This window comes from Takifugu rubripes, chromosome 17 (genome assembly GCF_901000725.2).
Source record: "Takifugu rubripes chromosome 17, fTakRub1.2, whole genome shotgun sequence".
NCBI classification, from domain to species: Eukaryota; Metazoa; Chordata; class Actinopteri; order Tetraodontiformes; family Tetraodontidae; genus Takifugu; species Takifugu rubripes.
Window position 1 is genome coordinate 6,737,027 of NC_042301.1, and position 138,286 is coordinate 6,875,312.

The 138,286-nt window shown below is 42.4% G+C and overlaps 11 protein-coding genes and 3 long non-coding RNA genes across 38 annotated transcripts in view; 8 read left to right on the forward strand and 6 right to left on the reverse strand.

Annotated features, from left to right (window-relative positions):
- Positions 1 to 1,467: 1,467 nt before the first annotated feature.
- Positions 1,468 to 33,756, forward strand: apbb2b (amyloid beta (A4) precursor protein-binding, family B, member 2b). 9 transcript variants are annotated; one of them, XM_029851455.1, is made up of 18 exons: positions 1,468 to 1,597; positions 12,465 to 12,571; positions 13,795 to 14,826; positions 17,385 to 17,626; positions 18,224 to 18,355; positions 18,436 to 18,507; positions 18,925 to 18,975; positions 19,874 to 19,959; positions 20,263 to 20,323; positions 20,745 to 20,891; positions 21,271 to 21,398; positions 22,897 to 22,902; positions 23,550 to 23,664; positions 24,219 to 24,306; positions 24,957 to 25,040; positions 25,478 to 25,593; positions 25,727 to 25,906; positions 31,189 to 33,756. In XM_029851455.1, the coding sequence occupies exons 2-18, from the start codon at positions 12,565 to 12,567 to the stop codon at positions 31,357 to 31,359; spliced, it is 2,718 nt and encodes a 905-aa protein (XP_029707315.1). In that variant the 5' UTR covers positions 1,468 to 1,597; positions 12,465 to 12,564; the 3' UTR covers positions 31,360 to 33,756. The 9 variants fall into 9 exon arrangements, with proteins under 9 accessions (XP_029707315.1, XP_029707318.1, XP_029707320.1 ...); XM_029851458.1 differs by having other exon boundaries at positions 24,960 to 25,040; XM_029851460.1 differs by having other exon boundaries at positions 18,457 to 18,507.
- Positions 33,757 to 34,184: 428 nt separating this feature from the next.
- LOC101069916 (putative methyltransferase NSUN7) lies at positions 34,185 to 43,345 on the reverse strand. The gene is made up of 13 exons (XM_029851463.1): positions 43,053 to 43,345; positions 42,786 to 42,923; positions 42,253 to 42,426; positions 41,450 to 41,508; positions 40,994 to 41,127; positions 40,623 to 40,775; positions 40,343 to 40,526; positions 40,023 to 40,236; positions 39,813 to 39,956; positions 39,605 to 39,706; positions 39,374 to 39,491; positions 36,094 to 36,214; positions 34,185 to 35,218 (listed from the first exon to the last, which is right to left on the reverse strand). Exons 1-13 carry the CDS (start codon positions 43,063 to 43,065, stop codon positions 34,331 to 34,333), a joined length of 2,442 nt encoding a protein of 813 aa, XP_029707323.1. The 5' UTR covers positions 43,066 to 43,345; the 3' UTR covers positions 34,185 to 34,330.
- LOC115253369 (uncharacterized) lies at positions 42,333 to 46,163 on the forward strand. Of its 3 annotated transcripts, none has more exons than XR_003891706.1 (4): positions 42,333 to 42,468; positions 43,083 to 43,140; positions 44,006 to 44,119; positions 45,284 to 46,163. It is a non-coding gene; the product is annotated as an uncharacterized lncRNA (long non-coding RNA). The 3 variants fall into 3 exon arrangements; XR_003891705.1 differs by lacking the exon at positions 43,083 to 43,140 and having other exon boundaries at positions 42,350 to 42,468; positions 45,284 to 45,492; positions 45,576 to 46,163; XR_003891704.1 differs by lacking the exon at positions 43,083 to 43,140 and having other exon boundaries at positions 42,350 to 42,468.
- A 756-nt stretch (positions 46,164 to 46,919) lies between these two features.
- rbm47 (RNA binding motif protein 47) lies at positions 46,920 to 69,694 on the forward strand. 9 transcript variants are annotated; one of them, XM_029851258.1, is made up of 8 exons: positions 46,920 to 47,176; positions 47,650 to 47,876; positions 62,139 to 62,997; positions 63,093 to 63,420; positions 64,103 to 64,126; positions 64,564 to 64,770; positions 66,398 to 66,588; positions 66,735 to 69,694. In XM_029851258.1, the coding sequence occupies exons 3-8, from the start codon at positions 62,170 to 62,172 to the stop codon at positions 66,984 to 66,986; spliced, it is 1,830 nt and encodes a 609-aa protein (XP_029707118.1). In that variant the 5' UTR covers positions 46,920 to 47,176; positions 47,650 to 47,876; positions 62,139 to 62,169; the 3' UTR covers positions 66,987 to 69,694. The 9 variants fall into 9 exon arrangements, with proteins under 9 accessions (XP_029707118.1, XP_011610914.1, XP_029707120.1 ...); XM_029851254.1 differs by having other exon boundaries at positions 46,921 to 47,176; positions 64,561 to 64,770; XM_011612612.2 differs by lacking the exon at positions 64,564 to 64,770.
- LOC105417656 (uncharacterized) lies at positions 54,275 to 56,968 on the reverse strand. Of its 2 annotated transcripts, XR_003891669.1 has the most exons (4): positions 56,584 to 56,714; positions 56,329 to 56,487; positions 55,716 to 55,835; positions 54,275 to 54,788 (listed from the first exon to the last, which is right to left on the reverse strand). It is a non-coding gene; the product is annotated as an uncharacterized lncRNA (long non-coding RNA). The 2 variants fall into 2 exon arrangements; XR_965214.2 differs by lacking the exons at positions 56,329 to 56,487; positions 56,584 to 56,714 and adding an exon at positions 56,812 to 56,968.
- A 1,433-nt stretch (positions 69,695 to 71,127) lies between the features above and the next one.
- zfp91 (ZFP91 zinc finger protein, atypical E3 ubiquitin ligase) lies at positions 71,128 to 76,581 on the forward strand. Of its 2 annotated transcripts, none has more exons than XM_011620419.2 (12): positions 71,128 to 71,995; positions 72,261 to 72,298; positions 72,396 to 72,506; positions 72,773 to 72,806; positions 73,069 to 73,179; positions 73,265 to 73,357; positions 73,446 to 73,631; positions 73,731 to 73,781; positions 74,120 to 74,198; positions 74,534 to 74,648; positions 74,744 to 74,843; positions 74,940 to 76,581. In XM_011620419.2, exons 1-12 carry the CDS (start codon positions 71,586 to 71,588, stop codon positions 75,907 to 75,909), a joined length of 2,298 nt encoding a protein of 765 aa, XP_011618721.2. In that variant the 5' UTR covers positions 71,128 to 71,585; the 3' UTR covers positions 75,910 to 76,581. The 2 variants fall into 2 exon arrangements, with proteins under 2 accessions (XP_011618721.2, XP_003979036.2); XM_003978987.3 differs by having other exon boundaries at positions 71,129 to 71,995; positions 72,770 to 72,806.
- A 276-nt stretch (positions 76,582 to 76,857) lies between these two features.
- Positions 76,858 to 77,923, reverse strand: LOC105419061 (uncharacterized). Its single transcript, XM_011620417.2, has 2 exons — positions 77,632 to 77,923; positions 76,858 to 77,543 (listed from the first exon to the last, which is right to left on the reverse strand). Exons 1-2 carry the CDS (start codon positions 77,709 to 77,711, stop codon positions 76,895 to 76,897), a joined length of 729 nt encoding a protein of 242 aa, XP_011618719.1. The 5' UTR covers positions 77,712 to 77,923; the 3' UTR covers positions 76,858 to 76,894.
- Positions 77,924 to 87,509: 9,586 nt separating this feature from the next.
- LOC105418685 (uncharacterized) lies at positions 87,510 to 101,507 on the forward strand. 2 transcript variants are annotated; one of them, XM_029850878.1, is made up of 10 exons: positions 87,510 to 87,719; positions 94,095 to 94,189; positions 94,558 to 94,636; positions 95,435 to 95,801; positions 96,759 to 96,836; positions 97,063 to 98,189; positions 98,377 to 98,915; positions 98,994 to 99,206; positions 99,372 to 99,599; positions 99,695 to 101,507. In XM_029850878.1, the coding sequence occupies exons 1-10, from the start codon at positions 87,640 to 87,642 to the stop codon at positions 99,946 to 99,948; spliced, it is 3,060 nt and encodes a 1,019-aa protein (XP_029706738.1). In that variant the 5' UTR covers positions 87,510 to 87,639; the 3' UTR covers positions 99,949 to 101,507. The 2 variants fall into 2 exon arrangements, with proteins under 2 accessions (XP_029706738.1, XP_029706737.1); XM_029850877.1 differs by having other exon boundaries at positions 87,512 to 87,719; positions 98,377 to 99,206.
- Positions 101,508 to 112,345: 10,838 nt separating this feature from the next.
- ankrd49 (ankyrin repeat domain 49) lies at positions 112,346 to 116,608 on the reverse strand. 2 transcript variants are annotated; one of them, XM_011618756.2, is made up of 3 exons: positions 116,272 to 116,608; positions 115,718 to 115,948; positions 112,346 to 113,664 (listed from the first exon to the last, which is right to left on the reverse strand). In XM_011618756.2, the coding sequence occupies exons 2-3, from the start codon at positions 115,934 to 115,936 to the stop codon at positions 113,188 to 113,190; spliced, it is 696 nt and encodes a 231-aa protein (XP_011617058.1). In that variant the 5' UTR covers positions 115,937 to 115,948; positions 116,272 to 116,608; the 3' UTR covers positions 112,346 to 113,187. The 2 variants fall into 2 exon arrangements, with proteins under 2 accessions (XP_011617058.1, XP_029707176.1); XM_029851316.1 differs by lacking the exon at positions 116,272 to 116,608 and having other exon boundaries at positions 115,718 to 116,265.
- A 1,030-nt stretch (positions 116,609 to 117,638) lies between these two features.
- On the forward strand, positions 117,639 to 124,521 carry gpr83 (G protein-coupled receptor 83). 2 transcript variants are annotated; one of them, XM_029851317.1, is made up of 5 exons: positions 117,644 to 117,891; positions 117,993 to 118,239; positions 118,587 to 118,712; positions 121,138 to 121,271; positions 122,844 to 124,521. In XM_029851317.1, exons 2-5 carry the CDS (start codon positions 117,994 to 117,996, stop codon positions 123,556 to 123,558), a joined length of 1,221 nt encoding a protein of 406 aa, XP_029707177.1. In that variant the 5' UTR covers positions 117,644 to 117,891; position 117,993; the 3' UTR covers positions 123,559 to 124,521. The 2 variants fall into 2 exon arrangements, with proteins under 2 accessions (XP_011617071.2, XP_029707177.1); XM_011618769.2 differs by having other exon boundaries at positions 117,639 to 118,239.
- Positions 124,522 to 125,105: 584 nt separating this feature from the next.
- LOC101063842 (dynein regulatory complex subunit 4-like) lies at positions 125,106 to 127,927 on the reverse strand. The gene is made up of 10 exons (XM_011618770.2): positions 127,904 to 127,927; positions 127,566 to 127,655; positions 127,211 to 127,408; positions 126,857 to 127,063; positions 126,725 to 126,779; positions 126,456 to 126,661; positions 126,046 to 126,213; positions 125,867 to 125,953; positions 125,627 to 125,806; positions 125,106 to 125,556 (listed from the first exon to the last, which is right to left on the reverse strand). The coding sequence occupies exons 1-10, from the start codon at positions 127,925 to 127,927 to the stop codon at positions 125,485 to 125,487; spliced, it is 1,287 nt and encodes a 428-aa protein (XP_011617072.2). The 3' UTR covers positions 125,106 to 125,484.
- A 181-nt stretch (positions 127,928 to 128,108) lies between these two features.
- Positions 128,109 to 131,521, forward strand: LOC115253303 (uncharacterized). Of its 2 annotated transcripts, none has more exons than XR_003891616.1 (6): positions 128,109 to 128,354; positions 128,889 to 128,932; positions 129,012 to 129,291; positions 129,391 to 129,498; positions 129,584 to 129,649; positions 130,773 to 131,521. It is a non-coding gene; the product is annotated as an uncharacterized lncRNA (long non-coding RNA). The 2 variants fall into 2 exon arrangements; XR_003891617.1 differs by lacking the exon at positions 130,773 to 131,521 and adding an exon at positions 129,840 to 130,004 and having other exon boundaries at positions 128,110 to 128,354.
- Positions 131,522 to 131,746: 225 nt separating this feature from the next.
- Positions 131,747 to 135,118, forward strand: cdk2ap2 (cyclin dependent kinase 2 associated protein 2). Its single transcript, XM_003977565.3, has 5 exons — positions 131,747 to 131,831; positions 133,534 to 133,689; positions 133,837 to 133,928; positions 134,233 to 134,353; positions 134,564 to 135,118. Exons 2-5 carry the CDS (start codon positions 133,635 to 133,637, stop codon positions 134,629 to 134,631), a joined length of 336 nt encoding a protein of 111 aa, XP_003977614.1. The 5' UTR covers positions 131,747 to 131,831; positions 133,534 to 133,634; the 3' UTR covers positions 134,632 to 135,118.
- Positions 135,119 to 135,278: 160 nt separating this feature from the next.
- Positions 135,279 to 138,286, reverse strand: part of aip (aryl hydrocarbon receptor interacting protein) — a 3,137-nt gene continuing 129 nt past the window's right edge. Inside the window, exons 1-7 of the mRNA XM_003977566.3 lie at positions 138,262 to 138,286; positions 137,500 to 137,682; positions 137,232 to 137,420; positions 136,656 to 136,832; positions 136,393 to 136,534; positions 135,962 to 136,185; positions 135,279 to 135,886 (exon numbers count right to left, since the gene is read on the reverse strand). The exon at positions 138,262 to 138,286 is cut by the window's right edge and continues 129 nt beyond it. Of these exons, the coding sequence (XP_003977615.1) occupies positions 135,881 to 135,886; positions 135,962 to 136,185; positions 136,393 to 136,534; positions 136,656 to 136,832; positions 137,232 to 137,420; positions 137,500 to 137,682; positions 138,262 to 138,286 (946 nt within the window). The 3' untranslated portion in view covers positions 135,279 to 135,880. The remainder of the gene's footprint in view (positions 135,887 to 135,961; positions 136,186 to 136,392; positions 136,535 to 136,655; positions 136,833 to 137,231; positions 137,421 to 137,499; positions 137,683 to 138,261) is intronic.

Genomic DNA, 138,286 nt, shown 5'->3' on the forward strand with positions numbered 1-138,286 from the left:
TTATATTTTTGACTTCCTTCCTTCTAATACTAACGTTTAATTCTATATTATGATTTTTTGTAGCTCTCTTTGCAATTATTATTTATCTTTCACGGTGCAGCAGCTCCTTTACATTCTCATTCCTTTACTCTCTTCAATAATATAGCTATGGATTCTCATAAATGGCTTGACTAACACACACACACACACACACACACACACACACACACACACACACCCACACACACACACACACACACACACGCACACACACACACACACGCACACACACACACACACACCGAGAACGACTCTTTCATTCTCTTAAACCTGATTTCAAAAATATACAGTACCGGTACAGTCCACCAGGTGTCGCTATTTTATTACTCTCATAGAAGTTTTCATTTTATGGTGATTAATAATACAATTTTATGTAATATTGAATGATTTTGTGCATTTGTGCATTTTAAGTTTTTATATTTGTTTAAAATATAAAAACAATGTATCTCAGCCCAACTTCATTATTTTCCTCATTTCAGTCTACGAACAAGCTGCCTTGTTCACCAAGATTAAGATCTCAAATTGTTGTTTTTTTTGGGTTGTTTGTTTTAATCCAGACAGCCCAGATGTTTTACATCATTAGGCCACATTCCTGCACGAATGAAAATATTTCAATAACCAAACTGTGATCAGAAACACATACTCATTATCAGACCTGAGAAAACAAATGTTTCACAGACCAAACAATTCCATATCACCTCTGTGAAATTTCACAAGTCTTTGTGAAAATTCAGACCTTAGAGGGACCCTGCATCGACGCAAAAGGGTAAATCAGCCATTTAAAACAGAGCAATTGTTGGATAGAATGATTATTAAAATGCACACCCATATATATATGTGTGTGTGTGTGTGTGTGTGTGTGTGTGAGTACCCTTGTACTCTTATCTTTGTGAGGACTTTCATGGACATAATGCATAAACCCCAACCATCCTAACTAACCCCCTGACCTAAACCCTAAAACCCCCTGACCTAAAACCTAAAACCAAAGTCTAGATCCTCAAACAGGCCTTTGAATTTGTGAGGACCAGCTAAAGTGTCCCCATGTCCGCAAAATGTCCTCACGTGGCTAGTAGAATGTATATATTGGTACTCAATATATAGCAAGTGGAAGCGCGGGCACACAAATATTTAGCTAGTGAGGACCCCATGAAACCTTGGATTTAAGATTAGATTTGTGGCCAAGAATGAACTTGTCATGTTTAGATTTAAGATACCGGTATACAGGTGACGATGAAAGTCTTTAGAAAGATAGAAGTATAAACGTGGTTGAGGGTAAATCTAGAATATTGAAACAATGCAATTCTGATTTTATTAACACCAGACCAACAGATAAAGCAATAAACACTGAAGTCAGAGCAGTAGGACATTATTAGACCATAAATGTTGCATGGGGGTTCTCAGAGGAGCGTTCGCTTCCGGAGCAGCGTCTCCCGATTCTTCCCATTGGAGAAGAGCCGCATAAGGGAGGGGAGAGACGGGAGAAACGGAGCTCTAGTCCGGAGGGAGGAGTGAAGAGTGTCCAGGGCAAAAAGGAGGACTAGAACACAGCGCAGAGGAGGTAAGTGACCTGAAATGCTGTCGTTTTTTTCCACTTTATTCGGGGCACTTGAAGCGTTACGCTTCTCATCGCGCACGGATGTAAACATGAACAACTTTGGGAAATTTTCCTCTTCGACGCGCTGCTTCGGCATCCGGGGGCCCCGCTGTTTTACAAACCAGTCGAAAGGTGGTGGGGAAACGGCCGGGAGGCATCCTCTGCAGACACCGACCCCAGCACGTGTGGTTCAGAGATTATTTACGGAACCTTTTTGGTTTTCCTAATGGCAGATGCAAGAGCCCGTCCGTAAACACAACGCGTTATTAAAAACATTTGTGGGACCTTTTGGCTAGCCTTAGCTTTAGCTCCTAATGACAATATCACCGGTGTAATGATAAAAATATGGCAACAACACAGCTGCGACATAACACATCTATAGCCACCTTTCCTCGCAAGGAGGGTATTTGTGAAGGTACATAAATGCACCACAAGGATGTTTTCCACCATTAATGTACACGTTCCTGTAGGACGATGTCAGAATTGACGGGCCAAATGTCTATTTATCCCCATTTTCCCAATAAAAAAGTCTAACTTCAAGGAATTACTTTAACACTTTTACTATATCAGCTCCACTTTTATTTTTTATTTTACTATTTGTAGCATGTGTGTGTTACAGGGTGGCAGAACACTGATGACAATATCTTCAGGATTCAAGATTCAAGATTTACTTTATTCATCCCCGTAGGGAAATTGAATTGTAGTAGCAGCCTAAACGTGGATTAATATAACTGTAGTGTAGGTTTTGTATTTACAAAGTATAGAAATAGAATAAATAAAATACAGATAAGATTAGAACATTATAAGCATATATACAGCATATATTATAAGTATATATATAATATATACACAATATACTATTTACATATTATAAGCATTATAAGCATATATACATAAATATATAATAAAATAGAAATAAAATTACAACATAAACATTAAACACATAAACAACAATTATTGTTATTGAATGGGTTTGGATGAATTATAGAGTCTGATGGCGGACGGCAGGAATGACTTCCTGTACCGTTCCTTAGAGCAGTGAGGCTGCAGGAGTCTGCTGCTGAAGCTGCTTCTCAGTTTGTCCACTGTTATGGAGGGGGTGGGAGGGATTGTCCATGATTGTCCGCAATTTTAACACCATCCTGTCCCTCACCACCTCGTCCAAGTTTGCAAGTTTACAGCCAGCAACAGACCCTGCCTTTTTAATGAGTTTGTTGAGTCTGTTGCCATCCTTTGCTTTAATGCCTGCACCCCAGCACACTACAGCAAAGAAGATGGTACTAGCCATGACAGACTGATAGAACATGTGGAGCATCGTGCTGCAAACACTGAAGGACCTGAGTCTCCTGAGGAAGTCTGCTCATGGCCTTCTTGTAGACAAAATCGGTGTTTGTTGATACACAGCAACCTATGGACTCAGATATGGCTGTTAGACACCCAAACATAGCAAAAAATACATGGTCTTCTTTGAAACAAATTGAATATGAGGAGATTAGATTTGTACTTCCTAACCAGTTTTCAATCATCAGACATGCATTTATTATCCATCATATTACTAATTGGTGGACATGCAGTTGCACCACTGTTTTTGCAGGTCCTCTACTCTCTTCTCTTCTCCTCTCCTGTCCCGTTCCATCCCACCCCACTTCTAGTTTTCATTCCAGGCCTTTGTCCCACATTGGTCCTCCTCTGGAGATGATCTTTTGCTGTTGCCAATATAAATAACACTGAATTGTATTGTAGTGGGTGCTGACTGGTGCCTGACTGGTACCAGGGTGATCTACAGGAGGTGCTGGGCTAGAGCTGAAGTCCTGTCAACTGCTTTATTGTTAAAGAAAGAAGGATAAAGAAGATTATTCTTTTGACTCGGAGTGTGAGTATACAAATGTGAGGCCCGGGTGTCGGTGGCTGAGCCTGCAGCTCCTACTGGACTGACTGTCTCCAGCTTTGAATTGTTCTCATGTATGAAGCCCTTCAGATAATGCAGCTGTTTGCTACTACACGGAGCCCCTTCATGATGTGTTCACACCAGGATCAGTAAGGGAGCCAGGAAATGATGCCCCTAACCTTCCTGTGTTAGTTTGTCGGCCCAGAACAGGTAGAGATCACTCAGATATGTGATGAAAAAGAAGAGATGTAACTGAGGTGTGTGTGGGTCATGTTTTGTGAATGGAACTCACACATTGGAGACAATAACACAAATAAGCAAAGGATGGTGCTGTATGTGGAAATTATCACTCTCAGGGATGTAGTTTCCATCACTCCTGCACTCCTGCGTGGTTACAGAAACACAACTGTGTGTTATTGTGTGTGCATCTGATGGGTTGTTTGTATTTGATTTATAAATAACCTGCTATCATGGCGATGAATCTGGATACTATATTATTAAACATCTGGATACTATATTATTAAACATATTTAATACTGGCTACAGCGTGCTGTTCCCGAAAGCATCTGTCTTTGTAAATGGAGGCAGGAGCTGCAGCCGTGTTTGCAAGAATCATCATGTTGCCCACAAGAGCGGAGCAGAAATGCTGCAGTGTCATTCTGCTTCTCTTCATTCCAGGCTTCACTTCCCTCCTCTTCAGTCCCATCAGCCGTCCCATTTTTACTCCTGTGTCATCTGTGTGGATACAGTTTTCTTTAAAGTTTAAAGCTCTTTTGTTGGGATTTACAGCTACCTTTTAGGTTTAACTTCATTTTCACACATCCCCCATTTCCTCTCCTCTATATGGCTTTTCTATAGAGCATTATGCTGAGTTTGGAAAAAGTGACAGCACGAACGCTGCAGACATTTCTTGTGTTGGTGCTTGTTCAGCGTCACAAGACAGCTTCGCTTCAGATGAGGTAGTGTGGTTTCTCCATGAGAGGTAGAATTTGTAAGATTCTTGTACACATGCTCATTTAGAAATACAAAAAACTGATGCACGTTACCCTCTGGATCTCTGAGCAGGTCACACATCCAAAAATACCTCATGATATCTTTACTAGCCTCAAAGTGCTCTGTATGTAATTATGTGTGCCAGGCTATAAAAGTGTGTGTGTGTGTGTGTGTGTGTGTGTGTGTGTGTGTGTGTGTGTGTGTGTGTGTGTGTGTGTGTGTGTGTGCGTGTGTGTGCGTGTGTGTGCGTGTGTGTGTATGTGTGTGGTGAGAGAGATGTGATGGGATGTTTTTGCCTTGCAGCACCAGCTTTTTAGTCTGTGTGTGGTCGGCATGGGGCAGAACAGCTGATGATAAAGAATGGTGAAAGTGTGTATGTGCATACATGCTTGTGTGATCATTTGTGTTTCTGTGTGTGTTTGAGCAATCAGATAAAGTGCAGGCAGATCTGTTATCACCACCCGACTTCCCCTGTGAAACAATACCGCCCGTCCACCCTTGGCTAAACAAATGTGTGTGCATGTGGGGGCATATTGGTGCACATAGGAGCAGAGGTTGTTGGCAAGGAATAAGTTGTCGACTCATCCAGATGCTCCAGTTTTGTGTTTCTCTGTTGTGGTTTTCATCCAACACTGTTTATCTGTGCAGCCAACTCTCTTCACTTTCTCTTTCAGCCCTCTGTTGATGCCTCTCAATAGGGTTATTGTGCCCACTGTCAGAGAGAGTGTGTGTGTGTGTATCTGTGTGTTGTTGATGCAGGGAGCAGACAGCCGTGAGGTGTGTTTGAACAGGCCAAGAGTGCAGAGCCCCTGTTCATCCTGCGATTGGGCCCCTTTTCTCTCTATCCATCTGTCTTCATCTTGTTCTTTATTGATGACACGGCGGCACCTATCGTCACTGTCACCTTTTTTGCTTTTTTATTATTGCCTTCTTCCTTTGCTTGTCTGCCTGTGGATGCACACGTGTGTGTGTGTGTGTGTGTGTGTATGTGTGTGTGAATTTCAATTAAATCCTGAAACCTATGAGTTGACAGCACAAAGATAACTGATCACCACACACACACACACACACACACACACACACACACACACACACACACACACACACACACACACACGGTGATGTGTATACACACACACGCAGTAGTTGAACTCATCTTTTAGTAAATGTTTTAATGTTTTGAAGGCACCTTTCCCTCAGGCTCCTACTCCACTCCCTCCACTTCTGCTGTGTTAGAACTGATTATATGAAAGAAATTCCTTTCTGATGATTGAGCAGGATGAACAATCAGACTGATGTTGAAACATTGTGATCAGTTTCCTGTGGTAAGGTTCTCCACAGTTGCGTCACATCCTGCAGACAGAGAGGAGTTATGGAAGGGTGGGAAGAATGTGACACAGTACCAACATGGCATAATTCTTTTAGCAGCATTCTAAAAATCTGCAAAAGCAAAGAAACACATTTGAAGAGTTTTATATCAAATCATCTGTTGAGTTTGATATGTATCTCAAGAGTTGGGATTTTCCCTTTGGTTTTGCTTCTGCAGGTTCCAAACTCTGTCAGCTCTCCTTCCAAATCCCAAAAATAAGTCAAGTTTAATAAGTCAAAAAGGAGCACACAGCAATGTGCTTTCGGTGAGCAAGAGACCATGAGAAGGAAGGCTGATTTTGGCGAGAGCCCGATCATTGCTGTGGTGTCTCTGATTCCTTTTGGCAGATAAGGGACATTCCTCTTGTAATGAGTCACTCTCTGTTGTCCCCTGTCTCTTCTGACGTCTCCTTCTCTCGATCTAGGATGTTACTCATGTCCATTTATATCCCTTTTGGATATTCCTGAAATTTTTGAGTATGGTGGAATAGTTTGCTGTTGCCCTTCTGACCACATAAAAGGCCGTGATATTGTCACCCACACACAGCCTGAGTACGAACTGTGCTGTTCATGTCTGGACTTCCCTGACTTCTCAGATGTCCTGTCACATCTCAGCTATATATAGGAGTCACAGTCTGGCCATTGCCTTTGCCTGGATCTGAAGCTTTTTATGCTTGTCTCTGTGTCTCTGCACCGAGAGAGTTCTAATATATGACCATCACCTCTTCTGTTATCTGACAAAAGGAAACTGGTGTTATATCTGTAATTTTAATTCAGCGGAGTGGCAGCACTTGCTGATAAATTTGAGATGTGTGAACATGTTTAAAAACAACTGCTTTAAAAACCATTTGTTATTAAAATCTTCAAGTGTTGATGATTAGACCCCACTGAGTTTCCTCAAGTTTTACAAAGTTTGGAATTTTCTGTGACTGGAACCAAACTTCCATTTGAATTTAATGGGCTTCACGACTCCTCTTATGAATTATTCCACTGATGGGCACCCTGAGGACGTTTGCAGCATGACCCTTTTCTCCCTCTGTGTTGAGATGCTCTCCATGTTGTTGAGCTTCACATCCGTAACAGGAAAAGGTTGAGCAGAATCTTTTCTGATGGAATTTAAATCAGGGATTCCATTCAACAGCATGGATCAAGTCATAACTAGATTTATCCCTCTGACTGGCATTATTATTCCCCAACTCTTTAATTATTTATTAATTTCCTTATTGATTAGCTTGGCCCATTTCTATTCGCTGATTCAGCAGCTGCTGCTGTGGCAATGAAAGGTAGCAAAGTAACCACATGTGTGTAAACCAGGCTCTGGTCGACTGTAAAGTTAGTGGCATGTTTTATAAGAATAACTGTGTCTCAGGAAAATATCAGACCTGTGCTCAAGAGATTATTGTAGACTATTAGACCTGTGTTGTTCAGACAGGAAGATAAATGTTTGGGGTATTACCGCAGTGCAAGACTGCAAGTTGAAAACATAGTTGTGTTGCTTGTTGCCTTCATAGTAGCAGCAAGAGAGGACCTATGTGGTTTCATTACCTTCATTACGTTTTATTGCACTATCAACTGGCTCATGGATGCTCTCAGGAGGGAGGACACAGACCCATAGGACTCAAAGGGGATTTGGTGCATTTTACTCAGTGAGGCCATGCTCCTTGTGTACACTTTCTTCCCTCTCACGACCTCCCCTCACCCACAGGAAAGACAGGCTGGGTTATAGGAGGGTGGTTATGTGGGAAGTGGGGGGAAGCATTTCAACACTCACTCCCAAGTTTCCAAGAGTCCAGGAAGTCACTTTTTGCCTATACTATTTATTTCCCTCATCACTGGATTGTAGAACACTGTTTAGCTATTTTGATACAATATTTATTTAGCAGTTTACCGTTCATCAGCACTGTGTTCGTAGCATCAACCAGAATGTGCCTTTCATCTACAAAGTGAGGATGTTTCTGGGAAGAAAGAACTTTTTGGCTGGTCCACACAACTTTAGAGCACTGTTTGAGATTTAGGACTTGGTCTTGGGGTTAGGATGGGTTCAGATTAAGGTCAGGGGAAGAGTTTAGTTGTGATGGTTTACAGTCCCCACAAAGATAGAGGTACTCGTGTGTGTAATTGTTCTTGCATTTATGGTGTTGTCTTTGGTGAAGTGTTGAGGATGTGTACTGTAATTATGTAGCTTCACCTGCCCTCTGTCATCACCTAGCCTTTCATTTCTGAGCACCTGAACACTCACTCTCAAATTTTGTGTGCATTTTTGCTTTGGTTCAGATCTTATGCAAACATGCTGTCACCTCGTGCTCTTTGTATCTGGTCTGCTCCTTTCCTCATCTCATTACAGTTGTTTTGCCCCCTGTTGCAATGACCCACCCACCCCAAAAAAGAGACATGCCTGAGATTCTTTGGCACACCCTGAAATTCCTCCCTGTTTTCTTAGTGGTCATTTTTGCTTCTCACTCTCCTGCTAATGGAAACCAATCAGCTGGAAAATGATAACTATAGAGCTTGATACCAAGAGGGTGTGACACCAAGAGGGTGAACTGACAGAGACAGTCGGGGAGATTCTCTAAAGATGTTAAAGGAGACTTAAAATGCTCTTTGTCCTAGTTGGACGATTGAGAGTCCATTTCTCTGTCCTTCATGCTCTCTGGAAATGGTTCCTGCAAGGACGACATCTGTGCACGCTGAGACCACAGAGCCTCCGTTTATGCAGCGGACGAGGGACTACCGGTATTTGTGTTGGTCTGTACACAACATGGTTTGTTTAAGCTGCAGTCTCATTAAATGTGTAAATTTGAGTTATTTACCCCTATTGAAAATACAAGGAAAGTCACACATACAAACAACATTGCACAAGCTTTCAAACCCTTCCACCTTTAGCCTGGATGAGCTGTAATCTTCTCTGTGTGTTGTTTAGTCTGTAGGTGTGGGCAGTAAATGGGTATATAGCATTTGTCAGGAGTGGGAACATAGTCTAGTCAAAGGTTTTTCCTATCTTTGGTTGAATTACAGCAAAAATACAATTCCACTGTTACAATTCCACTCGCAGCGTTGAGCAACAACTTTTCAAACATGCTTTTTCTTAAAAGGGAGATTAAAAAAGGACGTCAAGAGGAAAGTTTAGTGTCTCTAGTGGTTGGAATGTGAAGTACCAGCCAGTTATGGTAATAAATGGTTTTTAGTTTAAAACTTCCCAGCCTTGTAAATGGAAGCGTCTTGCTGCTAGGCCCGACCCGACCCACTCCATAGCCAATGAAAATAAAGCCAAGAAAAGATCTGGGAAGATTGCCTGCTATTGTACACTGTAGCTGGCTCCAGATCCTGATCCAGCACTAAGAAAAACAGCTGCTTGTGTTTTGTTCTCTCCATGTTGACATCCATCTATCTCCCTCTGTTGCACTGCTGCTCCACACTGACACTTTTGCTTTCTTGTTCATCTTTTTCGTACCAGAGAGGCTTTTCGACAAGCACCACGGGGCGGGCTGACTATATAAATCAGGTTTGCAGAGAGAACTGTGTGGTTTTATGAGTGTTTACAGACCTGCTTTACTTTTAATGAAAAAGACCAGCAATTCTCTTTTACACAAAGGAAATGGGGTGGAGGGGGCAAGGTACAGGGTAAATGCAATGGGGCTACAGGGTGGGAGATGATGAGCTTAGGAAGTGGCATGAAAATGGGAAGACGCAAATGTCAAATGGGATTAACACAGGAACAACAGGAAATCGTTAGTAAGTAAAGAAAGAAAGGAAAGACCAAATTAAGCTCTTGGAATCTGAGAATATTCCCCCTCCGTCACTTTAGATTTTGGCAAAATGCAGTGCTTACGCACGAGACAGAGACTGAGACAGGCACAATATATCTGCAGCTGTTGCCTTCATTCTTGCTGTGCCTCTGACACAAGCATGCACACACACAGACACGCACACACACAGACACAGACACACACACACAGCCTGGGTCACAGGTCAGAGGTCACTGTCATGTTGTGACACAGCATGGATCTTATTACAAAGTGCGTGTGTGTGTGTCTCCCCCCGGCAGCTCTGTCTAGATAAGTTCCTTTTGCATTTCTCTGTTTACACGTGGGTCCGTGCGATGCCACGGATGCATATTTATGAACGACTGTTTATGTCACGCGTGTTGCCGTTGTGCATGTGTGTGTGTGAGCTGCTCTGCCATAGAGGAGCCCTGTCATTATTCTCAGACCCCAGCGGCATCCCTTCAGAACCACCACAACACTCTCTGTCATCCCATGCAGCGTGGAGCTGTATCTAGATGTACTTTGCTGTTTCACTGCATTTGTAAGCCCCACCCAAGAGTGAAACCAGTCGACATCTGTCTGCCGACCATGGAGATTGTATGAGATCAGCGCTGTTTGTAGTTAAGCGTTTTGATAGTTGTCACTTTTTTCTTGTTGTTTTTGCTTTCATTCAGCTCACTGGGTTAGAGATGAGAGGGGCCACTGGGAGGTTATGGTGGCAAGTTGAAAAGACTGGTGCTGTTTTTACTGGCCAGCTGCGTTTGTATCACAGCAGTCACCTTTTTAATGATTTAGCAGATTTTTTTATCATGTTTTTTACATGTGGAACTTTCATTGTTTTTAAAACACTTTGTGTGGAGGTTAAAAAAAACTGTTGTTACAATTTAATTTGAAAGAAAACACAACAACTTATTAAACATAAATGCAATATCCAAACTGTAATCTATAGTCAAATAAGTTTATTAAAGGCAAGGAGGAGGAAAATACTGTGAGTGATTCTGAATGTTTGAGCTGTTGGCGCTGCTGGGCTCTTTTTGTTGCTTCTCAGAAAATCAATGATTAATTGGTTCCTGCAGAACCTTTTATAGAAAACTCAGTCTAATGATCAAACTGATGTAATTTTAACATATTTAATGCTTTCCTTTATCTTTTATTTTTTTGTTGTATTTTTTTCTTATTAAGTTCAACAAGCTTTAGGCTTTTCTTTTTCTCAGCTCCTTTATGGACTTAGTGAATAGTCGGTGATGGATTGGGTTTAGTTTCTTCATGTGTTCTTCACCATTTTACCATTTATCACCAAATTTAGCATTTAAGAACTAGCTACACTCATTTTCGGTCTTTTTCAGACCTGCACCGGGGCTTGTGTTGACACTGGTTATTGTTGATTGCAGACCCAGATCGTGTTACAATTCCATGAGAATCACTCAGCTTTTGCTGTAGACATGCACGCATGTTCCCAGCCATGCAAAGGTGCCAGTTTATCTTGTACTTTTAATCCCAGAATTAGATTTATTTTGTAATTTATGATTCCCAATGGTATATAAACCTGTTCTTGCCTTTGACTGTAGTCTCCACTTGACTCTACTAGCAGCTGAAGCTGCTGCAGCCCTTCTGGTTTCTGTCTGTGCTCTCTTGTTGATGGTGGAAGAGTTCAGTGACTCACAGACACTAATCTGCCTTTTCACAACTTTGCACAGCTATGTTAAGATTATAACTAACTGCTGACTTTTGGTACCCGGTTTGTAGCCACATCTCCAACCATAACGTTATGCAGCTGCTCTTTAGACGGCTTTTTGGTTACCGGTACTTCAGTTACAGCTGGTGGTGGTGAAGTCAATTGTAAAATACATCAGGGGAGTTCACCCAAAGTTTCTCCCACTACTAAATACAGGCCAAAGAAACACCATGCAGAGGAATCATTTGAGCAGATATTCTATTCCTGAGAAGTTTAGGACATAAAACAATGGCCTTACTTTTGTCTGAATTAAGAATGAAAGCTGATGTTATCCGAGACTTTAGGTCTTCAAAACAAGTTGGAAGTTTTCTAACTGCTGTTTTCTCTGGTGTCATAGATGAGCACAGATGTGTCATATCTGTGTGTCATAGACGGATTCATCAAACCTTCACAAATTCCAAAGTAAACTAAGAAGAAGCTGATTGTCACAGTTAATTCTGATTTATTTCTTTAATTTTAAATAAATAAATACAGTGGATAAACTGCCCTTATACTAGCTGTAGTTTCTCCAGTGGCCCCAGTATATAAATAAAAGTTTAAATAACCTGTTTCTTGCACTGTTTTGGCCTGTCCTGTCCTGCAGGTCCTTGCTACAGTAATTAGGCCAGATCGAATCCCTCTGGGCTGTTCTTGCCAGGCTGGTGGTTTGTGAGTTACCGAGTCACACGGAAACATTGCAGGAAAAATGCTGGCTTATACTGTGAGGCCTATTTAATGCTGAAACAACCTTTAATATGATATTTTTAAGGGTGAATTCTAGAGCTCTGTATTTGTGTGTCGGCCGGTGTCACCGGTCTGAACGCGTGTCCTGTTGATGTGGTGCTGCAGTCACAGTCAACAGAATAAGTGGAAAATGCCCTTTACAAGCCTCTACATTAAGTTTATGATGGTTCATTGAAGGATAATGAGACCACCAAAGACTGATATTTGAACACACACTCATGTTGTAAATGGATGTTTCATCAGTGTTGTGAATAATTGATTTGTCTAAATTATTTGACTCCTATTCCTTTTCCTTGCTGCACTAACTCCTCATGCTGTCTCCCTTCCATCAATTCTAATTTCTGCCTATCTCTCCCTCAGGACTCAGCTGCTCCAGTGAAGCCTTCAGGATTTAATCAGGACAGAATCACTGACTCGCAGCATGGATGCAGTCCATCCTAAAAACCCCTGCAGTACTTAGATGCCTGGTGAGTGATCTGGTCAGTGGCAGTGTTGAGACTTTTGGGGGGTATTTCTGAAATAAGGATGTTAATCGGGTAGCAGTGGCATCTCCTGTGTTTGTAGTACTTTCAGTTTCTTTCTGTACACACTCATGTACACAGCATACTCTGCACTTCATAGATGGGGACAAATGTTAGTGATGGTACACCTTTGAGATGGTCAGCTCCCACTTCAGCTTTTCAGTTATGTTCAGGCTGGTGACCTATAAGCAAAGTTAATTACAGGCCAAAATCTTTACTGAGATTGTGCCTCCCAGTTTTGGAGGTAACTTTACAGTTTGTCCTCTGTAACAGCATTATCAAATCATATGGGTCATTTAATCATTTGCTCTTCTTGGTGTCTAATGTTTTGAAAACTGCTTCTTCATTTTGGAATTGCAGTTATAGAGTGTTTTGATGTCTCCATGGAAACCATCTGTTTTTGGGTCCGCATGGCTGAATTTGGTCTCTTTGGGAAATGTCTGTACATACAGGCTGCTCTAGATTCTTTGCATTTCTCTAATATTTTTTGGCTCATTGTGTTCAGATATGTGGATGGATATGATGAGATTTTGACCATGAGCAGCCTCCAACCATCTGACTCTATGCCAGGTACAACCTGGGCCTGTTTGCAGTTCCCTATAGGGCTATGTGTTAGCTGAGTTTTCTTCCACCCCACTTTTGGAGTTTGTTACTTACTGCTTTACAAAGCAGAACTTGTTGCCCATAAGTCAAGTCATGGCAGTTCTTCATTGTTGCTCTGTTGATATGGAGCAATAACTGTACATTGATTTATGATCCTCAGGATTTAGATTTATTAGTCATGAATTTCAGTGTTTTGTGGCAAATGAGGTTGCGTTATGTCAGTATTGTAATATTAGTATAGTACTATTTTATGTTGTGGCAAACATCTTTTTGAGAGGTGCTGGAAGGAAGTGTTCTAAAAATATTTATATATATTTAGTTCATCCTCAACTAAGGGAAACATTATACAAGTCAAAGCAAAAAAATAGGTTTGTTGTGGGTTTTGTCATCCTGTTAAAGTTTAGTTGAATATTATCACATTATTATTACATTATCATTGTTAAACATCTCTGTGTAGGTCAGTGTGTAGGACTGACCTACTGCTAAAAGACAGTTTTTTGTTTTTTTTAATCAATTGAACTCTTTGAACTCTGAAACCTAGCTGCTTTGATTTTCTTCTTCTGTAGGTAACTTGTTGTGTCCCACCATGATGTCAGTGGATGTGTCCAATCACAACGGCCCGGCTGCCACACCACCCACCTCACTCAGCCTCCGCTCATCACACAATCAGCTCCTTGACTGTGATGTCACCCAGCAAGGTTCTGCTACGCCTCCTAAATGTCGCAAGAAGTATGCACTCACCAGTATCCAAGCTGCTATGGGCTTGGGAGAAGGAGTATCTGCATCTTTGTTGCCAGTGTCATCCCCATCACAGCCCCCAAACCCCAGCAATCCCAAGGTAGCTAAAAATGGTGTCAACCAGCTCCGGAAAGCTGACCAGGATCACAACAAAAACACAACTTCGCTGGAACCAATGGCCCTGGAGTGCAGTGTGGAAATGGAGATAGGTGGAGTCGGTTTGGATAAAGCTGAGGAGAATGGGTTCCACATGCTCACTACTAAGGGCAGAGAGGACGACCTCTTTGAACAGGGCACAGACTCTCATGGTGAGCCAGAGCCTGAAGAGAAGCCTGAATTGCAAACAGACAGTAACATTAACACAATTGTGGAGCTCAAACTGAATGGCAACACAACAGACCTGGGTTTCAATGTGAACGTTAAGGGAGATGAGAGTGATGACATCAGCAATCTGTCTGAAAAGGAAATGTTGAAGATGAAGATTGAGCAAGATGGGAATGAGTTGGCAGTCGAGGAGCACGAAGATGAGGAGAAAAACCCTTTACTGATGATTAAAAACGATTCCACCGGGATGAAATACAAATTTTCCAACTTCAAACTCCACAGATCGGATAATGACTCTCCAGGGCCTCCTCCACCTTCCTCACCAAAACAAGCAAGCCCAGAGGACATGCCTCTGCTCTCAGTGGCCTCCTGTTCCTCCTCCTGCTCCTCCTCCTCTTCTCCAGAGACCAAGAAGGACAGACGGACTGGAGCAAAGACTGACTGCGCTTTGAACCGGATTCAGAATCTGAACCCCAGTGACGAGGAGTTGAGTTGGACCACCTTGTCCCAGGAGAGCAACTCTCCAGAGGAGACTGGTACACACACTCACACACACAGTACATGCAACACTATTCTATTTTCAGCCTTCAGTTTGCTGTTGCTGTGTTTTCATGTGGCATGACCGTGTATGTTTGTGTGAATGAAAATGTAGTACAAAGATATTGATGCAACTGAACATCCACCTTTCCGACCACCACTAAATTTGCCACAAATATTGTGGGACAAGAAATGCCCCCGTAGCCTTATGGGTGTGTTCCTATACAGAATCGGCTACTTCCTGTTTGAAGTTATGGATCTATGTAGTCTCTCGCCATCTCTTCTTAGTGTTATGTACAGCTCTGTATATCAGTGGGGCGCTCTCTGCTGTGTGATTCGCTGCTGCTCATGTGACATGTCTCATGGGGCACGAGCTCAGCGGTTAATCGGGCGCCCAAGACCAACACTGTAAAAGTACTCTGAGCTGTTGGATTCTTCTTGAGCTTCCACTTGTCTGCTGACTCACTGTCTTCTTTGGCATGTTCTGAAAATCTTTGGATTTCTCTTATTTCTGGTCATAAAATTTTTATTTCAAGCAGATGAATCACTTATGAACAGCTTCATGTTCCCGGTAGATCAATGTCTCTGTAAGAATCATCTAAGCTTAAAACCTTCAGATCTTTTGTCCCACCCAGACTTTCGCTAAAGAGTTGGTTGTCAGCATGATGAATTAATCACTATCAATTTATCATGTTACCCTGCGACCCCATTCAAGGATACTGTGGTAGAAGATGGATGGATGGATGTAGTTTTATATTATTATTACAGTATTATAACATCAGTGCTGCTCTGCGTCCCTGGCTGTTTATTCCAGATCGAAGCAGGCTGTTTTCTCAGGTGTTTGTTGGATTCAGTGGGTATTTTGTGGTTTAGAGGTTGTATAAGAAATTGCATTCACATAGCAGAACCAAACATCAACACCTAGTTGAGAGCTCTCACTCAAAGAGATCCTGTTTATTTTTACTTTCTTTCCTTTTTGTCTTCATTTATTAGCGCTGCTGTAGAATCATTGTGGTACCTCCGTTGGATGCGATATGATGATCAACCTGGGGGTTGCCAGGACAACCAATAGAATACAGTGAAGGGGAGATGTTGTCATCATTTTTCTGTATGAATAGGTCTTGGTCGCGCTCCCCTCTTTTTTCCTCCCCTCTCTTGCAGCCCCCTCCCTCTCTTCTCGCTCTCCTTTTCTTTCTCTCTGTCTTGGTTCTGTGTTGGTTCTTCGCTGTATTAGCGGCAACCAGCTCACTATGATGCCGGGCAAAGACTACATGCTGGCCATTGTGATTGTCAATTATGAGGGTAGGTGCATCTGTCCAAGATGGCCGGAAACTAAACGGCAAGCTTAGAGTTTGGAGGCTGTCTGTGTTGATCTGTCTGTGCACGTGTGATTTTCCAAGCACGGTTATTGATATACATATAGCCTCTTTCTTGAAGGGATGTAGTTTATCACTAAAAATGATAATTCTGGTAGCAGGAGTCTGTTGGTGACGGGCTGTGTTTTTGTGTGTACATTGCTCTGGACATGTGTCTGTCTGTATGTGTGTTTGCTGTTGCTTTCCCTCCCCTTCAGGGCAATTCTGCTCTCTGTTCTGGCAGGAAGCTGCATGCTAGCCTAGGCTAACTGCTACATAGCTCTGCCATGAGCTGCCATGGTGCATGCCAGTTGGGTTATCTCGTAGCTCACTTAAGCTCTCCTTAATTGCTTGCTGGTCACCGATCACAGATCAGGCAGTGCTCCCGCTCTCGTTCTCCTTCTCTCCCTTCTCTCTGTTCTGTTGTTTTTTCTGGCCACCACTCTTTAAGTTACCCCCCCCCATATCAGCAGCAGTCATGTTATCTTTGGTGGACTTATATTATCTTCAGTCTCAAATAAAAGACAAACTCCCACAAGGCTCCGCGAATCATTGCTTGTCCAAATAGTTTGAAAAGGCACTTTCGGGATTTATTCCAGTCTAAAAGAAGTGTATGTGTGTGTGTGTGTTCTTCTATGCACTTTATTGGCCAATACTTTTTGTCAGCAACCATCTGTTCTTTATCCTGCTGTTGTCCTCTCAGCATTAGCTGAAGACCAGTACATATATATTGAATATATATTTTTTCTGCCAATAAGCACACGTGTAGCTAATGGCCAATTAATCAGTGCTGCAGTTATGTACTAAAACATGTCAAATGTATTTAGAATTAATACTGCTTTAAGCACCATTTGTAAGGTAACTAAGGTGATGAAAAAAGCACAATTGTCCCTGGGATTAGGATTATATCTTATTGTTAGCTATCTTCTCAAAGCTTTACAACACTGTATTAGAAATTTCTAAAATAGTTGCTAGGGTTTTATTTAAATATGTGTATGAGTATGTTGTACAGGAGTTATGATGCTTCACGCACTCATCTGTGGAGGGATAACGGCTGTTAAAGGACAGCTGCTGCTAATCTCAGTCATTAGTCTGTCACAGGAAAAATGAATGTATTTTTTTTTTATCTTGCATGCATTTAATATTAAGATCTCATCTCTTTTTGTGGATTTGTGTGTGTTTTTTTTTTTTTTACATCCCAGATATCTGGAGTGAGCAGTCATTCCAGAATGATCCTGACCTTCCTCCTGGATGGAAGAAAATCACAGACATGGCTGGTATCTACTACTGGCACATACCCACAGGCGCCACTCAGTGGGAGAGGCCCAACACCTACCCTACCCCCCCTGGACAGACGGAGTCACAGGCCTCCGATGACCACCCACCCTCAACTCCCCCACACATGCTGGGCTCTCTCAGCCCCTCACCGATCCCTGACCTAGAGGCAAGTTGCTAAAACCAAGATGGAAGGCAACAGTTTCAAAAATTCATTTTTTATTCCAGAACCGATCCATAATCAATGATACTCAAACATTAATATAAGTATTGAGAAGGTTTATTAGAAAAACAGCCTTTCTCTCCATTTAGTCACCCCATTGTGAGTGCTGTAGTAAGGTGTGAATTAAATGTTTTAAAGCCCATTAGAATAAGGTTGTTTAGGCTCAGAAGCTGCAGTGGTTATCGCCGACGCCTCACATCAAGTGGGGGCCTTTAAGGAGGCTGCAGGGTGTCTGAGTGGGTTTTCTAAAGGCACCCTGTTTTCCTGCCACAGTCCAAAGACAGGCTCAGCACTATTTTTCTGGACCTTTTTAGAACTGTTTTGAGAGAAATAGTTTTCTAAAAGGACGATTTATGTTGGAAATGCTTTCATCGCTCGTGTCATGTGTTTCCTGTAGAAGGTGTTTTCAGACCTATAAATGTACAGTGAGAAATTAACTGTCCTAGTTAACCCTGAGTTTTATGTGAGGGCACTAGTGTCCAACGCTGAGGATGCAGCAAATCTAGGTTCTAATGACCGGCTTCTGTCTCCATGTGCATTCAGTCATGCCAGGCAGACATCTTTTTTAGGTCATCGACTCGTTCAGGCAGCACCACCTCAGACAGCTCAGTGGAGCCTCTCCCCACACATGAACCCACCTTCCCCACCTGTGGATTTGTCAACAGCTGCTACTTTGTAAGTTTCTAGTTCTGTTCTCTGTCATTCCCCCCCACCCCCCACAACACACATATGACCCAAACCCCGTCTTTCTTTAGCCTCGCTCCACATCTTTGCAGGGGATGCCTGAGCAGGAGAGTCACCCTCAGCATCATGAAGATGAAGATAAGGTGGGAGGCTTCACTTCTGTTACCTTCCCAGTTGATTAACCTTGAGCTAAATCTCCTGTGTAAATGTGTCTGTTGGACCGCAGAGAAGAAACCAAATACAACAATACCCACTGCTTTTGTATATGCTTTTTTGTGTTGACGCTCCATAAACTCTATTCTTATCAGGTAGTCCCTGGTCCCCTCCCTGTATGCAGGTTAACATTTAATAGGGGCAAAAACAATTTGAGAAAAACAAAATCTCAAGAATCTCATTTCAGAGTTGCTCCTTATTGCAACAAGCCCTCAGTGTGCAGTGAGCTAGCTGGCTAACGGGCCTAATCTTTCTTCTCCTCCCTCAATCTCCTCTCACTTTTGACCCTCTTCCCCAATTTTGGCCCCACCACTCTGTGTACGTGTTTGTGTCTTAACACTGTTTAGAAACTGGGTTGGAGTGATTTTGGCAGCAAGATTGGTAGTGAAGTGTGGAAGGCAAGTATGATACACATGTGTGCATTTATGCATTATGAGCCACAAATTCACTGCCTGGGCAAAAAGCATGTGTGGCTGTTGCTTCTCCGTGTATGTAAACGCTCCACGTGCAGCGTTTTGACATGCCTCTATATTTTGGCTGCACAATACAGTTGAGTGGCACATTCAGTCTTTCTTTACTTACATCGCTGACACGTTATCATTTTTCCTCCCTGCTGGCACAGATTTGAATGTTTTGACATACACAGGCACGTGAGTGTGTGTGTTGAATTATCTCAGTTATCTGCAGCATGCCCATTATATAAAACACAAAACTTATTTCTCAGGTTGCCAAGGATATTCTGTCCACATTTGGCTGCATGTTGACATTTTTTGGGGGGTTAAAACATTAATATTTTTGCCTACATACATTTGTATTGTTGGGTTTGTGTTTTTCTGCCCCTTTCTCACACTTGTCCTGTAACCTCACTGTGGTTCTGATTAGATGGGAATGAAGGCAATGAGTTTGTTTTCATGAAGTTTTTCAGGACAGATACACTGAGATCATCTTGACAAATAAGCACTTTGGTCATAAATCGAGTGGAGTTTATATAACAGTCAGGAGGTCCAACTGGAAAGCTGATGCAAACCAGAGCACCATTCTCAAGTTGTTACAAATAGTGTACATCTGGATCACTGAAATTACAGCCTCACACATGAATTAAGGTGCTGGAGTTAACAAGGCTCTTATCTGTGTGGAATCATCAATGATCAGATTGACCCCCCTCACTGCCACATCTGGAATGTGTTACAGGTTTAGTGTGTGAAAGGGGTTCCCTTCCTTTATCCTGGTGTATTAACCTGTGTGTAGTTCTGTATAATGTAAACTGATGATAATGTCCTCATGCATCTGCACCAGGACTTGCAGGCAGCCTCGGTGAACCCTGACCCCAGTCTTAAGGAGTTTGAAGGGGCCACGCTTCGCTATGCATCACTCAAACTAAGGTGAAATACATACAGACAAAGATGATCTTTAGTATCTTCCATTTGCATTCCAACTCAGCTTTCCAAAAGGTTTTGTTTTTGTTTCTCTGATCTTATGTTTAATCGGTGTTAGAGTGGAATTGGCTCAGACAAAACAGGAAGTTGTACTCAGGAAATGCCTCATTGTTTTCAGTTAGAGGAATACTTGGCCATGGCCTTCACATGTAGGACAGAGTTCACGTTATCACCATAGCTGAATCGATAAAACCATTACACTCTTAAATGTATGAACAAAATCAGGCTATTGTTAAACTTCTCTTACAGAAACCGTCCATCACAAGAGGAAGAGGAGCCCAACAATGTCAACAATGACCCAGAAGGAAAAGTAGGAGCTTTCCTCAAATTTGAGCGCGTGCCAAAGCTAAAACAGAAACAACACTGCTACCAAGTGGCGCGAATTAGAAGTACAATTTCTAGTCCGGGCTGGTAGAACACTGAGAGCTAACGTTGGAATATATCTTTGACAGTGTCAATTAAATTGTTCCTCAGTACAAATCTTATGATGTGTGTGTGTTTTGAGGGGATGAATAGGTTTATTACTGGATGGGAAGCAGTTAAGTAAACTCTGACACTGATGAAAGCCAGTCCCACACATAAGGCTCTGAACACATTTTTGGTGTTGGGCCTACAATCCCACACTTGAGGGTTTCGGTGTTTTTCTCATTTAATCTTTTTTGTACTTTAAAAGAAATCTGCCCATAGTTTTAATGTCAAAGTATCTTTATCTTGTATTTCTTTGTATAAAGTCTTTTGCAGTTCGTTCTTTGGGATGGGTAGAGATGGCGGAAGAGGACTTGGCTCCTGGGAAAAGCAGTGTCGCTGTAAACAACTGCATCCGTCAATTATCATACTGCAAGAATGACATCCGCGACACCGTTGGCATCTGGGGAGAGGTTTGCAATCACAGTTTGTGTGTCATACATGTCGGGTGCAAACTAAAAGGGGAGGGGTGAATATAGACCCTCTGTAAACTGAGGTTTTGAGAGCTAGAATATAATAAAACAACATGAAGGAGCAGCAAAGAGGATGGTACAGTTATCATTGTGGTGCAGAATTTCTGTTCTGTACAAAGTCAATTGACCTCAGCGAGAAAGCTTCCTTCTGTTAAATTTTGATCAGGTATTTACAGACACTTGTGTTTACTGGCCAAGAAAAACTGTAGCATTTGACCTTTAAAGGACTGCTATTATGACAGTGTGTGTGTGTGTGTGTGTGTGTGTGTGTGTGTGTGTGTGTGCGTGTGTGTGTGTGTGTGTGTGTGTGTGTGTTTAGGGCAAGGACATGTACTTGCTGCTGGAGAACAATATGTTGAACCTAGTTGACCCCATGGACCGCAGTGTGCTTCACTCTCAGCCAATCACAAGTATCCGTGTGTGGGGTGTTGGCCGGGACAACGGCAGGTTGGTCATCATAATACCTACTATTGTTTTTTTTATAGATCGTAAAAACACACCTTTTCATGGATTAAAGTTGAATGTGTATCACATATGTGTATGTAAGTGTTACCGGTCTGAGATCAGGGAGGCGGAGTAAAGCTCCTGGTGCTGGTCCAGAAAATATGAAGAAATAATGTCTAGTAGATGTGAAAGCATTAGGACCACATCCACCATATGGAACAGGCTATGAGCTCTGAAAGTTTACAGGCATAATATAGGGCCGAATGGCCAGAGAAGGATGCTCTGCACAGCCTCTAAACGCTTGAAGGAAAAGCCCAAGCTGTTATTAGGTTTAATGAAACAGAGCTGGTACATGCACACAAAGTGGAGGAGTTATAGCATAAAACAGAGAGAAGTCTGCTGGAATTAAAGGAACGTGGCTTTTATGGATTTTAAACCTCCACGTCTATCGTTCAAATTTGCATTTATCAGCGGAGTCGGACAATTGGGAATACCTTGGCTGCAGGAGGAGGAGATAAAATGGTTGGAGGGAGGAGGTGAAGGGGGATAGAAGGGGTTGGCAGAAGAGATGGGGATGAAGCTGCCAGAGGGGGAGGTATGGTGAGTGCTGGCTGGGTGTGTAGCAGACTGCTTGAGAGGTGTCTGCAGTAGAGTTAGGCTGATCAGGCACCCAGAGGAGGACCAGGACAGGGAAACCAAGCTGTGAGTAAATTTTACATCCTTATATCCAAACTGTGCAAATATCAGTCTGTGTTTTAAGGAACAGGAAAGAAAAGCTACAGAGGTCAGAATCAGTTGTTGCCGCTAGTTTGTTCACATCACGATTAATGGTGGAGGAAAATGCATGGAGCTCAGAACCTGTGTCTGCCTTTGTTCTGAATGATGACAGTTTCTGCTGCAGTCTACAAATAGAACCCGATGAAAGAGCTTCCCTGGTGTTTGTGAAAGAGATCTGAATGAACCTGAGAATCTTGCAGTCATGCTGAGCTGAAGGGGCTATGCTGTCACCTTCATCGCCTCACTCCCTCTAAAATACAGAACACTAGCACAATTTTGCTGGAGCTCTTTGTTTAATGCCTGTATTTAATGAAGGAATTGTTGACTAGTTTAAAAACAAACTTCTGTTAGGAGACACTCTGAGGTTTCTTTTTTGTATTAAACAATCTCTACCCTGGTGCGTCCTCCCCAGGAAACTCCTTATTAACATCCAGATTAGACATTCTCACAGACACGCTTTGATGTGATAAAATCTCTATTTTTGTCTGGGTACTCGAGTATTTTGATTCTCTTTACTTTTGTCTCTTGTTCTTCTCACCTTTGATGTACCTTTTAGAAATTTCTAGCTAATTTTCCAGCTTTAGATGCTGCTGTTCTGTGTTCCTCAGCTGTGAGATTTTATATGGAAGCAAGACAAATGAAACCAATTACCTGTTTTTTTTTTTAAAATTTAACTTCTACTAACCTAAATACCTTTTTTGTCCTTTGCTCCCTTTGGACTCAGAGAGAGGTAAACACACTCCTTTTTTTCATTCTCTCTCCAACCATCAGTGTCACTCCATCATTTGTTGTTCCTTATTTAACTTACTTTGTGTCATTTTTCTTATGTTCTAAGTGGCTCTTCTACTGGAACTGACTCTCTCTCTCACACACATGCACACACACACACACACACACACACACACACACAAACATAGAGTTGTGTGTGTGAAGGTCAACCCCCCACAGGTATTCTAATGTACACAAACACTCCCTGTCTTCTGGTACCTTTTTAACCATCAGCTTTACTTTTTCTGTCTCATATTAAAGCAACGAGCGCTGTTTGCTCAGGCTTTCAGGAACATTTCTGAACCACATCAATCTGCTTGCACACAATCACTGTAGTGCTTTTAGGTGCAGCTCCATTTGTCTCCGCTTCCATGTTGTGTTCAGTCAGCCCACAGGGAAAGTTCTTTCCTGCTGTCATTCATTCAAGTGGCCCTTACATCATGCTGATGTATGGATCTCTGGGGTCCATTGACTTTCATGTGTGTGTTCATCAGCCTGATAAAGGTCAGGTTATCTCTCATTTGTCTCCAGGAGTCTCATCTTCACCCCTCTGGATTTTTCTCTCCCTGTTTTATGTTCTTGTTGACCCAGTTGTCTCCCCTCTCTCAGGGATTTTGCGTATGTGGCGCGGGATAAGAAGACTAGGATTCTGAAATGTCATGTTTTCCGCTGTGACACGCCAGCCAAAGCCATCGCCACCAGCCTGCATGAGATTTGCTCCAGGGTAAGAACTTCAGGGTGGAGGATATTCTCTGACAATTCTCTGATAGAAATGTGTCACATGATATAGTACAGAGCTTCCTTATTACAGAGCCTTGCACAAATATAGCAAAAGCAGCTTCAACATACCTGAGAAATAGTGTGACCTTACCTCAGAGCAGAGAGCACAGACTCTATATGTTTTATCTGGAATAAAAACTGCATGTGTCAGAGAAAGGCATATTTGTTACGTTGAAACCTTTAATTATTGAATCATTTACATTCTTTAATTGTCTGTTTCGTCTAGTATCCAGTACCTTAGTATCCAGTTTAAATTTCTGTTCAAGACACTCAAAGTGCAAGTGAAGGTGAAGGGCCTCTTTGTCCTTCATGGTTGAAATGTTCCCTATTTAACAGCGAACCTATGGAACAGAACCTTCTGCTTGTTGCTGCTCAATACGCTGAAGCTCTTCATACAACAATTGATGACGAAACCCAGAATATATCAAAAAATGTCTAAAGGATTTGGGCTGTTTTTGTTGCTTGGTTTTGTTTTAGCTCTCTTCCCTCCCCTCCCAGATAATGACAGAGAGAAAGAATGCTAAAGCGATGGCCGGTGGATCTCTTCAGGACAGGATCCAGGCAGGACTGGATCTGCCTTTACAGGGTAGGTTTGTGTGCGTGTGGCTGAATAAATGATTTGATATTTAACCTGCATACGCTGAGGTCATCAGGTTTATGTGTTAAACAGCATTTTAACCTTTTCAGAGTAGCTCTACCTTATTTGGCAAAGGAATATCTCTTTTTGCAGATAATGCCATGGTTTTGTAACAGCTGTTCATTTTTCAAAAACAGAGTCAAACATAAGAAGCACATCTTTTTTTTTAAGTGCACACCTGGAAAAGATGTTACAGCCAGTTTCTGGCTTTAAAAAGTGAGAGGATGCATCTGGACAATTTCTGGAACATACATACACACACACACACACACACACACACACACACACACACACACACACACACACACACACACACACACACACAGGCCTACATGTACAACATCCATATGTAGATATTAAGTTCCAACTCAGACTTTCTGCATAATCATATCAAACAGCATCAGTCACCATTGCTGAAGATCAGTCTGGCCAACAAGCTCATTGTTTACGATAAAGTCCATACCACACCAATAAAACACTATGTCTCTTTTCTACTGACTATATTTTCACAAGACAATATCGACCAAATTTATCTTTAAGGGAGAATTTTTTACTTGTTTTTAAGCATGTTTAACTTCTGCTGTGCGGTTTCTCCTCAGCAGAGTTCCCTACGCCGAAGACAGAGCTGGTTCAGAAGTTCCAGGTCCTCTACCTTGGGATGATGCCCGTGGTCAGACCTATAGGTCAGAGACACACACACACACACACACACACACACACACACACACACACACACACACACACACGCCCTGTAAACCAGTAAGGTCTGCTGCAGAGTTCACTGGACTGTTGACAGAAAGAGAAAGATGCTTCTTCAATTCTGACCAGCTTGGTCTTCTTCAATTCTGACCAGCTTGGTCTTCAGGCTGGAGTTAAGACTTTGTGCCAGTGTTATGAGATAAGGTTGACTGGATGATACTGAGGAGTTGGTTTTATGGATAACTGTTGATCAGGGTCCTCAGCTAGACAAAAGTCCACTGAAACCACTTTATGGGGGGCAATCAGACCAGATTTCAGAGTCACGTGTCCCAGGAGGGAGTGGAGTATTTACACCCAGGTGTAAGTGGTTTACCTGTTTTGGAAAAATACTGTTTCATGTATTTTTTTCCTTCCACTTCAGGAATGGACATTCTAAATGGAGCCATTGAGAGCCTGATAAGTTCTTCCAACAAAGAAGACTGGACCCCGGTAGCCCTCAGTGTGGCAGACGCCACTGTCACCATCAGCAAAGACCAGGTTAGATGCCACATCTACCAGCCAACTGCTGTTCCATCCCTTTCCACTCAGTTCTGCCTTTGTGTCATTAAATTGTGTTGTTTGTACACTACACACCTGTGACTCTCATCCACGCACATTTATGTGCCACCAGGATGAAGAGGAGGTGCTGGTGGAGTGTCGCGTCCGTTTCCTGTCTTTTATGGGTGTCGGCCGGGATGTGCACACCTTTGCCTTCATCATGGATGTCGGCGGACATCGTTTCGACTGTCACATATTCTGGTGTGATCCAAATGCCGGCAACGTGTCTGAGGCTGTACAAGCAGCCTGCATGGTGAGTCTGAAAGACAGCAACCACGTGCTGGAGCTTCAGTGACACATCAGTGATCTTCCCCATATTTCAAAGAAATGGCCTCTTTCTAAGTGATAGATTGCTTTAAACTTTAGGCAAAAACTAGAATGTTGAAGAAAATGAGCAGTTCTTTCACTTCCATTTAAAATCTATGCTTTTAATGTTGCAAATGTAATTTAAATTGACTTCATTACTCTGTAAAATATGGACATGCTGACACATTTAGAACCATTCTGGCTAAAAGCCTGCATGTTGCCTGTGATTTCTCTTGATACCGTAGATGGGTCTTTGACCAGCCAAACATCTGGACTGACAACTTTTTAATAAAATCTGTTGGTGAATCACCAGTGAGTTCACAACCAGTCAAAAGCTGGGAAGCACCTCCTCATTTAGTTGTTTTTCTTTATGTTCCTGGCAGTGTAGTTTCTCCCTGAAGGCATCCAAACTCTGAAGGAACACATATGATATTAAGTAGTAAACAATAAACTGTGAGCTATAAATATAAAGCATGTTTTTGATTTGAGATTCTTTGCTTTGACTACTGCTGCACCTGTTCTTGAGATTCTCTTCATCATCTTGTTGAGGTGGTGACCTGAAATGGGTTTTTCTGCTGAGGCCTTGTTGCTTGAGTGTAGGACACAGCACTCCATCACCATCAGGGTCAGATAACCCTGACACAGCCTGGAGGTGTGTTTAGGCTCATTGTCCTGCTTAATAATGAATGATCCTCCCTGCTGTGGTAGCCATGCAGGTCCAATGGGCCCAGAACAGCACCCCCACAGCACCATCACACCTCCCCCGTGCTGCATGGTGGAACCATGCATCCGCTCACCTCTTCTGTGACACACAGAGACAACAAATGTCCACAACAGAGGTCCTTTCCTTCTCTTTCTTGGCCCAAATGGATCTCTTCTGTTTTTTTCTGTTCCTTAGTGGTGGTTTCTTAGCAGCTCCTTGAGCAAAAGACCTGATTGAGGCAGTCTCTTATGGAGAGCTGAGACGTGCCTGTTAGCAGAACTTTCTCAGGGCTCTAATCCAAGATGCTGTTACCGGTAACTTGTGATTTCTGAGTCTCTTGACCCAGGTGAATTCCTCCTCAGCATCACATGTGACTCCTTCTCTTCCTTTCCTGGATCCCTCCACTTGTGAGCACTTGATGTTTATTACAACTACACTTGGGAACCATCAGTCCTTAAAGTAATGATGAACTCTACTTTCTCTATACTTGTCTGATCGGTTCTTGCCATAATATGGATTCTATCAGTTGTCAAATAGAGCTGATGGTCCCAGCTCGATTAAGAAGGAGAGAAATTCCCCAAAGAGCTATAACGAGGTGATCAGAGGCAGCACAGTGAGAGAAGGCCAAAGGTTTGCAGAGCTGTCATCAAAACACAGGGTTATGGCTTCATAGTTTTGATGTCTGCAAAAGTAGTACCGGTAAATAAAGGAAAAAACACTGAATGAGAAGGTGGTCGGTACAGTTGAAATAATTTATAATTAGAATTTAGTCTTCACACTGGAGCTGCTTCTTAACAGTAATGGATTCTTGCAGGAATGTTCTGAAGTGCTCAGTATGGCTCAGTGGAAACTTGCTCATACTGTCTCGTATTAGCCGTCAGATTGATTAACAGGTTGGCCTATTTATCACACATCAGACTATCGGACGTTTGCACCTGATCGCAGGTAGCAGCCTGGCCAACAGCCTGACCAACAGGGTCTCCTGTGATTGAGGAGCTGAGGGCAAATCGCATTACGATTCAACTTTTGTGCAGTTTTCCGTGGAAGTCTTCATTCTTTCTTGTGGGTGATTGTGTGTATGAGTTATTTTCTTTATTTTTTGGGTGTAGAAGGGTTGTAGATTAAGTTGTGTGTGTGTGTGTGTGTGTGTGTGTGTGTGTGTGTGAGTGAGTGTGCTGGTGGTTGCTACCATTGAGTTTGAGAAGCTGACTCGCCGTCATGCGGTCAAACTCAACCCCACAGTACTGTACAATGCTCAGTGGAGGAGGCTCCATGTACCCTTGTTCATCAGAAACAAGTCCCTGGTGAAGCAGCTGTCCCGGTATGGGCAGCTGGTCTCCCCCATCAGGATGGTCTCTCTGAGCTGCAGGTCACTGAAGCTAAAACATGTTTTTTGCAGGAAGAGACAGGTAATGATCATCCTCAAAGACACCTGAACCTGTATTTCTCTTGAAACGTTGATGGCTACATGGTGTTCGTGCCCTCAGAGAATATGAGGTGTTTTGGCTGCGAAGCAAAGGAACATCAGGTCCGCTCCTGCCCCAAGAAATGCGGGCCTCAATTGGCCCAGCTGGCCATGGCTGTCACTGCTGCTGGGCCTGCGAGTGTGGTGGATTCTGCCGTTGTTGCGGGGCCGGTGGCTCCCCCTCCGATGGTGGGGCTTGCAGAGGGGGTTCCCCCCACTATGAAGTTGCCCTCGGTCGTGGAGGCCCCGGTCGTTGTTAGGTTCAAACTGTTCATATAGCAATGCTGTAACCGCTTATTATCACTCCTGTGCAGAACCCTGTGACCTGCATTAACTGATGTTCTATCGCCTCGGGATAGCAGGGGACAACCTGACCATCCTGTGACACTCCATTCCTCATTTTCTTATATGTTCCTTTTGTATATATCATGCTTTGTTTTATCATGTGACGCTTACGCTTTATCATGTGGAAGGCCACAGCCCGGGGAGAAAACTGAAAACTTCGGAGCAAAAGAGTTAGCCAAAAGAGGTACCAGTGTTGGCTGAGCCAGAGAGTGGCCTCTCCCAGTCTCAGGACAACGCTGGACCAGTTTACTCCCCAGGGCAAATTAAATCCTTCCTGGAGCAGACCAAAGGAGCCCGCCTGCCCAATGTTGGAAAAGTTCTTCCTTGATCTTCTTTTTTGTTAGATCAGCTAGAGTTTTAACTAGGAAGTCATCAGCGAAGAACAGTGGGGACTTACTGAACGATCAGGAGGTCTATTGTTTAAGAAAACTGTTTTTAAGGGTTAAGAACCAGCTCATCAATTATGATGATGGTTTCTCTTTTTTTTTTTTTATCTTTAACCTTTCAGGAATGTGTTCACTGCACTTATTTATTTTTTTAATCAATGTGTAATTTTAATATCAGCACCCTAAACCTCAATGGAGCTAGGAGTAAAAAGAGCTCGCTTTTTAAATTAACAGACATTAAGCATATTGGCATTATGCTAGTTCAAGAAACCCACAGTTGTCTTAACATAGAATGTGAATGGAGGAGAGCTTTTAATGGGGAGGCAATTTTAAGCCATCGGTCCAGTCTGGGGGGGATTTTATTTGCTAGGAGGTTTTTACCTGTCTCTTTCACTGTTGATGAAGTCATTCCCTGTGTTTTATTGAAGGTTAAAGCTATTTTAGAAAATGCGAAACTTTGCGTGCTTTTAAATGTTTATGCTCCCACGAACCCGGTGGAGAGAATAGCATTTTTAAGCAAATTAAGTGAGTGTAGCAAATTCTGTTGAAGATGGTTTTATGTTTTTAGGGGGGGATTTTAACTGCACTGAGAATTCTCACTTAAACAGGAACCATCCTGAGCCACACCCAGCTTCAGTCCACACTCTCAGACGGCTGATAGAGAGTCGGGAGCTGGCCGAGGTGTGGAGGACTTTTAACCTGAAGGGAAGGCAGTACAGTTACAGTCAGAGAAGGAGAATGAGTTTATCCTTAGCCAGAGGTAGGACACTGTGAATAATCTGGTGTCCTCCACCCTGTGGCACAAAATGATGTTTTTTGACCCTTCGGCTCCCCTCCTTAATCCGATTCAATGGGTTTTAGTTGGTTTTATCTGTGACAAGCTACACTGGATTCCGCAGTGTTCTTTTCCTCCCTAAAGATGAGGGGGGGTCAGGGGTTGGTCCACTAAGCTAGCAGGAGTGCTGCCCTTCGTTTGCAGTTCTTGCAGCTTTTACTAACTGGACCAAAGGACACTCTGTGGAGACCATTGTCCTGCTGTATTCTGCGGCGTTTTAATGGCCTTGGTCAAGATTTTAGTTTGTTTTTAATGAACACATCAGAAATGAGTGCATCTCCCCTGCCTTCTTTTTAGAAGAGTGTTTTTAAGGTGTTGAACATGTTGGTTAAAGAAGGGAGGGGGCAGGCGGAATCAGTGTACTGGCAGGAGCCGGTCCTATGGGTGGACCAAGTTGGACCTTCCCAGCTGCGCAGGGGAGTTGATGACCTGGAGGATGGTGACTGCAAGAGTTGTCACACTGGGCCAGGTGGTGGTGTTGACGGGCCCTCAGATGGATGACCCCTCTGGCCTCACTGCACGGCTTGGTTTAATTTCACTGAGGACTGTGCAAAAACTGCTGGAGAACTGGAAAGCCAAGCCCTCCTGCCATGACCGCCTGCTCCTGACCTCATCCATAACCATGGTGGTAGAGGAGGAACCATTCCCTGCCATTTTTAAAGACTTTAAATACTGCTAAGGTCCCCTTTTGAAAATCTTGACATCTATTCTATACAGGATGCATCTAGAAAGACGTTGTATAAGATGCTGATGAAGACCATGAACAGGCACAGACTGAACCAGAGAGCTGACACGCCCTGGAGAAGTTACTTTGGTCTAGCTCCAGACTGCAGGCCCCAGTGGAGGGCGCTGTACAAGCCTCCACTCTCTAAGAGACACGCTGACCTCCACTGGAGAGTCCTCCATAGTATCTTCCCAGTAAACTCATTCATAGCAACCATTAATGAAATGATGGAAGACAAGTGCCCCTTTTGTGACACTAGAGAGACAATTCTTCACTGTTTTAATGAATGTCAGCGTCTTTCACCATTGTTTTTATTTCTACAAGATGTTTTTTCAAGGTGTGGGGAATGTTTGTGTCTGTCTTTTATTCTTGGTTTTAGATACAAAGGTCATCAGAAGTACAAGTGTCAACTTTTAAACTTTGTTTTAGGGCAGGCCAAGATGGCGGTGTATTTAAGCCATAGGAAAAAGATAGAAGAGGGTTTTATTGTTGAACCTGTCACCGTGTGTAGTAATATGATCAAGTCCAGACCCCACATTGATTTTAATTTTTAAGAGGCAACTGGAGATCTGGACTCTTGAGCCGATCTGGTGTTTTAATCATGTCCTCTGTCTTCTAGTAGATTACTCTTTGCTGTTTAGATAGATTATTTATTTATCTATCTATTATGAGTGAGTGGTTTTAAAGATAAAAAATTATATGTATGTTCTTTTGTAAGAGTGGCAAAATGTTTTCAAAATTAAATTCTCATACTGTCTCTCCCTCTCACAGCTGCGGTATCAGAAATGCTTGGTGGCTCGGCCCCCCTCTCAGAAGGCCTGCAGCTCATCGCCCCCCGGTGAATCGGTGTCCCGTCGTGTCTCAACCAGTGTGAAAAGGGGAGTCCTGTCACTCATTGACACCCTCAAACACAAGAGACCCGTCACAGAGTTGCCACAGTAACGCCAGTTAAGTGCCGCGATGCCCTCCCACCCCCTTCCCACCCGTTGCTGACTCCATAGACCCCATTGATCCTAGAAGCTGAGCAAAGCTTTGGTTACTTGGCTTCTGTGGAGCAGTTGAGTTGTTTGAATCAAGACTTATAATTCCGTGATTCCACATGAAGAAGGAAGAAGCACAGACACACAATCGTCGTAACAATGAAGATGTTCAAATCACTCTCATCCTGATGAGATGAGAAGAAACACTGCTGGAGCAGGAAGCGATGAGTGAAGAGTGAACGCTGGCCTGTTCCTGATGTCTGTCCCTGTGCTGCCAGCATGACCCTGCACACCTGTCCTCATCTGCACACACGTTCATGTGGTTGTCTTGTTAGTCTGTAGTTGCTCTTGGCCAACTGTGTCCCTCTTCATCATTGTCAATAGGCTGTGATGTCTGACTTTCAAATCAATGAAGTTTGACAGAAAGAAGCTGCTACAGATTTAATGGGTTTGACCCCACACACACACAAACACACACATACATATACGTATACATATACATACACATACTGCTTTTGCTTTCAGAGACTGAAGGGACAAGAAAGCTAAAGCCACATTGTGTCTCTCTTTTTGCCTCTCTAAAGGCCTTGAAGGGTATAACGAAGTGGTGGTTTTTCACCTGAAACATCTTTAATATCTTCAGTTCACTTAGTGTCTTTACTGTTTTGTTGTCTTTTGGAAAAGAACAGATGGGATAGAAGGGGGGAGCTGTTGAAAGGATGGACAGAGCACTATTCCTCCTCTCATTTCAAGGGAAACAATAGCATGAAGACCACTAGGAATCATGCTATAACGACTGGAGAGTGATGGTTTTGTATTTGGACAGCAATGTTTTTTGTGACATTTTAAGGGTGAGACAGAGGAGGGCTGGTGTCATCTTCATACTCAGTTTCTTCAGAGGAAAACCAACACATTCGTATGTTGACTAAGATTAACAGGACCTTCCAGAGCTGCTTTCTGTCTGTCTCCAGGCTTTACTTTACTTGAATGAACCTCCTTTTTCAGCATATTGTAGTGCCACATCACCACTTTTGTTCTCTCACAACTCTCCTGTATTATCAGAGCACCAGATTAATGCTGCAGCGCTCCATGGTTTGATCATCACCATTGGCATTTATGCACGACTGGTTTCAGCAGGTGGCAGAAGTAAATATGGGTTCTGTAGCAGAACAATGGTTCATTTACTTCCCTTCTAAATGAAACAATTAGCATAAAACCATATATGCAATTCCTCTGGATTGTTTTCTTTTTTAAAAACTAAGTAGCCTGCTTAATTTTCCCTGTTGTTTTTAGTTGTCACTGATTTGGGGACCAAGTTGCTCCTCCACCAGCTGCAGAAGGTTTTAACCTTCTTACATCCATTACAAATTTAGAACTGACAGTTGTGAATTTGAACAACTCAACTAGCTGCTGTTTGCCTAATTAACCAGCCAATTAGTGGATCAAATCTGCTCAAAATTGTGCCAAAATAGTCACTCATAAGTCATGTTAGAAGAAAACAATCCACCTTCTAAACTGGTGAGGTTGAAGGAAAGTTGTGTCATTAGGACTCTGATGAGAAGCTTCAGCCATGTCATCATTTTTGTCACAATATTGTTGAAATGTGAATGAAAAGATCTGTATAGAATTTCTAGTTGATGTAACATTTGGAATTTATCATTGTTATACGCTGTTTTTTATTGTTATTACCATTATTTTGAATGTCCGTAGTTTTGTATTATTTTTTTCTGATGATGCCTTTTTAAGAACTCACCAAATGGCCAAAGTGTAAAATATTGATAGATTATTGTAGATATAGAACAAAGAAAAGCAAGTTACGAAAGAGGGGGGAGGTTTTATTTGTCTTCATTTAAATTTATTTTGAATTTGACTAATTATCTATGCATTAGTTACATCAGAGGAAATCGGAAGCTGGTTAAATATACGAAAGCTGTGCATGATGAAAAGAAGACAGCAGATGAAAGAATGACTGTATGTACTGAACAGAAATATTTTTTATTTTATTTATTCTATTTTATATAAGTATATACTGATGTTATTAGATCGGGGGAAAACAAACTCCAAGTCTTCACTCAGAGGTTCCGCGATATCTTCAGCTTGTTGAGCGTCCGGGGAGCTCAGTGTGCTGCAGGCATTACTGCTGCCACTGCTGCGGTGGCAGCTGCTACTGCTGCAGCCTCAAAAGGAGGGAGGTGGTGACAGCAGCAGGGAACTCCCAGTAGCTCCATCTCTCTCTCTCTCGCTCACACACACACACGCATCAATTACACATTTCCCACATGAATGTGTTGGCTTCTATTCGCTGCTGACTTTGTACACTTTATCAATGTAACCAAGAATAAACCGCATTCAAAATAAACTGCCTGACTCTCCTGTACATTTTTTTTTTTCAATATGTGAACCATGAAACCACATTAAGTTTTTAATTCCAGACTTTTTATCATTTTTCCTTTCTTGGCTGCATTGCCATGGCAATACATACTGAGCCTTGGCAGATGGTAAATCTTTCAGTTTCAGCTAAATGAAAAAATAATTTGGCAAAGGTGTGTTTATTCCTGCAGCAGGTGAAAGCTAAGTAAAATTTTTTTCACAACTTTATAGATTTTTCTTGGCAAGTTGGGGGTTGTAGGTTTATTTAAAATTACACCAAACATCATCAAATACTAGTTTTATTTTTAAGTGGGAGTTGTTTCATCTGAAGACTTCTGTGTATTTAAATGATTTGGTGGTAAAAGAGTTTTGCTGAACTTTTCTGATGTTGCATAGTGAACAGAAGAATCTACATCTGCACTGAAATCTTGTATTTATTGTGCATTTATGGCAAACAACTTGTTTTTTAAGCTATCCTTGTTTTATTTTTTTTTACTGTTTCATAATTGATTAAAAAAGAAATGGAAGTTGGTCATGCCAATGAAAATGGATATTGGATTCTTCTACAGTCCAAGCAGGGACGTTGAGGAAGAGGAAGACATCTTTGATCTTGAAGCCTGAGAATGAAGGTGAGAGCCAGAACTACCACTCCTGCTCCCAAAGCTGTGGTGAGGCTTGGAAATGGGTGGTAGCACCAAACCTGCTGCCTCTGACCCTACCTGTGTCACCACTTCAGTCTCATCTTTGACCACCTTTGCTCTGGTCTTTGATGTTCCTGCTTTAATGTTCTTTACTTTTTTCTCTGCTCTTCCAGCATCTGTGTTTTGCCTTCGTAGGACAGCTGGAAGAGGAACTGCTGGACGGGAGCTAAGGTGGGGACCAGAATCTGGCGTACGGGGGCTGAAGAGGATCTGCTGGGATTCAATTGCTACATTCTTGCTCAGCTTGTGCGCCAGTGCCGTGATGGTGGACAAGGAGCTGGAGGGTTTTGTAGAAGACATTAAAGACAGTGTCAGACGAGGGATCTTCCTCGCTCGTCTCTTTCTATGATGCCTCCTGTGCTGTGGCTGCTGTTTCTTCTTTGCTGGTTTCTTGCTGTCACTCTGTTGCTTCCTGGAGATGGTGGCAGATTGTTTTGCTCGTCGTTTGACCTGTTGCTTACGTCCTTTCGTCCCCTTCTTCTTTCCTCCCGTCCTTTTCTCGTGTTCATCCTCACCTTCATCATGTTCTGTGGCATAAAGTGGTTCATGGTCATCCTCAAACTCATTTCCTGTCTCCTCATCATGGCTCGAAGGGGATGATGGTTTGCTGTCTGCTGGATCTTTGCGATCCTTCCTGCGTTTTTCCCTTTTGCCCTTCTTTGATTCCCTAGGAATGATTCCACCCAGGAGGCCTTTAGCTACTGCCCTTGCCAGCACATCATGGACTGACTCGACCTTCGTGGGGTCTGCCTGGAAGATATTTAAAATGTTGGTATAAAGATATATCAAACACACAGGCTGCATCCATTTAAATAGCCCCATGATGTAAAGCCAGCAAGATAACACAAAGGTGCAACACCATTGTAGGGAGGATAAAGGCAGTAATATTTTCAGTGAGTGATTGTTCCTGAGGACAGAACTGACTTGATTACAGAGACTACAGAACATTTGCATGTCTGCTGACATCCCCATTTTGCTTAAATCCCTGTAAAATCTGCTGGTAAGCTGGTTTCCCTTCCTGTCCTCCGCCTCTTTCTGTCTCTCTTTTATATTGAATGATATTCACTGTTAACAGTGCTGCATGTGCATTTTTATCCTCACTCGAGTGTTTAATCTCCGTCTGTGGAACATTTTACCTTCCTCCACACAACGACGCACTCGGAGTCAGTATTTACCTGCTTCTAAACTTTAATAAAAATGTTAATTTTGGTACCAGGATTAAAGTTCTTTTGTGATGAAAAGAGAGAGATGGATGGAGGGAAGGAAGGATGGAGGAGAGGGGAGGGAAAGAAGGAGGAGGAAGGGACAGGAGGGGAGGGGCCCATCAGATGATTTGAATGTAGTAAATGTTCAATAATGAGCTAAAATCAGTTTCAGTCTCGTACCCGTTGATGGCCTCTGGACCTGTGATGTAAAGATCTTTGGATAAAAACTCTTATAAATGTATAAAAGCCAAACACAGGACAACTGTAGTTATTTAAACATACATGTTATGTCGTGTGACAGATTTACTCACACTGACTCTGACCTTGGTGAGATTAAGAAATTAATTATGAATTTAATTGCAGCACAGCTAAAGAGCTCATAACGTGCACGTGCCCCGACACAGCCCTGTCCATGCTCACCTGTCTGGACAGTCTAGCAATGAAGCAGCCGTTGCTCAGCTGAGATGGTTCGAGTCTGAAGAACTCGGAGTCCATCGTATCCCCAGAGGGCGAGTGGTCAGGAAAGATGGGTCCGTTGACTCTAAGGACAGAGCAAGTTGTCCTTTGTCTGTATCTTTACTGCGCTGATTAATTCACTGTAGATTAAACCATTTACTGGCTTTTCCTGCATCTCTTGTTAAACTTGTTATCAGTGTTTCTCAAGCATTTGTCAGACTCTAATTCTTCTTCAGCATCAGGTTAAAAGTTTAGTTTATGCTCATTTATGTAGCAGATCTTGAATCTGCCTCCTGATCAACAGATTCAAGGTGCTGGGACGTTATACATGAAGTCATCATCAATATGATGAAGAAATTCTTTCATTTCAAATTGAAAACTGATTTTCCACAAATTTAGTTAAAAGGATAAAAACAGCTGGTGTAAAATAAGAGTTTTCAATATCATGTCTGGTGGTGTTTGTTTTTTCTGGTCTCCTTAAAGATTTCCTACTATATTTTGAAATCTAGCTCAACTTTACGATCTGCACAGGTGTGTTTCCTGCACAAGTGTGTTTCCTGATCAATTTCACCTGTATCCTAGTGCTAAAATACTTGTCATGTGCCTGATCCCTGTGCTAATCCCAGGACCACCGTGTGTTTCCCCAGGGATCAAAGATTATAATCTTAGCCCTGCTGAGGTTGACTCTATTGCTGAAGGTGCAGCAACCTCACTGAGAATCATGCTTGATTCTGTTGCCCCCCTGAAAAAGAAAATAGTAAATCAGAGGAGGTGTACCCCCTGGTATAATTCACATATCAGGACCCTCAAGCAGAAAGTGCGAAGACTGGAAAGGAAGTCGCATTCTTGTAAAATAGACAGCTATCATGTAGCCTGGAAAGACTGTCTATTAGTTTACAAAAAGGCCCTTCGCAAGGCTAGAACAGCTTATTTTTCGTCTTTGAGAAAAATAAGAACAACCCCAGGTTTCTTTTCAGCACTGTGGCCAAATTAACCAAGAGTCACAGTGTTTTAGATCCACGTATCCCTTCTTCCCTTAGTGGTGAAGACTTCATGAGCTTCTTCACTGATAAAGTTCTAGCCATCAGAGAAAAAGCTAACCAGGCCATCCCAACAACTGGACCATCACCAGATGTACTGACTGTGGGAACATACAGGTTCCCCAACCAGCCCTTAAACTCCTTCAGCCCTATATATTTTTCTGTGGCGTCATCGCTAATTCAGAAATCCAAGACCACCACGTATCTTTTAGATCCCATCCCAACACACCTGTTGAAGGATGTTTTACCACTGATAGGCAGTTCTATCCTGGACCAGATCAATGGTTCTTTAGTGACAGGCTATGTACCCTGATCCTACAAGGTGGCAGTGATTAAGCCGTTGCTTAAAAAAACATCACTGGATCCTGATGTCTTAGCAAACTATAGGCTGATATCCAACCTTCCTTTTATCTCTAAAATTCTTGAGAAGGTTGTGGTGACTCAGTTACTGGAGCACCTGCAGAGAAACAGCCTGTTTGAGATGTTTCAGTCAGGTTTTAGAGCTCATCACAGCACAGAAACAGCACTTCTTAAAGTTACTAATGATCTTCTTATAGCTTCAGATCATGGACTGGTTTCTATGCTGGTTCTGCTTGACCTCAGTGCTGCTTTTGATACAGTTGATCACAACATCCTGTTACAGAGACTGGAACATGTGATTGAGATTAAAGGGACAGCACTAGACTGGTTTAGATAATATCTATCTGATAGATACCAGTTTGCTCATGTCCATTGCATTCCTCCTCATACAGTAAGGTTAGCCATGGAGTTCCTCAAGGTTCTGTACTTGGACCAATCCTTTTTACATTGTACATGCTTCCCTTAGGGAACATTATTCGGCAACATGGGATAAATTTTCATTGTTATGCTGATGACACTCAGCTCTATTTATCCATGAAACCAGAGGAGACAGAGAAGTTAGTGAAGCTCCAGACCTGTCTTAAAAACACAAAGTCCTGGATGTTTTCAAATTTCCTCCTCCTCAACTCAGGAAAAGCTGAGGTCATGGTGTTTGGTCCTGAACCTCTCAGGGATAGATTAGATCACACGATCACTGTAGATGGTATCTCATTAACATCTAGTCTCTCTGTGAGCTATCTTGGAGTAACTTTTGATCAAAATCTCTCCTTCAACTCCCACATTAAATTAGTCTCTAGAAGTGCCTTTTTTCACTTGAGAAACATCACAAAGATCAGGAAACGACTGATGTGGCATGATGCTGAAAAGTTAATCCATGCATTTGTTACTTCCAGGTTGGACTATTGTAATTCTTTATTATCAGGGTGTCCAAACAACTCTTTAAGAAGCCTCCAGGTGATCCAAAATGCTGCAGCTAGAGTTCTGACAGGTATTGACAAAAGAGATCACATTACTCCTGTACTGGCGTCTCTTCATTGGCTTGTTACTAATTCTGTAGTTCCAGTTACTATCATAGACAGACAAATTATCATACTTAGGGGGTCGTGTAATCATTAGGTTAACATCTTAGCTATGCTGTTATAGGCCAAGTCTGCCGGGGTCCAGAAACATGATCACCTGACAGGCCTCTGTCCTCCCCCCTCTCCTCTCTCTCTACCCAGCCGGCCATCAGCAGGAGGGTCCCCCTACATGAACCTAGTCCTGCTCAAGGTTTCTTCCTGTTAAAGGGGAGTTTTTCCTTGCCACTGTTGCTTGTCTGGGGTTAGGCCCTGGGATTCTGGACAGCACCTTGAAACAATTTTGATTGTAAAAGATGCTATATAAATAAAGATTGATTGATTGATTGATTGATTGATTCATGTCACAGAACAAACGATCCCACAAACTAAGATTTACAAAGTGAGTTAGAGATGTTGAGTTTTAAAGAGTTTTGGGACTGAATTAAAAGCTGAAGACAGATCAGGGGAGGGGGTGGAGTTAAAGAAAATAAGACATTTAATGACACTGCTCACGGCCAGCTCTAATGAAATGCTTGAGCTGCCTCCTGGAGCTGAAATATGTCCGCTAAAATCCATCTGATGGCTTCAGTTTAATGTATATGTTTATGGACCTTTCTGCTTATTTTTTATCACTACACATTTTGGTTTCATTTTCTTATAAAGAATGTGTGTTGTAGTCTTACTCTCTACCTTTGGTTGTTCTGTCAAATGAAGTTTTTATTGGCTGGTTTAATGTCTCCTTTGTCACTAACGCATAGGAGGGTGCGCATGCACGTGAGCGTTTACCTGAAGGGCAACACTTTGGGGTGAGTGTGGATTTTGTCCAACACCCTTTTCACCAGCTGCTGGTTTTCCTCAGGGTACACGGAACGGGTGCAGTAAACCACAGTCTGAACCTTCTGGACTGTCAGACAAAATGAGAATGTGATGCACAAATTCTAGCAGAATGCTGATGAACTGAACCTGGTGGTTGCTCATCACTTTCACTGCCTGTTAAGTGCACAAGTCTGGACTCACAGGACAGTGCGTGGGCCAGCAGTCGAGCCTGCTGTGTGGTCATGGTCTGGATTCTGCTTTGGGAGACAGAACCTTGGGACAAATCTGACAGCAGGTCCACATCTGCCAACACAGTTTTACAACACGATTGTCTTCATCTCAGCTCATGCAAAAACTTATAAATACACTCAGTGGTCACTTGTTTCAGCCTGATTGCTAAAGAATTTACCCCCATGTTCACCGTGGATGAGGGGCACTGGGTCGCTGAGGGCGGAGCAGGAACACCGGGGCAGCACAAGGATAACCTTCAATCGGTGAATGGAACGGGCGCAATCGTGCAGCCCACAGAAGGTTTCAGGCAGGATCTTCACATCTAATTTGGTGTTTGAAACAGAAGCTGTCACCAGGCTGTAAAAGCAGTGATGCATGCTTGACTTACTTTTGATGTTCATTTGTGTGAAGAGCTCTGTCATCTCTTTGATGTGTGAAGGTGTGTGATCAGAACCACACAGCAGCACTCGGCTGCACCGGGTGGCAGCAGCGACAGCTACCTGAGCTGCAGTGAGACCCGAGAAGGTTCCTGCTGCCAGGACATCGCTCTTCTCAAACAGCAGGGGGCGCAACACACTTACTACCACACACACACTCCTGTCCTGCAGACAGACATGCACAGGTCCACACTATGTCCATACATGCAGAATTTTTGTGGATTTGTGGTCATGATAGATTAGAGACTGTTACACACACATCTCATGTTACCTGCATGTGAAGAACACTTGAACCCATCAGGCTGCTGAACTGGACAAGAGCATAAAGCTGTTGAGAGAACACAAGCGTATCTGGACAGAGAGGATCTCTGCAGAATGTAGACCCTCCAAGATTAGAAATGTGCTTCACTTCATGAAAACTGGCCTTTCGGAAGGCTTCACACACTTCTTCAACACTGTGGAGGAAAAGATGGGACACACAGCAAATGTGCTTGGCAGCAGAATTGAAGCACTGTTGGACAACTAAAACGAGAGGAGCCAGATGTTTTTACCTGTTCTTCAGAGTGTTGACCCACACATAATGTGGTAGATGTTTTGCTCTGTGCTGTCTGGTTCTGACAGGTTCTGAGAGAAAACAAGACACACTCTGGAGACGCTGTTTGATTCTGCAGCGAGCCAGAGATGCTGCCAGCTTGGTTTTATATCTGGAATAAATCAACACACAGAGAAATAACCCTGATGATACTGCAGTCTCATTTGCTCTCTCTCTCTCTCTCTCTCTCTCTCTCTCTCTCTCTCTCTCTCTCTCTCTCTCTCTCTCTCTCTCTCTCTCTCTCTCTCTCTCTCTCTCTCTCTCTCTCTCTCTCTCTCTCTCTCTCTCTCTCTCTCTCTCTCTCTCTCTCTCACACACACACATACATACCTTTGCAGACTACTTTCAATGTTCCTGACTTCCTGCAGAGGCTCATCTTCTTTTGCGGAACATTTACGCGGCATAAACTTTCTTTCTTGGAAGTCAAATAACATCACCATCGCCAATGGCAACATGTTACTGGCCTGAAAAGCATCATTCTCATCTTCAGTTTGCATGTGTGTATGTGGCTGTGGTTTTGTTTGTGAGAGAAAGAGAATGATCAAGCTATAGTTGCCAGTGTGTATTCTTATTTATATTGGCAGACTAAAAACATGGCATTCCTTAATTTCTTTACAAATGGTGCCATTGCCTGTGGATTTGCCATCTATAATGCTACAGCCAAGACATCTTCAGAGGGTAAAATAGTGACTTTGTTTGAAAACACACAACAGTGAGACAGTCGAGCGTCCTGTGTGTGTTGTAGTGATTGTGTTTTTGAGTTGTGGGTTTTAGTGAAGGACTCACGATGTGCTGTGTTGTGTGGAAACAGCTGTCAGTAATGATGTCCTCCAGTAAGGCTTCATCTAGGAGGAAAACACAACTATTTTACTGGTTTTAAAGGTTTTAAAGCTTAAAGCTAAGAGCAGAAATAAAGACACAAATCACATGTTGACAATTTGTATTTGCACGGATGTCAGCGCCTCCACTGATTAACTGTACAAAAGTATTAAGCAAACCTTTTAAACTCCTTTGCTTCATAACAAGAATACTGAAATAATGTGTTCCAACCATGTGTCCTCTTTAGTATGGAGAGATGTATTTAAACCCGCCCTCTCTGTCCTCTCTCAGGATTAGGCTTTGTAACAAACTACCGGTAGCTGTTATGCACAGCTGGAAATGCTGGAATCACTGAGACGGATGTGTTTGAAGCTAATGGTGCCGATGAAACAAAATTTCCTGAAGCTTGACAACAGCAGCATGGCTTTGGAGTGTGTGTGTGTGTGTGCGTGTGCGTGTGTGTGTATGTGTGTGTGTGTATACATGACTCACAACCTCTTATCTCCCCACATACAGGCAACTGCAGGACACTATAAAGTCATTTAAATGAGCTATATTCAGCACTGTGCTAATCTGGTGTTTGTGGTTGAAGCTGTAGCTGTGGAGGGAATATTGGAGTCAAGGCGCTGACGCTGCTATTCATTATACAGATAAGCTTTCCTCAGAGCAGAGAAGATCAAATTCTTTTCCACATCCTCTCAACTTTGTTACTAGTAGCAGTTTCATTTTTTTGTAACCACAGTAAACAACAAAGTTCAGTTCTAATGTACATTTTAATGTTTTAAAGGCCAGTTGGAAAGCTCGTCTCTCTGGGATTTCATCTTTTATCTCATCTGGTTTTTTCCCATAGTGCAGATGCTGATGGTTGGTGGGCTTCTCTGGTCTCAGCTGGTGGAAAACAGCAGCGGCTTGGATGTACACCTGATCCGAGGGAGGGGTGATGGCTACCAGAACACAGCGAGAGAAGAGGAGGAGAATGCATCGGGGTGAGCAGAACAAGCTAAGAGGAGGAAGAGACGATTAAGAATGACTTCAGCAGGTTACTGATGAAAATTTTGAACTTCCTACGGTTGACCCCTTTGATGGAATACAACAGCCAGTGGCTACAGGAGTGGATTTGAGGGCCTGAGAGCTCTTCATGAGGACATAATAATTAATGTGAAAACGTTCAGAGTCTGACAGTGGGAGAAAATTACAGACGTTTTATGACATTTGCAGGATGCCTCTTCCAAAGCATCATTAGGTAGCAGTTACTTGCTTTAAATTTTCTACAGACGTTCAGTAAACTTAAATTTCATGTTACCAGGCAGGGGTGAATGAAGGTGAGGAAGAGGAAGGAGAAGTTTATGGGCCTTAGCGTCAGCTTGTTGGTCAGGGCCTTGATTCAAAATGAAGGGTGGTTCTGTCACAGAGCCTGGATTGATGACTTCAGTGGAGCTGACTAGGAGAGGAGGAAGTCAATCCTAACCAACATAAACATGACCTCCCCCAAACAAACAAACAAACAAACAAACAAACAAACAAACAAACAAACAAACAAACAAACAACAAACAAGCAAAAGCAACCTACCTTTCTCTGCCATTCTCTTCTCTTTGACAGCCTCAATGACTCTGCAAGGATTCTTGTGATTACAGAGTTTAACCTGACTTGTTCAAATGTGAGTAAGGTGCCTTTTGTTACTTTCGGTTGATAGGTGATCCCACCTGAAGGTTCTTTGAATGTGAGGCACAGGTTCTGTTCAGCACCGACTGAGGCTGTTTCAGTTCCTCATTAGTGACACATGAGCATGAATCATTAATGTGTCACTGTTCCACACACACACACACACACACACACACACACACACACACACACACACACACACACACAAACACATCACACACAGACACAGACACTCTCTCTCTCTCTCTCTCTCTCTCGTCAGAAAAAACTTTGTGCTTGTTTGCAGGTTGGGGGGGGGGGGTCAGGGTTAACATCCATTACTTTTGGGCCACTGGCCTCTAATCATACTGGATTAATAGAGCAAAGCAGAGAAAGGCAGAGGAAATGAGTTTTAAAATGCTCATTAATGTAAAAACACAACTTGGGATTCACCAGAATGAGTGCAGCAAGTCCAAAAAAAATCCTGTTAGTGCAGATGGAATAATGGTCTAATGAATATCAAACAGCGGTGAGGTCGTGGGTCTAAATGGGTTTCCTGTCACCGACCAGAGAAAGTCCACTTTAGAAAAGCAGCGTTGGGAGAAAAGGCTACAGCAGCTTAGTGTAATCTGCATGGAGGATAATGAGCTGTTTAAAATTGCATAGCGGGCTGTACCTGGGCCATCCAGGAGTCTTCTCATGGGAACAAAACACCTGAGCAGGTCACACAAAGGCGGCTCAGTTCTTCAACGTATCAAAATAACATTACAAATGTTTCCCCTCAGAAATACATGAAATCCACTTTTCTGTTTCAAGCAAAACAGAGGAGGCTCTTATTGGTGTATTTGTGTATTTTACATTGTGCATCAAAAATTGTCCAGGTGTGCACTGATGTCTCTGGTGGATCAGTCAACCTTTGTCCATTCTGACCCTGAAAACCAGGCGTCCAACAGCTGGATGACATTTCTGCTGCCTATTCTGGATATTATTAATAGGTAGGTGTTCACAAGGTTGTAGTTATGTTGCAACAGTAAAACACTGTCAGTAATCCGGACATTTATTTATTCATTTATCCTTAAATCTGTTTTGACTTTGTCATTAATGGTCTTTTAAAAACTGTAGTATAATTTAACTGAACAATTATGTAATAGTCTATCATGAAGGGAAATATAAAGACACATTCCATCATATTTACTTTGTTTCACTTTCCAGCATTTTGAGAAAGGTTATTTGAAATAGGAATTTAATTTGTTTTATTAACTAAAATGTCTGATACCGTTAAATTCTTGTAATGTCTGTCTCAGACCAAAAGAGGGAGACATTTCAGCAGGCGGTTGACAGAAACTTTGTTCAAAGACACCATCGCCATCACCTTCTGAAGTAGATGAAATTGAAGAAACACAGAATTGACTGTTCCATATCAGAGAAAACAGGCACGCTGATCTCAGCTGGCATGAGCCAGAAAGTTGCCATTATATATATTTTTTTTTAAAAATCCCACGACAAAAGCAGAAAATTTGGGAGAAAGGGGAAAACTCAGCTGTTTCGGAGGCCATTTGAGGTTCAGTGCTCTGCGGGTGTTAGAGTACAGCTGGAGAGATTATCCCATCCAACACACGTCATCAATGTCGCCTCACAACGAGTGTGTGCGCGTGTTTGTGTGCATTCAATAATCAGCCCAGTTGGAGACAGTCATAAGCCGACCTGGAATTTTCTCAATAAAGGTCTAATCTTTACAGGAAGTTGCTGTACAGTAAAAGAAGGGGGTCCTTTGTCTTTTTCTTGAATGTATCTAGAGAATCAAACCTTAAAAACAAAGCTGTGTGTAGAAACCTCTGGGACCTCACCTGTTTTCTACTGCCAATCTGTAGTTAGTCTAAAGCAACTGGGCATTATTACACAAGCAATAACATCTTGACTTTATTCCAGTGCAAATTATTTTTCCTTCACAAACACACAAACCGTGCCAAATGCAGGGTCAGTTGAAATATGGCTTCTACAAAGACAAATATTACCATATTACCATTTATTTTAATATATGTGTAGCATGCATTTGTCTTTCTCACTGCGTATACAGCAGTTATGTTGTTATATGAATCACATTGTCATTTTTCACTCCCAATATTTATCATTTTCATCATTTTTGTTCTTCTTTGCAGAGCGTATGAGCAATAACTTGAGTGATGCTGCTCGCTTGAGGCGTCCGGATAAACTAGTTTGATCCATGTGTTTGTAGGGACAAACACTCTCGAGTCCTTTTGTGAAACAGGGCAGGACCTGAGGTCCATCGTTGTGGCTACAATTTGCTTTTGCTCACATTTCTGAAAAGGCTGATTTCTTTACTGCACAGAACTGCAGCTAAAATGTGGTCAGCATATCCAAACTCTTTACATTTAAAGATGTTTTAAAATACTCAAACTACAAATTATTTACTGCTGCCTTTTTTTTTAGCTGTGAAGAAATGTGCTGACTTTTGGAACGACAGAGGCTCAACCTGCTCTCACATCTGTGATAAAGGTCCAGTCAGCAGATGAGCAGGTGATCAGTGGAGTAAAAAAAGAGAAAAACAGATTCCCTGGTAGCACTCTTATAGTTCCTCTCATATAGATAAAAGTTTGATGAAAATATCTCAGTTGGAGTTTGCGCGCATGTTCTTTCAAACTAATTTTGGGTGCAGTTTCACACACTTCACACACTTCTAATTAAAATATACCACTAACAAGTTTTTTTTGTGTTTTGGTATTTTAACTGTGATTGAATCCGTCTTTACAATTATAACACAATTCAAATTATGGCTGGTAGAAAGTTTCTTAAATCTCGTCTCTCATTTGATGAATGTGCAGCCTTGATGTTGAATCACTGTGACACATTTTCTATTTGAAAAAGCTGCAAAAACAACAACAAAAAAAAAGGCATCAAAGTGAACTGGATTGAGCAACATGTCCAGCAGGCTGAGCCTCCTCCCAGTTCAGCTGCAGTGATGAAACATCATTTCTCTGTGTGAGCAAGTCTGAATCAATCTTACTTACTCAGGACACACAAACCAGCCAAAAGCCTCCTACTGGGTGTTTGTTTGGGATGGGAACTTTATCTGAAATCGTGTGTGTGTGTGTGTGTGTGTGTGTATGTGTGTGTGTTCATGTGTGTGTGCGTGTATTCTAAATAGAAACCCTCATTCTATCAGTTAGTAATTGTTCTATTCAGTCAGCACACACACACACACACACACACAAAGGGAGGTCCAGAGTGTTAAAACGTGTCGTCTATGGACTTGATCAAACAAGTTAAAATACAGGAAATGAACAAATAGTGGGTGTGGAGGAAAAGAAATGCAAAGGATTAGTGTACAAGGAGAGAGCAACAAGTGATTTCGGAGCAGAGACCTGCCCCACCACGGTGAGAAACTCCACGTTTGGTGTTTCACATTTCCCCAGTTTCACTCCCATGCTGACAGTTAAACAGCGAGGTGTTATTACAGAACGTTGTCATTACAGCAGGATCTACCTACGTCAACAGGGGTGAACACTACAACATAAAGACAGCGTGTCATTGTGACGTCAGCGGTGTGTGTATTTTGTGAATGGACCTGCATGCATGTTCGTGTGTGTCTAATAAGCATATTGGCTTTGAGGATTTGAAGCATAGGTGTGCAGGACGAGCCTTCAGAGTGCTGTGGTCAGAATGATTCAGGTCTAGGAGCTGCTTGCTAACACACACACATACACACACCCAGGCTAGGGCCGCAGAGGGATAGCGTTTCCATTCCAGAATGATAGAGAGGAGAGGGAGGTGTGTTGGGGATCTGGGTAGTTACATTCTGGTTTGGTGAGTTTCAGGAGAAGGCGTTGTGTACACCATACACAGCTCGAATGGGAGGGAGACAGACTGAAAGGTGGAAAGAGAGACAGGGGAGAGAGAGGGAAGAGTGAGCGAGATGGAAGGCTGGGAAGACTCATGAGGAAGTATTTGGAGGCTTTAGGTTGGACACAGCCAGTTGTGGTGTCATCTTTGTGCAACCTTGATCGGAGTGACTTAGCCAACGATGGATTGTAGTAAGACTTTTGTGTTCTGGTTGTTTGTTTTTGGGTGGAGACGGTGTTCTTGTGGATGACTGCTGTACTCATGTGTGTTCAGAATATTTCCCTTTCTTTCCTCTCCCCCATCCTCCTCCTACTTCTGAGGAATGTGGGGCTTATGTCAGTGAGAGTCAGGTACAGACTTACTAATTACCACTGCCATTCCTCCCACCATCTCCCCCCCGACTCCCCCTTCTTCATCTAGATCTCTCCTTCAACTCTACCACCTTCAGCGCTCCCTCTCTCTCATCCACTTCCAGACTCTCTCTCTCCTCCTCCCTCTCTCTTTCTCTCCTGCTGTCTTTTCTGTATCCTACTGTTTCGTCTACACATCAAGACGTGACTGAACAGAGGACAAACAGAGAGGATCTGAGTCAGAATCCAAAAAAGCACAAAAAGAAGAAGAGAAACTCTGAATCTCTCTCTCTCTCTTTCTCTCTCTCTCTCAGTGTGTGTTGTTCAACGTGCCTGAGATCTCTTCTGAGTGTTTGGGGGACCTGTCACTGAAGACAGGAGGTGGCTTGACAGCAAACAAAAGGCCAGAGAGAACCTGACAGACAGCACAAAGGAGGAGAGGAAGAGGAAGGGAAGATGAGACACTGACGAGCTGGATTGTTGCTTTTGAACAGAAGAAGAAGACAGCAACGCTTCACGTCCACGTCTTGACATCCTACAGGTGGGACCAGAACTTTCTTTTTGCCTCATCTGCCTTCAATTGGTTCAGTTCTGCTGTTAGTCTGTGGTCAATTATGTTTTCTTGCCTGGATACACACACACACACACACACACACACACACACACACACACACACACACACACACACTCAGTGGGTATCTGTGGGGACATTTCTTCAGCTGGTCCAGTGTTCGTGCTCTCCCAGCTGACTGCTGTAACCTTCACTGCAAGGTTACAGGACACCAACTTGATGTTTATGTGTACAGGGTGTGTGCGTATGTGTGTGTGTGAGGGAGAGAGAGCGTTCTTGCCATCTTGCTCTGTGGTTCAGTGAACTGGTTGAGCAGGGCCCTGGTTAGCCTTGGCTGCCCTGTTGTTGTACAAACGTACACTTGGCTATGTGTGTGTTTTTGACGGATGTCTGTTTGTCTGATAAACAGCAGCTGTCTCAATACTTGGCCCATCAGATCAAAATTGATTTTCTCTCAAGCTGTCATTACTAAGTTTCATTTACACTTAAACCACTTCTGGGGCTACTCATGGAGGAGCAGAGTGACACTGGAAGAAGGACTTCCTGGTGAATACCATAAATGTTACAGCAAATGGGAGGTGTGTGAAAGGTGTGTGTGTTGAATTGCTGGTCAGACCTGATGAAGTGATTGTTTTCATGAAAAAACATATCCAAAAATAGAAATTAGTGTGTTCTTTTGTGTCCAAAGAAGGCCTCAGCAGTTGTTTAAGAATGTTCCAGAAGAAATCTGCTTCTAACTGATACTGGACTAATGGTGTCACATCACCAACAACACAACCGAACAAAGGGCTGTCTAAGAAAGGAATTTATATCAAACTTTTTGTCTTAGCGCGACCTTCATGGTATCATGTTTGGGTCCATTCTAGTTTCAGTGAGACACTATTAGACAAGTGAAGGGCGACAGGAAGTGGAGGGAAGGATCCCTTTTATTGTCAGTGGGCAAAATGTTGCTCAGCAAAGAGAAAACACACAGAATATATGGTCCAATCACATGACGGTCACATGATGGTCTCGTGATAAAATTGGGGAAGCAGGGAATGAGTGCGTGTGTGTGTGTTTGTGTGTAAAGCCATAAGCCTAATCCATCAATATGGACTCAAAAATCTAAAGCTGTGTAGAGAGGGGGTGGAAATGGAGGTTGGGGGGGGGGGGGGGGGGGGGGGCACTTTTTGTTGTTTATGAAACACCTGTAACAAGATCTGATCAGTCCGCCCCTCTCTCTCTCTCTCCCTCTCTCCCTCTCTGTCTCTCTCTCTCTCTCTCACACACACATCCACATATCTAGAAAGCACAATGCCCACATTCTTCCCCTTGCACTCCCCCTCCCACACACACACACACACACACACACACACACACACACACACACACACACACACACACACACACACGAGGGGGCCAGGGGTGGACCGCTGAATCAGGTAATATGCAAAGTTAAATATAGTGACAAACAGTTGCTGATGGCACCAGGTGAGCCAACCATTTCCAGTCTGGAGGAAAGTTGAACCCTTAAGTTTGGGACATGTGATGAAAGCAAACCTGATGAGTAGGTCGCGTCATGTATCAAGTGAAAATCTGAGGCAAGAACCAGGAAACAAAGTACTTTAGTGACCCTGTTGACCGATGTGACTTCCGCCTTCTGAAGTCTTTGTGTGACAATAACTTATAATTAATCTTTTCTCTTTCAGAGGAGCCTTTTCCTACATTTCCCAGTATGAAAATCTGCCCAAAATAATATTTGCTCCCCATCATTCTCACACAATAGAAGGTTTTTCTTTGTTAAAAACAAACATTAGCACTTTTTAAATAACTAACACTAATTATCAATTTTACTTCCATCATTGAACTAAGTTGGAAAATCAACTTATAATTGTGAGTTCACAATTTTTTAAAAATAAACTTCTACTACTACTACTGTTATATACGTTATAGGCATTTTATACAACATTGACATTAAAATTAAGATAAATGATTAAATGTTTGTACCATTTTCAAACATCCATTCACTCAGTTGGAGCTGAACATATTGTCGGTATGTGCAGCTTAAAGAAAGACTAGTGCAGTTTTAACCTGTTTATGCACGATTGTACCTAAAGAAGGCGAGTTAGGCGCGACAGCCAACATAAAGCTGGCATAAAAGGAACATGAAGCATTTGTAATGGCAGCTCATCAAGACGTTGTGCAAGTGTCTATGTTTTGAGAACTTTCCACCAGCAATACTTTGTGAGTGTGTAAACAGGTGACATCCACTAACTGTGAAGGCTGGAACAACAATCTTCCTTCTCCTCCTCCTCCTCTCCACTGTTCAACCTCTGACCTGTGTGTAACCTGTTCCCCCACCCCCTGTGTGGTGACACTGTTGAACCCTTCACCCCCCCGCCCCCGCTTTCTTTTACTCAACCGCCCTTCTTCTCCCCACTGTCCTTCAACCTGCATGGACACTAATGCTCTTATTATGCTCCATTTCACAATGGCTTTTCCAACCCTTTCAGGTGATGGCATTTATTTTGGAAAATTCCTTCTTGTTTCACACATAAATGATAGCATTATTGTTGCAACGAGCTGTCTTAAACACGGTGTCCTTTTCAGACATTCAGATGTTTACCCCGACCTGTGAGGCTTTCTCCAGTTCTGGTAGATAAAGTGGCCTTCACCACAGCAAATATAACCCCCACATCCCCAGTTTTTGCTGATGTCACTTTCTGTTCTGATGGAAATAATTGTCCATGTAAAACATTCTCCTTCTTGGACTAATGTTGCCCTGGTTCCCTTTCACACGGATATTTGGGATTTATTTATTTTGATGTTTTAAATGTCCTCACATACTCCATTTTTGTAGATGTCTCCCAAATCTATGCACTAGATGTTGGTGACACTTGTCAGAATGATGGGTTGATCATCATATCATTATTTGTGTTGCATATTTCAACACAAATAACACAGGAGCCCCTTCACCATCAGTTAAAACAAACATTTAAACCCATGTACTATTGGCATTTGAGGATAAGTAAAATGACTAACCTGGGTTTTTCTGTGCTCAGCTCCACACTGTGGACGACAGATAGGGTTAAATATGTTTAATGTGCGATTTTGCTTGCTGGTGTCTAGAACACAGTCAGCATACCTGTAACTCTATACTGTAAAGTGACAGAAAGAGCACATCAGCTCCATACTGGCATCTCTGAATGGCTCCCAATATGTTTCAGATGTGTATTACCTTAATGGTTTGGTTCTACCCTATCTCTCTGAATTGCTCAAACTGTACACTGGGTCAGGGTCACTGCCGTTGGTGGATCAATCTGAAAACCAAGGGACAGGGGAGCTTTGCCGCTCTCAAGCGTGCTCACTGACACATGTGACAGCTTCCTAGGTTGTGTATTATTGTTTAATTGTCTTTTATATAATTTCATATTCAGATTTTTATGATTTTATGCTAGTTGTTTAGGTTATTATTGGTGTACAGAACACCCGGCCAACTCTATTTTTATTCACATCTGTGATAATGATAATAAGGATTAGATTGGAATAATTTCAGGATCATTTTAATGAACATTCCAACTCATTACTGTTTGTCCATAATCTAAATATCTGCATTTATATCTTCGCTAAGATGTGAGTGTGTCTTTTATCACTGAGTATCTGTGTGCATTTTCTCTTTCTGCATACTTGCTACAGACAATGGGCTGTTTGTCTTCTTAGTAGGCTAAGAGGCAAAGTGTGTGTGTGTGGGAATCTATACAGTGAAGGGAATTATGGATATTACCAATAAAATCCAATCACCCAAACTGTATTTAAACACACACACACACACACACACACACACACACACACACACACACACACACACACACACACACACACACACAGTTCAGTGTGTGTTTCAGTAAAGATGGCTTTTATCTTATTGCTCAAAAGTTCTACTTTGTGTCATTTCCAGCTTATCTCTCTTTGATCTTTGGCTTGCACAATTTACATTCCATTCAAAGGTTTTTTGCAGCCATCATATTTAAGGGTGCAAAACTCTGTAATTATATGTCGTTATTATGAGTTCTTTTGTGACTTTGAGGCATGTGTTCATCTGGTGTGTGGACAGACTGAGACAGTGACTTATCTGAATTTAAGCTCTGGAACAAGTCAGAGATCAAAGATATTTTATATATTACAAGCACAAGCGGGAAATAAATATGATCTAGATGTCACATAATTACATCTATCTCCCTCTCCACCCTCCGTCTCTTTCCTTTGACCTTGGTTGGTCGCCACGCCAACAGTCAATGCTGATGTGCTCTTATTGGTCAGTGGTCAGTCACATGACACATGAAGTGTGTGCGTGTGTGTGTGTGTGTGTGTGTGTGTGTGTGTCCCTTTATCTGCTGACACTGAGTTGAACTAGTCATTTGTTTCAGGATGTGACTTCACCCGCTGAAGGAGCATTAAAACACACATTAGCAGCAGACATTGGTTTTCCTTAGCAGCAACAAAGAGCTCTTTATATCATATACCTATTTATACACCTGTGCCTTCACAGACACACCTGTACTCCCACAGTTTATGGTTGAAGGGTTTATGATATGTGATAATCAGGAATAAATGATTTCCCTCAGGATGGGAAAGTGTAGCTGTTGTCCTCATGCTTGGTGAATCCTGGGATCATCTTGTGAGCCACAGTTTGGGCAAATAAGTCAACGTAAAACGTAAATTCATCTTTTTGAAACAGCAATGTTGATTAATGTGAAAACTACCCACATTTAGGTTAAAGTCTGAACTTTGTTATTGATTTGCTGTAAAGTGAATGGTGTGATTCACATGAGCAAGTGAAAAAAGTGCTGGTAGTGACGTGGATGCAGATGTGCTCCTGTGGTCTAAAAGGAAGTTCATTATCATTAGTTCGCTATCAGTAGTTAATTATCTTACCTTATTATCATAAGGGTACAAATGTGTGAGCAACACAGAAAATAAACAGTATATCCTATGAGTAGCTAGGAATATTTTGCTGTTTAATTGATTATTTAACTAAACTCTTGTTTAATTGTGTCACTGATGTGTTATTTCCTCTATTAGGCCTCATTTTCACCAGAACAGACAGAACTGCAGATGGTTCTAAGATGTCTTCACAGGTCAGGACAGGGAGACATGTCCTTTACACTACATTAGGACAACAGCCCATGTGCATGTTCAAGCATAAATGTATTTCCTTATTCTGCTTATCAACCAAAGATGAACCTACTGTGTGTGTGTGTGTGTGTGTGTGTGTGTGTGTGTGTGTGTGTGTACTATTTGACCATTGTCAAGCTGTTTTCATACAGATTCATATCAGACCAGTTGTGCCAGTTCCTTTCTGTCTGTTTCTCCGTTGCTCACCCCCATTATGGAGAACTTTAATACACAGGTAGGATCCTCTATGGGTGGGTTTGGATCAGAACACACCACGTTTGTTCTTCTTATTGTTTTTATGACCTTTGTATGTGGTGGAAACTGATTTTAGATTATGTCATTCACACCTCTCACACCACTTTTGTTGTTGTCTCGGTCCAGTTTCTTTGTAATGTTTTATCATTTTAGGTCATGTAGGTCCATTTTCCCTTCACTTCATTCTTTTCCCCACTGATTGCTGATCTTACTCATGTTGGATAATGTTATTGATTTAATCAGCTTTCAAATATTTTGAATCTACATAATAACATACTTTTAACATTAATTTGCATGTGTGTGAGTGTGAGCAAGACAGAGAGAGAAAGAGAGAGAAAAAGAGAGAGAGGGAGGAGAGGGGGAGGAGGGGTTCTTGTGATAAAAGTCATCATGATCTTTGAATCACGCGCTCGTCCAACCTGTTTTATGGCTTTAAACGACATCATAACGCCCTGTAAACTTTGGCCTGCCTGTATCTCGGTACGTGTGCGGGATTACGCGTCCTTCATTAACAGAGTCACTGGTTAATGTGTCACTCCTATAATTACACACGCACACACACACACACACACACACACACACACACACACACACACACACACACGCACACACAAATACACACACACACACACACACACACACACAGCATTCTGTGTGATAAAGCTGCAGAGTCACTTTGTTGTTCAGGGCTGTTTAAGCATATATACATTTACACCATATTGTCACCATGACATCCTTCCTCTTCTCTATGATTCCTGTTTCTGGGAAATATGAGTGGAATGACTCTGTTTTTATCTACTAAAACAATTCAATTATCATGCACCATTAAGTAATTCCCTATTCTTTAACTTAAGGTTTTAAGCACCCTAAAAAAACTGTTTATTCCTATATATAGTTGCATGTAATTCGCATTTTTTTTATTGCATCAACTCTCATCTCCAATAATAACTTCAGAAAACTTTTTTTAATAGAATTTCCAATAAAAATTTATTTTCAGTTTTTTTTTCCAAAGGAATGTCAGTTGATGAAAGCTCTGTGATTCTATATTTTTGATAATTATGAGTGGTGGCTCTGTGTAGAAGTGTCCCAGCCAGACTGGAACCTCACTGTGTCCCGCCATGTCAGAGTGCTGGAGGATCAAACGTGATCAGTCCGGCTTTGGATATGGTTTTCGCTGCTGAGAAGCATCTCCAGAGCAGGACGCTGCCGCTGCCACCATGCTTCACGCTAGAGATGGAGTGTTTGTGGTGATGCTGCAGTGTTTTATGTTCATCAAACATATTATCTGGTTTGATGTTTCTGTCACCTCAAACCAAGGAACCTTCTTCCAATTGACCTTGACCTTGAATTCCAGCTGAGAGTTTCTTTCTCTTGACAGCTCTGAAGAACATCGAAGCAGCTAGAGCTTTTAACTCCTTCAGAGTTGTCATTTCTGTGGCTTCTGGTCTTCTTCTTGCCCTCACCCTCAGCCACCTGTAGGCACATTTAAACAAGCATCCTCCTTTAATTTGTCAATGATAGATTTAGCCAAACTGTGGGATGTTCAACAGTTGTTCCCCTATTTGATCTGGACTAAAATATTGCAACAACTATCAGCTGTAGAAAGGAGCAACTGATGGTAATGAGTGATATGTAATGGCCATTTAATGCTGAGAAATTATGTGTTAATGCATTAATTTACATACAGAGTGTGGAAGTCAGATGTGATCACAGAGACAAACAGATGTTCAGACGAAACTGTCCTAACAAAAGTGTTTCAACCTGTGAACAGATCAGTCTAGATGCATGTTAGAATAGGTGAGAACAGCTGCTGAGCATTTGACAACAGACCAACTCTCTAGCTAGTTAGAATCAGCAGGACAACAGCAGTGAAACTAAATCTTGTTGCCTTCTTGAAATACATTTAGCAAGCTCAAACTCTTGCTCATGGCTTTTATCTGATCACTGGCAGTTGCAGCCTTTACCCTTTACCTTCCTTTTGTCTTATTCCTTATCAGCCAGCAGAGAGAGAGAGAAACTTGAAGAGAGAGAGAAAGAAAGGTGGGGGTTACCTGTGGCCCCACCTCTCTCCTGGCCTTTGAGAATAAGTAAACACTAAACCACCTTTGCTTACCTCCACGCTTAAACATCCAGACGTAGGCAGGTACGGACAGTCAACACCAAAGAAAGTGAATGGATGTAAAGAGAGCAAGTTTTAAAAAAGTGTGACCGTGTTCAGGTTTTCAAAGACAGCTGGGTCTTCTGGGTGTGCTCATCAGTAGCCTCCACAGTGTGGGATACAGGTACAGTCTTCATGTCAGTGTGTCTCTTTTTGTCCCTTTTTCAAGGTGCCTCAGTGTTCCTTGCGTGTCCTGTTGTCCTTTGTTTTATATTTTTGATATTTTAATCTTTCAAGATTACCTTTCATAAGAGATGACCTTCGCTCTTGTTTGCATGAATGTCTCCGTCAACAAGCTTGGCAGTCATTCTGGTGGAAAGAGTTTGGCCTGGTGGAACGCTGCGTCATTTTCAGTTCACCTTCTGTTTATCAGAACCAGAATGATTGGAAACAGACAAACAAAGGCACTTAAACCAGTCGGTGGTTGGAATGAAGATAGAGATGGCTGACAAAGAAACCAGTGAAACCAGTGCAGTGGCATGACACCAGGATCTTTCACACTGTGTGTGCATGTGTGTGTGTATGGGTGGGTGTGTGTGTGTGTGATTTCTTTTCAATTTTATTTCAATTCAACAAAGTGGAAAAACCATTTAAGAGAGACTTTATTTTGGATGAGAAATTGAAGGTATGGCTTCATACAGAAGCACATACTGATAACAGCCCAGTATCAGTATCGGCCCATATCTTGAGATTTTCCATTGTAAAAGTCTTAACTTTATTTGTGGACAGGGAGGGCTGTTGTTTGCTTTCAAAATTGTGTGTGAAGGTTAGCTCCTTTAAAGCTTGTGTAATAGCGTCTGAGGGTTTAAGGGATTCTGAAAAGAAATAAGATTATATGCAAAGGTGATGCATCACCTGCCTCCAGTCTTAAATCATGCTGATTTCTTCTTATACACACAGAGGTCCTCTAACAGCCTTGCACTAGGAGTGTGTGACACTGTCAATGCCAGTCTTAAACAAATGTCCACAAGGGCCTTTAACAGGCTGGCTGATCAGCCTCAGGAATGTGTTTGCCTAAGGAAGAAAAGAGCCTTTCAGCTACAGGGTAAAGCTAAAGCTAAAGCAGATGATAAGTAATGATGGGGTCGCCGTCTGATACAGATCTCTTACATTTACCCGCAGCTGACCTTGTTGCTGTGTCACCACCAAGATTATGGAGGATACTTCATGTCCTTTACTGATGGCATCATACGAGCTGATGCAGGCTTGTCTGTTTGTTGTCACGGTTGTGTTTTAAGTAGTCAAATGTTTCAGTCCCAAAGCAGTGGGGGTTCCTGAGTTAAATGAACTGGAATCATCCAGTTTCAGAGATGGCATGAACTCCAGGAAGTTACTTACCCAGCCTGCCTGACCTGAAATTCTTCCACCCTGTCTGACTTTAAGGCTGTCCAGCTTCCAGGGAGGTCTAACGGTTCCCTCCTCTCTACTCGTTAGCCTTGCTCACGCTTCTTTATCAGGCTTTTTCCTGCAGGGCCACCTCCCATACACTCACCCTCTTTCTCCCTACTCTTTTCCACATTTCTTCCTTGCCCTCTTCTCCACACCTTCCTTGTTTCTCCTCCCCCTCCTCTTCTTTGAGCTCAAGTGAACTAGAGGAATGTGGGTGACAGGTACACAGATGGGAGGAGGAAAAGTGAGAAATAAAAGGAAACTTTAAAAAAAACAAAACGAATGTATAAAAATGACATTTAGATCATTTCAAAACATTGTGTGGCAGTAAATAAATATGGAAAGAGATGCTGGTTGCTGATATGAAAAGGGAAATCCAAAATAATGAAATACTAAAGTTTGTGTCAGATATTACATTGAGTCTGGGTGAACCCAGCTTGTTCAACAAGCTGTGAGCAATTGAGTGAGATCTTAGTGAATAATCATTTTATTTAAAGCTCACCATAAAGCTCATTAGAGTGGGTGGCTAAATTAGGCCATATAGTTGAATCAGCATTCATACTGTAAATTGACATAAATCACACATTCTTGTTCACTTTTGATCATTTATGTAGAGTCAACATTTGGAAAAAGACAACAAAAAAGCAATTTTTTTGCAGTCTTGAGTATTTTTAAGTTTCTGGTTGTGATTTCAGGAAAATTGTGCAAAGTGTGTTGCAACCTCACAGGTTATATGACTCCACAAACATTAACAGCAGGATTTCAGTCTTGTGACACGCTACTGATTTACTTAAGTCTCCAACTGAGATAGTGATTACCAGCACTGCTTTATTGCTGACTTAATTCCTGCTTCAAGGTTTTGTCTATGTCACAAATTCCATTGTGTGTGTGTGTGTGTGTGTGTGTGTGTGTGTGTGTGTGTGTGTGTGTGTGTTAGAGGACCAATGTAGGAATAATTTGATATTTTCTCAGGAACAGAGAGTGCAAGATTTGATGTACCCACCTCCTCCCAGCATGCTCCTCCAACAAGCTAATGATTTATCATTTATTTAAACAACGTGCCTTTTTTGACATAAGGTTTTTATCACCAAAATATGCTTTAATGTGAATAGAGTACTCCATTTAGGGATGTTTACTGACTAACAAGAGGCTAAGCTGTGTTAGCTGGCATTAGTGCCATCATGTTTGTGTCCTGTGGAAATGATTTCTGAAAACTTTGCAATGATTACAGGCGAGAAGCTGAAAGTGTTCCCGTTGTGTTTCATTGATTTATGTTGAACAGTTACCCACCAACCTGAGTGGCTGATGTGTTCCTGTGCAATCTCTGGAACGTCTGACCCCACTGAGCGCTGTCCTGAGTACTCATTGGCCACTGCTGATGACTGAGTTAATCTTTGACTGGCCTCATGAGTTCAGAGGAAAGACCTGATCTGCACACATCCTTAACAATCTGACAGAAACACAAGCGGGGGGGATGGGGGCGCGGGGGGTTCTTATGCCCAGCTCTACAATTTATTTTTGCTAATTGTCACCAATTGTCACCGTTTCTGCTGAACTCCTGGAAGCTATGACTGTTTTTTCAGGATCTTCTACTCGGCTGCCATCCTTCTGCTTGAGCTTTTACCACCACTTTGCTTATTTGCATCAGAGTTGTCAGATTGGAGAAGCTTTTTGCGTTTCTTCTCGTGCTCCCTGTTGTCACAATCACATGCTCATTGAATGTTGTGGGTTTTTGTTTCTACTCATCAGTCTCAGTTTTTATGCTAAGTAGTCTTAATTTTGTTCTCCCAGTCACAACTGAGGGGTTTCAGATGAAACTGCGGCTCGCTGCTGACCACTCATCTTTCCTTCACCCCTTCTTTTCCTGTTTAGAGTGTTTTATTCAGACCACTGGTGGGAGCTTTTAGACTTGATCTCCGTAAGCAGGAGACATTTCCTCATTTGGCTGTTTTTTTTCTCTCTGTCGTCTCTTTATCTGCTCTCTTGACTGCCCAGGAAGGTGTGTGCTGTTTGCTCAAGTTAAGCTTGGTCAGGAACATGTTCACCGTTGTTATGTACAGAAAAAAAGCACACACGCATGCCCGCCCGCCCGCCCACACACACACACACACACACACACACACACACACACACACACGCGCGCGCGCGCACACACACACACACACACACACACACACAGTGACAGTTTGACTTGCTGACGTGACAATCAGTCGAGGTAACTCCCAGTTGTGAGTTTCTAAATCATACAAAGGCAGCAGCATGAGGAAGCATTCGCCGGCCAGTTCCTGTCAGTTTGTCTTCACTATGTGCCGCTCTCAGCAGAAAAACACTGTAACACTTGCACATTTTCTGGGCCCCGTATGTATCCTCTGCAACGAACGTCACCTCCATTTAGAAAAAGAGGGAAGACCTTTGGAAAATGGCTACAATCAAATAACATCAGGACACAGTGACTGATGCTGGGCTGTGCTGAATGGCTGCATGACTATCATATTGAAAGAAACAATGAATAGATAACAGTTTATATTATGTCAGGGTGGTTTAAACAACTTTAAGGGAAAGTATTTTAGACCTGTGTATGAAACGTTTTCTCAGTTTCACTGCTTTATTATTCATTTGAGGTTTTAAATTTGGTTTAAGAAAGACATGACCTCTCTGTGTTTCTCAGATGGAATCAAATAGAAATTACACAGAAGAAAATCAACAGTTTAACATAAAAAGCTTATCTTGAACTCGATTTGTATTTCACAAGTCTCCCCAACAGGTTCTGCCTGTCGCTCCGCCCTCATCTGCTCTGACTTGGAAGAAAAACTAGGAAGTAGTTTTTCTTCCAAGTGTGTGCATGTGTGTGTGTGTGTGTTTGGGTGTGTAGAGGAGGCTGGCCCTTGTGTTTAGTACCCTGCTGTACCTGTCTCTCAGGGAGGTGGACTAACACTCCCAGAGCAGGCAGCCAGGCAGCGGAGCAGTGTGGAGTAACAGGGTAGCTATCCTCCCATCTGCTCACTCTCTGCTTCTCCTTCCTCTTCTCTTTTCCACCAACATCCCATCTGCTCTTAAGTCCTTCTCACAGTTCCTGCTTTGCTTCAGTTTTGCTTCCTTTTCTCAGTTTCTTAGAATCCTCAGAGTCTTAATAATTTACCACAACAATCTATCTCAGTTAAGGACCTGATTGATTCTTCTGATTGAGTGGTGCAGACCGGCTGTGTGTTGTGTGTTAAAGCAGCAGAATTAGAGTGAATGCTCTCTGGTGTTGTTCAGGGGCAACTAGTCAGATGCACTGACTCAATCTCCTCCACGTGTTCACCTGAATGTGCACACAGCTAAGATGGCGGCATCCATGGGACTGTTTAGAAGGCTGGATCAGTGTCACTCAGGATCGAGCCACAAACTAAGAGGTGCATTGTTCCTTACTGCTAAACACACTTTCGAGCATTCTTTGCTCCCTAATCTGCAATAAATTAGGAGCCCCAGAGAGGTCCACTGGATTATAAACTTCTGAATACCATGAACACATGATACGAGCCTTGTTTTAAAGTCGGGTCAGGGTTCTTCCTTTTAGTAGCTTCTATTAATGATTTGAAGGGAAACAAAGTGGAATTTGCTCACTGTAGTTAATCAGTGTGGATGCCCTAAATGCTTTTCTTGTATACCTATAAAACAATTGAGGGAAATCAGGTGCCTCTATCAATCATAAACACAACCTAATGGCTAACCTCCACAGCTGCAGTCAGAAGACTTCGCCTCAGCTTCTTAGCCAATAAAATCATTTACTTCCTGCCTTCAGATGCAGCAGCAGAGCTCAGAACCTGTACAGCAGATGAACCTGGCTTAAAAAAAGGTTTTTTTGTTACAATAAAGAAGAAAAACACCAAAGAGAAGTTCTTTAGAAGTTCTCATCTTTCCTCAGTCAGATTTTAAGGTGTCATCTTTACACCCTCTGAGTTAAAGCAGTGATTTGTGTCTGCTGTGGTTAATCATCTACCTGTAACTGCCTCCGTTTTCTTGTTCTGTTTCTCTCTGTGTGTCTCTCTTACACACGTACACCAACACTTAACAAACAGGATAAAAACCTATATTCTTTCTTTGTCCATGTTTCCTTTTTTGGATTGTCAACCTCTTTTGCTGACTGGGCCAACATATATACTTTTAAAGAAGGTTCTCTCCTGATAGAGTAGATTCATTGTTTTACACTGTTGTCGATGTCTTTGACTCTTCAGTGAGAAAAACAGGCAGTGCAACAGTGGTCAGCACTGGGGAAGTTGAGAATATCTTTCAGTGATCAAAAGCAGGAAGTAGGTCACCCCTGTCTGAGGCTGAACACATCACATTTTTGACCCAATCAAAATAACCTTTAAAAAAACACACGGCCTAAAACAATTCCAGTCACATTTTCACAGCTTCTTTTTTTTTTATCAGCAAGCAGAACTCCCATAGTGAATGTTGTCCTCTCTCTGTCCTCAGCCGGCCAAGATAAGGCTGATAAGAGATGGCCTTATGTTAGCACTTTACACACTAGAAGGAACAGAGGGAGGGACAAGAAACACATATATTCATAAGAGGTGACATGCAGCAACCAACTGCTACTTGTTAACAGCATTTGAGGGTGCAGCTGAAAGCCAGTTACAGTGTCTCAATCAATGTCCAGCTCCACATTGTTTTTTCCTTCCTTTAATCACTGACGTGATGATGGGCTGTGTAGTCTGCTGTGACAGGTTGACTTGGAACTGAATGCAGCACCAGCACAGTGTGGAGATTCTGGGATTTAAGTTGCTGTAGAATTTCCCCTTCTGAATGCCAGCAGTGTTGGAAAATAACAGTGTAAGAGGTTTATGCTCAGGAAGCCGATTTCTGGCTGTTCCATGTTCTTTTTATAGGACAACAGCTCTTGATGTGAACTGAAAGATGCAAAAGCGCACGCACGCACGCACGCACGCATGCACATGTACGTACACACACACTAAGAGCATGTGACCTAGTCATACTGGATGAACTTTGAGTTGAAATTTTCAGTTTACAGCTCTTAGTCTTGTTGATTGGGGTCAGAGGGTAATAAGAACTCTTAAATCTCCTCAAAACAAGAGCTTAAAAGTGCAGATAGAAAAGGTCCCAGAGGATTTAGACATAAAGTTCCACTGTTTTACCCAGATCAATCTGTTGAGTGGTTGATTAATAACTATTGTTTAACTGGCAGCTGTGATTGTGTGTTTTTGTCCTCCTGATATTATATTAACCATTATCTTTGGCATCATTTATTAAAGTTCTCTTTCCCATCTCAGGTCACAGATCTGATTGGATGTTTTTGTCAGAATGACAGCAGAAGATCCCACTCCCTCCTCTGCAATGAGCCACAACACTGCCCCCTCCAAAGCCTCCAGTGCCTCCCACCATTCCTTTCACGGACAGGTCAGCATTCCAGAAGGTGTCGCGGGTACCCCCAATGAGGCTGCGCTGGTGGCGTTAATGGAACGCACTGGCTATGGTATGGTTCAGGAGAATGGTCAGCGCAAATATGGCCCCCCTCCCGGATGGAATGGCCCATCTCCACCACGGGGATGTGAGATATTCGTGGGCAAGATCCCAAGGGACGTTTATGAGGATGAGCTGGTCCCAGTGTTTGAATCTGTTGGACGAATCTATGAGATGCGGCTTATGATGGACTTTGATGGGAAGAACAGAGGGTATGCCTTTGTGATGTACACCGAAAAACACGAGGCTAAACGGGCTGTTCGTGAGCTCAACAATTATGAGGTGCGCCCTGGGCGACTGCTGGGAGTCTGCTCCTCTGTGGACAACTGCCGCCTTTTCATTGGGGGCATCCCCAAAACCAAGAAACGTGAGGAGATCCTGGAGGAGGTCTCTAAGGTGACTGAAGGGGTAATAGATGTGATAGTCTACGCCAGTGCGGCAGATAAGATGAAGAACCGAGGTTTTGCATTTGTAGAGTACGAGTCCCACCGCGCAGCAGCGATGGCTCGCAGGAAGCTGATGCCTGGACGCATCCAGCTCTGGGGCCATCAGATTGCGGTGGACTGGGCCGAGCCAGAGATTGATGTGGATGAGGATGTTATGGAGACAGTGAAGATCCTCTACGTAAGGAATCTTATGATGGAAACCAGCGAAGAGACAATCAGAAAGGTCAGAGGGGTTTAGTAGTTTTATTATTGTCTTGTACTTTTTAATCTATTATACTTTATTTGTCTGAATATAATTTTAACCCTCCCCCAAACCAGGTGTTTAGCCAGTGGAATCCTGGATGTGTTGAGCGGGTGAAGAAAATCCGTGACTACGCTTTCGTCCACTTTAACTCTAGAGACGATGCAGTCCTGGCAATGAACCACCTCAATGGCACCGAGGTTGAAGGCTCCTGCATAGAGGTGACGCTCGCCAAGCCGGTGGATAAAGAGCAGTACTCACGCCAAAAGGCCTCCAAGGGGGCCCCTGCCACTCCAGAAGCTACTCAACAAAATTATGTTTACCAGTGTGATCCATATACATTGGCCTACTATGGTTATCCCTACAGCACTCTAATTGGACCCAACAGGGAATACTTCATCAAAGGTTAGAATGGCTTATGTCTTCTTTATTGCCAATACATAAGCAGTCAGTGCACATACACGTTTCTTTATTAATTCAGCTAACATGAATCAAAGCACTTGTATATGTCTAACTGAAATAGTCAATATTTAAATTTCAATTCGAAAACCAGACAAATGCATAGCTACTCAAGCATGTCTGAAAAATGTAATAAAATCTAATATGCATATTGAAGGTTTTTGGCCACCCAAGAGTCGGGTATGCTGGTGGTCTCATCTATCTTTAGTGTTAACCTGACTGGTGTTGTGTGTAAATGCACTGACTGATCCTGTAAAACAATTTCATCCCTGTTTTTTTTTAAAAGCATGCACAAAGTCATTGAATGTGTTAAAGACATGCTACTGTAGGAACAATGGCCAAAAAACAAAATTCTTTAGGAAAATGCCATTTTTAAGTGGCCATGATGACTAAGATAATGATGATTTGATCATTAAAAATTTCCTTAAGATTTATAAAAAACAAAACCTAAATGACCTTTGCGAGAATAGCATCAATCAGCCTGTTAAACGGTTAAAGTACACAAAGGTGATGGAACAATGAATGCAAAGCCCGTTGCCATGTGTGATTATATATGTTTTTGTTGGGTGGTAGGAGGAAAATTTACTTGACTTTCGACAATCATTGTGTTTTGGTTTTCTTTCCAAAGGATCCCAAATGATACAGAACCATGGTAATCTCTCACACCCTTGCTCCTACTCATTCCTCCAATGAACAATGAGCTTTCCTGGCATATGACAAACTATTCATTCTCTAACACTGCCCTTCTCTTGCTGCGCTGTCACCTTCCATTTCATGAAGGTTTACATTAGAGATGGAAGGAAAACTGACCTCACAACACCATTTTCATTACCAGAGTCTAGATATGTATAGACCTGAAAAGCAGTCAGAATAAAGTAAACTATCTTGAGACTGAACTGGAATATAAAGAACAAGATGATGCAGAAAAATCATGTTCTCCTAAATTTACGCTCCATGAATTTTCTTGATATATTCAGAGGTTCTAGATTCATGTCGTAGCTTATATGGACATTTTAGTTTTAGACCCCTGCTGACCAAGAAATAAACACGACCTCTGTCATCATATTATTGTAATTGTATCTTAAGCAGGTACTGTGCGAGGTCGAGGTCGCCCCATCGCAGGTAATCGTACCCCTGGACCACGGGGGTCTTACCTGGGGGGTTACTCTGCTGGTCGTGGCATCTACAGCCGCTACCATGACGGCAAGACCAAACAGCCTGAAAAACCCCATGAGCTGATGCCCAGTTTGGAGCTTGCTGCCTCTGTCAACCCTGTTGGCATCAAGCCTGGCACAAGTCAGTGAGCCAGATCATCTAAACTGTCCCCCTCCTCAAATGCCTCTGTTCAAGTCCAACTCTTCCTTTGAAGTTCCTTTCCTGTCACTCAGAAACCTTTCAATGGTGGCTGTTGCTGGATGGTCATGTACACTTTGACCTTTTATGTATTTCATGGCAAAAAGATCATTTTGTGATGACCAGAAAGTATCGGCTGTCCTCATTTTCACATCTTTCTTTTATTCACTTGATACTTGTTGTCCCACATGTTCAGATGACAATGGCACTGTATCAACATCACACAAGTGCCTGAATTTCTATTGGACTATCACAGATCACTGATTTCAATATTACGTCTTTATTTTTAGAGAAAATGAAAGCTGTGTTTTTATGCAGTGCAGTTGTCCATCTGAACCAGCCATAGTTTTACTGGGATGTTCTGTTTCCACATGTGCATTCAACTCGACAATTTTTTTATTACCGATCCGACTCATTAGAATGTTTTGATCTTTATGAACATGAAAACAGGTTTAGTGAAGAATGTAGAGTTGAAATGCAAAACTAATCCTCCAAACTAAACACCACCTCCTCCTCCTTCTTACGTGTCCGATCGAATCAAAGGATAATACCAGTGTACACCATTGGGCCCACACCGTAGGGTTCTCATTTCCACCACTCCACCGCTGGTTTGTGTGAATTCTGGATTACTGTAAGTGGATCCTTTCACACAGGCTGATGTCTGAGCACATGATGAACAGTAATATTTTCCTACTGCACTAATCTGAGGCCGACGATGCTCAAGCATCATTGTTGGGAGCTGAAGTCATTTCTATAATGATGGCTTGTTAATAATAATAATAATAATAATAATAATAATAATAATAATAATAATAATAATAATGTCTGAAATCGGGATTTTTCTCCAGAGAGAAAATAATTCATTCCTGAAACAGGGTTGACATACTGGTATTATTCTTGAATCCTAATTATACTTAGACATAAAGGGTGCTAGACTTATGGCTAGAGTTTTTAGAAACATGTAACATTAGAAAACTGCTTCTTGTTTTGCTATCATATATTTAAGTCACCCATTTATTGCAAAGATTTTTGTCCATCTGAAACAATGACAAACCTGCTCTCCCTCCCCATCCTCTCCCTTTCTTTGCCCCCTCTCCCTCTCTCTCACTACCCCCTCTCTTTCTCTCTCTCTCCCTCTCTCTCCCTCCACCTCTTTCTCCTTCTCTATCTCCCTCTCTCCCTCTCTTTTCCCTCCTCCCACCCTCCCTCCACCCCTCTCTGCGTATTGAGACATTGAGGTTAGCCCTCAATTGAGAGTTATAATCCACATCAAACTCCCACACCTTGTAGAATATTTCCTTTTCCTGTCTAACCTGTCTTCTTCAACTATTTTCTTATTTCTTAATAATGAGTCATTGTTTCAGACTCCATCAGTCCTTTCATAGATACCCTTTAGTTGTAGAGTTTGTGCGTGTGTGTGCGCGTGCGTGTGTGTGTGTGTGTGTGTACGTGTGTGTGTGTGTGTGTTCCCTATGGGTGTGCCTCTCTTCTCTGTCCTCATCCTGGCTGCTCTCTCTGCTGTGGCTCTTCTATTATCCCAGCTCTCACTCTGCTCTCTGTCTATGTGCAGTGGCTCTGCCGGCTCTGGGCGCTCAGTACCCAGTGTTCAGTGCACCACCTGCAGCCAAGCTGATGGAGGAAGGGAAGGTGCACACAGTGGAGCACCTTATCAATCCTCTGGCCATGCAACACCCTGAGCACACCAACACTCCTGCTGCTGCCACAGTCCTTCCTGCTGTCTCCACTCCTCCACCCTTCCAGGTGTGCAGTCTGGTATTGTTCTGTCTACATTTCAGACATCCTCACTCTTCAACCATGGGCTGAATTCATCCACATTTCTTAGTAGCTCGTAACATACTGTACGGCTTTATGGCTCTCTCTCACTCTCTGTTTCTCTCTGTCCCCAGGGCCGTCCTATCACCCCCGTCTATGCAATGGCCCATAATGTACAGCGTATTCCAACAGCTGGGGGCCTGTATGGAGCGGGTTACATCCCAATTGCAAACTACGCTGCCAACTCTGCAGCTCTGGCAGCTCTGCAGAAGAACGCAGCAGTTGCAGCTGCAGCGTATGGAGGATACTCCACCTACACCGTCCCACAAGCCTTCCCAACAACCGCCTTCCAGCTGCCTATCCACGATGTCTACCAGACATATTGATCGTGTCTGTAAGGAAACTAAACGATGCCATTCCTTCTTTCCTATCACACAGACATCCCTCTAAGGAGACAAACATGTAAAAGCTCTGAGGACTGTGATGATGGGATGTGATTATGGGATGAGGTGTTGAAGACAGACGATGAAATGATCCAGCAATACTGAACACCCACCCGACAGCCCCACCCAGGGTATACCATAGAGCCTAGCAACTGCCTGCTAGGCTTTATTAATATTAGCATTATGATAAATCTTATTCATTAAAACACAAAAGAAACAACAAACCAACAACAAAACAAGCATTGCTCTCTGCAGTCACTGTTTTTTGTTTCCATCTCCCTCTTTTTTGCCATCTTGTTGCTCCAAAAACACTGAAGGTACTTTTTATTATTTATGAAGATAATATACGTTTTTAGTTGTGTGTAGTTTTCTTTTTCCGGGTGGTATTTGCTCACTGACACAGGAAAAGGGGTTTATCACCACATCCAACATAAAACACAAAAGCAGGACAGTGCAACAGCAACTACTGACACAAAATGTTCCAGCTGAGGACTGGTTTTAGGATGACTGTTGTTTTCATTTATCATGTTATATTTTTCCTACCTGTAGGCTGTTTCTAACGAATGTGCATTGTATGGTGCCATCCATCCAGGTTGGTTAGAGGTTATGCTACATTCCTGTATGGTACTTTTTTGGTTTATCGCCTTTTACTTGTGCTTCATGGACATTTTAAATGAAGGTTTATTTGTGAGGCTCATTTGTCTGTAATTAGTGCTTTTGCTTCATTGTGGAGATGCTTTGAGGTTTGAAAACAAGTTGCCAGTTCTTTGGTGAAGCTATATAATAAGAAACCAAAGGGCACCTTTTCTCCCCCAACAATGAGCAGCTTCATGTAAAAGCCTGTTGGGCAGTGTCTAGGAGGAATGTGTCCATGAGTTTGTCATTCTCAGAAACTGCTGACTGATGGGGACGAAGACTGAACGGATCTTTGTGTTTTTAATCTCATTTATATACATTTATAGGGTTTTGTGATGGGGCGGGGGGGGGGGGGGGGGGGGGTTGAAAGGAGAACAAATATGGAAAGAAATGTTTAACTTTCTTTATGGACTGAAGTGTTTGGTCTTCTAATTAATTTAGTTTCTACCCACAAAAAGGAAAAGGACAAGAGAAATATAAGACTAAGTCCTATGGTCTTCTGGTTAAAGACTGTGCCACTCTACTGTGCCTACTTGTGAGTAGGGTATATGCTACCCATTGTTTTGACTGTGATAAGTACAGTGGACAAACAGATGAAACTTGACTTTTTTCAACATTTTTATTTCCACTTAATTACATTTTTTTAAGCGTATAGGTGGAGGAGATGATCCTGCAGTCTCCCTGCTCTCAGTGTCTCCTCTGTCTTGGTTTGTGTCCTCTGCACTGTGCTCAGTCGAGGTGCACTTAAAAAATGTATTTATGAAAGGCAAAAGATTGTGTCTGGATAAAGAGCTATCAAAAACAGAACATAAATTTATATTTAAATTTGCATAGTTTAGAAGTCTGAATGGACAGCGCCATATACTGTAGATAAGGACCATAAGAGCTGGGCACTTTCTAAACTCTGCAGTAAGCTGAAAGGAAATGTGATGTTGGAATAACTGCAGAGATACCTCATGCTGAAATATACAACACAGCATCAGTGAACGTACAACAACATGCGTGTAAAACACAATAGATACATTCAGCCACTGGTCATGAAGTCAGACTCCAGAGATGAGTTTGAATTATGGTTTGCATATCCAAACCACTATTAGGTCTGACTTTTATAGTTTATTCCATTCATTCTATGTTTTTTTTTTAGATTTTGACATTATATAGTGAATCATATGGTCCAAGAAACAAAATAACTTTAGCAAAATACCACATAACACTCCAATGTCTACATCTGCTTTTATTAAGTTCTTTATGGTGACAATATGTCAGGATATATTTAATATATGCATGACATGTTTTGTGTATGAAGTAAGAAAAAAAGCGTAATATATTCTAAAACATGTTGCTTTTCTTTATTTACAATATCTATAGGGATACAAGTCAGAGTAACAAATGTAGTTTTTAGTTTTTGTGTGTGCGTTTTTTTTTTTTTTTTTGCCAAAGTGTCCAATGATTTTTAAAAATTCAAGGTTAGTTTTTTCTAGTGTATTGCTTTTGCTAATTTAAGTGGACTTTGGTGTTATGAGAGGGAGCACAAAGACCTTCACATTCAGCTACATTTTATCAGCCATAACAAAGCAGAACCCAGAACCTTTTGAGCTTTCTTTGTTTTAAAGTGAGACACATTTCTCTAAGTTGCATTACAAATATGCCTTTGAGATTAGGCTGACAGTGCATCACAACTGAATGTGGATGCAAATGTAACTCTTCTGTCTCCCACTTAAAACACCTGCTTCTGTTCTGTTGCCTGCATTTTACCCACACTTCAGAAGCAGCAGGATGAGGTTCTCCTGTGATTGTGTCAGTGTGATGGAGCTAAACATGCCTAGTCTAACATACAGTAGCTTTTACCTTTAGAACTCTTCCTAGTGTGTGCCTTATTACCAAGATGTGCCCTTAACTATTACTTTGTAGACCTGCAAAGATCTTTTTCTATCTGTTTAAAACAAAAAGAAGCTTGTTTGGTCCTATTTTATTTACAGTGACAAAGTAGTTAAATAAAGCATTTTCAAAAATGAGGTAATGATGTGGCTCATTTCTGTATGTTATTAAAGATGTAAGATTTTACTAATTGCAGAAATGTGACTGGAACTCAGAATGTATGAATAATGGTGGTGAGACAACGCTTTGGACATTGTTTCATGAAGCTGTCTGTGGTGGTTCTAAACTTTAGAAACAGGCTGTTCAATATATCTTCCTTATCAGTGATTCTTTGAAGAAGAAAGAGTATACAATATGGAACAAATTTACTCTTTATTGTTATGCCACTAGTTATTTTACAAAATTGTCGCACACTAACACCTGGTTATATGGTCTGCAAATGAGATTAGAATAAATTAGACATAGGTAAATGTTAATCAAACTATAATTGCAATCTTAAATGAAGAAACATTTAGTTTAGAAATAGTAAGCATATATATTCATGCAAAAATTTTGATACAGTCCTCTTTATCACTTTTATCAAAGTGAATTGAATCAAATATAAATAAAACATGACTTCAATGTAAATTTTAACTTAGCTTTGTTGCATACAGCAGCTGTTATTTGCTTGCTCATTCAGTGCGAAAAGTTAAATACCATGTCAAATAATAGGTTATTCTTTAATCAATCAGCACCTTTATGTTCTTTGTCGTGCTTTGTGGTGCTGTGAAATTCCAACACTGTGTTGCCCTCTAGTGGCCAGTGGAATGTAAAGCAATGTATTTTCCAAATAAGGTGAATAGACTCCATCAGCTATAATAGCAAATAAACTTTTTTTTTTTAATAATCAAGAAACACGGAACATGTTTAAATACTGTTTAAAAACCGTTACATAGATGAAACGTTCCATTAGTAACTGTTAATTATAGGTTGATCTTTAAAACATTTCAGTGTCTTTTTTCAACAACTCAACATTACTTTTTGACGAATTTTCCAACCATTTTTAAAAAAAGCAATGAATCATTAAGCTTTGTGTTTTCTTTATTAATATTTTTGCTGCCATCATCTTTGACAGCAGGAAGGATGTTTGCTTATCGTAATACTAATCGATTTTTGTTCTGGTGCGCTAACTGACTTTGAGACTTTTTTTCTGGATGCAGTTCTTCTTAGTGTTTAAAATATATATACATCAACGGATTCGGCCACCAAACTTGGGTGCTTGAGTCCAAATAAAAGTCATTCCCAAGGACCTCGCTGCAAATTATACGCTCTGGAAGTGGATCAGAGCTTGAGCACGTAAATGTGAATTTTAAATAAGCATGATGATCATTTATGCGCTTTCTGCTACTCAATGGGTATAAGTGTATCTTGTATTTTAACGGTACGCCTCCCTAAACCTCTTCGATACCCCTCAGACCTTAAAACACCGTTGGTCGAATCAAAGGAACTAACTACACTACCCATGATGCATCAGCAGTCTTCTGCGTGTTACGTGCCGTAAGCTGCCGCCAGCTCCGTGCAGATTCTTAAACAATGTGGCTGGACCGACCCTGTCTACACAGAATAGGTTGGGAAATCCAAATGATTTATGCACTTTCGAAAACGCGCTGCGGCTTCACTGTGTAGCCTCACTTTATATTTGGCTTAAAGGAGACGCGACAAAGCGTACAAAATGGTTGCGCACTGGGCTCGAGCAAATAAGTAGGTTTGCTATAGCTTTAAGAACGTGAAAATAGTGTCTGCTTCTTTAAAACGATATCGCTTTATTAGTGAATAGATAATTACTAAAACTTTTTAGTTTCTGATTAATAAATATATGTATTTAGTTTCCGACGAACCACACGCAATGACACAAAATGTCCAACTGTGGATAAAGGCCGCTTGCAAACTGAACGTCTTTAAACCAGATGCGGTCCGTTCTTTCACACATCGCTAATAAACTCTTGATTTCAGACTTCATTTAAAATAGACAGTCGGGTTTTAACGGCAATGGAGCCGCCATGTGACCGAACAGGGGTGGCGGATAAAGATAAAGAGCTGGCGGGGGACAAGGCCGCAGAGCAGACACCGGCCACGAGTAAGACCGTTGCACGGCGAAGGGAGCTCAGAGAGCGCGGGGCGGGCCGGCCGAGGTCCGGCGTCTCCGCATCGTTCCCAGACCTGAACGGGGCAGCGTCGAGCCCTCAGAGTTCGGGTCGGGTTTTAAGGAACAGGTCAACGAGGGCGGTACCGGCTTGGCTTAAGGACAGCAAGAGCGACGACGAGGAGGACGAACCGAACCTGGACACCGTTACTACCAAGCGAAGGAAAGTTTCCAGCTCAAGGCGCAAGAAGCATTCCGAGTCGGTGGGTTGTGAGGCTGGAGGGGTCCTGGCAGGTGCCGGTCTTCAGAGCACAGAGTAAGTCCTGTTATTTGGAGCGTGCAAACTGATGATGAGTGTCACAAAGGTTATTCGACGAGTGTGACGTCGAACATATGGGTTTCTGTCGGGGGGCTGATGCTCCTTCACCGCAGCACACCCCCGCATACAGAGGATGGAGTGGACCTTAACCAACTTTAGTGGTAGCAGGTCATGCTTCACCCTGAATGTATGCTTTTCTTAGAGATGGGTTCACTGCAGGTTGACAGACTGCCTGGTCTCATGTTTTATATCTTCTCTGCAGCTCAGAGGACCCAAAGAACTTTTTTACAGATGCCCAAGGTAACCAGAGTATTGTAAAAAAAAAAAGTATAATATCCAGCTGGTGTAATCTGAATTTGACAATAATTGATTACTTTTTTCTGTTTCTTCCCTTCAGCTCTACCCTCCAGACGCATCCAGGCCCAAGCCAAGCACCTGTCTGGCAGGGGTGTGCGTGGCTCTGTCAAAGTTGCATGTAAGACGGAGCCTGGAATAGAGAGTACTGCTGGTGAGCAAAATGTTTACAGTGAGCCTCTGCGGTCCCACCTTTGGGGCCCATGATCTATCTATAATAACCAATGCTTCATTGTCCTGACCCTCTTTAGAGTATTCCTTATTTTGCTGAATGCCTTTAGCGTCATTTCAAGTCATTGGATCAGTATGAAGTTAGAGTTTACCTTAAAATCAGTGGCTCTTTTCTTCTGCAACCCGCTTATCATCTATTTAAATATGGGAGATTGGTCTTGTCTAATTTATGTGTCTGCCATTCAGCAGTAGGACGACTTAACAGTGGGGAAGAAGATGGAATGTAAGTATCACTTTAGGTAGCACAAAGTCCATTTATGGTTGACTGTTTTAATTTGTGAATATTTTGATTAGGAGATAAAGAAACGGTTCCCCCAGAGTAGCTGATTATAATTTTGAGTTTGCTGACCTTAAATACTGTATGTATACCTTGTACAATATAGAAGCTGCGAGAGACTGCTCACCACACTTTTGTGATGTTCATGATTCTCCAGCTCTGGACAAGTTATGAAAACCTGTATTGTAATAGTGTCCTATTCTCTCAGGAAAAACAAAGAGGAAGTGAGTGAGAGCGTTACCGAGCCAGTCTTGGACAATGAAAACCCTTCATTTCAGGATGACCTGAACAAATGTAAACACCAGGCAGCTATTCAAAGGTACTCCTACCTGTAGTCTCTTCAATTGATGGCATAGCACAACTGGAAATTTCAAATTGATGAGTGCTGAGTGCTGCCCTTTCAGTGGTGCAGAGGAGGAGGAAAGTATCACCAGTGATGAAGATGTTCCTTTTAGAGATGACATAAATGACCAGAGCTATGACCCGAAAGCTCAAAGGTATGTGTGTGTCTGAAATGATTTGACCAGATTGCCCTCTTTTTTTCATTGCTGTCTTTTCCAATTTTTCACTGTCTCTATTTTCTAGAGAGGTGCCCAAACCAAAGCGCAGAGCTCCTCCAAGACAGAAGGACAAGAAAGAGAAAGAAAAAATGCCTAAAAAAGAGACGGAGGTGGCTGAGATTAAAGTGGAAGGTTTGGAAATCCTGAAGAGTGTGGAAGAGGAAGTTAAGCTAGAGGAAGAAATTGTGGAGGACCCAGATGGACCAAGGAAGTAAGCATAGCGACAGATAAGGGACATATCGGAATGAGGTCCACCTTTGCTACCGTCATATTTTCTGTTAACATTTCCACTATTGTTTCTGCTGTTTAGGAGAGGCCGACGGAAAAAAGATGACAAAACTCCACGGCTGCCAAAGAGAAGGTAAAGTAGATGTTTGGATTTGGTGGTTATCAGTCGTGTGACGTAAAGATCTGGAAACAAGTCAAGATTAGATTGATTAGATAAAATCTGTCAGTTGGAATAAAAAGTTATGGAAGTGACCTCCAGGTGACTGACTCCTGTGTCCTATATGACTGCATAAAGCATCTTACTGCTGCATTTTACTTTTTTTAAATATAGTGGTAAAATTATCCGTGTTAACAAATTGGTTGTGCCTCAGAGCTTGTAGGTCACTAGAAATCTACAGTATGAATTGTTAATCTGACCATTTCAATACATACATTAAACTCTACATCTTGTTTGTGATGCCACCCAAACAGGAAGAAGCCCCCAGTTCAGTATGTGAGATGTGAAATTGAAGGGTGTGGGACGGTACTGGCTCACCCACGTTACCTACAGGTACATCTTAAGACACAGGAATAGTTTGCATCACTTTCCTTTCTTTAAAATCTTGCCATAAAACAGTTTTTGAAAAGGTGATATCAGTTATCAGGGATTTAAAAAAAAAAAAAGAAAAAAAAAAGAAGGTATACCTGGAATAAGCTAACTTAAACACATTTTTAAGCAAATCTGGATGAAATACTGCTGTTTACAAGTGTTTGGATTTTCCCAGGGTCTCTTAATCAATATTTTGACTGTATCTTCCTCTTGTTCACATAGACATTCCCTCTTCCACTCTTTTTTTAAGCTGATGCTGGTATAATGTCATGCTTTGTCTTTGCTGTGCATTTCAGCACCATATTAAGTATCAGCACTTGCTCAAGAAGAAGTATGTGTGTCCTCATCCATCATGTGGGAGACTATTCCGTTTGCAGAAGCAACTGCTGCGTCATGCAAAACACCACACAGGTAGTGAATGTCATGGGTATCCATCAGTGTTCAAACAGGTTTGTAATAAAGAACTACAATTGTAATGAGTACAACATGCTGTTAATGATTTTTAGACCAAAGGGACTACATCTGTGAGTTCTGTGCTCGTGCCTTCAAGAGCTCCCACAACCTGGCTGTGCACCGCATGATTCACACGGGAGAGAAGCCGCTGCAGTCAGTGTTATTTTTTTTTTTAAATCTCCAACATCAGTCACCTTTACGTTTTTTTAGATTACATTCATGCATCATCTTTCTTTCTTTTTTAATCAGGTGTGAAATCTGTGGTTTCACCTGTCGCCAGAAGGCCTCACTCAACTGGCATATGAAGAAGCATGACGCTGATGCCACTTATCAGTTCTCATGTTCCATTTGTGGCAAAAAGTTTGAAAAGAAGGACTGTGTGGTAGCACATAAAGCCAAAAGTCACCCTGAGGTGCTCATTGCAGAGGCTCTGGCAGCTAATGCTGGTGCTCTCATTACAACTCCTGCCTCAATGTTGGAGCTGCCAGCAAACCCCATGACAGCAGAGGTCACCAATTTGGACGTGAACCCAATAGGGCAGGGCAGTCAGGAGGACCAGCTCAACCAAGAAGTCGGGCAGCAAGTTGCTCAGGTGTCTCAGATTGCTCATGTGACCCAACCAGTGAGTCACCAGGTGGTTTTGTTGGGACAAGACCAGAACCTTCACACCATGCAGGTGCCAGTGACTATCGCATTGTCCCCCATTGACCCTCCTTCCCCAGCTGACAACCAGCAACAGGGTCACCTACAACTGCAGATGCCCGTCCAGTTTGTGCACTCCAATCAGCCGTCACAGCAGCCCCAAATACCACAGTTAACCCTGCATTCCAGCGCAGTGGTGACCCAGCATCAGCCTCAGCTCCAGCCCATTCAGTCATACTCCCCCCAACAGCAGAGTCAGGGGCAGGCGCAAATCCTGCAAATGACCTTCCAGCCTGTCAGCCAGTCTCAGAACCACATCCAGCAGATGGCTATTTTAGCCACGTCTCAGCCACTTCAGACCCTGCAGACTGGTGCCCTGAACACCCCTCTCCTCTCCCCAGCCCAGTCCCAGAATACAGTGTCTACCAATGGGGACAGCTTTATACTGGACAATCCAGTCAGCTCGCTTCAGCAGGCAGAAGGTGCCGGGGGGGACGGGGTCGTTTGGGAGGAAGCCGGACAATGTCACATGATGTCAGACGGTGCAGAGAGACGTGTGCAGCAGGGCCTAATGTAAAGCAAGTGTTATGTATAATAGCTAATAAAGGATGGAGGCAGATGATGCCATCGGTTACATGCTGCCCTGTATTGCAATATTTGAATTTAATGTAGGAAAACCCGCATATTATATACTGTTTGTTCACTCCTAGTTATGTTAGCCTTTTATCAGGGAATTATCTGTATGTGTAAGTTGTTACCTATGTACATATGTCCTGTTAACCTAACTATCCTTTTACATGAGTGAGTGTGTGTTGAAGAGGTTAAAAATCTGTGGGTTTTCTTATAATATAGCTTTCCTCTGGTAATACACAATACATGGAATGCCTATTAATCATCTTTATGTTATTAACTGCCAGAAAAAGATCTATAAAACAGTTCCTTATATGCCAGGGTGAGACTTTAAATAGGCAGCTGTTTTTCTTTTGATTCTGTCCAACTCCATCCTAAAGCCTTCATTTTTATGTGAGATCCAAATTTAAACCACGAGTAGAAAGGTGGGAAAAAATATATAATTCACAAGCTTGGAATAAGGCATAGTGAAACTTTAAGGGGTTTTAGTAGTCAGTTCAAATGGCATCTGTACCAGTATCACCTGTTAGTAGTAATAACGTGTATGTACATAGTTAGCACACACCAATGTCCTCAAATGTAACTGAAACATGAGACAATAAAATAGCCACATAACACACTTCATTAATTAGTGAGAATTGGTCAAGTTCCCTTTTAGTTGTAATACATTTTTGTACCCAACCTTGAAACATTACAAAATCTGCATCTCTTTGGTGATACAAAACAATACACTAGAAATATGTTTTTGTACATTGTGAATAGAAGTCGGCTACACTGTAGCAAAACATAATTTTATTGTACTTGAATTGCAACAAAATGATGTTTCGCTTCCACTGAGACGTTGCTGATTTTTTAGCTGTGAATCGGGCACAGACGTGGACAATCGCACACAAACATTACCATCGGTTCTGTCTTGTTCCCTGAAATCTTTCTCAGGGCATGTTCACCTGTTCCTTGTTCCTTTGAAGGATGTACTGCTTCATGGCCCTTTTTGGAGGAATTAATGAGTTACTAAGTCCAACTCTCCTCTTCTTTAATGGCCCACCTGAGTCTTCCTCTCTTGTGTTCTGTTGGAGGTTCTGGGATCCTTTATCTGTAACAATTTCATCTGTGTCTTCACACAATGGTGCATGGGTGTGAGTGGCTGGAACTTGTGTCTGGAGGTCACTGTCATGAGCAAATTTGCATTTGATCCCAAATCTGCACTTTCCATCTTTCCTGTACAACACACATATTCTTTTACCTCCGATCTGTGAAGGTCTGGGCTGCATTGTGAGGGGGACATGTTTCTGTAAGGCGCTGAGGTTCTGGTCTGCCTGAGCCTTGAAAGGGTTGCTAAACACACTGCTGTCGGAATGGGTGTTGAGAAGTGGCGGTGGTAGCTTACTGGGTATGTTTGAGTCTATATGAAGAACAGGTGGACCAGCTGCCTTAGGAACTGATGCTTTTGGGGAACGTTGTGAGGATGAAAGTTCTTCTGTGTCCGATTCGCTGTCTGATTCACTCGAACCTGAACCGGGCTCCAACAGAAAGTTGCGGCTCCTTGTGGTTGATGAGGACGCACCAGACTGTTCAGAGGGGCTGAAAGACACACAGGACCGACAGGTGAGGACGAACAACACCGCGTTAAAGCATTTATCTCCAGGACATGTTTTGATTGAGCACTTACTCATTTGTAACATCATCAACAGCGACATGTCCATCATCCTCGGACTCTGAAGACAGTCCGTAGCCAACCAGAGAGGTCATCTTGTCAACGATTTAGCTCGAGGTAGCTAATTTGTTGGGAATATAACCTCACACTAAAAGGCAGCACTGCCGTTTTGGATATTAAGAGCCTTTTTTAGTAAATTGTGATGTTGATTAAAATGGACGTACTTATTATATAAAGACGGAAAGCTTGTAGCCCCAGAATGTAAATAAACAATTTAAAGGCGAGGCAACAGGAAGCGACTTTTTCAGCAGTAATTTGGCCGCTCTTTGTATAGCTTGTGCGCGCACTGACGCCTACTGTCATGACGTGCTATTACACCCTAAATCTGCAGCTTGATGCCGAATGTGTACTGTCTGCTGTTTTCAAATTCAAATTCATACAATTTCCATCCACACATGTTAATTTCGTCTCTGTGTGTTGTCAAATTATGTCGCCTTTAAATTACAAGCTAAAACATACAAAGATACAAACTACAATCCTCTAAGTGCTTCAATCCAAAACCTGTTCTAACAAGAATGAAAGTTGCTCTGGACTGAAGCACTTAGCTACACTTAGCTATGGATACTACCACCACCACCACCACCAACAACAACAACAACAATAATAGTACTTTTTGGACTGATTGATGTGGTTCTAACTTTAGCGGCCCACGTTTCCAGTGGTCGCAGTGCTGCCGCGATGGGAAATCTCCGAAAGCGCACGCAACCGTGCACAGGGGGCGGCCCATTGCGCCTCTGCGGTGTACGCATGTGTCTCCACGGCAGTTACAACTGCAGATGATCCAATGGCATGCAGACGGACCAGACGCACGGCCGGCCCTGATCTGAGTAGGACCACCGTGGCCCGGGCCATCGCCATTGCCGAGCAGCTGCGCTATGAGTGTTCCGTCCTACTGGACCTTTATGTGAGTAGAGGAATATTTGTGAAGTTCGCTGGTTTCACCCAGCCTGTTGATTGAGCCCGGAGCTGGAGAGAAAAGCGTGCGCGCGTTTAGAGAAGATAAGGTAAAGAAATAGACCACCCTATATTTTAGTTTACCGCATCTCGTTCTCTCCTCTCTCGCCCCTGTGTTTTCGTTTAGGTTTGTTTGAAAGTTTGCATAGGAACAGCAGCTACAAATATCAAAGGGTTCTGTTCCAAAGAATCAAAAGAGGGTGGGCGTGTCTGTGTACAGGACAGAATGAATAGGATCATCTGTACGTGAGGGCGAGCAGGAAGATGCAGAGTTCCAGCGGGTGAGCTGAGCTGGAATTACAGACGTGGGTGTTTTTCTGGCACCGGCCCGTCCTGCTCAGGTCCATCATGTCTTGGCCTTTAGTTTCGCACAGACGTGGCTTGACACGAGCCAGGAGGTGACATGTACTCCTTTGATTAGTCTTTATTTGACGCAGAATGTTGCCCCGGGGCCCGGCGTTGATGAGATGTGTTTTAACTTGTCATATTGCGGCCCAGATCAGTTCCTCCTCTCTTACTGAGAGCAGTTGTTACAGAGATGGAATTCAAGTTGAATATTTTCCATCAGGAATTTTGTGTAGTTTCCTGAAGCTCTTTTATTCGTCCTTGGTAATGTGTGATTACGTGATTCTTGTCTGTGCTGCATCCTGTGGCGAGTCTCGGCACCAGCTCGTCACGCTGCCACTAACTTTCACACACGGCTCAACTTTAATGGTTTGGAAAAATGTCGGAAATGCTTGGGATTCTCTCAGGACTAGCTCTAGTTTCACCTCCAGCCTAATAAACGAGTGGTACATCTTTAAAAGATGGTGATCAGATGCTCTGAAGTATGAAACTGATATGGCATTGGTTTAGTTTCAGTAATAAATTGGCAGAGCTGGAACACAGTTGTTAGAGCTGTAGCTATGTGCCGTTAGCATCGCTCTGCGGATGGTGGAAAAGTTGTGGCAGGTTTTCCTACTTAGTGGCAGATGATGTCATCCTCTGTGCCAGCAGCAAATAACTCCAGCAGCTCTGCAAGATATATATTATTTTTCTGTGGAATATCAAGGCTCAGCTTCCACTCCTTACCATTGGAGGTGGTTCTGGGGTGTGAACTCAGCACACATGGTTACACCATATATGGTTCACAGGAGACATCTAACCTGGGTTTCACTTCTGGTTCTCCCTTTTTTTTTTGCTTCAACCTCAAGAGAAAGAGAGAAAGCTTTACGTCTGATGTTCCAGTGGCCGATGGCCGCCTGGTGTCCGTCCCTCCTCCTTCCTCCCAGCTGGACAGCAGAGATAAGCTGTGGCGTCTTCACTCTGCTCTGCTCCAGTGCTACGTCTTACTGGAAAGAGCCATCGCCAAAGAGGAAGAGGAGCTGGGTGGCAGCAAGCTCGACTATGAGACCCAGAGGAAGATGGTGAAGGAGAGACTCTCCCTTCTCATCATCAACACTCGAGAGCTTCTCAAAGCTGTTGACGGTACAGTCCAGACTCCCAGTGTGGCTGAGTTGGAGGTAAGCATTCACATCCATTGAATGTGAGGGAGTCGGTTGACCTTCAGCTTTAAAATCTTTTTTTCTGATCTTATCGACAGTTAGTTGTTCCGACTGCAGTGTTTGAGCTTAAGCTTTGGCTTTATCGCGTCTTCCAAGAGGTGGACTATTGGATCAAGATGACCATCACCACCTTGAAAGCTCTTCCTCCAGATCTCTTTAAGGATAATGTGAGGAGCAGGAGAAGCTCTAGAAATGCTCGTCGATGAGACCTCCAGGAGTGTTGGCGGGTGAAAAAGTGGCAGGGTGAGGGATCCAGCAAAAAAATATAGCTAGGTGTAGCCAGAGATCAAAATGTGGACAGAAAAAACGCGTTACGATAGATGTCTGTCCTGAGACAAATTTGATCAATTTTCTTAACAAATTTGTGTTTAATATTGAAAAAAACAATGGCACAGTATATTTATCCTTCTCCATTTAAGATTATATTCACTAATGTATTTTAATGTTAGAGTGAAACAGTTATGAGCTATTAGTAGAGTGAAAACTATTTTTCTGCTTGGGTTTCACTCAAAGTATATGTTTTATTTTATCTTTGTTGCACTTTGATACAGCAGAAATTATTTCAGATATACTTACAAGATTGGCAACAACTGATGTTTTAATTCATGTCGCTACAATCATTGTTTAATAATGTGTCTGTAACTCGTTCTATTTATTTGGCGATTAGCGACGTGAAACGTGTAGAGCAGCAAAATGCTTGCAGCAACGCCCCCGTGTGTTCATATCGCCATATTACACACGTATATTCATTGCTTGAGTCACATTGCAGTACTAAATAACCCGTGATTTCTTTTCTAAATATTGTAAAGGTTTTTATTTTTTAAAGCACTTTTTAAGTGGTGAAAGTGTTAAATGTCTTGAGGTTTAGAAAGCAACAGTTTTTACGTAAAACCTCTAAGAGAGAACAATACAAATAACCCTGTCATTCCAAGTTCTTAATACAGTTCTTCTACCCAGTGAGATACAAATCATTTAAATGCCTTTATATATATGTGTGTGTGTGTGTGTGTGCGTGTGTATGTATGTGTGTGCGTGTGTATGTATGTGTGTGTGTATAAATATAATATGTTCAGAATTTTGAGGTATTCTATGAATAATAGAGAAAAGATAAAACAATATCTTTATTGATGTGTTACATGAAAGTGCAACAATTTCAGCCCACTTAAATTAAGATGCAGCCTGACCTTTAATCATATGTTAGTCAAAGGTTAGAAGAACAAGATATTGCATTAAAGATCCACAGCCAAAAGAGGAACAAATCATAAAATTACGTAATGCAAAAATGCCTCTGATTTTGGATTAAAAAATAACGTATTTGCTGGGTTTTGTCTTTAGTCTTTGTCTCTTAGTTATTTGCTGTAATAGTTGATGCACTGAAAGTACAAGTTATATATTATACGCTATATTAAACCCTGTGGGCTTATACTCTGTAGTTATACGGTCTAACCCCACAGTGTAACTATTGATATTGCAAACTGCCAGATTTACTGGCGAGTGTTGCTGGAGGACAACTGAAATTATCTTTAGATGTACAAGAATTCAGTTCAAGGATAAAATGTAAAACATGTCAAAAAGATCTGATACAGGAATGGTCAGACAAATATGAATATTGGTTTGAATGTTTAGGAAAAAAGGAGAAACAACGGAAGGTAATTTTAAAAAATGTAACATTTTTGTTTTGCAAAAAGTGAAGTTAATAAGACCTGCTTCATATATTAAAGGAGCACTGGAGAAAATTGCCGTTTTAAAGGAATGAGGCTGTTTGATGCTCTTATTTATCTGCATGCAGCCTCAGAATCTACTGCTCTAGCAGTGTGATCGCTGTTGCATTGTCATGATATTGTCGCCTGCTGGTACCTTTGTAGGCCCTTCTCTCAACCTCACATATTGATTTCTGCCCTCTTCCTGTCACATATTTGGTTTGCTTATGAATGATATAGTGATTTCCTCCAAAGCTTTTTGCACCACTTTTCCTTCATTTTCTATTTTCAAATTGATTACAGCTCCAGGTGCCTGTTGTCTTGAACTATAGTTACAGGGGTGTGCTGGCTCTGGGAAAATGGCTTAAAGCACGGAGAGGATTATGTATCCACTGCATCTGTCTATCAGTAGCCAGCAGGCCAGAACTGCTCACTGGATGTGCGAGAACAGTGCTGAATATTTAATTGAATCCCAAAGATCAATGGTTGTTTGGAACTCATCTAGAAAATCTGAAAATGTTCCTTTAATCATGCAATGAAAACATTTGTTGTTTACTTGAAAAGGACCCTGGCTGGAGGCCTTTGTCTGGTACTTTATTTTAAATTTATATATGAAAGAGAAAGTCTGTTGAGCGTGTGAAATGAGGCTCCTCTCTACAGTTAAGAGTTCACAGTGGAGTCCACAGGGTCACCGTCACCTTGGTGCAATTACGTTTGCTGCCAGAAGAGGGCGTAAAGCGTCTTTTGTGCATCGAGACAGGAAATATTGAAAAAAAACAAAACAATGTATAATAGGAACTTCTTTGTCTGAATTTTGATGCCAGGACGTTAATCCCTAAAATTGTATTGAAGTGTAATTCTGAACACCTACTAATGTTGCAAATATTTATTCAGCATCAATGTGACTGTAATCATCTTTGACTCGTCAGTGCTGTGTATTTACTTTTGCAAATGTATAGACAGGATAATCTCGAGATCAATAAGTAAACGCAAATAAAAATGATTATCACCACTTTCAACTCATTCCTTTAAATTCCCTAATAGCCTTAAAGGCCTAGTCACAGATATGCACAAGCTACTTTTCCTGTTTTCCAGCTTAACCAGCAAATTGAGTGTAGATTTTCCATAAAATTAGTTCTAATTTCCCACTCACACATGAGACTTTCCAAGGAAAATGTTTGGAATGGCTGCGGGTGGGAGTTGCTTTTAAGATGTAAGGCATTTTGTGTTCACAAGCTGGTGAGCTCCGCAGGTGTAACACTGCAGGAACACACATCATTAGCATGTGCTTGTAGTCAATGTCATAGTTCCACCTCAGATGAACCATGAGCGTTAAATATAGAAAACAAAGGCCCCATAACTGAGCTGAGTGGCACACCACATCAGATAGTACAAACAGATGAGTTATCTCAATTGCTTCAGAAAAACACCAGCATTTTTTAACCACGATTCTATAACTAATATTTGTCATTAATAAGAGATGAATTTGTTTACGTCGACGTAAAGTCAGGGTGTTTTCTGTTTTCTGGTGTCCTCTGAAGACTCAAAAACTGACTCAAACGCAACTTTTCTCCAAGGCACTGATGAACACAACTACCTGTTTGTTCTGCAACACACTCTCTGGTTGCCAATTAGCCGTAGTTGCCTTTAATCTAAGGTGCACCCTGTGAACAAGATATTTTAAAGACATGGAAGTCAGTAAAGAATGATAACTATTCCCCTCATTATGTAACAGATCTCTTCTTCATCAGTGCATTGACTAAACATCTCAAATAAATCATGAACTTTATAAAAATCAAGGGGGCTGACTTCAATTCTCATGTATCCCTCACTTTTGAAATAAAACATAACTCTACATTTTCCTATCAGAACCACGGACTGGAAATATTTAAGCAATGCAACATCTCGTTAAATATTAAATAACAATTGTCTTCGGTTTTCTAAAGGTTTCACAATGGCTTTAAATAAACTGACCTTGGCTCAAATTTGACACATTTTCCTTGGGACTGCAAAACAAAATAATACATTTAATTGTGTGTGTACATATTGAGTACCAAAATAAATTTTTACTAGCAAAGTATAGAGAGTTTGATGGGTCCTCACTAAGTCAGAGGCCAATTTGAGGGTTAAGCTTGGGTCACAAGCTTGGGCTTAGGTTGATATCAGAGTTATAAGGTTAACTGGGATGGTTAAGGTTGGGTTAAGGGCCAGGGTAATACAGGAAGTCAAGGAAGGTCCTCACAACAATGGTAGAACAATGTGTGGGTGTCGAGAGAGAGAGAGAGAGAGAGTACCTGTGTCTTGTTTAAGAGAGGTGAGTGTTTGTTTAAAAGGGTGTGTGAGTGTGTGTTTGTGTGTTCATTTACAGTTTTTAATTTATTTTTGTGTATGTGTGCATGTTAGTATGTGACTGTTAATGAAGAAGCAGAAATCAAGATGCCAGTAAAGAGTGAGAGGGGGAGGTGTGTGTGTGTGTGTGTGTGTGTGTGTGTTTGTGTGTGAGAGAGAGAGAGAGAGAGTGTGGAAGAAGAGATGAATGAAGGAAAATTACAGTATTGTAGAGAGAGTATAAGAAAATATGTGAGAAAAAATGTGTTACATGGAGAAAAAAATATTGAGAGAGAAAATGGGTGTGTGTTTGTGTGTCGATGTTTGTGTGTCTTGCTGTGCTTGTGCGCATGTGTCAGTGTGTGGTTGCGCATTAGTGTGCATGTGGGTGTGTGTGTCTGAAAGAGACTGAGAGATGAAAAAAGAGAAGGGGAGAGGGCAGGAAAGAAGTGTGTGTGTGTGTGTGTGTGTGTGTGTGAGAGAGAGAGAGAGAGAGAGAGAGAGAGAAAGACCAAGAGAGTGAGAGAAAGACAGGAGTAATGAGACAGACAGACAGCGAGAGGGAGGGGAGCAGGAGACAGAGTGTGTGTGTGTGTGTCTGTGTGTGTGCGTGCGTGTTTGTGCAACTGTGTGTTTCTGTGTGTAAGAAGCAGTGCAAGAGGGAAAGTGTGTGTTTGTGAGTGAGAGAGTGAATGAGCAAGCAAAGATGAAGAGAGAAAAAGAGAGACAGAGAGGACGTGTGTGTGTGTGTGTGTGTGTGTGTGTGTGTGTGTGTGTGTGAGTGCGTGCGCGCTCGTGTGCAAAAAGCATGGGGGAGGGGTGTACAAATGAGATGTGTGCTTGTGTGTATGTGAAAAGGAAAGAGACGGAATGTGTGTGTGTGTGCGTGTGTGTGTGTGAACGTTTGCGTAGGAGGGAATGTGTACACACTTGTGTGCATGTATGGGTTTGTGTGTTTCTATCTGTGTGTGTCTGTGTGAGTGTGTGTCAGTGTATGTGTGACGATAGAGGGGGAGGGGAGTGTGTGTGAGAGAGAGTGCGTAGAGAGAGCAAAAGCTAGGAGCAAGCTTTGCAAATGGTGTGTGTGTGTGTGTGTGTGCGTGTGTTTAAGAGAGAGAGGAGAGAGATTCAGTAGCACAATATGTGTCTGTACTGAATAAAAAGGAAATGAATGCTGTGTGCATGTGTGTGTGTGTGTGTGAGTGTGTGTGTGTGTGTGTGTGTGTGTGTGTGCACGGGCCCGTGTGTGTGTTTGCACATGTTGTGGAACAGGGTGTGTGTCATTTAGTGAGTGTAGATTGTGTGAGACTACAATTGTCTTGCATGCAGTAAAGATTGTGTAGCTCTCTCTCTGAGTATGTTCTTGTGAATGCTGTGTGATGAGGATCATAATGAGTTGTGAGGACATTTTGCCTGATCCTCACAACTTCATAGGGCTGATTTGGTGTTAGGTTTAGACTCAGGTTAAGTTAAGGGTTAGGATCAGGCTTAGGTTAGGATGATGGTGAGCTTATGCTCCAGATTGATGTCCCACCTCTGGTCTGGCTCTCCAGCAGGAAGTTAGCAGCACCCAGGTGAGAGCAAGCAAACAGAAAGTGTTTTTTTTAAGTATAAAAGCTTTATGTTGCTGACTGGACATCCTTGGTCCAATGAACATCAACACTGATCAGCCAAGCGCTGAATAAGGATTTATCCACTTCTGTCTGTGAATGAGGCCATTAAACTAATGAGTGAATGAATGGATTGGCCGATTGGCTCAGAACTTCATTTGTTTGTCTGTCATGAAGAAATCTGCAGTTTTCCACAAATGATCAGTTCATATACTTCAACATCAGGAAGTATCTTCTGAGATCAGAGGAGGTTCCATTTTCTCTGCTCTCTTTTTTAAGATCTGATGTGTTGCTTTATTTACATACGAAGATGACTACTCAGTTGTACCAGTTTATGTATTTATTAATATTGTTAGCTTTGTTTTGGCAAATTGGTTTACAAGGATCTCAATGAAAAGACTGTTGACTGATGATCAACTGATTCATCTCTGGAACAATGTGCAGAGCAACAAATTCAAGTAGTTCTTCTTTGAAAGGGAATTTAATCAAAGGTAGAATTCACTAATGCTAACCTGAGTCTCTAACATCTGCCAAGCCTTATTCTCAACAAATATTGGGCTGAACTGTTTATGTCTGTTTCATAAATCTTAAATACAAATGAAGAGAGGCACAAAATCTGACCTTTTATCACTAATATATAGTGATGAAACAAGAGAGGCTCAGGTTGATCCAACTGATCATAAATCATCAATGTCCAGTCAAAAAACATGAGGTCCATTAAACAGTGGTTACCACAATAAAATTACAGCTGGAAATAGAACCAGAGTAAAAATATATTTTGTTTACCTCATGAATTTTGATCAGCACTGATGAGTCTGACTACTGTGTGCCATCAACTAGAGAGCTGAATGTGTAGTTTGCATGTATATTTGAAGCAGTAGTGTAGATAATAAATCAGTGTAGTCTAATTAGATTAAATGAGGGAAGCAAAACATTCTGTAACATCTTTATCAGTTTATTCGCTCGCATGTGTCACACCATCTTAGAAAGTGAATTGATATTCAGAATTAAAAAAACAAAACATCTCAATGTGATTATGTATGTATTTATTCCAATGAACAATAATTTGACATCTAATATTATAGATGTGTTCTGTGTTACTTTTTCGACATCAACAGTATTTATATTATACCATTTATGTAAATAAAATAATAATGAAAAAAAATCATTGCCAAATCACACATATTGCCAATACGCGTGCATCTTTTTAGAATTTACTGTTTCAGTTGTTGAAGTAAAGAAAAATATAGAAAATTATGTGTATATAGGAGTATATAGTACACAATTTTGTCAGATAGTGTTGACCTGTTGCTGATATAGTGCTCATGCATGTAAAGTATTGATCAAGATTTTCCCAATATAATCAAAAATTGTTTTATTTTTGTTTGATTTTAACGTTTGATTTTAAAAGTATTTCTTTTAAATTTATCTTCCATTGTTTTGTAATGGTTCTTATAAGTTGGCACGCTAATCACTGGAGACGGTCTACTTTTTCAGTTGCTAGAGCGCGTCTATTCTCCCGAAGGGTTGCCAGGTGTGTTCATCCTTTTTTATTCGTTATTTCTACCTCAACCAGCGAACAGTTTAACATTTCGTCTTAAATATCAAAAATTATTGGAGGATCAATGGCCGGAAACGCCATCAGGGTTCCGTTAGGTGATTTTGTGTGTTTGGCGGCGCCGGTGCACCCCTCCGCTCAGCCGAGTTGGAAGCGTCTGGAATAACCTTGGTGTGAGCCAGTTTAGAGGCAGGAGAGACGAGAGAGCGGCGGAGCAGAGCGGTGCGGCGCGGTGTGGCGGCGGAAGATCAGCGATCGCTGCTGAGAACATGGCGGAGACCGGACGCTTCGACTACCGGGAAGATTTCAGCACCGGAGAAGACTTCAAGCCCGTCATGCCAATGCGAGGGTGAGGGCTCGGTGAAACATGACACAGATATGCCCATAACAGTTCCATGATAGTCTTTTCCTCCACAATGACAGCGAGAATCGGGTGGGTGTGTGCGCACGTAAAGGGGGCTGTTTTTGATGGAACTAAAGTTGTAAACATACAATGTTGTGTCCCGGTAAAGGGCGACAACAACCGACCGATGAAGGCGACATAAACTGTGCTGGAAAGTCGCTTACTTGCCTCATGCTAGCCTGTTTTGTTACGTTGATTCCACCTTACAAAGATGTGCGAAAGAGGTGCGTGTTTGTGTGCTCGCGTGTGCGTGTGATGTATTCATGCACAGTGTCCGAGCGACAGGTCTAAAGAGAAATATGCTAAATAATCAGTTTGATTGAGCAGAAAGGTAATTAACCCCGTTCTCCTGTACATGCGCTTTTATATCAAGATGCCGAAAAAGTTCTAAAAAATTAACTGTTCGGTTTAAAAAAGTTATAAAAATGTCACAATGCTCTCAACGTTTTCTAGTGCGTGAGTCTGTAAACGCGCGCTCGTGTCCGTGTGTAATGTGTGCGCGCGCCTGTGTGTGTGGTTGTTAGACAGAAAGACACACAGACACACAGGGAGGGGGAGAGAGCGTGAGAGAGAAAGGAGCAGCTCTGTGTGTGTGTGTGTGTGTGTGTGTGTGTGTGTGTGTACACGTGTGTGGGGAGGGGAGTGGTGTGTGTGTGTATGTACACGTGTGTGTGTGTGTGTGTGTGTGTGTGTGTGGTAGAGACATGGAGGGGAGTGGTGTGTGTGTGGTAGAGACATGGAGGGGAGTGGTGTGTGTGTGTGTATGTGTGTGTGTGTGTGTGTGTGTGTGTGTGAGTGAGTGTGTGGTAGAGAGAGGGAGGGGGAGTAGTGTGTGTGTGTGTGTGTCAGAGAAAGGAGGGGGAAATTGTGTGTGAGTGTGTGTGTGTGTGTGTGTGTGTGTGTGTGTGCGTGCGTGCGCGCGCAAGCAACCAAGCAAGAGCAGGGAAAGGAGGGGGGAGTGTGTGTCTGTGTACTGTGTGTATGTGGGCGATGGGAGGGGGAGAGTGTGTGCGTGACAGAGACAGACACTATGTGTGTGCATGTGCGTGTGTGTGCGCACACGCGTGTATGAGAGAGATAGGGAGGGGGAGTACAGTGTGTAAGGAGTGTGTGACAAAGGAGAGTGTGTGTGTTTGTGTGTGTGTGTGCGTGCTCAGTATTGAGTGAGTGAGTGAGTGAGTGAGTGAGTGAGTGAGTGAGTGTTTTTCTCTGAGTTTGTGTGGTTGAGAGGAAGTGTGTGTGTGTGAGAGGAAGACAGGGTGAGTTTAAAAGATGAGAAAATGTGTGTTTCTATGTTTGCACATTTTGTTTGTGTCAGTTGGTTTGAGTGAGTATAACACGAGTGTGTTATGAAGGTGTGTTTACTGTGTGGTGAGAGAGGGAGAGACGGACTGAGATGTGCATAAATGTCTGAGAATGAGCACATAAAAGTGTGTGTGCATGTGCAGAACGACAGATAGAAGGGAAGTGTGTTAGAGGCACTGTAAGGGGCGGGGATAGTGTGTGTGATGGGAGGGAGAGAATGTGTTTATGTGTATGTGAAAGAAAATAAAATATAAGGGGGGTGTGTGTGTCTGATGGTTGGATACAGTTCATTTTCTGTGTATCATCTCCATTCTGATCTAATTATTGGGGAGAGACAAAATGTGCATTTTTGGGACTGTGTGAGAAAGAGAGAGAAGATGGAGGGTGTGTGTTACATTGGGAGTGACTGTGTGTCTGAGAGAGCAGAAATCACAAGGAATTTTGTGTGTTTGCATGTGTGTGAAAGAGAGACACAAACAAGGGCTGTGTGTTTGTGTGTGTGTATGTGTGTGTGTGTGATACACGTGGAGGACAGTGTTGTTTCTACCAACTTGTTGATCTCCTAGTTTTGGTCACCAATCTTGTCATGAGGTTAAAGTGTGAAGGGTCACATAGGAACTGAATAAGGGTTATGTACAAAATGGTAATGTTTGATTAGGAAGGATTAAAGTAAATTTAATAAATAAGATAATAAAGCCTATACAGATAACCTGCGCGCGTGTGCAAGTTCAAGCTTTTGAAACTGATGGGTGAGTTTGAAAGACCTGAGTAAGAAAGTGCAAATTTTGTGTTTATTCAGTAAGGAGGTGTGTGTGTGTGTCTGTTTTTGTCTGTTTGTGTGTGCATGTGCGTGTTTGTGTGTGTGTGTGTGAGAGAGAGACAACGACAGTGTGTTTGTCTGTGTCCTACACAGGGAAGGATAGTGTTTATGCATCTACTTTGTTTATGAAAAAGGAAAGGACTGTGTCTGTCTGTCTATGTGTGCCTGCTTAAAAAGTAGAAAGATACATGTGTGTACTGTGCGTGGGTGGTATGATATATCTGGGGGGGGGGGGGGGGGGGGGGGGGGGGGGGGGGGGGTTGTTTTTATATTGAAAATTCTGTAGTGTATGTGTTGCTAAAGTTTATTAAAGTGTTGCTTTACTGTATAAGTGCACAAGATGCTTTGATTGTGTTCCTTTTGATATTAGAACCAGCACATTTTCATTCCTTGATGTGTATGGTTGTAATTTTGGCTGTTTGCATGTTAGATATTGACATTATCTGTGTCTACTAGATATTACTGCATAATAAGAAGTTGTGCATTTGTGTATCCATCATCTTGTGTTATATTTGCTTGTAAATTTTTAAACTATATGTAATGCAAAGATTGCAGATGTGTGTCTTAAGCATGTATGTGTGGATAGAACTTGAGACTGTGTGTGCGCGTGTGCGTGAGGGGGGAGGGAGGGAGAGAGAGATTGCCTGTGTGCCTGTTTGTGTGAGTGTGAGAGAGAAACAGAGAGAGGGAGGGAAGGTGAGAGAGGATGTGTGAGTGAGTGAGTGAGTGAGTGAGTGAGTGAGTGAGTGAGTGAGTGAGTGAGTGAGTGAGTGAGTGAGTGAGTGAGTGAGTGAGTGAGTGAGTGAGTGAGAGACAGAGAAAAGCTGCGTGTGTGTGAGTGAGAGAGAGACAGAGAGAGATGCTGCATGTGTGTCAGTGTTTGTGTATGTGTGAAAGAGAAATGGTGCGTGTGTGTTTGTGTGGAGGAATAAGAGAGAGGCTGTGTGTGTGTGTGTGTGTGTAAGAGAGAGAAACAGAGGGAGAAAGGGAAGGAGAGAGAGGCTGTGTGTGCGTGCGTGTGTGTGTGTGCGTGTGTGTGTGTGTGTGTTTGAGTGAGCTTTCCTGTGTGTTTGTGTGCACATGTGAGCTTTAGAGAGGGGGAGGGGAGGTGTGTGTGTGAGAGTGTGTGCTTCAGAGAGGATATTTGTGTGAGTGAGCAAGTGAGTGTGTTTGCGTGCCTGTAAGCCTGAGCGGGAGGGGTGTGTGAGCGCCTGTTTGCATGCCTGTGTGTGTGTGTGTGTGTGTGTGTGTGCGTGCATGGGGATCTGATAGGGGGAGCGGTGTGTGTGTACACACATGTGAACTGTTCAAGCTGTGCATGTGTGTATATGTGCTGACGCATATGTGGGTCTTGACTGCCTGTTTGTGTGTTTGTGCATGGATGTGGGTTGGCAGAAGTGTGTGTGTGTGTGTGTGTGTGTGTGTGTGTGTTGGATAACTAAAAGGAATGAGGAGGAGAAGAATGAGAGAATCGATCTAGGGAGTGAGACGGGTATGGAGGAAGAGATGGGGGGGGCTTTGGTAAGAAAGTCCAACTAAATCAAACTGATTCAAGAATCAAAATGAGAAATACTGAGAAATATGAATAGGGGATGTTTGTGGACAGCAGCAGTGATGTACAGGGATTAGGTGTCAGTCTTGATCAGTTCTCTGATGGATCCACAGAGGTGAGAACAGTTGTTAGAGTCCTTCAGCTTCATAGCTGCTGCTAATAGAATGAACCTGGATGTTTCCACTTCATCTGAGCCCAGCTGAATCAGCAGTGATGTCATTATTACTGTTGGTTTGTAAAGCTCCAAACATATGTATCTCTGTAGTGTGAGAGCTCTGGTAAATATTGTAAATGAGACGAGCACTGTCATCACATACTGAGAAGTCTAAGCTTTACTTCAGATTTTTCAACTGATTTCTTATTCGACATATTTTCTGACCTGCTTGATGCTTTGTTTTAAATGGAAAAGCTTTCTTCTGGCTTCATAATTGATTATTGATTTTTTTGTGTGTGTGTGAGACAGAGACACAGAGACAGTGAGGGAAAGATGACAGACAGATGGACAGACAGACAGGGAGAGAGACAGACTCACACAGAGATGGAGAGGGAAAGCAGAGACAGAAAGATGGAGACAAATAGACAGAGACAGACAGACGGAGAGAAACACAGGCAGCCATACAGAGTGAAGGATGCAGGCAAGCAGATAGGTAGGCAGGCAGAAGGGTAGTTTACATGCAGTTTAATCCAGCTCTGCTTAAAATTGGACTTTGGCATCTTGTCCCAGTTCACATGCACCAGAGAGACTCAAACAACTGAGAGGAAGATATTCTCTTCTTCAACACTAGGTGATGATGAGCCTCTTTCCAACAGGTTAATATGGCCTGGTTCTGGTTGACCTATTACATCACTTAGTAAAGACCTGGAGTCAGGCTGCAGACAGCATTTCCAACAACACGAAGGTGGACAATCGTACAGTTCTGTTTACCTCGTGTGCCAGGAAGGCTTTACTTGGTGTGCAGATGAGATGTCCACTCTCCTGTCACTGGCATTCTTGCATATTTTTCTTCTGGGGTCATACACCAGCATGGGTAGGGTGTGGAGAATATGCAGATGCATCCTTTAAGTCACTATAAGGCCTCAACATGGAGAAAATTGATTTTCAATCACATTATCTGGGTGTTTAGGAGGACTCTGATATCAGTCGGACTTTTACATGCACCTCAGTTGTCCAGTTACAGTTGGATTAAGGCACTAATTTAAGTGCCATGTAAACATACGGGATGGGGAGTGGTGGGAGAGAGGGGGAGGGACGGAGAGAGGGGGAGAGAGGTAGGGGGGAGAAATAGAGAGAGGTTTGGCTTCTAAAGAAGAACACATGAACAGTCGTGCTGATTGTGAGGGTTCTAGTGTGCTGCTACACACGACCGTCGACACACGGTTCAAAGTAGCACTCGATGGGAGTGGAGAGGATTGGTCCAGAGACGGGGGGGCCTGGTGGATCTCTGCTGGTGAACTCACCCCCCCCCCCCTTCCTTTTCCTTCTTTTCCTCTGTCTGTTGCTTTAATTTTTCATTCCCCTCTACTTTTTCTGCTCTCATTCCTCCTCTCTCTGTTTCCTGTCTCGTCTGCATGAACACACACACACACACACACACACACACACACACACACACACACGCACACACACACACACACACTGAGTAATCAACACTTAAAATCCAAGCACAGTCTTCCTATGGCCTAATTTAACAGCCTCCAATGTCATGTGGGCAAAATCAGCACTGAGATCACTAATAAAAGAAGGTGCACAGAACCAGCAGAGACCTGTGGTTTGGCTCTTCTGGGGGAGGCAGTTCTGTGGAGGATTTAGGCTTACTCGTCCATCTTGGGCTCACACAGGTGGCTCTCTTTCAGATATCTGGGGTAATACAGCCCCGGGCAGAGCCTATGAATGTAAACACTAACATACGATACGAATACGATATGATTATAGGAGTGACACACAGAACAACTCTTTTCTGGGTCACCTTTAATAAATGAATTAAATTCAGTCATTTACTAGCAGATGAGGTTAGCAGGGATCCTTATCGTGGGGCCGAGGATGCTTAGATGTCTGAACTTCATCAAGTGTAAATGGACAGCAGTTCATTTAGATGTTTCTGTGCAGATAATTGGAGGTAAAAAGGAGTTGGACCTGGTGCTGTGCTGCTGTTGGTACCATGTGCACCATTGTTCCACCATTTAAAATGACTGGTTCTTCAAGGTGATTCTGCTAATACTGCTGATGAGAGGTTGTTTTTATATTAAATATGTAGCGCCTTGGGCCTTTTTTTAAAATCTGACTGTAGTCCTTATTCTATTACAGTTTCTTATAAATATATGTCAATATTTGTCATTTGAATGTGGTCTTGGTGCTAAAGGGAGTGAATTTTTTTCTGGTGCTGCTTTAACTGGTGCTGCTTTAAGGTGGAGGTTGAAAAGTTGAAAGATATCCATGTATGTTAGAGCTCTCTTATAGTGTGTCCAAACACACTTTTCAAACTTTAAACAAACATTTTCTCCATGTTTTTGCCATATTGTTACATCAGAGGCTAATGGAAGCTTTTATTAATTCCCTCATTGTATCGATTAATCTCTGCCCTGATTGATGTGAAATCTGGCCAGTATGAAATAATAATTGTGTGTGTGTGTGTGTTCATTGCAGGCGCGGGTGTGGAAGGAAAAGGAAGGGGACCCCCGTCAAAGTCTTTGTTTCAAACACTGAGGAGGAGAGCGTGTCTGAACACAGCTTCAGTCCAGGTTTGTGTTTGTTGGTTATATCAGTAGAACATATTCTCAATGTGTGTCTGTGTGTATTGGGACATGCACACATGTAGCTATGTTATTGGTGTGGGGGGAGGGAGAGTATACAATTGAGTGTGACCTACTTTTGTGCATGTGCATTTGTGTTTATGTGGCATGTGTCCTGTGATGTGCACTGTGATGTGTGTGTGTGTGTGTGTGTGTGTGTGTGTGCGCGCGCGCGCGCGTGCGTGCGTGCGTGTGTGTGTGCGTGTGCATCCAGGGCAGGGCAGGGCAGGGCAATGATGACCTTTGCATGCATGTGTGTGTGTCCTTGCACCTTGTATGTAATCCTTTTCCACTGACTGCTGTTGCTGTGCTCTCAGGTGTGTGTAAGGAGGCAGCAGACAGCAAACGCTTCATACCCGAGGCTGCTCTCTTCAGCACAGAAGCTGCTCACCACTGGTAAGTGAACTTTTACCTTTTTCTGTATTCCTGTTATTTTATACAGCTATCCTCATGAAAAGAGTCAAAACAACTGTGTCTTTATGCATACTGTGTGTAGACTGTGCAACAATCCTGCTTGTAGTAACTGGGAGCTCCTCAGCACGTTTTTAGTGTATTTTTAAAAGCTCAGTCAGCAGTATGACGCCCCTATTGTTGGAGTGATTAACATAAAGCCGTCTCAGCCCTCCTCATCTTGAAACATAAGTGCTGTCTCTGAACTTTAGTCCTGCCCTCTGACCTGCTGTGGTTAGGCAGCAGGTAGGTCCACAACACTTCTGTAGTTTTCTGAGTGTTTGAGGACAGAAGGCATCCTGGGGTTTTCCACTGTCCTGCTAAGAGAGTGTTTGACATCATTGGACAGAAATGTGTCGAGACCTCAGAAGAAAAAAGGACCTAAAAAAATATATAACTGTTCATTGGTGACTTCATTGTTCTATGATGAGAGCGTAGCAGTATAATTTTGTCAGTGTCTAACCTAAAGGATTGGTCTTTAAGTTTAGTTAAACTTTAATGCATCTGTGTGCCCGTGAGTCAATTACATCAGGAGAAAGTCAAAATTCCAGCCAAATGTTGTAAAAACATGTATGAGGTCAGTATAAAACTCTGATAGTGGAATAGAATTCTAAATAATGTGATGAAAGAAATAAACAGATTTTGTTTTTCTTATTTTGACAATTAATTTCTGAAGGTACTCATTGAGCCACAGCTGCCTCTGACAAAAAGAGTGTAGAAACTGACCAAAACTTTGTTTTTCAGTGGTCCAGCAGAGCTGGCTGATAGCAGAATCTCTCCTGGATCCAGGTCCAGCTCATCTTCAGCTTCTACACAAGCTTCAGTTCCTGCTGCTTCCTCAGCCCCAACCTTAACTCCAGTCCCTGCTCCTGCACCGGCAACCTCCTCCCGTCAGGCCCCATCTCTGACCCCTGCCTCTACAGCGCCGGCGGCCCCAGCGGCCTCGGCTCCGGCCCCAACTGCCAGCTCATTTCCTCCTTCCCCTAACTGTCGCATCAGAGAGGTCCATTGTGGCAGCCAGGTGCGACTGGTTGTTATAGCCATCCGTGACATCACCAAAGGGGAAGAGATCACTGTGGACTACAGCCTGACTGAGTGGGGAGAGAACCTGGTCAGTACTCCAACAGTCAAAACTTCACATTTTCGGTACCACTGCAGTTCTCATTATAAACTCTATTCTGATACTTTGAATCCCTCGTGTCCTGTAATCACAAGCATGCAAGAGTACAATAATCCTGGGAAGGAGACTGAACAACTGATGCGTGATCTAATTTAAAAGTTCAACTTTTTGCCTTGATCATTATATCTTATCTCCAACCAGCTCATGTTTCAGTTGCCTTGGTTACTTCTTCATCATAACATTAAGATTTGCATTCACACAGTGTGCATAACCTCTGACGACATCAGATAGGTAACCATATGTCATGTGCACACATACCCAGAGCGAAGCTAGGCTTGGGTTGCCATGGTGATGGATGAACTCCAGTTTTCACTCTACCTGCAGCAACTGTCTCCATGGCTCCAACATCTGCTCTTTTAATGGATTTTATTCAGTTGGATACATTCCATTTAATTCAAATGCAAACACCATCTATTAGTTTATAAAAATAAATAGATCAAATTGAGGAATGGACTGAATAATAATGTTAATGCTAATAATAACAATAATAATAACAATAAAGAATTGTGATGGCTTATACTTTTCTGTACAGCATATTTGACTGTTTTCTGTTGTGAGCAGCTTGTTGTTACTTTGTTCTAACTCCCCCAAAGCAATTGTGTAAAAAAGGGATATTTATGATGATGATGAGTATTATTAATTAGGAATACTATGGGCACTAGAAAAGTTTTATTTCTGGTTCAGACTACAGAAATAGTTTATACATATTTTTAAAATATTAGTTGAGCTTTGAATTTTTATTGTGTGTTTATTCATATTTTAATAGTTATTTGTTCTGTTGAATCTGTCAATGACACGTAAAACCAAACATACTTATCAAAATGCACAAAATGAAAACTTTGTTACTCCTGAAAGTTGGTTCTAATGTACCTTTTCTGTGTCCTCCAGGGTTTCCGTGGTGCTGTGTCACCAGGCCAACGTGACTGTAACTCTAACTCTGACACAGAAAACAGTAACATTAAAAAGGTATGTTTCACACACACACACACACACACACACACACACACACACACACACACACACACACACACACAGATATAGAGAGCTGTAGAAGAGAGTCATATTTAAAATCCGCCAGAAAATCAGTTGAAACAACCCAAATTAAAATGTCTTTTTTTGTTTGTTTGTTTTTCAACATGTCTTTATATGCCTTATTGCGGTCTCATTTTCCCTCGCGGTCTTGTTCTTCCAGGAGGACGAACCTCTGTCTCTGACGGCCCCAGGGCCACAGAGGCAGCAGCATCAGGACTATGTCACCCCCTCCTGGTCGCTCTCCCCTTCATCTTCCCCTATCTCCCACTCTGACGCTAGTGACTCAGAAGCTGGAAACGAGGACAATGCCAGCCCCCGTGGTCGGGCTCTACGGCGTCGAAAAAAACGGCGAGGCACTCCTTCCAAGAAGAAGACCCTTCACCGGACACACCCTGGAAGGGCGGCAATAGACTCCCCGTCTAATATTCCTCCTCACAACCATCTGCTTAATCCATCCCACTCACCTATCCAGTCCTCTCCTCACTGTTCGTCTTCCTCTTCCCCCTCTTCGGCTAAACACATCTTTAAAGCTCCAGCTCCACTCAGCTCCCACACAGCAAGCAATGTCTCCAGGGGCGGAATATCTATAGACTCCATGCGCCAAACCTGTGACTACTGTGGACGCCACTTTCGTTCCTTGGGACGCCACTTGGATAAACACCATGCACACCAACCAGAAGTGTGCTCTGCCCTGGTGGAGCGCTACACGCAGATGCCCCGCCTGCAGCCGCCAAACACTGGTTTCAGCACAACTCACAGACAAATCCAACAGCATTCTAATTCACAAGTAGTGGAACAGAATCGCAATTCAGATCTGTCACAGAGTGGCGTCCAGGATGTCTTCATGTCTCCGCCCACATTAAGAGCAGCCAATCAGTCCCCTTCATCCACTGCAAGAAACTCCAACGTGCCTGTGTTGACTCCTCCACGTGGTCAGAATGCAGTGCCAGTGTCTGTTTTAAAGAGAAGTCCACCACCTGTGTCTGTGCCTCAATCCAGGAAGGGAGCGATGAGGAGACGGATGGAGGAAAGACCGGGGGAGGAGGAGGAAGAGGTGAATGAGGAGGATGAAGATGAAGAAGAGGATGTAGAAGTTGTGGAAGTGAAACGGCCTAAAGAGGAGGAGGACATTGAGGTGCTGTGCCCGCAGTCTTTCAGCAGCAAATCAGCCAAAGAGATGGAGGTGCCAAAGGAGGAGGAAGAGGAGGATGATGAGGAAGAGGATAATGGAGTGGTAGAGGTGGATGATGAGAGTGGGACAGAAGATAAAGAAAAAGACTTGCTGAGGTGAATAAGTGGCTTATGCATCGTGAATGCTGTGTGCGTGTGTATTTATATACACCTTTAGATCCTAACCATATGTCATCCACATATTTAATCAGCCATATTTCCCTTCTCTACAGCTGGGCAAAAATAAGCCAAATGAAAATGAAGGAATTCATGAATGGACTAATGATTTGTTCTTTTTCTTCAGCGGGTCTGGTCGTCATCACTTGCTGCCCCTCCTGTCGTCCTTGTCTTCTCTTGTGTTGTACCTTCGGCGGCTGCAGCATTCGGCCTTCTTGTCCCTGTCTCGGCAGCTGCAGTCAGCTGAAGCATGGCGTCTTCTTTGCCACTCCAGCCTTGCCCTCCTAATTCTGTACAACCGGCGACGCGAGTGTGAAGTCTCCAAGCTGTCTATAAATGAGTATTGTGCTCGTGTCACCCCCCAATGCCCTGTTCCTGTCCCGCCCGGAGCCCCTCCAGCTCTCACTCCATTGGAGGCTTCCCTGTCACCCTTTGAGCGCCTGGTGCTGCCTCACCTCCCCAGAGTCGGGGTCCAGGGTAAACGTGGACGAGTCCAGCCCCTCATTCTTCCACCTCACTGCGAACCCTGTCTGGAGCTGCTCCTACAGACTCGCCAGGATGTCGGCGTCGACCCTGCAAACCCATATGTGTTTGCTAGGCCGTACCACTCCCCCGCCACACCGCTGCGAGGCACCGACCTCCTCCGCAGCCTGGCCCGATCAAGCGGTACTCGTAATCCCCGCGCTCTTACCCAAACCAGGGTTCGCCGTCAGGTAGCTATACTAACACAGCTGCTGCTACTAGGAGAAGGAGAAGAGCCTTGCCAGCCTGGTGCCAGTGCCGTGGAGAGGTTGGAGCACTTCCTTGAGAGGGAGTACCATGTGACACAGGATTGCGCTGGAATCGGCCAAGACCCAGGACTCATGGGTCGAGTGGGCCGAGTTGTCCTTTGTGGAGAGAGGGATGGAGTGCTGTTCAGAGGAATGAGCCTGAACCAAATCTGCTTGGAGCTTGATGGTGAGATTATAGTATGGAGAAGTGGGACTGTGGGTTTTAGGATCAGTAGTTGTACACAGCAGTGTCCACTAGGGGGGGGGGTTATTTGCTAAGTAGGGGTACATTACGGCGATCACGTTTTGACATTTCTCCTTCCAACTCTTCTATTACCTCCCCTCCTCTCAGTCATGTCAGGGAACTCTGCAGAATCGTACTCTGAGGGGGACTCTGAAGGGGAGCAGGTGAAGGAGAAGCCAGAGGGGCCAACGACTGCTGCTACTCCTGAGCCTGCACCTACACTGCTGTACGTTAGGAAGAGCAAAAGCAACGGGCGGGTAGGACGGCCCAAGAAACTGAAAAACAGTCAGCTGCCTGCTCTTCCAACTCCACCTGTACACCGAAGGAGAGGCTCAGGTCTGTAGAAATCTGAATTCCTGTTTACAACAGTCATTTTACAATGTAAACAAAATAGGAGTGTTTCGTTTTTAATACTTTCTTGACTTTTACAGGTAAGCGAGGTGTCCTGAAGCGCCCCTGGTCAGAGGCGGAACGAGCAGCAGTTGAGGAGCACCTTACCCAAAACATCACAGAGCTCCGTGTCCCCGCCAAAGCAGACTGCGAGCGCTGCCTGCAGCAATGCCCCCTGTTGGTCAACAACCACCGTGACTGGCGAGCCATCAAGTTCTACTGTCACAACCGCATTCAGCTGCTCAAGAAAAACCAGCGCCGCGAAAACGAGTTGCAGCCACTTACCGTCTGCTGAAGGGGGACAGTTGAGATGCGGCGGCGGGAAACACACTCTCAAATGGTTCCCTGCTGCCCGTGAATTGCACTACTTTTGAGACAATGGTCCTAAATTTCAGTCCCCTGTTCCAATAGTGAGGTTTTGGTTTTTTTTATGTGGCTTCTGTTGAGCTTATTCTTTCTGGTGCTCTATTTAAAGGTCTTAAAAGAGAGTCCTCATGGTTCTTCTGATTTAAGGGTCACAGCGCAAGTCTTCTCTCAAAAGCAGTGCATGTAGAGGGGTGCTATTGGAGCGTTGGGATGGGTGGAAGCTCAGAGACTTTGGCAGTAACTGTACAGCCTATGAGCTATTGTACATGGACTTTTTTGGTTTCCTTACAATGGATACACTAAACTGAAATGTAAATGTGGGAGATGACAGAGCCTAACAGTGTTGTATGAACTTGGGGTAGCTTTAGTGTTTTATGCACTTGGACACATTAAAAGGGTCAGTGGCTCGTCGTTGCCGCCCTTTCATTTATAAAGGCTGTTTATTTACAGCAGACTTGATGACAGCTAACCTAGAAGAATCGTCCTCTACAGGTTAGCTGTCTATTCATGCAGCTGGCTGTGCAATTTTGACTTCATTAGATTTTGACCTTGGTTCACACGTGAGGTACTCGATGAATGAAATTCTCTGTTTGCAGTTACTGTGATACTTTTTAAAAAAAAAGAAATTAAAATCAAAAACAGAAGGGTGCGCAACATTTAGAGTTCATTTGTTGGTTTCATTTCATAGTTATAAACTGGCCTTTGAATGTTGTCACATTCTAAAATGGACTCTTCCCCTCTGGAGGACCAATGCATATTGTTCTCTTGTTCATCGATTTGTTTGTTGTTGTTTTTTCTACTTGATGCACAGTTGGTATCAAGAGTAGTTCAAAAGAATGCTGCTTTAGGCGACCAAGACACATCCATTTTTATATGCGGGAAGATTTTCCCCGATCACTTTTTGTTGTGTTTTTTTACAGTCCATTTATCAGAGAAGTGAATGTTCTGCGTAACCACATTTGTTGCATCGGTTTTTGTTCAATATGTTGCTGAAATCTTTGTTCATCAAACTAATAATCACTAATAATCTCCATGAAACCTCGAGGCAGATACTTGAAGTTACTTAAACCCTTTACGGATGTTTTCTTTTTGCTTCTAGCCCTATCAGTTAGTTGTAAATAGCAGAGATCATTATGCTAACTGGTTGATCGTACCAGACTTTTTCAGTTTTGGGGGTCTTGTTACCTGTACATAAGCCCATTTGTAAATATACGTCAGAGACAGAAAAGAAAAAACAATGTATGACATGCATTGTTTGTGTTATGACTTTTTTTTTATATAAGTCTTATAAAAATATAAACTTACTTTGTTGTGGTGTTAGGTATTGATTTCAATGCCTTATAGTTTCTGTTTTCACCTGTTTGATTCTGATTGTCAACGGCTGCAAATGCTACGTCCATTTAATCCACCTGTTAGACACAAACATTGTAAGTGTCTCAGTCGTCCATTGTTGATCAGTAAAACAGCATTATTGGGTTTTGAAACCAGCGCAATTGCAGAATAATCAGTTCAGCACACAACAAAGTACTCAGAAATGAAACACCTTGTGTTGTGAAACAGTCATAAGAGACATTTTGATTAATCACTGATGAAGATTGGAGGAACAATGATGTAGAAGCTGTTGAAGTTCAGGTTTAGTATGTTCTACAGTTTGAACCCATGGAAATGTTGAAGTTCTGCAGGAAAAATGCACTGCAGAAGCAGAACCTGAAAGAAGTCCCTGTTTTACCAGTCTTAGGGTTAGCTTTGATCATTTTTATCTTTGAACTTCCTTATAATGATCCCAAAGGTGTCTCAGTGTGACAACTTTTGGAAATCTTCATGTCCAAGGCCCTTCATGAAACCACTCCCATGGTTGTAACTTACCTTTAATGCCTCAATTGGTAGGGTTTAATATCTATCTATTTCTTCAAGACTTCATTATGTTTTAACTGCACTGAGGGCCAAAAAAACACCAGAAAGCTCTAAAAACAATATCATATAGGGGTTGAATAATTGTGACGGTACTATGAAAATGGATAGTTACACACAAATCACCATGCACTTTCTGTGATGATTCAATGTATCACTCAACTCATCAATCAATCTTTATTTATATAGCGTCTGTTACAATCACACTTGTCTCTAGACGCTTTCCAGAATCCCAGGGCCTGACCCCCAACAAGCAACAGTGGCAAGGAAAAACTCCCCTTTAACAGGAAGAAACCTTGAGCAGGACCAGGCGGGACCCTCCTGCTGATGGCCGGCTGGGTAGAGAGAGAGGAGAAGGGGGAGGACAGGTAGAGAGAATAGGTAGAGCATAGAAATACATACAGAAATACATTATATTAAGTAAAATAAGCTGCTGGTAGAGCCGAGTTGAGTGGGTCAGCGGGGTCGGAGTCAGTAGTTTTGCATGCAGCTCTGAAGGCGGCGATACCTGTAGATGAATACAGAAAGGGGGGGGGGGGGGGGGGGGGGGGGGGGGGGCTACACAAGAAATAACATCACTGATCTACTTGGTGGAGAGGAGAGGAAACCTTTTCCCAGTGGGGTGACAGAGGCCTGTCAGGTGATCATGTTTCTGGACCCCGGCAGCCTCGACCTATAGCAGCATAACTAAGATGGTAACCTAATGATTAGACGACCCCCTAAGTATGATAATTTGTCTGTCTATGATAGTAACTGGGACTACAGAATTAGTGACAATAAGCTTTTTCAAAGAGGTAGGTTTTAAGTCTAATCTTAAAAGTAGAGATGGAGTCAGCCTCCCGTACCTGGACAGGGAGCTATACCTGTCAGAACTCTAGCTGCAGCATTTTGGATCACCTGGAGGCTTCTTAAAGAGTTGTTTGGACACCATGATAATAAAGAATTACAATAATCCAGCCTGGATGTAACAAATGCATGGACTAACTTTTCGGCATCATGCCGCGTCAGCAGTTTCCTGATCTTTGCGATGTTTGTAAATTTGATAAAAGGCACTTCTAGAGACTGTTTTAATGTGTGAGTTAAAGGACAAATTTTGGTCAAAAGTTACTCCATAGAGAAGTCACCCAAAGTAGAATCTTGTTCTTTGAGAAACTCTTAATTGACAAAGCCCTCAGAGTAAATACCCAAATAAAAGGCAGATTTTAGATAAAGTACATGCTCGTTTTCGCGAGGTAAAACATTTATATTTGACCGAAAATATTTAATTTTATCATGCAGGTACTAACAATATACACTAAGAGGCGGTATTGCTCCAGAAAAATCAACCTTATTGGAAACCGTGACAGAAATTTAAAATCAAATAAAAATAGAAGTCACGTTTAGATCGCTAATTACAAGTTTCGTAACTAGTAAAAAATTTTACTCCCAAGATCAGAGGTGGGAAATATGGATACAGGACACAATTTGTTAAACAAACAGGGAATTAAATCCTACTGAGCTTTTTAGGTAAGAATGAGTGTTTTATTTATTCTGCTCACAATAAGTGGCCACAGAACCCATTAAACTCAAGTATTAAAAAATCAAAATGTGAACTTTTCATCTTTAAAGCCCACGGTTATGGCACACCTTTTATGTGGCATTTTGGCATCTTCCCCTACTACCAGAACACCTTTGAGCACAACCAGGGCTGGAGCCCCCTACAGACTGAGCTGCCAGCACATTTATGTATTATGTTTGGGTCTGCTCTATTGTGTGCGGTGGCCATAGCATATTACAGGATGTTGCAGCATTTCCACATGCAGGTGGAACCAATCAGGAATTGTACACCTGATAGTATTGGCTGAGATGTGCTCGGACAACACTGGGGAACAAAATTTTTGCTGAGTTAGGTCTTACAACTGTTTTAACCACTTTTGGGGTGCAGAATAGAAAACTGATCTCATTTTTTCTCTATCAGATCAGGTTTTTGAATAGGAGCCCCTATAGTTCAAAGTATCCCCTAGAACGGGGGTCGGCAACCCAAAATGTTGAAAGAGCCATTTTGGACCAAAAAACAAATCTGTCTGGAGCCGCAAAAGATCAAACGCCTTATTATGAAGGCAACACATGCTCTAAGTGTCTGTATTAGCTATATTAGGCTACTTTCAAAATATTAAGTAGGCTACAAATACATAACGAGCATCCTGGAGAGAATGACACACCACATGACTACTGTGCTGTACGATGGTGCTTTAAGTTTAACTTACATTGTAATGAGATGTTGAAATTAAATATTTATTATACACATTTTTACAGCATTGGAAAACTTTAAGATTGTTTGTCATGTTTTTCTTCCTACAGAAATTATATTAAAACAAAATATATATTCACACCATCTTTTTCCATTTTCATATTTTTGAAAAACTAGGGCGGCGCTAAAGAGCCGCATGCGGCTCTCGAGCCGCGGGTTGCCGACCCCTGCCCTAGAAGATATTGATAGTACTGACCTATTGGGAGCTGCACACACACCTCTCACCACACAGTCTCAATGACTGCACAAACAAGTTGCCACATAGCTTTGATGAGTCCAACTGTAATCAGCTGGCAAGTTTTCTACAGCTAATCACAGGAATTTTGCTTATCTGGAGGGTAAGGTGTGGAGAAAAAACTTGATGTCGGAAAAAAATGCAATTTGCTTCTGCATAGCAATTTTAGTTTTAATCAGCATAAAAATCTAACCCAACAGAATTTTATTTGTTCAAAATTTCCCCAGTGTAACCTCAACAAATCAAATCAAATTATTTATATAGCGTCTTATACAATCAAAATTGTTTCAAGGCGCTTTCCAAAATCCCAGGGCCTAACCCTAGACAAGCAACAGTGGCAAGGAAAAACTCCCCTTTAACAGCAAGAAACCTTGAGCAGGACCAGTCTCATGTAGGGGGACCCTCCTGCTGATGGCTGGCTGGGTAAAGAGAGAGGAGAGGGGGGAGGACAGGTAGAGGAGAGGAGAGGAGAGGAGAGGAGAGGAGAGGAGAGGAGGAGAGGAGAGGAGAGGAGAGGAGAGGAGAGGAGAGGAGAGGAGAGGAGAGGAGAGGAGAGGAGGAGGAGGAGAAGGAGGGGGAAGAGGAGAGGAGAGGAGGGGAGAGGCACAGAGCACAGAAACACACACAAAAATACACTATACAACGGGTCAGCGGGGCCAGAGGTCATCATGCAGCTCCAAAGGCGGTGATACCTGTAAATGAATAGAGAGGGGGGAGGGGGAGAAGCAGAAAACTACACAGGAATCAGCATAAAAAGTCTGCTTGATGAGGAGGAGGAAACGAGAGGAGAGGAGAGGAAACCATGACCCAGTGGGGTGACAGAGGCCTGTCATGTGATCATGTTTCTGGACCCCGGCAGCCTTGGCCTATAACAGCATAGCTAAGATGTGACCTAACGATTAGACGACCCCCTAAGTATGATAATTTGTCTATGATAATAAAGAATTACAATAGTCCAGCCTGGAAGTAACAAAAGCATGAATTAACTTTTCAGCATCATGCCGCGTCAGTAGCTTCCTAATCTTTGTGATGTTCCTCAGGTGAAAAAAGGCACTTCTAGAGACTAATTTAATATGTGAGTTGAAGGAGAGATTTTGATCAAAAGTTACTCCAAGATTCCTCAGAGAGAGACTAGATGTTAATGAGATACCATCTAGAGTGAGGTTCAGGACCAAACACCATGACCTCAGTTTTTCCTGGGTTAAGGAGGAGGAAATTTTGTCTTTAAGACAGGTCTGGAGCTTCACTAACTTCTCTGTCTCCTCTGGTTTCATGGATAAATAAAGCTGAGTGCCATCAGCATAACAATGAAAATTTATCCCATGCTGCCAAATAATGTTCCCTAAGGGAAGCATGTACAAGGTGAAGAGGATTGGTCCGAGTACAGAACCTTGAGGAACTCCATGGCTAACCCTACTGAATGAGGAGGGAACACCATGGCCATGAGTAAACTGGTAACTGTCAGATAAATATGATCTAAACCAGTCTAGTGCTGTCCCTTTAATCCCAATCACATGTTCCAGTCTATGTAACAGGATGCTGTGATCAACTGTATCAAAAGCAGCACTGAGGTCCAGCAGAACCAGCATAGAGACCAGTCCATGATCTGAAGCTATGAGAAGATCATTAGTAACTTTAAGAAGTGCTGTTTCTGTGCTGTGATGAGCTCTAAAACCTGACTGAAACATCTCAAACAGGCTGTTTCTCTGCAGGTGCTCCAGTAACTGAGTCACCACCACCTTCTCAAGAACTTTAGAGACAAAAGGAAGGTTGGATATTGGCCTATAATTTGCTAATACATCAGGATCTAGTGATGTTTTTTTAAGCAATGGCTTAATCACTGCCACCTTGTAGGACCGGGGTACATAACCTGTCACTAAAGAACCATTGATCTGGTCCAGGATAGAACTGCCTATCAATGGTAAAACATCCTTCAACAGGTGTGTTGGGATGGGATCTAAAAGACACGTGGTGGTCTTGGATTTCTGAATTAGCGATGACGCCTCAGAAAAATATATAGGGCTGAAGGAGTTTAAGGGCTCGTTGGGGAACCTGTATGTTCCCACAGTCAGCACATCTGGTGATGGTCCAGTTGTTGGGATGGCCTGGTTAGCTTTTTCTCTGATGGCTAGAACTTTATTGAGTGAAGAAGCTCATGAAGTCTTCACCACTAAGGGAAGAAGGGATACGTGGATCTAAAACACTGTTACTCTTGGTTAATTTGGCCACAGTGCTGAAAAGAAACCTGGGGTTGTTCTTATTTTTCTCAATTAAAGAAGAAAAATAAGCTGTTCTAGCCTTGCGAAGGGCCTTTTTGTAAACTAATAGACAGTCTTTCCAGGCTACATGATAGCTGTCTATTTTACAAGAATGCCACTTCCTTTCCAGTCTTCGCACTTTCTGCTTGAGGGTCCTGATATGTGAATTATACCAGGGGGCACACCTCCTCTGATTTACTATTTTCTTTTTCAGGGGGGCAACAGAATCAAGCGTGATTCTCAGTGAGGTTGCTGCACCTTCAGCAATAGAGTCAACCTCAGCAGGGCTAAGATTATAATCTTTGATCCCTGGGGAAACACACAGTGATCCTGGGATCAACGCAGGGATCACTTCCTTAAACTTAGCTACAGCATTATCTGAAAGACATCTGCTATTGTAAGACTGCTCTGAGCATAGAAGAATCCTTAATCATAAATGTAAAAGTGATCAAAGAATGGTCTGACAGGAGTGGGTTCTGAGGGAACACTGACACATGTTCTACCTCAACACCATAAGTCAGAACTAGATCTAGGGTGTGGTTGAAGTTATGAGTTGGTTGGTTTATCTGCTGGAGGAACCAACTGACTCAAGTAATGAAATGAAGCCATTTTTAAAGCTGTCATTTACAACGTCTACATGGATATTAAAGTCTCCAATGATATTGACTTTGTCTGTTCTAAGGACCAAGTCAGATAAGAAATCAGAGAACTCAGACAGGAACTCTGAATGCAGCGGGTCGATATACAACTACAAACAGAAGTGGCTTTTCTGCCTTCCAGTTCAGATGGTTGATGCCAAGAGTCAGGCTTTTAAATGAACTGGGGCCATATTTTGGTCTAGGATTAATTAATAACTTGGAGTGATAGATTGCTGCCACTCCCCCTCCTCGACCAGTAACACGAGGAATATGATAATTAAGATGGGTAGAAGGAGTAGATTCATTTAAGCTAACATACTCCTCCTGAAGCCAGGTCTCAGTAAGACAAAATAAATCAATGTGATGATCCGCTATCAGGTCGTGTACTAACAGGGATTTACACAAAAGAGATCTAATATTTAACAGTCCACATTTAATTGTGATATTACTTTCTCCAACTTGTGCTTTAGTATTAATTTTAATAAGATTATGGTGATTGACCGCTCCCCTGCTCTGTGCTTGGTGAACTTTTAACCTTGGAACAGAGACTACCTCTATAGTGTTAAATATGTTATTGTTGGTGGATGAGGGTTCTATGGAAGCAGCAGAGATGTGTGTAAGACTACTACTCTGCATCCTGGTCTGGATCCTGGATTGTCAGGTCACTTTGGGTCTAATAAAATTAGCCAAATTACTAGAAATGAGAGAAGCACCATCCCGTGTGGGATGGACACCGTCTCTCCTAATCAGACCAGGTTTTCCCCAAAAAGTGCTCCAATTGTCTATAAAGGCCACCTGGTTTTCGGGGCACCACTGAGACAGCCAGCGACGAAGCGATGACATGCGGCTAAACATCTCATCGCTGGCGAGATTGGGGAGGGGACCAGAGAATGCTACGGAGTCCGACATCGACATCACACGTCAACCGCCACCGCCGACCAGGAATTGTGTCCTCATACATGAACTAACAAAACCTATTACTCAAAGTGAGCTGCTGAGTTATAGTTGAGTTATAGTTGGGCTACGAACTGATACCACGCTTTGAGGCTGCTGTCCTGAAACTCCCGAACCTTAACAAAAATGTATCTTTCAATAAACACTCTTTTTTTTACATTTTTAGATCCAATACATGTCAAGCACAAAGTGATGGAATCAAGCAGCATTCACAGTGCGTGCGTGCGCGCGCGCACACACACACACACACACACACACACACACACACACACACACACACACACACACACACACACACACACACACAGAGAAGCAAGAGGCTGGGTTTTGCTCTCACAGGATCCTGAAGAGAAAAGAGGAAATAAAGAGACAATTAACAATGAGACAGTGATAGTTGGAATTTCATTGCTTTGCATGTAAAGACCTAATTTGTGTTGTGGTGCCTAGGGAGGTGTATAGGTGTAGGTATGTAATTGTAGGTGTAGGTGTAGCTGTGTAGGTGTGTAATTGGAGGTGAAGGTGTGTAGGTGTAGGTGTAGTTGCACTGATGCATTTCGAAGGCTGGAACACCAACACACGTCCTGTCATTGTTACTGACTCTGCCTGCTTTTGTTTAACACCATAAATAAATGAATAATTGAAGCCAAAAAGCACTTTAAAGTACTTACATTAAAACATCTGACCATTTGTTTCACCTGTACTTGATACATTTTCTCTGATAAAACTTTAACTTTACTTTGGTAAGCACATAAACATACAAATATGCATTCGCAAATGAATATTCCTGACATAATTAAACATGCACCCTCACACATGCGCACACTCTTATGCACACACACACACCTGAAATTACAAGTGCAGCCATTAAATTTGACCTATAGAGGAGTCCCACGCTAAACACACACACACACACACACACACAAAGAATATGTTATACCACTAATATAACAAACAAACACACACCTGGACTGAAGCTGTGTTCAGGCAAACACACACACACCTCCCACCTCATCAGTTCTTCTGATGGGAACAGTTCCAATTTGCAGATGGCTGACATTTGGAAAATTGCATGTGGGTGTTTGTGAACTTCGAAACCTTGATCACTTTTATAAACGTTATGAACATGATCGTTCTTCATCTGATTTTTCTTCCTTCTGTCCGACGCCACAATAATAAACCAGACTCTAGATAGAAAATCCCTCCGTGCTGATTATGGGGAACAATCAAAGTGGTTGCAAATTATTGTAACTCTGTTAATACATCATGATGGGTTGATGTTCAGGTTATTTATGGGTGTACCTCTATAGAACAGTGATGCTAATCCTATTAAGATGTAGGTGTAGTCACGCTGACAAGTGATGCTCCAGCAACACCTTTAGCATTGAAGAAGGGAAATTTTTCCTTGCCACTGTTGCTTGTCTGGGGTTAGGCCCTGGGATTCTGTAAAGTGCCTAGAAACAATTTTGATTGTAAAAGACGCTATATAAATAAAAATTGATTGATTGATTGATTGATTGATTGATTGATTGTCAGGGTCCTTGGTGTGCTTTGGTGGTTGTTTTCTTTGTTCCTGCTCTGTTCTTTCTCCAGGGGGCGTGGTGGAGCCACTTTCCTGCAGCTGTGGCTGGTGACAGTGTTGTTTTGTCAGTGTTGTGGTAACGTGGACCTTATTTGAGATTTAAGATTTGTAATCGTGTTTCATTCTCTGCTCAAGGTCACCATGCCTCCCTCCTTTGCAGAAGGAACAAGTGGGATTTCTCCCCACAGCGCTCAAGGCTTCTTTTTGTTTTTGTTCAGCCAAGTTGGCTGTTTCCAGTCTGCATTTGGGTCCTGGTCAAACTAACCCCTAACAAGTATCGTCTCCTGACAAGATTCATTACTCCATAATTGGATGAAGCTCTAATGAAAATAGGTTAACTCCATCTGTGGGTCTGCTGGGCCAACTACTCTCACACTACCATCCAACTACCACACAACTCATACTTCATTCCTCCACATACTGTACATCATAATCAAGGATAAGATCAGTCTGCTCATCAGCATTTAAGTCCCTGGTTGAGTCTGTCGTTGACTCTTGATGAGATGCTGTGTCTCCCCAGTTGAGGTTTTACCTTTTACAACCAGACCTGCAGCCTGAACAGCTTAAGAACAAGTTTGCTGCTGTTCTTCTGAGTGGGGTGATTCTGGTGATAGTTATGATGATCAGGCAACTGTGAATTTCCTGTTTTGTAGCCCATAAAGTGGTGCACTGTGGACTATAAGGTGGTGTCTTCAGCAACCCAATGAAACTATATGTTTGTTCCATTTGTGGGCCTCTGCTCTTCGTCCTCTGCAGCTCAGTCACATGTTTAGATGTGTTGAATTCCTGACTGCAGGATTCTCACCTCAACTCAAACTGAACTCAAACTCCTTCGAGTTCAAAAGCCAGCCGTGTTGTTTCTTTACAAAAGTCTTAATTCTGACTCGCAACTATTGGATGAAGTTTGTAAATTAAAGAAAAATATGTACGTTTTTTTTTTGGGGGGGGGGGGGGAGGTTGCCATTTAGTAAAAAAGAAGTGAAGAGACTCAAATATTACCATATCTCTAATTTCTCTTCTCACTTCAACAAAATATTCAGTGGCAGGAGTTTCTTGATAATTGACACGCTTGTTAGCTAATTAAAGCTGTGAAAATTCTGAGTTTTCATACTCCAATTCTCATCATCCCACCTGCATTTAGCATCTTTGTACTGTTCCTTTGTCTTCTTTGCAATGTCAGATCTATATGTGTGTGTGTCCACCCACTCAACATGTTGGTTTGTCTTACCCAACAACTGTCTTCCACAGGTTTGGTCATTGTTGCCCACCTAAACCCAGTCATATATGATGAATATTAAAAATCGCTTCAGCTTCAGCAAAAATAACCATCCAAGTAGGGGCTATTGCTCCCGCATGCAGCAGGTGTCTTAGCTTCTGTCAACATTTCCATGTTGCTGCAGAAGGAAGAAAAACCTCCAAGTATTTAAAGTCCATCAAGCATTTCTGTGATTACACTTTAATCCTTCCACTTCAAATGCCTGGAAGGGCTGCTGGTTTGCTAAAACTATCTAAGAATCTAAAGACATTTACTTCTAAACCAGCATTCATAATTAATTCATAGAATCTATAAACAAGAGTGACTTTTTAAATTTTGTCTGAGGAGACATCTTGAATAATTAAAGGACAAATAGAAGGAACAATTATATCTGACACCTTCCAGCTGGCACCTTAAATTAAATTCACCAGAGAGCCGGAGGTTGTCTTTGCCTCTAAATGCATCATTACCACAGCAACCAGATTTGCTAAAAGGGCTAAAAAAAAGCATTGAGAGAGAACAAATCGAGGTAATGGGTAAAGTAGCTCTCTAAAGTAGCTGTAAAGAATTTTAGCTTTAAAAGATATAATTCATATTTAAGTGTTCTCAGTGCATCATGGGGTAGCGCACAAGATTCCCTACATGCCCCATGGACCAGCTGACCCCTCAGTTTCTCTCCAGCTTCCAGTTTCTCATCACGCACATCTGTCGGTGCTCCTGCTGGGAACTTCATTGTGCATCATCAGTCAATAAAGTCTTAATAATGATATAATGTCTTTGGGATTTGGAACCCATATTCTGCCTTGTGAGTCATCTGTTTACTCAGAATTTCTCTATTGCATATTATTAGCCATGTAATTGCATTATAAAATCTCAATTTCCCAGCTGACAGATCTTTGATATTCATCATTTCATAAGCGCAGGAACTGGGTCTAAGAGTCCCCGAAGGACGGCAGGGAGCCACCAGTAATGTGCAAAAAGCATGTATCATGCAAATCTTATCTGGAAAGACTGACTGAGACCAAGCAAATGGTTCAAATTGGAAAAAAACAGATTTTCACAGCCCCCCCACCAACAGCCACAGAAAAGTATTTCTGGCATGGTTACACAAGATGCTTCGTGTTTGCTGTGATGGGCAACATAACTGACCGCTCTCTGAGCATTCAATTTGTCCTCCAGGGAATAATTCAAGGTTGGTCATTTAAGAAGAGTCAAAGAGGAAGCTTTATTTCCAAAGGTAAGCTTGATTCACGGCAGCTCCTGACATGCTGGAGATAATGTTCCTCTTTTAGCCATGTAGTCACTCACAGCAGGAAAACTGAGGACTGGATCAGAATAATAATTATATAAAAACATCCATTTACAGAAACCACCATGATGCTGATGGTTAAACCAGAAAAGCTCAGGTCAGTCCAGCTCCTTTCTCTCAGGGAGGGTGGTGGGGGTTCAGAGTGAGCCAGTAAATGGAGACAAAAATTGAAGGAGCTTCAGTAATAAGCTCAAAATCAACACTGAAGGTCGCAACCATCTAATCAATACAGCATAAGGCCTGTGGCGCTTCAAACCCTGGGTCCCCCAGGCTCCAGCCTGTTTGGGTCTTTTGCCTTTAGGCTTCAGAAAACATCATGAACACAAGATTTAAAGCACCAGAGCTATTAAACATCAGGCAGAGAGCCTTCAAATGCCGTTTAATTCCTGAACATGTTCAGAACCACACAAAAATGTGTTCTAAAGGACATTTCATAAACCTTCTTAGACGAACCACAACAGTACAAGTGACACATGAAACAGAAAAAGGAGACAATGTCCTCATCCTTCATGAACACTGCAGCACACTAACCCGCTGTTGGGGTGAGACATTCTGGCAGAATTATTTAATTAAAATCACAAATATACACCTGAACAGTAAAAAGAAAAGGATAATCTGAATACAGAGAAGATGATAATAGAATAGAGCAGGAAAAGCACTCTGCATTATTCATGCCATGTTGTGAAACATGTCTTTTTGGTTGATACATTGCTCCAGTATGTTAAATACTTACATTCATTCATGGCACGGGAACGACATTGACACACTCATCTACCATCTCAAACAGGAAGTGATGGAGGCCGCTACAGCGAGCCACCTCGCCAGCGGTTTCCCCGCTGCTGCTGCGCAGTCCGAGCTTCAGGTGGCGTTGAGACAGTAGGAGCTCCAGCGTGTGAACAGAGTCTGCTTTAAAGAAACTGGTGTGAGAAGCAGCCAGGTGCAGGGGCGTAAGTCCTCCATTTGTCTGAGCATTTAGCTGGGCTCCATGTCTCAGTAGGAGGCTCGCCACAGCGACGCGACTCCAGCGGCAGGCGCTGTGAAGGGGCGTCCACCCATCGATGGTTTGCGGGTTGACCTTTGACCCAGCAGCAAGTAAAGCAGAAAGGGCATCCACGTGGCCGCCGTATGCGGCGCGGTGCAGCGGAGTGTAACTGTCATCATCGCAGCAGTTCACCAACGATGGACTCTCGGCTAACAGACGGTGAATAGTTGAAATCTAAAAGAAAATCACAGCCATACTCAAAGTCAAAACAAACCATTGCTAGTTAATTTTGATACTTTAGGTTGGATAAAATACCAAACTGCTACAATATTTTTGTTCTTTAGGGTAACTGTGTGCTTCTCCATGGAGTCAATTTGATGTTAGTTAAGGAGAGGGAGAGTTTTAGTCACTTAAGGGGCCAGTTGGGGGCCATGGGGCCACAGGGGAACCGTGGTGTTCTGCCAGGCCAGCATTAGGCTTAGTCCTTCTACTTTAACTCCCACCCCTGGGAGCCTTGGTTTGCTGAAACGAGTTGCATCTATTCAAGTCGGGGGGAAGGGGGTGGCAAAAAGACATTTCTCTTCTCAAGCTCTGTCACAGCAGAACCCACAGCATAATCAGGGACTTCACCAACCCGCAGCACGGACTGTTCTGAGGCTCTGCAAGAGCAACATCCCAGATTCTATCTTCTGCTAAAAGGATTTATTAGTAGGTATCTATGCTAACACTGATGAGATTTCTACTTTTGTTCCATCTGTTCCTCTCTGAGTGGTCATTTTTAATGCATCAAAACTGCAATATTTCTATTTAAATTATTTTATTTACTTTTGTACTGTTTACAGAGCATCAAAAAAGTACTAAGTTTGCCCCAAACTGATTGCAATGAAAAGGTAAAACATCAATGACCTCTAGAGGTCATTCAGGACTGGTGGATACAAGTTCTGTGTAGTGACAGAGCTCAAAACAAACACAGAGATATTAAAAAACACACTTCAAACTAATGAGATGGATATATTTTGCTTTGTTTGTTTGTTCAAAGCAAAACCATGGTGGTTTGAATCTGTTTTTATGTCTTCATGGCATTTATGTTTTGAGCTGCCACTATGTGATGGACGATAACGTTTTTTGAAACATGAATTACCTCGCAACATCCTCACAAGCAAACAAGGAGTGAAACTTCTTGGGAGTAACTGAGACCTATAAAACACAAACCATCGGCTGTGTGCAACATGAGCATCTGTAAAAGTTTCAGAAGGGCGACGAGGTAACAATCGTATCTGCCACCTTCACAAGAACGTCTCGTCTGTAAATGGAGGTACAGCTGAACTTGCTTTTGTCTCTACATTTCTCTCCCCAAAGGAACCATAGCAACCAGATGTGTTAAAAAACAGTGAAAACGTACAGAAAACGTACAGAAGCTTACAGAAGTTGGATTCTCCACTCACGATTTCTTTGAGTTAGGTGGAATTGATTGGACAATTTTCAAGTGTTCAAGCTTTATCCATTTTATTTGTTTAGTTTCTCTAAGACATTAACTTAATCAATATGCAATTAGCTTTTCTTGTCTACCGACTGTTGGAATTTGGCGGCATATAGGAGCAAAGTGCTTATTACTTAGTATGTAGAACACTCAATGTGTAAGCAGTGTAGGCACTGCAGGGCTGCACAAGTGTCCTCTCACAGACAAAAGCCTCAGTCCCACCTTTTTAATTAAAATCAAATTACATCAGAAGCGGCACTGAATTTTAATGCAGAGAGTAAAGTAATGTAATCAGTCCCCTTTAAACTGAAAAGGACATGTCAGAGATTCCTCCTAGTTCTGTAGAACCACTGAGAGCTTAGATGTTTTGTTAGAATAAAAACATTCTTAAAGAGAAGCAAAGGGTTTTCCTGTCGTGAAGGCTTGGAACATGTTATTGGCCAACGAGGGGGGAGGCAGAAGGTTGATGTCCTGGCTGGCTCCAACATTAACCCCAACTCAGGCTAGTCTCAACCATCCAAACTAACCCCCCTACCCTAACCTAACCTGTATGCTACCAGGAGACATTAATGTCTGCACCTATCCTTTTATAATCTATCTGTACATTTTTCATTTCTTAACAATGGCTAGTATTATTATTCTCTATCAACTTTTTATATAGTATCTGTTATACTCCAAGATTGACTCAGTGTGTTTTAAACAATGTAAATTAAAAGTTTTCTTCCGTTTTACCTAAAAAAATAAATAATTCCTACAAAAATACAGTATATGCAAACACATCGCAGAACAAAATAACACTCCACTTACCCGATTGTGTTCAGCTGCCCACAGAATGAGCTCCTCTGGTTTGTCTTGAAGAGCCCCTTCTTTTTCTAGATACCATTCCTCACTGTGCAGCAACTCTTCCTCCTCAAACTCTTCCTCCTCTCCTTTGCTCCCAGACCACAGGCTGCTGGCCCCTCTGGGGATCAGGTGATCATGCGTATTCAGAAGCTCAAGCTGGTTGAAATCTTCAGGGAAATCCATCTTCTGTTATTTCTGCCAATTATATAAAATTTTCACACTGGAAATCCCTTCAATATGCCAGAAGAAATAATATAAAACTCCCTGGATGCATCACAACTGCTGGTCAGTGCAGCTGGTTGGAGTATTTGAGAGTAGCAGGAATAGATTTGCAAAACTGCTGCTTCATTCAAGGGGACAGCAAAAAGAGTTTTTACCCTGAATGGAGGCAGTTTTAACCTGACCTTCCCTAGCAACATTCAGTAATGTTGTTACATTTGTTTGAACTACAAATGCAGGCGTATTTTTATCATCTTTGATAATTAAAAACACTGTGCCCCCACAGGTTTTGGGCTCACCTTCTCTGCAAATTCTGACCAGCGTTCCTATAAATTTGTGGAATAAATTTGCGAGCGAATCTTCTTCTTCTTCTTATTTTTATGGCGGTTTTCTACCCAGCGAACACTACCGCCCCCTCCTGATTTGGATTTAGGGCGTAAGCTTGTGCAGTTGCAGTCAGAAAGATTTTTCCAGTTACAAAAAAACAAGATCCCCTATAATAATCCTGCTTTAAAATTTCTTGACTTCCACCCTTTCTGAATTAAAAACTTCTTTTGCTCGGGCCAGTGCTGCCATCATCAATAACTGGTCCGCACCGTATCCTCCACGCTCTTCCTTCTCTTCTTCTTCTACAATGTTGTCATGTAAACAGTGGATCTACTCGCTTCTGCCACCAAACGGACATTTTTAAACTACAAATTAAAGATAAATATAAACAAAATTAATAATTAAATAAGAAATTGATTCATAGGAAAAGAGACGTTGCTGCAATAATTCGCTGCGTTAGAAGAATAGGACTAAAATAATTTAGAATCTCACAGTGTGGAAAATGGAAGTGTTACAGCAGCACAATATACCGTACATTCCAATATACACAATATACAAGTTTTTGTGTTCTAGTGAGATCTCGGGTACTTGTACATCACCGGTGGAGAAGAGTGTTTGTGCCTACAGCAGAGCGCCACCTCATTGATCTGGAGGGTTGTGCTGCCACCAGTCCACAAAGACAATGCCTCAGTCCTTGTGGGCCTGTTCAGAGATACCAGAGAGAGACCAAACAGGCTGCACCCGATTCATGACGTCCCCCTTCCCCACCGACCCTATACAAACCAAACCTGTGCTGTCCCAAGCAACTGTTAAAACTGCGCCCTGACTCCCCAGAAACCAATGCACTGAAAAAATAACTGTAGTAGTATTTTCTTTTTGTACAGATGAATGTAGATTTCATCTTTTGGCATCTCTTTCTGTCTGTCTATGGATTGTTCACTATTTTTGTCTAGTCAGTAGTCTTGGTTGAGTTTTTCTTTTGACTCTTGCTATAACTCCTACAGTTCCAAACAAAGCAAACATGTGTGTTGGAACCTCCGAGTTTTTTTGTGAAATACTTCAAACTTGAAACGAACTGTGGCCCTTCTCTTTCTTCTAACAAGAAGGAATCACCCCCTTTAAAAAAAAACCTAACTTGATTTTTGTGAGATTGGCTGAAATTTGAAATAAGAAGTTAAACTTGGGAAATCACATTACTGTCATCATAATCTGTGTGCGTTTTCTCTGATAGGACGGTCTCCTCTTAAGTCCAGGGTCCGTGTGTGTGTTTGCCCCCCTCCCCCAACACACACACACACACACACACTCTCTCTCTCACACACACACACACGCGGGCATCGCGCGCGCGCAACGATGCCCCCCCGCGGATATTCCTGGTTCTAAAAGCCTCCTGCCAGAGTCGCGCTCGGTAACCTGTTGCACGTTTCTTTGAGACAGGAATCACAGAGATCACAGCAGGGTTTTACAGGAGTGGAAGAGGAGAACAAGTAGAATCAAGTGAAATGCGAAGTGTTTGCGCACGGTTAAAGCTGTCCGCGCTGCTCTGGATTACTGGCAGCCTGGAAGCTGCGGGAGCAACAGATTGGTACCCGGTAAACGACTCCTCAACATCTTCAGCGGAGCGGTTGCAGAATGTTTCTGTGCACCAGGATAATCGCACTTCCGATGTCTTACTGATGGACTTTGACGACAGAATGCTGGAGCACTGGCGTTCTCTCGCCAGCCAGAAGCGCCAAGGCAGGGAGTCGCAGGACGGGGGTGTCAAGGCGCTGCTGGTGGCCGCTTACTCACTCATCATCGCTGTCTCCCTGTTTGGAAACGTCCTGGTGTGTCACGTAGTGCTGAAGAAAAAGCGCAGCCCGTCCGCCACCAGCCTGTTCATTATGAACCTTGCAGTGGCGGATATTTTCATCACGGTGCTGAACACCCCGTTCACTCTGGTACGATGACCTCTCACCAATTTGTGCGTTTTTTCTTTATGACTCTTCTTTACATAACTGATTAATGAGTTTGTCGTGGGGTCTAAAAAGTTGCACATCAGAGCACATCCAGAGGGATAAATATTCTGTCTGAATATAAACAAAGGAGATGCACGCGCACGCGCGCATACAGGGACTTACGTGCGTGCGTGTTCAGATGTTCATTTTGATGTACTAATCTTTAATATTTTTTAACAATATATTTAACATGTTTAGCTTCCAGATGTTATTTCGACGCTGGTGTGTGTGTGTGTGTGTGTGTGTGTGTGTGTGTGTGTGTGTGTGTGTGTGTGTGTGTGTCGCCTCAGGTCCGGTTTGTGAACAGTACCTGGGTGTTTGGGAGGATAATGTGTCACATCAGTCGCTTCGTCCAGTACTGCTCGCTGCATGTCTCCACCCTGACGCTAACGGCAATCTCACTGGATAGACGACAGGTTTGTGATGAGCTGAAACGCCCCCACTTACAGACTCCAGATGTGCAGAAGCACAAGAAAAATGATGAGGAAGAATTCTTGAGGTGTTTGACCATGAGGTCCAAAGAAACAAACCTCCTACGTAAAAAAAAACAAAAAACAAAAAAACAAGTTGACATTAATATAGAATAATTGTATCATAAAACCAAAACTAATTTCTCGGAATTTGCAAATTAACTAATCTTGAAAAATCTTTAACTCTTGAAAAATCTTGAAAACTCCTCTTTAACTCAAAAATCTGCCAGATTTAGCTTTAAATCTGCTACAGTAGCAGTATATCTGGACCTTGAAAGCTGTATCTGACTGACAGATGACTTGGCTGGCTGCAACCTTCAATCGATCTTTATCAACAATCTTTATTTATATAGTGTCTTTTACAATCAAAATTGTTTCAAGGCGCTTTCCAGAATCCCAGGGCCTAACCCCAGACAAGCAACAGTGGCAAGGAAAAACTCCCCTTTAACAGGAAGAAACCTTGAGCAGGACCAGGCTCATTGCTGATGGCCGGCTGGGTAGAGAGAGAGGAGAGGAGAGGAGAGGAGAGGAGAGGAGAGGAGAGGAGAGGAGAGGAGAGGAGAGGAGAGGAGAGGAGAGGAGAGGAGAGGAGAGGAGAGGAGAGGAGAGGAGAGGAGAGGAGAGGAGAGGAGAGGAGAGGAGAGGAGAGGCACAGAGCACAGAAACACATACAAAAATACACTATTTATACAGCGGGTCAGCGGGGCCGGAGGTCATCATGCAGCTCCGAAGGCGGCGATACCTGTAAATGAATACATAGGGGGGGGGGGGGGGGGGGCAGAAAAACTACACAAGAATCAGCATAACTGAGGAGGAGGAGAGGAGAGGAGAGGAGAGGAGAGGAGAGGAGAGGAGAGGAGAGGAGAGGAGAGGAAACCATGACCCAGTGGGGTGACAGAGGCCTGATTGAGTTGATTGAGCACAAGCAGTTCCGCAGCGTCATTTGGATTTGAACATTGAAGTTTGCAGTTTCTAACTAGATGTTCTTGGACTTGATGTCAGAGAAAGCTCAGTTTGGAGGTGATGCTCCTAGATAAATAGCCTGGAGCAGCATCTTCAGAGGCAGGTCAGTGTTTCATTAGACCTTATTGACACCAACACTAAAGTTCCTCAACATGTGATGTTTTTTCTCCTGCACTCCCCCTACTAGCACCAACATATCTGAAGACAGAATTTTCAAAGGTTCTGGACAGATGAGATGATGAGAGTGACTCTTGAAAACCAGGAGAGCTGAATGGAGAAAAGTACTTGTCCTACCTGACAACCCACATCAGTTTGCCTCTCTGAGCTCTGGATGACTGAGCGTGTGGTGAGGAGAGACTCTCAAGAGGGTGAGATCTGCATTGGCCAAATCTTACTGCTCATTGATGAGGTCATTGAGGCTGACGCCTTTAATGTCTCGCCAGCTCCATTCAATCTATAGAATGTTTTTTCTTCATTGTGGACAAGAAAAAAGAGCTATATTATACTGTATGTACAACAGTTGTTTCTTCAGACCTAAAGAAACCTTGAAGATGTTACCTGTGGTATGAGCTTCTGCTGCACTCTGGCCAGTCAGTGTTGCACAGAGGAACACAATGATCAGGAAAATATTGATGTTTCGCTCTTGAGAGCACAAATCAATGGTACAAGAGATAAAAGATTAGGATATATAGATTATGTTAAAGTCAATATGCAGAGGGGCCCCTCAATTGAAAGCAACACATCTGATGGTGGTGGGCTCGGTCTTGTTGCTGGTGTGGCCTCACTCTCTTTTTCACTCTCTCATCTTTGCTTTTTCTAACACTCTTTTGGTGGTCTTTTCAGGTTGATGTTCTGTGTTCTTAATATTTACCTTCATTCATCATTAAAGTCATATTTAGCTCTGAAAAGGATGATGCACATATTGTTCCATACACAACTTTTAACAATGCATTATGGAATACAATGAGTGCACTAAATAGTGTACAGAATGTTGTACTCCCTACTTTGTGCACTATATGGGGAATGGGGCGAGTTTGGATGCAGCTTAGGGTTTAATTTAGCACAGTTTGGACTGTCTCTGTATTTACATCTTATTTATACTGTTTCTGTATTTACATCATATATACATCGCTTTATACATCTGTTCCCATGATTAAAGTATTTTCTGTAAATCTCAGGCACCATTTAGTGCAAAAGTAACATATTTTCCCCTCGCATTTCTTGTTTGTATGAACCTTTGATGGTGAGTGGATGATTCTGTTTAATGTTTAGTAAACTGACACTATTTGGAAAAAAAATAAAAATGAGTATGCTGATTACTATATATACAGTATATATATATAACAGTAAAGCGGATTGACTGTGTGGTGATCAACATTTACCACCATGATTGTCTGAATGCTTACAGGTGATTTTACATCCTTTAAGACCTCGCATGACGCTTTCACAAGGTGGGCTTTGGGTCACTCTCATTTGGATCATGGCGAGCTGCTTCTCTCTCCCTCATGCAATCTACCAGAAACTGCTGACCTTCACCTACAGGTACAACCGTGCAATGTGTATTTTTCATTTTGACAAAGTTTGTTTGTCCAGAATTGTGAAGTAGCTTCTCTTTGGCTGAGACATATGGATGGCAGAGAGATCTGTGTCTTCATGGCAAAATTGACAAGACTCACTCAGTACTCGAGTGCAGAGTTTCGGGAAGTAACAGTCTTTATTTGAACTCAAGACGCCTCCAAGGAGGGATGACACAGAAAAAACGACTAAACTAAAGAAATCCAAAAAAAAAGGGGGCAAAGTCAATAAAAAACACTCTTTTACAAGGAACCAGAAAAACAAAGGCTGTGAAAGTTTCTAAGATTCTCGTGACTATGAAGGACAAGCTGGTGATCATGACAAAAGACACAATACACTCAATCTCAATCAGGACCAATGGAGACACCTGACTATAAGCACATGGGGGGGTAATGGGGAACAGCTGGAAACAATCAGGAATCAGGGAAGACAATTGGACTGATGACACATAAGGAAGGGCGAGTGGCCTGAAACGAGAGGAGAGTTAGTTTCAAAATAAAACAGGAAGTCACAAAACCAACATGGAGACAGGACAAAAAAGGGCCAACTTAACCCACAGGTGTGACAAAAATTGCAAAGGGTTTATTAAATCAAAAGTTAATTTACATCTGACAACTCTGGATTAGATTTGCAAATGTTATTAAGCACAATTATTAGCAGATCACAGCACCAATTCTGCACCAGCAGGTTAGGCTCTGGCTAACTGTATTCATGCCTCATAATGGGTTAACCGAGCCAAATGGGGCGTCATCTACACAATTCTCACAGTGGGGAGCTCTGCAAAGTTTGCTCACATTGCTCAAGATGGGGTCCCCTCCACATATGTTCATATTGTGTGTTCGGCATATGGGAGGGGTGACCCTGATTACAGGGAATGACTAGGCTCTCCCTTAGAGATAGGGTGAGAAGCTCTGCCATCCGGGAGGAGCTCGGAGTAGAGCCACTGCTCCTCCGTGTTGAGAGGAGCCAGATGAGGTGGCTTGGGCACCTAGTTAGGATGCCCCCTGGGTGACCCAGGACACGTTGGAGAGACTATGTCTCTCGACTGGTCTGGGAATGCCTGGGGATCCCCCCGGATGAGCTGGAAGAAGTAGCTGGGGAGAGAGAAGTCTGGGCTTCTCTTCTTAGGCTGCTGCCCCCGCGACCTGACCCCGGATAAGCGGTAGAGGATGGATGGATGGATGGATGGACTACTAGACCCTCACTGGGGACCAAAGAAACAGGAGGTGATGGGACTGAAGTCCAGGGCAGCACAGGGCAGCAGTGGCTCTGTAAACTGGGGGGGGGGGGGGGGGTGTTAAATAGTCCAGCAGAGCATGTGACGAGTCAGCTGACCAGATGTTACACTGCTTTGAATTTTGAAAAACAAACATTTTGGGAAATGATCTTCAACATTGCATTTTTTTTCTGGACCTGTGTGTGTTTATGCTACTTGTGTATTTGGACTGACCTAATTAAGTAGAAAGAAAGTTTTTATTTCAGCTTTTCTCCTATGAAATGAGCCTAATCCATATTCCTTCCCACTTTTGTCCACACCAGCAAGGAAAAGGAGCGCAGCTTGTGTGTCCCAGACTTTCCAGAACCATCAGATGTCTACTGGCAGTACATTGACCTCTTGACCTTCATACTTCTTTACATGCTGCCTCTCCTCATCATCACTGCCTCATACACTACAGTTGGCTGCCGACTGTGGCGTCACAACTCCATCGGCGACACAACAACCGCTCAGTACGCAGCCCAGAGGAAAAAGCGAAGGCGAACATTAACCATGTTGCTCCTGGTTGTTGGGGTTTTCGCCATCTGCTGGTTCCCGCTCAACTGCTATGTGGTCCTGCTGTCCAGTCACACCATTCAGTCCTCTAATGCTCTCTACTTCTGTTTTCACTGGCTGGCTATGAGCTCCACCTGCTACAACCCATTTATCTACTGCTGTCTGAATCCCACCTTCCGTCAGGAGCTGAGGCTCCTCTTTGACATGTGTTGGAGGAAGAATGCTGTGATTAAACTGGAGCCGGACCTTCGCCCTGTTGCAGCTTGCAGTCCGTGCCACAGGGTCGCCTGGCCTGATACCCATGAAAGCTCAAGGCCAAGGTGTGTGCTATCCCAGTCAGGAAACTCATCCTCAAAACAGAGGCAGGCCTCATCCAGTCAATGCCACAACAGTAAGGATGCGCACGTGCTCTTCACTGCTGGGCATGTCCTCACAGGCAGAACTGACATACTCTCAGTGGAGCCCATCGTTGCCATAAAGTGACACAACACTGACATGATGAGACCAGATGTTGTTTTTTGGTATTCTGAGCTTGGTGCTCACCACAAGCAAGAGCTCTCTTGTTTTGTTATCCCACTAATCAAAAATAAATAAAAGCCATACCAAGGATTTTGTGGCAAATTTAAACAATTTATTATGGTAATTTCAACATCTGGTTTAGCAACAGGGATTAGAGAAATGACCTTGTAACCAAAAGTCACAGGTTCGACCACTGACCCACATGGTTGCTGCTCACTAGCCCTTCGGGATGGGTTAAACGCAGTGAAATGACCACAATGTGCATATCTGTATATATACAGGTTAGGAGTCTTCACACTGTGAGAGGCAACCATGTCATCCCCAGTATCTTATGTCAAAACTACTGTTGCTGTTCCTGTCGTTGCTGTGAATCTCAAAAAAGAAAGATTTCTCTTAGGTGTTGGCTTCCTTTTTAATTAACATTCTACACTTTTTAAAACGTGGTGATGACAGACCAAATATTATATATCAAGACTGGTGTACGGCATTTCCTTCAGTGGCCATTTTTTGTTCATCAGCTGTAAAATTTGAAGGGCTAACCTCAGGTACATTCAAATATTACACATTAACGGCTCATAGTTCTTTCGTGAATAAAATTTTATAACGTAAATAGTACCATAAAGTCTGCAAAGCAACCTTTTCTATTGCAGTTTTTATCTGACATAGTGAAGACATGTGAAGTATTCTTATAGAAAGAAACAAACAAACCAACTGCAATAATACTGTAATAGTTTCCACTATTAAAAATATTGTGTGAGAATATTGTAGTTCTGCGTTTGTGAATGTGTTGTGTCCCAGACAAAAGAAATGTTTTTAAAAGAACGTCTTTGTGCACATTATATTGTGAAATTTGCTTGGCTTCAAACAGGCGGTGCCAATATGTTATTGTAATTGTGGTTCCAATAATAAATGTATTTAGACAGCAAATGATCTTGATTCAGTCTTATCTTTTGTGATGCCACCAACAAAAATAAGACGTCTGTATATTTTTAGCCCGTTGTTCAATAAAATAGGAGTCTACCTCAATTCTGATGCTATCATCCATCCATCCAAATTCATTGTACCCTGTAGCTTCACTACATGTAACTTGCCTATACCTACACACAGCAGATTATTGGCCAGTACACAACCCGCAAGGACCTATATATATAAAGTGATTCTAACTGACCACTTTGTTGGCATAAGACACTCCTTAACACCACAGTGCCTGTATAAACTGTAGAAGAGTGGGTTGGTTAGGTCTGATCTTTGGAACATTTTCTCTTCGAAAGCTCAGTTTGTGCAGTTTCTGTTATCTATAAGATGATAGACAGATGATGATGTCAGGCAGACATTAAGATGAAAAGATGAGCATGCCAAATAAGGTTTCAATGTAGAACTATCATTAAATCAGAAAACATTCCATAATAATGCTTAAAAAATGAATCAGTTTAGTTATTTTTGCATTTTTTTCTCATTTTCCCTTCAATTTTCTGAACACACCTGATGCTAACATGTCCAAAAGTGTTTTATAAATAATTCCACACTGATTTGCAGCTACTTTGCCTTGATGAGCAAAGGCCACATTCCTCTGGCACATAGTTGTTTAACCACCTCCTAGTCTGCACAGGAGAAGTCACACAAAGGCAGCAGCAGCAGTTCACTTCCCTCAGTGGGAGGTCGGACATGTAGGACACCAGCCAGTCTGTGTTTAGCTGTCCCAAACATAGAACACTAACCTTGGACATAATAGAATCCTCAAGTTTCTTGGTGCCTCCTCAGCACTGCTGTCAGGCAATCTGATGCTTCTCTCTCTAAATATGGGTCACAGTCCTGATGTCATCCTGGATGCCAGTCTTCACGTCACATTTAGAGCTGTGTATGATCATCAGGTCTTAGTGCCCTGCCTCCTTAGGTGGGTCCGGCAGAGCTCAGCTCCCTCTGCAGGGCCTTGATGGTGGCGTCTTTGGAATCCAAAATGTCCTAAAATCAGGAAAACCTCCTGTGAGTTTGTGTTGTTATTGGGAAGAGTTAGCCAAACTGAAACTGGAACCTGGAGTTTCTGGGTGGCGTTGGCAGCTGTGGTCGGATCCAGGTTGGCGGTGGAGAGCACTGCGTACAGCTGCGCTTCTCTCTTCTGCACAGTTTTCTTCAGTTCTGATACCTTCTTGTGCTCCAGCTCCAGGATGGTGTATGTCTGTGTCCTCAGTAGCTTGTCACGCTCTCGTTCCAGCTGCAGGAATGTTCAGGTCAACATCTGGAAGCTGCACCAGCGACGCAGGTGTCACCTTACCTCCCAGCAGCACTGCAGCAGCAGCTCGTGCTCCACCTTCTGGTCTCTCAGCTCTTTTTCCACCTGTCTGCCACGTACATTTCTTACCTGTTGGAATGACAGCAGCAGAGTCTGCTATGTGGGTTAAAGTCAAATGATTTTGTTCAGCAAATCTGAAATTAGCAATTCTGCCAACGTACCTTCATCCTGGCCTTCTCCTTCCTAGACTGTTCTGCCTGCTCCTGAGCTTGAATGAGTTTGTGTTCAGCTTTCTGCACAGCTTCACGCAGGCGTCTGTTCTCCTGCTCAGCTGCTGCAAGTTCTCTGCCAGCTTGTGTCTGAACCATGGTGGCCTCTGCCAGCTCCCTCTGACAAACCAACTAAGGCTCACACATCAGTGCCTTCAAAAATGTGCTTTCACAACTAATGAAGCTAAAAACTTTAAATGTGTTCAGTGAGGAGAAAACTGAAAACCATGTTTGAAATGTTCAACAGTAACTTTGAGGTGATTTCTGCGGATATTTGACCATCTCAGCAGGAACATTAAAAAACCTTTAAAGAACATCTAACTAAACGAAGCTGTCCTGAACTCATACAGACGTGCGTTCACCTTCAGAAGTTTCTGATCCTCTAGGAGCTTCCTCTGAACAGCAGAGTAGTACTCCTCAGCCTCTCTGTGGGCTCGGCCGTGCTCCTCTTCCAGGGTCACCATCTGAGTTTTCATCTCCTCATCCAGTTTTTTTATCTCAGTCTGTCGCTGCTTCCCTTCTGCCTCCAGCACTGACTGCAGGTTTTTGAGATATTTCTCCTCCGTTTCTGTCCAGACAACAGGAGGAGGGGTGTTTCCACAGTTTTGGAGCTTCAGATTTGTTGACTCACCTTTGATTCTCCTGTCATAGCTGCTGGCCAGGTCCATTAACTCCACCTGGTGCTTCTGTGGAGAAGAAGAATAGAACTGGTAAACAAATAGGAAGTGACCTTTGGGGAGGGAGAAGCTGAAGCTGCTCTCACCAGCTGGAGCTCTCTAAAGGAGTTCTGGGTGTGTTGTTCTTTCTCTCTCTGGTTGGTGTTCAGGCTGTGAATGTCCCTCCGAAGGCCAAGCTCTACCTCCATGTTCCGGTTCTGGACCAGCATGGCTGTAGCCACACCCTCCATCTTCATCTCAGCCGTGGCATTGTGTTGCTCAGATAGCACGTTCTTCAGCTTCTGCTTGAACTCCTGAACAGCAAAGATCCAGTGAAACGCCTGTGGCTCCTTCATGAGCAAAGTTTATCTGGACATTTAAAGTGAATTTATTCTGCACGTTCTCCAAACCTCTGACTGAATTTGCATCCGATCAACTTAAAAAACTTAGTGTTTCCTCACGGTGATCTCCACTCGTTGGCAGTCTTGTTCATCCTCCCTCTCCTTCTGTCGGTTCCTCAGTTCATCCTTTGCCTTCTCCAGGCTCCTCTTGGAGATTTCACAGAATTTCTGGATCTTGTCTCTCTCCTGCTGGAAGAAAGTCTTCTCCTCACATACTCTGACCAGGTCCTCTCGGAGGCCAAAGATGTCCTCCTCCAGCTGGAACACAGGCACACACACACACACACACACACACACACACACACACACACACACACACACACACACACACACACACACATATTAAATTATGCCACAGCCTGCCATAGCTAAGCTGATGATAGCGTTGTTGGCATTGTTCCGTGGCTGCTTTCACCTGATCTTTGGTCATGCCTGCTGTCGACAAACCATCAACCACCTGTGAAGTTTTCCCCTTCTTGACCTTTTTTTCACTTGCTTTTGGTGTCTGTTCGGAAAAAAAAAGCATGCGATGATCATGAATTGAAGCTTTATTTGCTGACTTGGCTTATTGTTTCCATATAGGATCTCTAGCATCCAGATCTGTCTTCTGTTAAGGTCCAGCATAGTCTGGTGGGATGTTATAGAAACTGGAAGACGGGTCTTCTCATCAGAGAAGCTTTTTCACTTCTTCAGACTCTAATGTCTCTGGAATGAGTCAAGTTACCTTAGTGGCTGATAAACTTCATATCTCACCTTGGTTTTGGATTTTGTTTCCATCATTGCTTCCTGGCTAAAGTTAAGACTCATACTATGCAACTCATTTGAGCTTTGATCATAAAAATCAAAGGCCAAAGCCCCATCGAAATGTTTATTTTAGATAAGGTGAACCTCACCAAGGCCTTTCCCATTAATTCCTATAGATGTGCTGTGACCTGTCCAATGTTATCCTAAGAGGCCTCATCACATTTTTGAGCTCTATTCAAGGGGCCACAGGTCCAACTTACTTCCACCTAAAAACATTGATCTACGATTGAATCTAACATAAATCCACTGGGCTGTAACGCACCTATACCACTAAATGTTTCTGTGGAGAGTTGGGATCAGTTTGAGGCACAGAATCTTTCGCAATGACCTTCAGCACAAGTCAATGGGAGGAGCTAGAGCACGGAGTCATGTGACCACCAGGGCTGGAAAAATGCTTCAGGTGTTTAGACAATAAATCATAACTGTCTCATAAAGTCCCAGAAACAGAAACATTGAAGATTACAGTATCTAAATTACAATTATTTTCTGCTCATGTTGGACTTTGTTAAAAACACGTTCTCTATCTCTGTTCCTGATGAGACTGAATGAGCTCCCGGTGCTGCTGAACAACATGAGTTGAAATGATTTTGTGAATGCTGAATGTTGTGGAACAGACTCCTAATAAGAGCCTCTCGCCACATTTGAGAGGGTAATTGGTCTGGGACCCAGCTGCAGATGCTGCCACTCACAACAATATGAGTGAAGGTTAATTAATTATTAAGGTTATTATAGGTTATAGGGAATTAAGGTTAATATAAGGAACACAATGTTCATTAAAAAAACCCTCATTGTAAAATGGATCAAGATGAGAACGACTATTTGTCAGCCTTAGAGCATCACTCCTGGGGGCAACAGTGGTGCTGACATTACCCACTTTTAAAAATCTAAACAAATGATTTCCATGTTTATGAATGGATGTAACATTGTCTTGCAGGTATTCCCTGGCTTTATTATATTGCCCTTAAAATACATTTTGAGGTGAGAGGAGGCAGATTCATGAACTCTGTGACCACTGCTCATTCACAGCTGAGTAAACATGTGTTTTCAAATCTTTTAGAACTTCAAGAATGTTGATAACTAGCTTTCACCAATATCAAAGAGTACAAAGGGGGAAAAAGTCAAAGGGGATGTTAGAGCTCCTGTCCCCATCGGTGCTATGACAGAGGTAAAATCATGTGTCAGCAGTAATTCTATTAGGCATGTTGGAAACCAAAAATGCCAGTTTACGTGCTAGTATACACAGACAGAGAGAGAGACAGGCAGGCAGGTAGACAGACAGGAAGGCAGACAGACAGGAAGGTGGACGGACGGATGGACGGACAAACAGACAGACAGAGGTCCAGTGCACTTAATTCATGTGGTTGCTGGAGCAGCTTTGTGTTGTGCTCCAGGCTTTGATGAAAAACAAGTGAACAACTCTTCTGTTTGAAATGCAGATCATATGCAGGAGCTCATATTTCATTCCGTATGATCTTAGTAGTTTAGCCAGACTCATAACTTCAAAATACAACTGCAAGTAGCTTTTTCCCTGCAAATCTTTAAAGGTAAAGGTTTCTCATTTCCAGACTTTTCATTTAGAGGCCATGTACAGTTAAAGAGAATTATTTGCTTTCTGTCATCTAAAACTAGGAAAGCTGAGAGAGCAACCAACCCTGGGCAGCAGCGCTTCTTGGCCAACACATTGAACCACACTGGGTTAGTGCTGAAAGGGTGGAACTAGACTCAATATGTTTGAGTACACTAATTAGTGAGAAAGTAATCATCCCCATGTGATGGCTGCCATTTACTTTATGCATTCTGCATTTGCACCATTTGTTTTTCTTCATTAATGTAAATTGATTTGTTCTCACTTGATTTCCTGCTTGCTTCTTTGTCTATTGTTGAGATGTGCCAGTGTGATATCATCCCACTTAAGCTGCTGACGGAGGTTTCTGTCATCGCTCTACATGTCCACACGGTTGAATGTCATGTTTCCCCAAATGGAAGGACATCTTCCAGTATGTGGGTCAAGGATTGAGACTTGGAGCCCTTTGTTCCACTTCAAAAAATGCTGCAGGTCCTATATGTCACCTTTGCAGTGAATTATACAATTTGATGACAGATATTGTTTTAGGTATTAAAAATATTACTTAATCTGCATTACTTTAATAAAAATTTCTTTACTGCTACTGTCACACTAAAACATAGAACATCACAAGTGGAACAATGCGGAGAGCAGATTGAGACACAATATTTCCTTTTGCAATATCTGGGTGATGAACAAAAGATATGCAATTTAAAAGGCAGGTCACACTAACTCCTGGGGCAAAGCACGGAACAATCCGCTCTCTATCAATTTCTTTATATTAACACATTCTTTAAAACATGGAACCGTATTATCATAAATGTGAACATCAAACTTCTATTTGACTGATAGAGTTGCTACAAAAGAGCCTGTAGTCAGTCTGTGTTATAATATAACTACTGGGTTCCTGGACGAGGAGCTTCCCTGGGTGAAGTTTGCATGTTTTCCCACACCTGCATCCAGGTACTACTGCATTACAAAGATATGCATTAGGGGTATACATACATTGGCAAATCTGAACTCATCTGACGAATGGATGTGAATGGTTGTCTGTCCTATACATTATGGTTAGCCCTGTGATGAGTTGGATTTTAAAAAGTTGCATTTAAAAAGTCTTAACAGAAACAAATCAGCAAAAATTTTATTTTGTGAAACATTTTTGGAGCAATACTTTTCTCTGACCTTGGATAACTTGGATAACTTTTCTCTGAACAATGTCAAAAAGGCTTTTTTTCTCTTTTATTGTACATTTAGGGCTGAAGTCTATATCAGCTGCTGCCAAACAACAGACAGGAGTATGCTGTGGACAGCATTCTGGTCCAGCAGAAGGAAAAAACAGTCAGGTCATTTTTTTTTTAGCCCTGACACACAGCAGAGGGCCACGGACCTTATCCTCCTGGAGCACTCCCCCACAGAATACCATGAGAGACACAGTCCAACACCTTTTCCAGGTCAGCAACATGTGGACTGGTTCTGCAAACTCCTATGAACCCTCAAACACCCTGTGGACGGTATAGAGCTGGCTAGTGCTCCACGACTGGCACGGAAACCCCATAGTTCCTTGTGAACCCGGGGTGCAAATATTGGCCAAATTCTCCTCCCCCCGTGTCCTAGCGTAGACCTTCCTGTGGAAGCTGACAAGTGTGATCCCCTGCAGTTGGAACACACTCTCTGGGCCTCAGAGTTGCCACTGTCTTGATTTGCTTCTCCAGAGGCACTGTCCAAAAGCCATCATTTGACGCTGCAGAGGTATGTCAACCAACCAACCTCCCTCTTGAGGCACCAGTTTGCCAGTATTGTTTCGACCAATCTGTAGTCCTTCTCCTTGGCCTCATTGATGTCCTCCCAGACTCCAGCTTTTTCCTCCAGGATGGCCCAGGCTTCAGTTAGCTTGGCCAGGAGGCAGGCCACATCATTCACAAACCTCTGTTATTTTAAAAGACTGTAAATACAGCTCAAACAGTGTTCAGCATTTACTTCACTGTTTGGTCTCTGAAATCGATACATGCTTGTTTTGGCAGATGAGTAAAGACTAAATTGAACCTATGTGAGTGCTGGGATAAAATCACACACCATATTTCCATTTATGATAATGCTTATTAAACCAATCTCAGGGACACAAATTACACTTTTTGGGTGTACATTTTTTACATGAAAAGATAAAGGTTTCAGATTTTTGGCCTGTTTTGATGTGACGTCAAACCGGTTGTTGCGTAAAGAGAACGACACAGACTTCCGCATCTGCGCAGATTGGCGCGCACAGAAAGACCCTGGTCTGTCTTCACACAGAAGCTGTAAGAAGTCTACTCAAAGGTAACTAAAACATATTTTGTTTCCTCCCACTGTGTTAACATGGTCACATACCAGAGTTTGTCACACACTATTGACAGATCGGTAGCACAGCCACTGTTCTTTTCTGCGCACTACTCATTATTATGCTAACCGGTGAAAGCAAGCTAATGTGGCTAATGCTAACAAGTTGTAGTCAACTGCCACCTTCCTGAGCTAACGTCAGCTATTGTTTTACAGCTGGAAACGCGCTTCCTCTGCATTCAAACATTTCCCATTCATCTAAACTCTAGCCCGAGTTAAAAGCAGTATATATTTTTATACGGTTATATGAAGTGAAATGAAGTAAACAGCTGAAATGATGAACAAGTCTTTTATTGATCACCGTGTCTTTTGTCTCCGTAAACGTATCTTCCATTTAATCACAATCTTCTTTGATCTTCGCTTTATGTGCTATATTATTCATGACTTATGGTTGTATTCCTTTCGGACTTTTTATGTCCGATTAAACGACAGAAACTGAAAATCAACAGTAAACGGAATGCACCTTCTAAAGACTGGTTTTAGGTGGTAATAACTACTGAACAAATTCTCGAGTAGTATAAGTATTTGAGAATTTGTTCAGTATAAGCTAGTTAGGACGCTACTCAGGTAAGTAAAGAGGCCTCATTCTTCTGACACTGAGACATGTACTTTTGTCCAATCTTATGTGAAGTCATTTTATTTAAATTTTGTTTTGCACTTCTACACCACCATAAATGAATGAAATATAAAAATTTGACTAAAGTCAACATCTAAGGTGTTCCAGATAAGCAGCCTTCGCTATGACGCAATTTAAAGTTGTTTTATGCAGATAGCCCGTCATTACAGGGCCTGGTATGCTCGTCCTCGCTTTAGTAGAAAAAATATGCATAAAGGAAGCAGATAAAAGGCTTAGAGTTGAAGGCCTTTTCGTATATTCTCTTCTAATGCCAGCAGCATCTAGAGGCCAGGAAGACTACAGTGCGTTTGCTATACAGTCAGGGTCAAACATGTTTTGGAATTACTTTGAATGGATATTAATTTTCGCAATGTCTGCTAGCTCCATTTATTTGATTCTAAATTGCACAGACCAGAATGTTATGAAGAGTGAGCACAATAGCAATTGATTACAAAGTCCCTCAGCATGAAAATAAACTTGCAAAGAGCAAAATTCATTGTTCTGCCTTCATTGTTGATATCTGCAACGAAATGTGAGCAGTCAGCAGTTTTTGTACAAATGTGGCTTCACAGGCAAGAATAGTACTGTTGGAACATGATAAAGCATCCACACATCAGTCACAGGGATCAGAAAAATATTTCAGATGATGTTTTATTGGCAAATTATATAAACTCTCTTAATTAAAATTTTTGAAAAGGGGATTCTGTTATCACTTTAACAAAGTCATAACTATTTTAGGGTTGCCACTTGGGGGCATAGCTTTGCACAGTGGTTATAATAAGAAAATAGAAATTTATTACTGCAACATTATTTGCAAACATGGTGACATGTTCAATCCCCATGTCCCCTGTTTTATATGTTTAGCTGCATGTGGTAAGAGGTCAGTGGTTTCTTCTCACTTGCTTCCTTCTGGCAAAGGGTTTTCCCTCCCACTGGCATGTTTTGGGGGTAGGTTCTGTATGGTGCCAGAAGAAAGTCATTGTATGAATGAAATTTATTTGTCTGTGTTGTTTTTGATTGTGTCAGTTCTTAGGAGTCCATCACCAACACTAAAGCTGAATAAGCACAGATTTGACGTGACCAAAGGAAGTGGTACGTCATACGGGGAGTTGTCACCTGATATCACCATGAGTTATAAACCCATAGCTCCTGCACCAACCGGCTCCAACCACACACCACCAGGTCAAAGAATTGCAAATGTAGAAATTGACTGTCTGTGTTCCAATGTTGCTAATTTTAAACTGAGGCCAAAGGAACAAAAACCTCAATATTAAGAAATCTACCATTCAAATGAGGGTGTTTTCATTGAGGTGTGTTCTGTTTGTCCAGGCTCCTCTGTGCCCTCTCCGTCTTTACCCTCATCATCAAACTTTAGACCTGCATTCAGCGATTTTGGACCCCCCTCCATGGGTTTTGTTCAGGTGTGTATACTGTGCCTAAAGCTTGTTATTTTAAATTGTAGATGCTAAAGATGCCTCCAGCAGATGTTATGTGATTATTGGTGTGTTAGTGAAAATGATCAACTGCTTGGTTGGTGATGACATGAGTGGTACACAGATTTAAAGATTAGAATTTGTTCAGAAAAACTGTTGAGGAAACCAGTCAGATGTAGATCAGTCATTCCTGATGAACCCTTGTATTGTCATCCTCATCCAAAAGTCTTTGCTGTGGCAGGTTGTGACAGATCTCTTTTGTTTCCACCCCAAACTTTGTTTCTATACAAAGCCTGTCAAGGTCTCGCAAGGTTCCACCTATAGCGAACTTCTGTCTGTTATTGAGGAAATGAGTCGGGAGATACGGCCCACTTACGCCGGCAGCAAGAGCGCGATGGAGAGGCTAAAGAGAGGTAAACTTCATCTCTTTAGTGCTGCCACTTTTTACTGAAGACTTTATTAAATGCACGTGAAAATGGCTTGTTGACAAGCAACAGCAGCACATCAGTGTGGCATTATATACGTTTCTGCTCTTGACCCTCCTTGGTTGGATTTAAATGGGCTTAAAGAATGAATGAATGAATGCAGCATTTCTGTCTCCCTGCACCTTGTCTGTTATTCAGGTATCATCCATGCACGTGCACTGGTCAGGGAGTGTCTTGCAGAGACGGAAAGAAGCGCCCGCACATAACCCTTTGGAAAGATCTCCTTCGCCCTTCATTTTCTCCCGTATAAAACATGCCCACATCTAGATCGTCCATTCAACAGCTCCTCCATCTTTCCTCCCAAGACTTTTATACATGCATTATATGCGTCGTTTCCACTTTTTTCCTTGGTTCAGCCACAAACTTTCTGAATCTTACAGCAGGCTATTGCTAAGAAGTTTTATATCTATTTTGAAATAAGGTCTTTGTCCTCTGCTCAACGTACCAGCCTTTTGATGATGGCACCTGATCAAAGACTTTGACTTTCCAGCCTGTGCCCCGTTTCTCTTTTGACCACTAAGCTGCTAATTTTTTTGACCATCCCCATTTTCAGATTTTATAGTATAAACGCACATTAGACATTTGTCATCACAAGAATTTCCGACATCTCTGTGAATTTTAGTATAGAAATTTTGTAAACCAGATTTTTTGAATTTCGGTATGTATGTCTTAATTAAATAACAGGGAAAAAAACATTGTGACTTATTTGTGGCACATGAATTGTAGGTTGTAATGGAATTGGTGTCACACCTGTTGTGTTTGAATGTATTAAGTAAATATAGCCTCAGGGTCAATGCTTACCTGCTTCCTTTTGAAGGACAATGTGTGACAACAGTCAGAATACATTGAAATCTGAGGATATACATGTTTATTTGCAATTACATTATCACAAATGCAACATTTCCATTCAGCCTCATATGAAAAATTCAATTAAGCGTGATAACGACAAATGTTGTACATTGCATACATCTATACAAACGTAAGGTACAGTAATATAATGATACAATAAAGAAATAACATGGGACAGCATACATTAAGTATGTGTAACACAATGATTGTCATCTTGGAAGAGTGAAAGAGTGAGTCTCAGGATGATGAGGAAGCCTCTGATGGTCCAACACAGATGATTACAACCTGATGTAACCAATGCAAGACCAAAAATGAACATTACAGGGTTTTTTCTTCCACTCTGAAATGGGACCATAACAACATATCAGGAGATAAAGCTTTTCTCTACTGGTCCCAAATTGAAAAGAAATAAAATCTCTGCAGCAAGTACTTTTCTTTCTAAAATGCTAGTTCTGATTTTTTTTTGGTTGGTTTTTTAGACAAAAGAAAAGTGAATTCTAGGGGGAGAGTGTTTGGCTTGGGTGTGTAAATGCAACACTAGAAAAGTTAATGTTTGTTTCCTCCAACTGTTGAAATTGGCAGGCATCTTCCAGGCTGTGGCGACATTCACCCCTGTGGGAAATCAAAGGTCAGACACCCAAATGTTTATAATGGTCGTTACTGTGGAACATTTTTTGCAGGACTTACTGTCATGGCAGTGGCAGATGGTGCTCTAAAAAGGCCTTTATATCGATCCTTTTCCTCTTTGTCTTTGATGCGGATCTTCTCCTCCATGATCCTGAGCTCCTTGGCAATAGACGGTTCCAGAGAAGGTTCAAGCTCCAGCACCTTTGCAAAATCTGCTCGGGCCTCTCTTTCATTCCAGACTGCAGCATGGGCCTTGGCCCGCTTGTATAAGGCCTTTACATTATCTGTGGCACAAAATGGAGTTTCTTCAAATGGTACAAGAATACTGGTGATTGGAATTCTTGATGAACCCAAGCCCAAATAGTTCAGGTTTATTCCCACGTTTTGGGTAAATGAAGATTAATTTATATTTCAACAAAGTCGTGTCAGAGCGACTTTAGCTATGGATTTTGAAACCATTCTGAAGAAGCAATGGGATAGTTTCATCTTACCGTCGTATTTAAAGAGCAAAGAGGAGCAGTGCTCGATGACTTCGTAGTACTGGCCTTGGAGTAACTTGCACTGGCAGTAGTTGAGAAGCAGCGGTGTGATCATATGGTCTAATTTTAACCATGCCTCATCTCCGGGATGTTCCTGAGGATTTAGGTTTAGGTTTAATAAAAGTTTAACAAAAAGTGCAGCCAATGCAACCAAAGGTAATAATCTGAAGTGGGTGTTGGGTCAAATAGATAGTGGTCATTAACTATGTCCTCACCTTCATCTGTAGATTTTTAAGGCAAGCGATGCCATTATAGTATTTCTCCATGGCTTCATTGACTCGGCCTTGTTTAAAAAGCACGTTGCCCTCCTCGTGGATCTGAGGTACCAGCTCCAGTTTCTCTTTATCGTTCATGGCCCACACATCAAGTTGGAATGATCCTGGTGGCAGAGCCTAGAAAATAATTCCAAAGGTCAGTGGCACCTCTAGCTTGTGGAATGATATTTATTAAGAGGACACTACACCTGTTAAACCCTTGATGGCTGAATTTAAATACAATTATTTTTATTTTTTTTAAAAAGTGGTGCTTTTGCTTTCAAGCAGCTTCTCAATTAAGTGAAAATGGTTAATATGAATCCAGCACATGGAGTAAATATAATGAATCAAATGTAGCAATGATGCTCCTGTCAGATTCATTTTTCGCCTCTCATTTAAAAGGCTTGTGAGGTGAAAAAAACCTTTTAGATGAGATGACCATTAACCTTGAGCGACGCTGTGTCAATCTTTAGGTTAAGAAGAAATGGATCTTGTGCAACCTGCTGATATCAAGCTGACTTTCTCTTGCCTACTCACCTCCAACAGCTCAATGGTAAAAACAAGAGGCTGTGGATTTGCCTGTAGTTCATCCAGGTCCTTGTGCCCAAGAGAGTGATGAGAGTGGATCTGTGCAATGCCACAGCAATGCCTCTGACCTTCCAGGGGATCCTTACCAGCACTGATGTTTCTCAGTGACTGGGACACTAGTGGATATAGTGCTGTATGCTGAGTGGTGAAAAAAAATATTAATACAAAAAAGAACATTCCCAAAATTCAATAGAACTTAATTGACCAGTTCAATAACCTTGGTGTCGCAGGTAAATTCGGAAACTTCTCCTGGTCTCATGGTGACGACCACTCTCTCCCACACAGCAAGTTTAAACTTTTTGCCCAAAATGAGCTCCATGGGTTTACTGTGGTTTCCCATCTTCCTGGAGTCATCCATCACTTTGCCATCACAACGACTGGTGCGGTAGTGGAACACCACCTTATCGAGCACACGATGCACATGATATATATATATATACATATATACATATATATATATACTGTATATATAAATAAATACACATACATATATATATACACATACATATATATACACATGTATATATATACATATATATATATACACACATACAGTAACTACAGCATGTACCATGTATATTATGTACATTAAATACTAGTGTAGTTCTACAGTTATTCGACAGGACACCGCGATGGATAAGTGACTGACTTGTCAAGCAACCAATCAGCATTCAGAATCAAATCCTGTCCCACCCCCTCCTCTCTGTACATTAGATGAAAAATAAGAGAAAGAACAAAACTAGGATAAGAAGGTTGCCAGACAAAAGCTAGAATGAAATAACCACAAAGGCAACAGAGCTACTTAGCTGTAAGATACGTTTGCAAGCCAAATCCATTCGACGAATAAATGTAGCTATAAGATGTGTTAGCTCAGATAGCCGATAGTTAGCTGCAGCTAGCATTTCGAAACATGCTTCGTCGACTTTCTTTACTCAATTCAGACTGATGCACGCTAATCCTCTAAAATATATAGCTGTACCTTAGTTCCAGTTGCAAATGTTGGC

What these genes read in the sequence shown, in the direction of transcription:
- LOC105419061 (XM_011620417.2), bottom strand. Translation starts at nt 77,711, where the DNA reads ATGACCTCTCTGGTTGGCTACGGACTGTCTTCAGAGTCCGAGGATGAT. An exon ending in GTTGATGATGTTACAAATGA is followed by an intron (nt 77,544 to 77,631) that starts GTAAGTGCTCAA and finishes TGTGTCTTTCAG; the next exon opens with CCCCTCTGAACAGTCTGGTG.
- cdk2ap2 (XM_003977565.3), top strand. Translation starts at nt 133,635, where the DNA reads ATGAGTTATAAACCCATAGCTCCTGCACCAACCGGCTCCAACCACACA. An exon ending in CTCCAACCACACACCACCAG is followed by an intron (nt 133,690 to 133,836) that starts GTCAAAGAATTG and finishes CTGTTTGTCCAG; the next exon opens with GCTCCTCTGTGCCCTCTCCG. An exon ending in CCTCCATGGGTTTTGTTCAG is followed by an intron (nt 133,929 to 134,232) that starts GTGTGTATACTG and finishes TTCTATACAAAG; the next exon opens with CCTGTCAAGGTCTCGCAAGG.
- zfp91 (XM_003978987.3), top strand. Translation starts at nt 71,586, where the DNA reads ATGGAGCCGCCATGTGACCGAACAGGGGTGGCGGATAAAGATAAAGAG. An exon ending in GCCGGTCTTCAGAGCACAGA is followed by an intron (nt 71,996 to 72,260) that starts GTAAGTCCTGTT and finishes TCTTCTCTGCAG; the next exon opens with CTCAGAGGACCCAAAGAACT. An exon ending in TGGAATAGAGAGTACTGCTG is followed by an intron (nt 72,507 to 72,769) that starts GTGAGCAAAATG and finishes TCTGCCATTCAG; the next exon opens with CAGTAGGACGACTTAACAGT.
- rbm47 (XM_029851254.1), top strand. Translation starts at nt 62,170, where the DNA reads ATGACAGCAGAAGATCCCACTCCCTCCTCTGCAATGAGCCACAACACT. An exon ending in TGGCATCAAGCCTGGCACAA is followed by an intron (nt 64,771 to 66,397) that starts GTCAGTGAGCCA and finishes GTCTATGTGCAG; the next exon opens with TGGCTCTGCCGGCTCTGGGC. An exon ending in CCACTCCTCCACCCTTCCAG is followed by an intron (nt 66,589 to 66,734) that starts GTGTGCAGTCTG and finishes CTCTGTCCCCAG; the next exon opens with GGCCGTCCTATCACCCCCGT.
- ankrd49 (XM_011618756.2), bottom strand. Translation starts at nt 115,936, where the DNA reads ATGGATTTCCCTGAAGATTTCAACCAGCTTGAGCTTCTGAATACGCAT. An exon ending in GGGCAGCTGAACACAATCGG is followed by an intron (nt 113,665 to 115,717) that starts GTAAGTGGAGTG and finishes ATTTTCTTTTAG; the next exon opens with ATTTCAACTATTCACCGTCT.
- LOC105418685 (XM_029850877.1), top strand. Translation starts at nt 87,640, where the DNA reads ATGGCGGAGACCGGACGCTTCGACTACCGGGAAGATTTCAGCACCGGA. An exon ending in AAAGAAAAAGACTTGCTGAG is followed by an intron (nt 98,190 to 98,376) that starts GTGAATAAGTGG and finishes CTTTTTCTTCAG; the next exon opens with CGGGTCTGGTCGTCATCACT. An exon ending in AATCTGCTTGGAGCTTGATG is followed by an intron (nt 99,207 to 99,371) that starts GTGAGATTATAG and finishes CCCTCCTCTCAG; the next exon opens with TCATGTCAGGGAACTCTGCA.
- LOC101063842 (XM_011618770.2), bottom strand. Translation starts at nt 127,927, where the DNA reads ATGGAAACAAAATCCAAAACCAAG. An exon ending in GCCAACGAGTGGAGATCACC is followed by an intron (nt 127,064 to 127,210) that starts GTGAGGAAACAC and finishes TTTGCTGTTCAG; the next exon opens with GAGTTCAAGCAGAAGCTGAA. An exon ending in CTATGACAGGAGAATCAAAG is followed by an intron (nt 126,662 to 126,724) that starts GTGAGTCAACAA and finishes TTGTCTGGACAG; the next exon opens with AAACGGAGGAGAAATATCTC.
- apbb2b (XM_029851455.1), top strand. An exon ending in CAACTCTCCAGAGGAGACTG is followed by an intron (nt 14,827 to 17,384) that starts GTACACACACTC and finishes TTTACATCCCAG; the next exon opens with ATATCTGGAGTGAGCAGTCA. An exon ending in TCACCATCAGCAAAGACCAG is followed by an intron (nt 25,594 to 25,726) that starts GTTAGATGCCAC and finishes ATGTGCCACCAG; the next exon opens with GATGAAGAGGAGGTGCTGGT.
- LOC101069916 (XM_029851463.1), bottom strand. An exon ending in CACACAAATGAACATCAAAA is followed by an intron (nt 39,957 to 40,022) that starts GTAAGTCAAGCA and finishes ACACCAAATTAG; the next exon opens with ATGTGAAGATCCTGCCTGAA. An exon ending in CCCAAAGTGTTGCCCTTCAG is followed by an intron (nt 36,215 to 39,373) that starts GTAAACGCTCAC and finishes CTCTGTCCTTAG; the next exon opens with AGTCAACGGACCCATCTTTC.
- gpr83 (XM_011618769.2), top strand. Translation starts at nt 117,802, where the DNA reads ATGCGAAGTGTTTGCGCACGGTTAAAGCTGTCCGCGCTGCTCTGGATT. An exon ending in TGAACACCCCGTTCACTCTG is followed by an intron (nt 118,240 to 118,586) that starts GTACGATGACCT and finishes GTGTCGCCTCAG; the next exon opens with GTCCGGTTTGTGAACAGTAC. An exon ending in TCTCACTGGATAGACGACAG is followed by an intron (nt 118,713 to 121,137) that starts GTTTGTGATGAG and finishes GAATGCTTACAG; the next exon opens with GTGATTTTACATCCTTTAAG.